We start from the raw sequence: 118,236 nt of genomic DNA on the forward strand, positions 1-118,236 counted from the left end.
ATAGACTCCATTCTATGCACAGGCGGATTCTTTTATCTGTCCAAAGAATGATCAAGTTCATTCTTTGGACGGAGGGCGGAATCCGCCCGTGCATAGAATGGAGTCTATGAAACGGACAGAGAGGCGCACGCCGTCAGAATTACTCAGTGTGCACATACCCTCACACTTCAGAACAGCCATAAAAAGCATTTTCTAAGATGATCGCAGTCTTGGACAACTACAATAAAGGTATGGGTAGTATCAATGCCTACATAACTATTAGAGATAAGCAAATCTATAGTAGGAACAAAGCTTTGTTCCTGTCGGGATTCTGCCTGTCAGGCTGCAGGCTTTGAAGTCTGCTCCGCTCCCTGTCTCTCCTCCCCGGGTGCTGGGAAAAGATGGATCCAGTCCTGGGAAACTGGGAGAAGTTTCCCAGGACTGGATCCATCTTTTTCCAGCACCTAGGGAGGAGTGGCATGGAACAAAGCTGACTTCAAAGCCTGCAGCCTGACATGCAGAATCTCGATAGGATTGAATTGCGTTGCTTCGTTCCTTCTTCATATCCATTTGTACATCCAGAGTGTAGTAAAATGCTCATATTCTTCTGTGCAATGTGTCAAAGAGGCTTTTCTAAGCTGCTGAAGTGCAACAAGTTGGAATAGTTTACAAGCGCCTATGTGAGAACACTGTATGTGACACTGAGTAAAAACAGATCTCTTATATGACAGCAATAATTTACTTTGTACAGTCTCAAAATGTCCTGCCAGAAAAAAAAAAAAAAACAGATGGAACAGTCCCAATTATTTCCTATAGTCTCTCCTAATAGATAGGCATAGTAAAACAGTCTTTAAGGAAAAAAAAACTTTATTAAAAATAACTTTACTTTTAAGCACACAATTGTCAACATAACATTTTCAGTATTCTCTGGCCTAGGCCTGTGATCTAAAACCCATGGCTCTCCAGCTGTGCCAAAACGATAACTCCCTCCATGCTGTCACAGTATAAGAGGAATTGTAGACTTGCCACAGGTGAAGGGCTACATGTTGCAGATCACTGGTTTAGAGCATTGTTTTGCAATTTGTTGAACTCCAACTATTGGCATGCATGATGAGAGTTGTAGTCACATCAGCCACAAGATGCAGACTGCCATTGTAGCACAAACCTAACTTGGTGCTTCAATTTCTGTTCCAATGGCCGTAGAGGGGCAGGGCCTATGCAGGCGCTGCCGTCACGGGGCGGGGCCAACAGTGTCATTGTGGGCAAAGCTAAGTGGCACTTCGGCCATGAAGCCCCACGTAGATAGCACAATCTGCAGATGATAAAATATCACTTTTTACTGGAACAAGCATCATGATGTATGATATAAAATAAGGTATGAAAACTGCTAAATTTACCCTTTACTCCTGTGTAGTCATAAGTCATAATGCAAAAAAGGGGGTGACAGTGTCACTTTAAAGTTGAGAGCATCTGGAGCACTACAGATTGCTTATTATTCTACAATGATACTAGATATAAATAATTTAGTGCAATATTATTATTACTTATCATAACAAATATGATTGACAGCCGAACAGATTGTGCAGTGTGTCCAAGAATTTCCTTGTTTTCATGATGACCATGCCCTCCTAAAATCTGTATGTGATTTTCTTAAGAAAATGCATCTTCACAAGCAAAGAATGTTTTCCTCTAAAATCAGTAAGTTCCCTGTAAATATAATTCATCTTGTTATTCTATTCCATAAAGTTCTGACAAACTCTTTTTCTGTTCCTGGGAAACCTGGGTGCAACACGTATGGCCTTGACTGAGGGCCATATTATACGGGATGATTATTGTACAAAAAATGGTTATAGTGTTCAAATTTAAACGCTAATGTTTCGTGTGAATGCAGGCAATGATTGAAAAACTGTTCAAGTGTAGCTAATCACATCTTTTGAGGTAAACCTAAAATCGTCGTTAATCAGTCAGTATAATTCCACACTGTCTGTTCATTTACTGGGATAAGATGGCGTAAATGATTGTAGTATCGATTATAACTAACGACTATCGTGTAATAGGGTGAACGATTTCAGGTAGCTCACGTTTGTGATTATTTATCGTTAAAAATAGCTTTGTATAATAGGACCCTAAGGTTCCTGTAAGAATTGTCCCCAACTTTTCCTGGTTGTCACCTACCTTACTCTAATATCATCACATAGAACTAGGATAATCAGTAAAGCTGAGTGATTTTGGCAGCTATATTGCTAAGTGACAACCAATTCTGCAAACAAAAGCTGCCATTATAGTGTAGTAAGGTATTTTCATCCAACTCTTCTGTAATATGGCATCAACCAGGATCAGGATTTTGGGAAACTTGGGCGATAACCCATGCAGGGTATGTATGTGTGTATATATATATATATATATATATATATATATATATATATATATATATATAATTTTTTTTTTTTTTTTTTTTTTTTACAAAAGTCTTGGCCATGGAAAAATACCCAATTGATTTCCCATATACCCAGTGTAAGAGCGGTATATTTTTAATGCTACGTTCCTGATTCACATTCATGGGAGAATGACCAGTGGTTGAGGATTTCTTCACATACGTAGGTCAGGTGGATAATAACATAAGGGCCTTACACAGACCAATGCAGTTTGTAACATAGGTAGTTTCTTTGTCTTTTCTACCCCTCAGACAGGTGGGGGTGATGGGGGTACAGGAAGTGTCTCCAAATAGGCCAGGGCACTCTGCAGAGAGGTCAGGCAATAACCCTCCTCTCCAATCAGATATCTGGGGAAAAGAAAAAGAACTGGTTTAAATTGTTTTACATGTTACTTGACTGTTACTTAAATAGTGCTGGTAGAGACAATGTCATCACTCACAATCTAATTTCCTTGTCTATAACATACCATCATAAAACTACTGTTAGGGTGTGTTCACACATACAGGATCCACAGCATCTAAATCACTGATCTAAATAACTGAAAACATCATAAAATCTGTGCTATCAAATCTGCTGTGGAACTGCGGTGGATCCTGTACGTGGGAAAACACCCTCAAAGGGATAGTACAGGATTAGAAAAATATGTCTAATTTCTTACAGAAACACCTTAGTTCTATTGAAGTGGATATAGCCGAGTTGTAATACCACACACAACCTGAGGACAGGTGTGGTGCTGTTTTTGGATGAAAGCAGCTGTGTTCTTTATATTCTGGATGACCCTTTTTACATGGCAATACAGCAAGGCCCCATGGACTTCAGATTTGTGAACACTAGAAAAAATATGATGTCTACAGCCACTTCATCAAGACTACTTTTATTTATAACTGAAGTTGATCCAGAGATCAGATGTTTGATGCGTTTTTAGCTCCTCCAGGAGTAAATGAAGGTGGTTCTAAACTTCCCTAACAACAAATACATTTATGACTTTGTAAGAGTATGTGCACATGGTGTACCCCTCCCAAGGGGACAAAATGCACTGTAGAAATTTAGAGGATTGTCTCAGATTTCTTAGGCATATTTTACCATTAAGGGTGCGTTCACACCTACAGGATCTGCAGCAGATCCGCAGCAGATTTGATGGTGCAATCAGCTGCGGATTTGATGAAAATCAGCTGCGGATCCTGTAGGTGTGAACACACCCTTAAACACCATTTTGGATGCTAATTAGCTCCACTTCAATTCTGGTGTATTTGAAATGTTCACCAAAAACTGTGGCGCTGGATTTCACAGATTCAGCGGCAGCACCTATGTCCCTTGAAAACAGTGAAAACAAGAAAGTATCTGTAGCTAAACCTGGATAACCGCTTTACCATCTGAATGTTCTAATGTTCTAAGGGTTTCTAATTATTTATGTCTAGCTGTACTACACAAATATCATTAAGTTAAAACAGAGATGTATACATAGAAACACAAAACACTGTGTATAGTCGAGAAGAGGTAAAGAACAGCACAAGGAGGAGGAGGAGGGAGCTGTAATAAAGTGTAAAAATAGACTGTGTGGAAGACAAGCAGAAAAATGGAGACCAGACACGGAGATGGGTTGGGAAATGTTATGCGGTGAAGTAAAGTGACCGAGAGGAATCGGCAGAGACATGAGTCTGCAGAACTAGCTCAGGGAAACAAGGGACAGACAATAAAGCTGTCACAACTCCAGACATGTCACCCAGCTGACTAAAAGTGAATGACATTACAGGGACAGAGCGCTTCTCTGCTGATGTTAATTAATGCTAGTGGAGACTCAGTAATACTTACAGAAACTGTCATGTCATGGTAGAAGCTGCAGAGGCAGCCAGTAATAGTGGGAACTCACCCCTCGTGTATAAACTCCTCCAGCGCTGCACACTCTGACAGCAAATGAGACATGTGGCTTTTCAGCACTACAAATGCCAGGATGGGCAGTAGGTCATCTGCTCCACTGGGAGAAAAAAGTCAAAGGTGAAAACTTAGTTAACAGCTGAGACCATTACTAAACACACTGGCCCAGATTTATCTGTCATTATTCAACTCTATACTACACTTTTATATACAAAGAAATCTCTCAAAAATGCTGCAGCCTTCCATTGGATGTATACATGTATACAAATTCTCCTGACATTTCCCTTCAGATGAAAGGCTCAAACATTATTTGAACAGAGGCTATCATCTGTATCACACAATGACTACAACTCTTCTGTATGGGACCACTTATATGACACTGCACCCACCATATGGCGAGGGTGACAGTACATAGGTCTAAATCCGGATCACCAAAACTGTGGCAAGTGATTCATAATTTAAAAACTACATGTAGAAAACAAAAGTCCAACTACTTCTTCACACAACTTGCCTACAAAAAACCCTCTAAATTTATTGTCTTGGGGTATCCCACTGATACTGTTTTCTATCTAAAAAAAAAACAACTATACTTACCCCCCTTGCACGACCACTGCTGCCAGTATCTCAGTGTTGGTCCCCTACTTTCTTGTATCTGAGTTGCACAAGGACCATCCCGCTCAGCCAATCACTGGCAGAGGTTGGACACTGCTGCAGCTACTGAATGGCTGAGCAGGAAGGTTCTTTTTGCAACAGACACAAGGAAGTGTAACAAAACGGAGCCGACATAGATAGAGCAGCAGCAATGAGGATATGTTAGGGGAAATTATATGTTTCTTTTTACTTAAATGGGTAAAAAATTGTTTTCAACAAACTGGTGTAACAGGTGTTTTTAATAAACTGGTCTTACAACTGTGCTTATGTTGTATATTTCAATAAGGCAGAGTTTGAACATTTTTTTCTTTCAATAAACTGGTGTCATAAAGTTATACAGATCTGTGTGCCCCTTCTAGTTTGACATGGTGCTCTCTGCTGCCACCTATGTCCGGAAGTAGGAAAGGTTTTCTATTGGGATTTGCTACTGCTATGGACAGTTCCTGACATGGGTGGCAGCAGAAAGCACTGTGTCAGACTAAAGTGAATACAACACTTCCTGTGGGACATACAGCAGCTGATAAGTACTGAAAGTAATCAGTATATCTTTGTGGCACAAGTTAATTAATTTTTTTTTCTTTACAGTACCCCTTTAACTGTACTCAGGGAACAGTTAAAGGGATACTGTAAAGAAAAAAATTGAATCAAGTTTTAAATATTTAAATATTTTGCCTTTTTACCCCCAAAAAATGTGCATACTATTTCAGCTACAACAGGGCTCACTTCGACAATTTGCAATTCACTGCTGTTGTTAGGTTCTAGTAACAAAGACACAAAGACAGACCACAGGAAGTGGGGATGGGGTTTAGCTAGTGCTATGTGAAAGAGGGAAAGAGTCTGTGCTGTTTGAATGCTTCCCTAGCCTCTCTGCCTCCTTCAGAGTGTCCATATTAGGCCTAAAAGGTAAAATCAAGACTTTTTTTTTAATCCAAAAAGTTCTTGACAGCTGTCCCTCATGTAGCTTGTTACTATCAGCAGCACATCCCTACTCAGACTGCTTTTGTGATGAAACTCCTTCCTTCCTGTAATGCCCTCTCCCCCCTCTCTTTAATATTTCATTATCCTCAACAGCAGTTCCCAGATTAGACATGAGCTGCTTATATGGTACTCTCTTTCTTTCTGTCGTCCTGTTGCTGTATTTCGTTCTGCTCACACATCGCCTTGCACTGCCACTGCTTTAATAACACCCTCCTCCCATGCCATCTTGAGTACTGTAAATCATCTCTCAATACAGTGCCAGACTATTAAATCCAGTGCACTTTCTCCAGCACTATAGCATAGGTGATGCCTTATGTTTGTCAATATAAGTAATGGAAAGGAAGCCCAGATATAAGTACTGCTGGCAAACAGCCTAGCTGTTGTCACCACTCTGCAGTGTTACTGTGCCAAAACAATGCAGCCTCTTTTTTATTGTTTTGAAAGTATAGGAACACTTTTTGCTTTAGAGAAAGTTGAGTAATACCCAATACAGCCCACTTTATTATTGCTGCAGGGGTTGTTCGCTAGGATTTACTTAGATCATTCAGAAAGTATTGAGGTACAACCTAAAGAAGGGTTTTTGGGACAAAATAACTACAGTATACTACACAATTGTGCAATCTCATTAAAAAATATTATAGTCCAACTAAATTGGCTGATAACAGGGAACTACAGATTACATGAATATGTAATGCAGCTGCGGCGGCAACGATCATTCGGTCGGTACTGCAGTACCGGCCCAGATGATCTTTTCAGAGACCGGCCGGTCCGTGACCCGGCTGGATCACGGAACGGCCCGTCTCTTACTGTGTGTGTACATAGCCTAATGTTGTGACAATTAAAGTAATTTTCCAGTCTATAAATCCCTTTAGTTATAGGCCTAGACTGCAGCAATCTGGTTACCTATACGAAGGTTGCAGAAACAGGCCAGTATATGGAGGGTACAAGGAGAGCAAGAAGAGAGTGAGTATGATTTTTTTTTTTTTTTTTTTTGGGGGGGGGGGATAACAGTGATCCTGGTGGTCTGCAGTAAATGTTAAGATTTCTTTTGTGTCTGTTTGGGGTCAAGACATTTCTGCCTAGCTGGAGCAGAATTATGACCACATGCAGGGAAGGTGCAGGATTAAGGGGGTGTCTTATAGCTGAGATCAACAGAGGCTATAAGAGGAACTTGGTCTTTCTGCATCTTGTCTCAAAAAACATTAAAGGTGTCCTGTGTGTCTGGGGTCACCACTCCACAGCTATCCCCTGCTGTCTAGGGTCACTGAGGGGCCACTCTTAATGCTGATGTGTCTGGAAGTTTGAGTGTTCTAGGCTCATTATGTCCTGACAGTTGCACCCGAAACATGCCCTGAGCAACACAGACTGCCGCCTGCACTTAACCCTTCCCACAGAGCAGACATCTTCTCCCTAGTTTGGTGTCTGCTCATGTTCTGCCCCCTTTCTCTGGCAGCCCAGCACTATGGAGCCCACATACACATGTTGTACAGTGTGCCCACTATTTGGCCAGCTTAAAGGGGCCATCCCATCTTTTACTTAAAGAGATATTTCCATCTAAACTAATCAAGTTAAACTTATAGGACTTGTCAAGTTAAATATTTTCCAGAGAATGTCATTCAGATATGATCAAGAAATGGATCCTGACCACCACCTACTCCGACACGCGTTTCGGTGTCCACCTTTCTCAAGAAGAATAACAATATGACCAGATGCTCCTTGAGAAAGCTGGATGCCAAAATGTGTGGCGGAGTACGTGGTGGTCAGGATCCATTGTGGGTAAACATGTTTGTCTGGGTGACAGTATAATGCTTACAGCACTGTGTTCCATCAAAAACCTATAGTTTACATTGTTTGCACTGAGCACTTTATGCAGTTAGGTTTGGTTGGTTGGTAACATGCTATACTGCCCTATGTTGTAGCGGTCATCTAGTATTATTATGACTTTGTTTACATGTACTGTTTACATATGGGCTGCTTGTAATATTATCCAGACATCTCTCTTTTATTGGTGTTGACTCTTCTGTTGTTTTTATTTATGTTTTTAATCTATATAATAAAGATTACATTTTTTATTGGATTTTGTAGTAGTTTGGCTTTTCTTTTGTAAATAGGTATTGATACTTCACTTCACCCAGCTGCAGTATTGATAAATAAATACTAAGTTGGCAATGCAGGTGTTGCCCTCCTGGTGACTGTAGTTTTTGGTACTATTATACTTGTATGGAAGTCCAATTTTGTGAGATAGATGCTCATATAATGGAAATCTGATGTATGCATAGAAAGTCAGTAGTTCCCTTCAGTGATCGATGTTCCTTGTGTGTGCTTTCATTGACACCTAAGTTAATTGATGTTTAGATCTCTGTATTCAGTGAACAAGTCAGCTTAACTGGCCATAAATTATTTATTAACCCCTGCTTCTTCTTTTTCCATCCCAACTTCAGCAATTCCTGTGCAGTCAGTGAACTTTATTTTACTCCTGACTGCTTCTCACCATTATATTGTCGATTCCCAATAAACCTCTCATATTCTATGATCTCTGTCTGACCCGTTTCCTGCTCCCTTTTAATAATGCCTTTCCATGTTCTCTCCCCACCACTATGTTGCTGACTTGTTCCTATCTGTAGCACTGCCCCCCCCCATAGTCTTCTGTTTCTTTATGGTAATTAGAGCAGACAGTCGCTGTGCTTGGGAGCTGCTGCTCCGCAGAGTGACGCAGCCTCCTGTACTCTGCAGGACAAGCCATGTTGTGCCTGAGACTGTCACATCTCATCCATCAGTATTGATCCCTGAGGGGCCTCCTATCTGTGCCCAATAAACTTCATGTACTCTGCAACCTGTGCACATGAGGAGAGAGGAAGAGCGAACACAGCAGAGCGAGACACACATACAGATGGACAAAGACAAAAAAAATATCAGACATACGCTAGAGAACCCCACAGCCGCTTTGTCTCAGACTGTGTGCTATACATTACCCTCAACTCAACCTTTATTCCTTTTTATTGAAATATAAGACACTCACATAGCTGCGGTCCCAGGAGTGGGGCAATATTCTTCTGTGCACTCGCAAATGACACGCAGGGTCCTCACTAATAAATGCCAAACAACATAATTTTATGTAACACATTCATATAACAGCATATATTATACAATTATCTAAGCACCATATCCACTGCTACATAAATTAACTGTTGGAGTATGATATGTGTTGTGCCCTGGTTCAGGTACACGAAAGGTTCATCATCATCAATTATTTATATTATACTCCATGATTAAAAGTTTGGCAGCTTTCTGCTGTGTTTTAGTTTTCATTATTTTTATGATCTTTTATTGCGGTCAGTAAAATCTTGTTCATATCTAGAGTCAGATTATGTTCACCTGATACATCTGTAAGTTTGTCACAAGACAGAGACCTTAAAAACTGCAATAAGCTCTACTCCTGTGATAATTGGGCAAGATCATGATGGATTTTCAACTGCTGGATGTAAACACTGAATACTCTAATTTGCTGCCAGCAAGCAGAGATCTTGAACCGAATTAAACATGAGCTTGGCTGTGACAGATGCACGCACAGAGGAAAAATTCCATTCCTCCAGTCAGTAATAGTCTGGGAGTGCTAATGCATTGTGTCACGCAAACTGTTATGTAACAGGTCTGCAAAAAAAAAATCCTGGGAACACTGAAAAAGTGATTTTTTTTTTGTCTTCATATAATGGATTTGATCATGTTGAAGGCTGAGCTATTTCACATTTCACATAATAGTGATGTCATTAGATTCTGTGTGGAGGTGACAAGTCATCAAATGGTTACTAATGTTTCTTACCAATACACTCTAGTTTTCTTTGCGGAGTGCGTTGATGCGGTAGATGTTCTAGATCTTCCACAGCAGCTTTATATGGTTCTTTTATATCTTCAGGGTAGAGTTTTACAGGGACTCCCACCACAGATGGCATAGCTGTACTGTACAAATCCATGACCTGGAGAAGAGATTGTTCACGGGCAAACAATACCTGTCTGAGGGAAAAGAACACATGTAAAGGCATCCATATATATCACCTATTAGTAAAGAGACTGGTGGGTTTAGAAAACTATTTTATAGGGAATACTAATGGTCTTTTTACACAGAGAGATAATCCGCCCAATCAATCGTTTAACGATTTTAAAGAAACAATTAGGTTTTTATAACAATCGGAGTTTAGACAAAGAGATAAATCGTTACACACAGGGTAAATCGGGTAAATCTCACATACAGATTAAATCGGTAAAAGACTGTTTAGACGAAGCGATCTGCAAATTTTCAGCGAACAATCAACATCGATTTGAAAAAACAAGATGAACGATTTCTCTCTCGTCGCTTGATCGTTTTCTGTGTTTACACGAGCCGATTATTTCTCAAAAGCGATCATTATCGTTCGTTCGTTCGTAGCGATCATTCAGGATGCCCATTAACTACAGTAGCTAGGCTGGAGGGTGGATATAAAAAGCACCATGCCTCTGAAGGTCCAACAACATCTGCCGAACACATTGCATAAGCACCATGTAATGCATCATTTTCCCCATGTTAGCACTACAGTTGAACACTTGCAGCAAGGATGTAGATTATAGCTAATAATTGTGGCCACCCTTTTTGGGAGAAGTTCTAACAAAAGAAATAACAAATTTCACACTACATTTTAAATCTAGAATATGTTACATTCCCGGACAGTGCAGTCAGTATGTCTGGATAGCAGGTACATTGTTTGTATCAATATGTAATAACCTAACAGTACACAAGAACAAATTGTATAGGTTTGGTTAGAAATTGCCCAATGATCTGTTCCTAGAAGGCTGAATAAAGGGCTTTTACATGGGTCGATTTTCAAACCATGTATAAGTGTCAGCAATCAACCACGGAGTGGGGAAAAATGCCAGCTCGTCGGCTAATCGCATTTTTTCTGGGGCTTCAAAATATATCACTATCGGCTTAAAATCATGCTATGGGATCCAACAAAGGCAGCACTAGGGCAAAGAGAAGAACTGCTTTGGTCTGGACCAGAGTTGGCGCTAGATTTAAAAAAAAAAAAAGAAAAAAAAAAAAAAGATCACCCCAAATATAAAAATCATTATGTCAGCAGACCAGAAAGTGCTAGCTGTATTTGTAGCATTCCTATGTAGTTTCTCCCATGCTCGCCTATGTTATAAAGCAGATGGGACCGTTACCTGTATAGAGCAAGCAGCGCTGGCCACAGGGGTGGGAAGAAGCTTTCTTCTAAACACTCCAGGCAAGCTTCCTTCACTTGTGGGCTTGTAGGGAGATTCAGAGAGAACATGGTGGATGATAGCAGCCGATCTGTAGAAATATACAAACAAAATAACTTAGACATGGTGCAGGGATTAGACCACTGTACATCTTTCATTGGGAGGCAATTTATGCATTCGCTATGGGTTCAGACAGAACCCAGAAGAGAATACCAGAACTTAAAAGAAACACCAGATATTGGAGCATGTGGTTCATGCTGCTGGGGGACAGGGGTCCCCAAGATTAGATGTTACTTGCTAGAGAGCCTAAATCCAATAATAGGCTATTACACAACTTCTACTGAACTAAACAAGGAACATATTATAATCTTGCTCCAGACATGAGATCATTTTAATTTTTCATACTTGCTTGCATTTTACTTGACCGTAAACTCCACTCATGTATACATAACCCTTGTTTGTGTAATGTCTCCTCCATACTTTATTCGTTTTTGTGGACTACTTCCTACACAAACAGCTTTAATTTGATCACTTTCAGCCCATAAAGACATATCTATAAGTCTACGGCATCCTGTGCTGCCCCCATGTGTGTAAGTATGGAACAACTCGAAAAATGTCCTTAGATTTAAAATTAGTCACATTTTAAGTTGCCTACAAAAAACATGGCACCAACATAAAGCATGGTACCTAAATAATAGTACCATACAATGCACCCATGGTAGTGGGCATTGTGCAGCTGATCTGATCAGGAAATATGCTGACTGTGCAGCATTGGTGGGTAATGGATGGCAAGTGTTAAGTCAATAGAACCTTTGTACTATTTCACAGACATCAAGGGGCTGGTGGCACCATCAGCTACAGTACCACCATCAAATTGAGGACAAGAGTGGCACTGTTTCTAGAAGATAGTAGCCATGTTTTTCTAATCTTGGATAATCAATTCAGGAACATGTAGTAAGGCAGTGGCCTTAGAGCACAGAGGATTATATATATCGAGTAATCAAACAAAAATAGTGAGGACCCTGCTCACAAGAACTTACAATCCATGAGGGATAAAGGTCAAGGTGCGTACTTTGTATACCGGTCCAGCCATGTATTATTAATATAGGAGAGTACATATAAAGGTGGCTATAGCAGTCAATATCTTAGTACGCTCAGATATAAAGTACATTACGGTATGGGGATACTGCTGAATGATGGGGTGGTGAGTAAAAGGAAAGGACACAGAATAGACTTAACTGTGCAGGGTAAAGCATTTCAGAGAACTGGTGCAGCATGACAAAAAGTCTTGAAGACAAGAGGTTGAAATTATGAAACACGTTAAGGCCCTTTTACACGGGCCGATTATCGTCAAGGAACATTGCTTGCAGTGCTCTTTTGCCCAATAATCGGCCCGTGTTAAGTGTAAGCGATCAGCCGAGGAGTGGGAAAACATCCGCTCGTTTGTTGATCACATCTTTTTTGCAGCTTCAAAATTTATCGCTATTGGCCGCAAAGCAAAACATTTAAGTGGCTGGGAGAATGAGGCAGTAATCATTCGCGTAGCCCAACCTCGCGCTTAATTGTGCCTTCTGAAGGCACTGCAAATGAGCGCCGATCAGGCTTTTGTCCTTGCAGAGCCCTATATCGGAACGTGGGAAAGGACCCTTACTTAGATCGTTGCAGAATAAAAAGTCTGGGTAGGGAGGGAAGGCAGAGACCAGGGAATGCAGCACTATGGAGAGATCACAAAAAGGCTACACTCGAAAAACCTTTTTCTATAAAGGTCAGTACGTATCTACAAATACATTTATTGTCCATTTCACATTACATTGCACTTAAAATATGCAGTTTTGTCCATGGAAACCTGGTCATATACATTACTGTACAGTACATTAATGTCCGTTAAAATGTTTTTTTTCTTTTTTTTTTCAGAAAAATATGCACATGCTTTGATGCAAAATAAAAACAAAACTGTTTCTGTTTATCTCCCTCTCTCTCTACAGCCTCCATTATCCAGGTGCAGATCAGTCAATCACTGGCTGACAGCCATAGGCCATGTATATACAGTGAAAAGATGACTACTTTATTCCTATATACAGTGTTAGACTAACCACATGCCTCCTTAATAGTGGCAGAGGTTCCAAATTTATCCTATATAGAGTAACTTAATGAGCCTACTATATAAATTCTCCCCCATTCCTCCATGCAGACTCACCTCCCCTTAGGGCCCTATTCCACCGGACGATTATCGTTTGAATAATCGTTAACGATTAACGATCTAAAACGACCGCTATTGCGAAAGACCTGAAAACGTTCACTCATTTCCATGGAACGATAATCGTTACTTATGATCGTAATTGCGATTGTTTTTTCTTCGCTATTTATTCGCTAATGCGTTCGTATCTAGTGCGAACGACCAAACGATGTCTTATTCAATGCGAACGATTTGCAAACGTTTTGCAACGAGCAACGATAAAAATAGGTCCAGGTCTTATAAAGCGATCAACGATTTCTCGTTCGGTCGTTAATCGTTAACTGCATTTCAACCGAACGATTATCGTTTAGATTCGAACGATTTAACGATAATCTGAACGATAATCGTCCGGTGGAATAGGGCCCTTAGTCACTTCTGCACATTCATTAGCTGCCCGCTGACAGACTTACCAAGGTGACAACATTGTGTCAAACCATTGTAGCAACATAGAGTTTCACATTCCAGGAGCTGCACAGGGACGGACATGATGATGCTGTGGTGGCATCTGAAACCGATGAGCTTAAAAGATGTCCTCCCCTGATGAAGCCCCTCTCCTAAAATCTATGGTGGCTATTAAGGTAGAGATTTGGTTGAAGTTGAAGAACCTGGAGTGCATGCCCAAGTTTCCTCCTTCCAATCCATCCCAGACAACAAGGCTGATTCAGAACAACAATTCCCTTTGGCTGTTCCCAAGTTAAAAAAAAAAAAAAAAAGAGCATATTTTGGAGATGTTTTACAGTGCGGATGGCATCAGTGTAGAATGACTGAATATAGGGAATGAAAACACAGATTAGCATCTAATATGTACATTCTAGGAGTAGCACTATCTGAGATGTAAATATCAGGTTCGGGTAAGTTAGTAGGAGTTCCTTTTTTCTTTTTTTTTAAGGTTCAGTTTCAGATACAGAGAGGACATTATGTTGGGCACATTGCTTTTAATGTATTAACCCTAAATAACTTACCTCTGGCATTGTGGATCTCTTTCACCACAATGTTTAAATGTTGTGCCATGGTCAGTCTTTGCAATGCAGCTGGCATGGCCAATAATGTAGGGGACAGTAAACTTTCCAAGTCCTCAAAAGAGTTCTCCATGTCCTTCTTGCTCAGTGCTTTATCAAGCTGGGTGCTGACAGAGTTTTCCCAGCTTTCAAGACCCTCTCCTATAGAGTGGCTGTGCTGGATGGAGGGACGGGGAGGTCCAGGGAGACAGTGTAAACTCTTTGAAGATTTCAGGGAAGTGTTAAAGGCTGATAGGAGGGCTGGGTCTGCTGGGAGGGAATGACGGAAAGGTTTGGAGATTGAGGTTTCCTGAGTGTTGTCTTTACTTATGACTGAATATATACGGTTGTATATCTGGCACTGGAGATGGATTAATAGTTTGGCAATTGGATGATCTGAAGTGCTGCAAAGACGAAAGGTAAACAGTTAGAAGAGATTTTTCTTATGCCTCTACATCAGTCTTCAACCTGTAGCTTTTCATTGACACCTTCAACTCAGCACATTGTGGTCATTAGAATACTGCCCCAGTTACATTAAAGGGGTACTCCGGATAAGAAAAACTTTGTTTTCTATTAAAAGTACATTAAAAGTTGTGTCTATACAATGTATTACCGTATCTGTACGGTTCTGCCACACTGGTAGCTGATAGAAATCCAGGAAGTGAAAAAAATGGCCTCTGTGCCAATTCACATTGTCTCCTGCTCCTTCTGCTATCCCCCCTCAGGAGACAAATCTTACATGCCTCTGTCTCACATCGTGTATGTTTGCTGATGGTGCAGACAGGGGGCAGGGCGTGATGTCACAGGAGGCCTGGCTGGATCCCCCAATCCCCTGAGTGATTCACCATCTCTGACCGGCCAGAAGCAGCTGCTGCACTAATTTTACTGATTGTAATGGGTGGGGGCTGTGATGATCACATGAGGGAAAGCATTGCGTTCTGAGAAATGCTAAACCAGGAAGAACAGAAACACAAAACAGAGCAATAACTCTGAAACAAATGGATTTTTGGAAGTTTCAAAACTGGGATAGCTAGGTAAGTAATGCGTTATGCTTCTGCAGAAGTCTCATTTTTTTTAACCTCTACCTGGAGTTCCCCTTTAATACAATTCCCGGCAAAGTATTAGGTTGAGAGTGACACGGTTTTGGTAAAAAGTGTGCTATCTTCATGCTGGAGGGGTTACTTATAGAGATGAGCAAACCTCGAGCATGCTCGAGTTCATCCGAACGTGAATGTTCGGCATTTGATTAGCGGTGGCTGCTGAAGTTGAATAAAGCCCTAAGGCTATGTGGAAAACATGGATATAGTCATTGGCTGTATCCATCTTTTCAACCTTAGACAACCTTAGAGCTTTATCCAACTTCAGCAGACCCCACTAATCAAAAGCCGAATGCTTGGGTTCGGATGAACTCAAGCATGCTCGAGGTTCGCTCATCTCTAGTCACTCATCAAAACAAATATATGTGCACATTTAGGGCCAGAAGGCCAATACAATTATGGCTTTGGTTTCTGCACCAAAAACTGGGCCATAGTACCAGACAAAAGTGCATTTATATGTTTGTCACTTTGCCTAAAGAAATGCTCAACTGATCAAAGTAGTCCCAGGGATCGGACCCTTACCGACCATACACTCATGGCCTTCAAATGAAATGTCCTTTAACCCCTAATAACCAGGCATACAGTGGGCCTAAAAGAGAACTCTCATTAGCAATGGGAAATCCAGTTCATTTCGGCAATTTGTTTACTATGAACTAGTTCATTCAAAAGAGTACTTAAAAAGATTATTTTGGTCAAGTTATCACATTTCATTAGTTCTAGCAATTTAATATACAAATGAGTGACCCAAAACCTCTGAACTTTGACATTTTTTTCTGCTTTTAAAATTTTACTGCAATTTTGTCCAAAAACACTGCGGCTATAAATCAGTTGGGAGTCAAAAGAGTAATGTGAGATGTCACATGGCACATGGCATTTTTAATTGTGCCACTTTTTTAGCTCAGTTTTTTAGAATAATTGCATGTATGGGCAATTATATTTTCTTGACGATCCTCTATAGGTTCCAAAATGCCAGAGAAAAAACATTGTTAAAAGATTGTAATAAAATACTTGGTGGAGTAAACAGAACTACAGTCTAGCCTCCATCATGGCTGCAGCTTACAGCTCTGTGTCCTGAGGAGGCTAAGAAGTGATGGATCATCATTAGAGATGAGCGAACCTCGAGCATGCTCGAGTCCATCCGAACCCGAACGTTCAGCATTTGATTAGCGGTGGCTGCTGAACTTGGATAAAGCCTTAAGGCTATGTGGAAAATATGGATATAGTCATTGGCTGTATCTATGTTTTCCAGACAACCTTAGAGCTTTATCCAAGTTCAGCAGCCCCAGCTAATCAAATGCAGAACGAATAAGGAGACATTAGTTCAATCATGCATGCATAATGACTGAGCTCAGCAGTGACTCCTATGGTAGTTACAGGTACTGACATTTTGAATTTATGAGGGAGCGGACATGTGAACTAATGAAATAAATGGCAGGAGAACAATTTGCATAAGACTGAGCCCAGCAGTGACACCTATGGTGGTTACAAATACTGACAAAGTGAATGGATGAGGGAACTGATCTGTGAACTGAGCTAAATAAGCTACTGAACTAAATGCCAGGAGAAGGAATCAGGACAGTCTAGTTCAATCACATGCATATGACTGAGCTCAGCAGTGACACCTGTGGTGGTTAGAGGTACTGACATGGTGAATGTATAAGGGAGCTGAAAAGCAGTAAACCTGGCTACTAGAAGCAAATTTAGTAAACCTACAAGAAGCAAATTTAGTGAGGATACACTGCTGGCAACAAGACTGCATCTCTTGGCTAACAAGATGACTTTATTACAACAGGTGAGGTCTTTTACACACACACACACAACACATCATCGGGCGCCGACTGCGCATTGCTACATGTAATAGCAATGTGTGGCCAGCGCCTGATAATTCTACGAACAGTATACATTACCCATCCACACTCCAGGGTTTCTACGCTCTGCTTCCTCCCCAGTCCCGGCCAGTGATTGGCTAAGCAGCCTGTCACGTCAAACAGGCTGCTCTCAAGCTGCAGCGCAGGACCAGGGAGGAAGCAGAGCGCAGGAGCCCTTGAGCGTGGATGGGTAATGTTTACCATTTGGGCAGCCCACGAGGACATTGGTAAAGATGTCCATGCAGCCCTAGCTAAACGATTATCTGGCCGTGTAATAGGCCCAGTAAACGAGTGCTGATCTAGCAGATTGGCGCTCGTTTACAGTATTCATCTGGCCCCCATAGGCCCATGTAATAGGACACTTACTTTAATTTTACAGTTCACAGATCAGGACTGTGGATAACTAGCTGATTAGTGGGGGCCACCCACTGGGGATTGAATAGAGCAGCATAGAGCGTTCCATTTATTCTCCATGGGGCTTCCCAACATTGCTGTGCTTTGGTACTTTGGTATTTTATCTAAATATTTTTAATCACACTAGGGGACCTAGTAATAGTAATCCTTTTGATAGTGGATATAAAGTTTTGGTGTGCGCACTATAGTATTATTGCTTGTTAATGTAAAACTGTCTGACAGTCTATTAGATTATGCCACTGTGGCAGAACAACAGGACTACCTCCATGGCAGGCCCTGAAGCCTTGTTACACCCCTGGCTGGTATGGTAACCTACCAGTAACAGAGCCCTCTCCTTATGTCAAACTACTTAGATTCAACAACTATACTGACTGTGGCACCTAAGAAGGTTAAATTTCCAGAATCTGACCATTAGTCAAACACTCATAGTTCACACAATAAAAACACCTTGCAAAATACCCAAATGTTTATTACCTGAGAATTTGGCAGACATAACTAGAAACTAAGTCTGCGTCACCTGGATTGCTCCTAATCTTCTCCTTATAGACTTTGGGCCATTCCTAGTGCACAGAATTAAAAGCATAGAAGATTAGAAGTTAATATAACAGAATGAAAAATCTGCAAAAATGCGGTGTGCCATACAGCCTGATAATTGCCAATAAACATTACTAGAATAACCAGCCCGTATAAAAGAGCCAGAGATCAGCCGATGAGCAAGTGCACACCTAAATAAGAATTTCGGTGCAGCCTGGCAACTCGATTTATCATGCCGTGTAAAGGCACTGCAAATGGCTGGGCATCTGGCTGTCTAAAAGGGCCTTTAAGCTTCTACTACACAGGGCAACTGAGAGGATCAAAGGAGCGCTGGTAAATACAGGAGGGGGCGCGGGAAGCTGCGAGCAGTCAATAGCAGATAGCAGCGGTCTGCTGGTGCTGGTATTCCACAGAGTGACGGCAGCAGATCATTGCTATATTAGTCGTTTGTCTTCATGTCAGCAGATCGTCGTCTTCTATTACACAAGAAGGTTATCGGCCATAACAGCCAATAATTGTTTCGTGTAATAGGGCCTTTAGGTTGAAGTCATTAACAGAAATCTATCGCCCCTCCCCATTACTTGCCTATACATTATAGTTTTAGCAAGCTGTTCAGGATATCTACAGTACTTAGTACATGACAAAAAAAAAAATTTCAACAAAGGTTTACTAACCTTACAAACCGATCATTTCTTTTATAATTCACTGCTAGTTACATACACCAAGTTGAATGTGCTTTTAAATAGCTTGGAAAATTCCAGAAAACTGTCATGGCTTTAAAATCTTACATCACTTGAGTTCATTAGAGGTGTACTATATCTGTTGCAGGATTTTATCCCCTTCCTGGGCAAGCATTTTGGACCTTAATGCACAAGTCATTTTTTTTTTTTCAGTTTTTCCATTGTCACATTCTAAGCTATGTAACTTTTCCACTCCGCCATATGAGGGTTTATTTTTTTTGCAGGACATGTTGTACGTTTTAATTGTGTAAATTTTGGGTTAATATGTTATTGACTGATTTTTTTTTAATAACTTCCTTTTGAAGGAAAATTTTTAAAATATGATTTATTTATTGCATTATACATTTCTGCCGTTACTGTTAAGCAAAAATAACACTTTTTTCTCTGGATCAGTACAATTACAGTGATATACAATTTATTAAGAGTTTTTTTGTTTAAGGAGTACTCTTCACAACACACATAATGCCCCTATTCCACAGGTCGTTTAGAGGAGCAAACGAGCGCTCTCAGCGCTCGTTTGCTCCTCGTTCCCCGCTCGCTGCCGCCGCTATTCAACGCGGCTGCAGCGAGCGGGTGAGTGCGGGAGGGGGCGCCGGGGAGCTGCGGGGGGGCTGCCCGGGGGATCGCTGATCGTCCGGGCAGCCCATAGGATATAGCAGCGTCTGCTGCCGATGCTCCTATTCAATGGAGCGCCGGAAGCAGATCGCTGCTATATCAGTCGCTTGTTTTTCAACATGTTGAAAAACAAGCGACTGCAACGATCAGCCGACATGAACGATGTCGGCTGATCGTTGCACTCTATTCCACCGGACGATTATTGTCCGTAGCGGCCGATATCGGCCGAATACGAACGATAACCGTTCCGTGGAATAGGGCCTTAAGACTTTGGATATTCCTCATAGCACACAAATCCACCATAATCCCCTCTGGTGACTGACACCAAAAATGCATCTGACAGAATTGTGTTGGCTGCCCTTCTTTCTACTTTTCAGCAAATGGGATTCTATCTTGTTTCAAGGCAGTAGTGGATTATAATAGGGGCGTTTTGGGCGGCAGCCCGGGGCCCTGAGCTCCTAAGGGGCCCATGACCACCCAAAAAGACGTATACTTTCAGTGGTGTACTGTCTCCTGGCTACACTTCTGCCATGATTTGCAAAAAATCACTGTTTTTTATGGCAATTTTGCACAAATCAGGACATCATGACATGTATCTATCCTGTACTATGAACGCCAGGCTAGTGCTTCCATAGTTACAGTGGGGTGGGGGGGCCCAGGCTTGGTGAACAGCCCGGGGCCTATGGTAAAGTTAATCCGCCCCTGTTTCAAGGTATTGACTTGCTGGGATGCCACTGCTAATAGGTGGCACCTTCTGAAAAAGAGCTACTTTGCATATTCTAGTACTTAATTAAATTCCAGCCAGCAGACTAATAGCTAATGGTAACCAAACACATATATAATACACAATAGGATATGTCAGCAATGGAAATTGTCTCCTAATTCTAGTAATGGAATTACTTCTACAATGGCAGCAAATAGGAGCTCTGCTACAGTAACCCAGCATGACCACTGCAAAAGGTATGTAGTTATCTGCTTCTTGTTCTGTTTGATAAGCTTATCAGCAGGGTGTCAGCACTCCTCCGATCAGATATTGATGGCCTATCTTGAGGATAGAATATCAATAAAAAAAAAAAAAGTTCAGAAAAAATATTTACAATACACCAGTGAAACTCATAGACCCATTCCAGCCGAAGGCTGAATATGAGAGACAGCCGATATGATTGACAGCTGAAGGCTGTCCAGGCATGATGGGAATTGTAGTTTTGCAACGGCTGGAGGGCCAAAGGTTCCCCATCCCTGCTTTAGGCTCTGTAGGACAACAGTAGGTGCTGGAGTAGGATATTTCCACACAAACAGCTAGGACTAGCGAAATCTCTGATCCTGGCAGTTTAACCCACTACATTCGAATTACATTTACAAATCAGCTCTGAGACCCCATCCATGGCAGCTGGGGCTTTCCAAAGGTCTCCAGGCCTGCCATGTATATGTTTGTGTACAGCCATGCCAGAGGCACGGCTTTTTATATTGTCTGTCATTATAATACAGACAGGCAAAATACACTTACATTTACATTTTTCACTTACATTTTTTTGTAAAACATAAAATAATTTAAAAAAAACCTAGACATATTTGGTATGGCCACATCCGTAATGACCTGGACTATAAAACTATATCATTATTTATCCTGCATGGTGAATGCTTTAAAAAAAAAAAATAATTGTGAGAATGGCTCTATTTCGTTAACCTACTTCCCAAGAAATGGAAAAAACTGTGATCAAAAAGTCATATATAGCAGCAAATGATACCAATAAAAACCACAACCCTTTTCAAGACCCCACCAGGCTTAGTCATGATGAAAATAAAACATAGTTACATGTCGTGGATCGTGGATTTTATTTAAAAAAATCTTTTTATTGTGCAAAACTAGTTAAAAAACTAAACTTAAAAAGAGATATGAGTTGGATATTGTTGTAATTGTACTGACCCAAAGAATAAAAGTATGATATTTTATTGCACAGTGAATGGCATATATTTATTCCTTTACTGACCCATGTTGTTTATTTTTATCATGGGGCACTCAAGGGAGTATGGAGAGGGCTCAGGACTTGAGCCTGCTTTATACCTGGCAACTCTTGGCTGCTTTCAGGAGCTGGGGGCCACCTCTAAGAGCAAGCACAGAGCGATCACCATACTGGCTATTAGATGCCACTGTCAAAGCTGACATCAGCATTTAAAGGGCATGTGTCACCTAGATTTTCTGTCAGATACAGAAACATTATTTTTTTTCTAATTTGTTTCTATTTTCTTATTAATAATACTTAGAATTTAATTTATGTACATTTTTATGGGGCTGCCATCTTGCTTGTGCTGTTTTTTTAACAGATTTTAGTGATATGGTTTGTAGCAAGCCCTATTTACATAGACAAAAACAATCACACTGAGTTGAATGAGAAACTCTGTAACCTTTGAAGAGGTTATTCCCCAGGGAACTGCTACTATATCACATGTCACTGTAGTGCTGTACAGATCACTTTACAGCAGCCTCCTCTCATCACCACAGACAGAAAAGGAAGTCTCAGCTTAGTATTAGACCTAGTGGTGAGAATGAAAACTGCAAGATTTTAGGATCATTTTACAATATAGGTGTTAAAATGGAAAATTAGAAAAAAAATCACAGAAAATTCTTTTAAAATATGTTTGTAACATATAAACTTTTTTTACACAATAGGTCATTTTCTGAAAACATATTTGCCTTTAAATGACCTTGCAGCATGTCATTTATCCAATGTCAGGGCAGTCCGAGGCCTCTGCTAGGCTTCCTGTGGCTGCGTGGCTTCACTCCTCTCTACAGCAGGCTGCATCAAAAGAGTGTTAATGGACCACTATAGTATATATGTACTGCATACTGCATTGATCTGAGTAATTGAGTGATTGCTTATACAGGTCCTCTAGGGGAACTACAAGTGTTTAAGAAAAAATAATAGTATAATTTATGGTAAAATTAAGCAGGTTATATGAACCCCAAACTGTTGCCATTAAAAAGTACAACTTGCAAAAAAAAAAAAAAAAGTTGCTGAAAAAAATAAAAAAAAAGTTATAGCTGTTAGAATGATAAATGATAAAACAAATTAAGAAAACGATTTGGGAAATAAGGCCCGCATGAGCTTAGCCACTAAGGGGTAATATGTCTATAAATATGTTTTTGTAGGAAACCCAATGAGCTAATCTTCTCTTATTGTACTCACATAGTCCTGCTCATATTCCAGCATGGCAGTGTACAGTGCCTTCTGCTCTTCTTCTGCTGGGGTCATCTGCTTGTTTTTAGAGAACCGCCTGAATATAGAAAAGGAGATAAACATGGGGTCACCTAGTGTTCAATGAATTATCTCATCCTGGTACAGGTAAAGAGCAGTGCAGTAGCATGCTTTATGTAGAAAGGCACTATTACACAGCCAATAGTAATATAGGGGTTTTACCAGTGAAATTCCCACTCTGATTGGCCCAAGCTTCCAACCATTGACAGCTGCCACAGATCTTGGCTATCTGTGCCATTGTATGTTGAGTAAATTTTCAACTAACAATAGTCCAGGAAAGACCATTGTATGTTTGAAATATTGTATTCTGAGGCCATTGTAATCTACCTGCCTGTACTTGTGTGTTTTATGCAGGTGTATATGTTATAAAAGTAAGTGAACAAGGAGATAGTGCAGGGGGCAGGTATACACAGCTCCACTGCTCATACCCTGAAGGGTGCATATAATCCTTTAAGTTAGTATCCTGGTGTGATAACAAATAACAAATGGTTACCACATACCGAGTTTGTATACAGTGTGTAAATGAGGAAGATATGGCCCCCTTGCACATTTCTCTGGCACACAGCAGATCAAAGAATCAAAGAATTCTTTGGCGAGAAAGAATGTCTTAAAGCAGAAAGGGGGTGAAAAGAGCGAGTTTATAGAAGAAATCCTCAAAATGTGCAGCTCTGGGTCAGGGAGACATTCACTATCCTATAGACCCTATTTATCATACCTTAGATCTCTTTAAGAAGAGGGATAGTTTGGGTGGGGATGGGGTTGCATGTGTGTATGTATGCCGGGTAGCAGTAGTTTATGCGTATTGTATTTTCATGGTGGCATTTGTATGTGGGTTCATGTACTAGAAACTATAATCTAAGGTGATTATAATTGTATACTAATAATATTGTATTGTGCATAATGTGATTTGCACTGTGATCTGTAAAATATTCTAAGTTCTGATTTTTTTGATTTAGTGAGTGGTACGATTTCTTTAAAAGGTAAAGAGAGTGACCATTATAGGTCATATAAAGAAAAAAGACAAGTGTGAGCTAAGAGGGGAGCAATATAAAGAGTCAAGAGAGGTCCAGTATCTTTTACTTAAGGGAACCAGGCATATTCCCATTTTAAATTGCTGAGTCCAGTGAGAATATAAAGAGTTCAATAGTCATTTTACAGACATAAAGTAAAAGGATAATGGACACCCCATGAAAATGCCTTTGTCATATACCTGTTTGACTCTTCCTGCAGCCGCAGCCTGCGTTCCTCTGCTTTCCTCTGCAACTGTGAGTTGTAGTTAAGGAATTCTTTAGCATTTCTTATGCCCTTCATTTTAACTTCTTAATGTCCCAGGATGGGTATATACTTGTTCTACAGCTGTTAACAGCGTATGGAGTGTGGTTGGGACACGCTCCATACCCAGCAGCTCCTGTCTGCTTCCAGCAGCTGAGGGCGATCGCTAGTAACTGGCCTGGAGCAATCTTGGTTGCTGGTTAATTTACCTGTTTGGACAGTAGCACTGCATGCCATTGACAGGTTTTACTAGCAGACCACAGATAAGTCAGTTCAATACACTGCAATGGCAATGCATTAAATTAAATAAGCAACTAAGTCATGCAAGTCCCATTAAAAAAACAAACAAACAAAAAAAACTAACCATAAACATATCTGCTATCACTGTGTGTAGAAATGTCCAAACTATTAAAATATAATGTATTACAACTACATAGTGAGAACATAATTTAGTACTAAACCATTAGGGAAATTATATAGATTCGTTACCAATCTGGAATACAGATAACAGGACAATTTTACCACAGAATGAACAGTGTAAAGGAAAAAAAAAAAAAGATCTTTCCCCCGCGCCCCCAGAAGTAGATGAGGAAAAGATGAATACAAAATTTTATAATTGCCTCTGTCATTACGGGGTTAAACTGTTTTACTGAAATAAATTGAAATGTAAAGACACAGCACAAAGCAAAAGCCTCCCCTTTGCCAAGAACATCTGGAAATGGGAAGGATACAGTCTCTTCTCTGGCCTTGGCTATTACCAGGTTCTCCATCATCTGTCTCTGTAGTGAGAGGGTCTATAAAAATAAATTGTAAGATAAAAACTAATTTAGCATTTAATAATAGAAGCTCAAAAAAAGTAACATTACAAAAAAACATATGCACACTGACACAAATATTTGCTCAATAGTAGGTTATGCAGTACATAATAAGCAAAAACCTAAAAGAATCGTAAAAGACAAAAGACATTGGTTATCTCTTGGGGGGGGGTCCACCAGATCCTCAGTAGCTCTGCACTCTGGCATATAAATGGTTATCCAGCGCTACAAAAACATGGCCACTATTTCCTCTCTTCTCTTCAGATTGGGTAGGGTTTCAAACTCAGTTCTATTGAAGTAAATGGAGCTTAAAGTGACTCTGTACCCACAATCTGACCCCCCCAAACCGCTTGTACCTTTGGATAGCTGCTTTTAATCCAAGATCTGTCCTGCGGTCCGTTTGGCAGGTGATGCAGTTATTGTCCTAAAAAACAACTTTTAAACTGGCAGCCCCATGCCCTACGGGAGTGGCCTAGATTGCGTATGCATTAGGCTGGCACAACCTCTCTGTTCCTCCTCCCCACCCTCCTCATCATTAGGAATGCTCCAGGCAGATTGCCTCCTATTCCCCACCTGTTTCAGCTCATTAAGACACCTGTGCAAATGTTCAGCATGGAGAAAATGTTCCAGTGGCATTCCTAATGATGAAGAGGTTGGGGAGGAGGGACGGAGGGGTGGTGCAAAGTTAGGGCACAGATATTCTAAGCAACGCCCGTAGGGCATGGGGCTGTAGGTTTAAAAGTAGTTTTTTAAGACAATAGCTACATCACCTGCCGAACAGACCCCAGGACAGATCTTGGATTAAAAGCAGCTATCCGAAGGTACAAGTGGTTTGGGGGGTTAGATTGTGGGTACAGAGTCACTTTAATTGCAAACCACACCTGAACTGGAGACAAGAGAGGAGGAAAAGTGGCCATGTTTTTGTAGCGCTGGATAACCCCTTTAAGAGACCCCTAAAAATTACATAATCTTACACGCGTAACAGTGCAGCATGTATTGATTAAAACACTGCACTTTATTAGATATGCATTAAAATATTAGTAACAATAATCCAAAGGGAGAGGGGGAAATTCTCATATATACAAAAGTGTGAGATCACTTTTTCTAAGTGGTAATAATAAACCCTTACTTAGTAAAATAGACCCAAATTATTACTTACAAAAAAATTCATAGCGTTACTGGTGGCATCTGCACATCGGACACTAGGGTCTCAACGCAATTTCGCCCACCACTTGGGGCTCATCAGGAGACTAACGATACTCAAGCGAGAGCGTAATAGCTGAGGGCCACCTCACCCATAGCAGATAGAACACCACTTGCCAGGGGAGCACTACACCCAGATGTACAATAATAATGGTTCTAGGGAGAGATGTACCATGTAAACGAATGTGAGAAGGCCCAAGCTCTCACAATTACATAAAGGGTCATATAAACAAATGATAGTACAAGAGACACTGTGGTACTGTGCACCTTGTTATTAAAGCGACTCTGTACCCACAATCTGTCCCCCCCAACCTTGTACCTTCAGATAGCTGCTTTTAATCCAAGATCTGTCCTGGGGTCCGTTCGGCAGGGGATGCAGTTATTATCATAAAAACAACTTTTAATCCGGCAGCGCTGTGTCTAATGGCCAGGGCTTACATTTGTATATGCATTAGGCTGGCACCACCTCTCTGTCCTTCATCCCCACCCTCCTCATCTTTAGGAATGATTCAGGAACATTTACTGCTGTTTGAGCTTTGTACAGGTGTATTAACGATCCAGCCCATGTGCCTGGCTCACACAGCTGACGAATAGGAGGCAATCTGCCTGGAGCTTTCCTAATGATAATGAGGGTGGGGAGGAAGGACAGAGAGGGTGTGCCAGCCTAATGCATATACAAATGTAAGCCCCGGGCGTTAGACACAGCGCTGACGGATTAAAAGTTGTTTTTATGACAATAACTGCATCCCCTGCCGAACGGACCCCAGGACAGATCTTGGATCACAAGCAGCTATCTGAAGGTACAAGCGGTTTGGGGGGGGGTCTGATTGTGGGTACAGAGTTGCTTTTACACAGCACAAACAATTTGGTTATTCTGAACAATGTCAGCACAGTGATAATACTAAACATGCTGTGGTGCTGTGCACCTTGTTACTAACACAGCACAAACACTTGGGTTATACTGACCAATGTCAGCAACGATTGCATTACGTATAAAGAAAGATGCCAAGCCTCATCCGAGCCACTCACAGATTCCCATGTCCGAATGAATAGTAGAAGATATGCCGAGGACATTAACAAATAAACTAATACTAATAAAGTATAGTGTTCTATTCAGTACATGCCGCAGTGATACGCCATTTAGGATACATGTAATTAGAAGTGTTTATTTATATTTGTTTCGTGATCCAGTAATAATCTTACACATCCCCAAAAAGCATCACATGTTAGATTTAATTGGACATCCCATTAGTTTGTTGTGATTTCCAGTAATAAATACCAGAAATAATATATTGGACACAGGGACCTGTAACTGATTTCAAGAGTCTTCTGGCCTGAGTGAAGGGAGGAAGCACTTGAATGATTTTATTTCAGCTTTTCAATCTGAAGAGGGTCAAAGGGGTAGTGACTCTCCTTAAAGAGAGCCCATCATAAAGACAAGTGGAGACTTACCGACCATTGCTGCTCCACTGAGAATTCTGGGAAGAAAGGATATGCAAAATAGCCCTCACACCTCTTGAGCAAAGAGATGTTCCTTCAAGTCAAGTCTCGCTCAGTCAAGGAGCCTTAGAACATTGACTGGGGATTTTATGCCAAGCAAAACAAACTCTCCAAAAGGAAAGATTTCCCATCTGCAGACAGCTGTTTCAGGGATTTTGCCCCTAGTCAGTGCAGAGCAGGGTGTTGGCTGGCTAGTGAGAGGTCTATCAACATGGTTCACTACCCCTTTGACCCACGTCAATAGACCTCTCACTAGCCAGCCAACACCCTGCTCTGCACTGACAAAGGGAAAAAACCCTGAAACAGCTGTCTGTAGATGGGAAATCTTTCCTTTTAGAGATATTGTTTAGCTTGGCATAAAATCCCCAATGTTCTAAGGCTCCTTAACTGAGCGAGACTTGACCTGATGGGACATCTCTTTGCTCAAGAGGTGTGACAGCTATTTAGCATATCCTTTCTTCCCAATCTAAAGAGGAGAATAAATGTGATATCTTTCAGTGGTGCAACGGCAGTCCCCCTCCTTAAAGACCTGCAGGGAGTACATGCCTGGTCTAAAGCCTATATTTGGCCACTCACCAGTGAGGTCTTCTGAGAAGCCTGACTGGGGTTAAGTCGGGCCAGCCGAACTTCATATGCTGCCCTGAGTTTCTGGTTCTGTATAGACGCCTCTTCCAAAGGTGTGAGATCCCTGTTGATATAGAGCACACAGTTCATCAGAGAATATCTTGTCACATGCTTAGTACAGTAATGACAGTATCATCTCAGGATACACACTTTCTAGAGCTCTGGACTTCTGCTGCTCTGAGCATTTGAAAAACCTCTGGTGTTGGAAAGCTGACGAGTTTCTGGGCCTCATCTGAGCAAGCTCGACGATGTCCATATTGATGGCCGACAGACACCTGTGATGTCATGGGGAGAGATGCAAAGGAGGAAATGGGTGTAGTTCTTGCAGCCTTTAAAGTGGATGGAGCATCAGGGACTTCAGAAATTTGATTTTCCAATGACTGCAAGTTAATATTTGGTTTACCTAAAACAGAAAGTCCACAGAATAATCACCACAAGCCATGGTGAACACATACTACAGTTATTCACTACCTGCAAGTTCTGTAGTTCTATAGAAAGATACATTGTTTTAATTCAGAGAGGACTAGATCCTGACCCAGTGATCTTCATGCAGCTTGTATAGCGCTCTGGAATTAAGGGCGCTTTATAAATAAATAATAATAATAATAATTAGGCTATGTTCACACAACGTATAAGTATGGCTGTTCTTGCCATCGGCAACAACGGCCGTACTTTATGCGCCTGTGAACATTGCCTGTTTCTTTATGGGATCCCGGCCGGAGTGTATACACATCGTATATGCTCCGGCCAGGATCCCGTGCGGCGCTGAAAATAACTGACATGTCAGTTTTCCGCGGGCGCAATTCAATGAATTGCGGCTGTAGCAAACCCTGTCAGTCCACACAGTGAAGCGAGCAGCTCCGGACGCTCGCTTCACTGCGTGCTATGGGAAGCTCTGATGCGGGCGCATGCTGATGCGCCCGGAGCTCTGCGGCCGGAAAGATCACGGAACGGCCGGTCCCTTACGTTGTGTGAACATAGCCTTACAATGTATGAACAATAGTGCAATTTTCCGGAGTTACAACACTGCAGCAGGGCATATGAACTCACCCAGTTTGCCAGCTGTTGTCCGTGCCCTCTCAAGACATTGTTCTGCCAGCTTTAGCATCTTTTGTGAGTCCGGGCTCAGACCTTCATTTACTGTTGATGAATTAGAGAATTATGCATGACACTGATGATAGCAGTAGCATCCATGCATGTACACATGCTTTCCACTCTGACTTCTCTTGTTTAGCTTGAGTACAACATGGGGTTGTTCTAATAATGTCTTTCATAAGCAAGCTTATAGATGGAGAATAAGCTTGGCTTATGAGTATACCATATATATGCTAAATTACAGTTACCTTTTTGCTCAGCTTCCTCAGCCAGAATTTGGGAAATGAAATTCACACTCTTCAGATACTCCACATAGGCATCCTGTGAAAAGCACAGATTATAATGTTTAGACTTAAAAGGAGTTCACCTCCCACAATCTCCCATTCTGACACAATCCAGACCCTACTCGTCAGTGCTTCTCAGTCTCAGTAGAAACTTCCTACTCAGCCATTACTGACAGAAGTGGGATAGTGACTGCCGACTCAGGTAACAAGAGGAAGCAAGAAGTGGTGAGGAGGTGGCACTGGATGACATCAGACCAGGGCCTGTGGGGGACTGGCAGAGGTGAGTATCACTTTTTTATATCACCCACAGCTATATATAAAAATTTTATGTTTCTGGACAACTTCTTTAATTTTATCTGTGGTGGTGCTGCAGCAGAGATATTGAACACTTTACACAGCGTTTCACTACAGATTACAGCTGATCACTGGGCATGCCAGCAGTGGGATACCTTGTGATAAGCTCATTTTCACAGATTTTTTTATTTTTACATAAACCCCAGCTATATATTTGTGTCTACGGACAATCCCTTTACATATTTCACAGTTGTTACCGATATGAATACACAGTTTGTGGAATTCATGTGCATGATGGGCCTTTCTCAAAGGTGTGGTGTCCCACTGTAAAGTGCCTTAGGCACCTGTCGTAAAGTTCTCACTCCAGGTTCAGAGATAATAAAGGTAGAATTCTATAGTTTCACCACTAGATGTCAGTGTTCTTTGTACACCTCTGTTCGTGTTTGCACAGCTGAAGTTAGCAATGGGTTAATGTTTTATGTGTACCATGTTTTCAGTGCTGGCCTATAGGAGATGCTCTTTCTTCTTCTGCCTATCCTTACTCTCCACACACACACAACCCCTCAGTCTAGTCTGATCTAGTCTAAGACACGTGTGGTCAGATGCAACTAGAAACACTTAGTTCTTTCAATACTTATACTACATCTACTATACAGTGCTAAACACTACAAAGGGAGTAGAGTCTGGGAATATCCTAGCCCACACCGTGAACCAGTCTAAAAAGTGCAGGCCAGTATCTTTATACAAAAGAGGAACTAGCCTGGATAGGACAAAGCTACCAGAAGGTCTATGTGTCCTATCTCCCAGTGCAGGTAACTGGGAAGGCTCAGGAGCTTAGCTTCACCCAGGTAACCACAACTGGGGCTTGTATCACCCTAGGAGGACGAGTCACTCGACACTGGAGGGCAGAAGGTGGTCAGACTAAAGCCTATACACGGGTACAAGTAAATTTCTCACTCTAAAGTATTTGATGAATCAATGATTTTTTAGAATTGTACATATTGAGGGACATTAATCAAACTGGTGTAAAATAGAAATGTCTTAGGGCCCTATTCCACCGGACGATTATCGTTCTCATAATCGTTAACGATTAACGATCTCAAACAACCGCTATTGCGAAAGACCTGAAAACGTTCACTCATTTCCATGGAACGATAATCGTTACTTATGATCGTATTTGCGATCGTTTTTTCTTCGCTATTTCTTTGCTATTGCGTTCGTATCTACTGCGAACGACATCTTATTCAATGCGAACGATTTACGAACGTTTTACGAACGAGCAACAATAAAAATAGGTCCAGGTCTTATAAAGCGATCAACGATTTCTCGTTCGGTCGTTAATCGTTAACTGCATTTCAACCAAACGATTATCGTTTGGATTTGAACGATTTAACGATAATTTGAACGATAATCGTCCGGTGGAATAGGGCCCTTAGGGTCCATTTAAACGGAAAGATTATCTGCCAAAGATTTGAAGCCAAAGCCAGGAATGGATTTGAAAAGAGAAAAAACTCAGGCTTTCCTTTATGACCTGATCTCTATTTATAGTCTGTTTCTGGCTTTGGCTTCAAATCTTTGGCAGATAATCTATCAGATAAATGGACCCTTAGTTGCCCCTAGCAACCAATCAGATTCCACTTTTCATTCCTCACATTCATTGAAAAATGAAAGGTGGAAGCTGATTGGTTGCTAGGGGCAACTAAGACAATTCTACTTTACACCAGTTTGATAAATCTCCTCATTGTGTATATATAAATAATTTGTATATAGATAAAATTCAGATATTTCTATACAACAGCTTTAGCTGACTACTATCATGTCATGCATTTAACATCAGACGTCACCAGGCCATAGGAGAATTTGAGATGATTTAGAGCAGTGATTTTCAACTAGTGTGCCGCGACACAAGGTCGGGTGTGCCGCGGGGAAAGTTCCGCCTGTAGCGCCCGGACGTGCTCCTCCTATCCAATCAGCGGAGACCGGGAGCATGGTGCGCTGCGGCGGGCCGTGATGCATGCATCCAATCAACGTGTGCGCTACGGCCCGCTGCAGCGCACCACGCTCCCAGTCTCCGCTGATTGGAGGAGCACGTCCGGGCCCTACGGGCGGCCAGTAGGTGAGGCGGACAGCAGCGGCGACCATCTCGAAGGAGGTGAGGAGGAAGGGGGGGGGAGAGAGAAACAGGAGAAAACAATGGGGGAGAGAAACCTGGGGATGGGGTAGAGAAACATGGGGATGGGGGAGAGAAGCATGGGGGAGAAACAGGGGGGGAAGACAGGGAGAGAAACTTGGGGATGGGGGAGAGAAGCATGGGGGAGAGAAACATGGGGATGGGAGAGAAACAGGGGAGAGAAACATGGGGATGGGGGAGAGAAACAGCGGAGAGGAGCAGGGGGGAGAGAAGTATGGTGGAGAGAAGCACAGGAGAGAAGCATGGGGGAGAGAAGCACAGGAGAGAAGCAGGGGGGAGAAATATGGTGGAGATAAGCACAGGAGAGAAGCATGGGGGAGAGAAGCACAGGAGAGAAGCAGGGGGGAGAAGTATGGTGGAGAGAAGCACAGGAGAGAAGTAGGGGGGAGAAGTATGGTGGAGGGAAGCACAGGAGAGAAGCACAGGGGGGAGAAGAAAACAGGCCCAGGTTTCACACTGAGTTAGTATAAATACATTTAGAATCTATAGTATTAACTATATGTATAATATGTACTGTGTTAGTGTCATTTTGTGCCATTTTGGTTGGTGGTGTGCCCCGGCATTTTTTAAGTATAAAAAGTGTGCCGCGGCTCAAAAAAGATTGAAAATCACTGATTTAGAGTATTCATTATAACTATATGTGTGATATGTATCAATATGTATGTACATATGTATATTATGAGATAATTTATCGGTCACATACTCGCCTTATGCTGCGTTTACATGAAACGATAATTGGCGACCGCTTAAGCCTATCTCACACATTGGTTAAATCGGCGAACGACTGTTTACACGGAACGATGTGCGAATTTTTTGCGAACGATGAACAACAATTTTAGAACATGTAAGATCAAAATGAACGATTTCTCGTTCGTCGTTTGATCGTTCGCAGCGTTTACACGTACGATTATTGTTCGAATTCGATCGTTATCGTGGAATTAATATTCCAAAACATTCTCTACTAGTTCCGGCAGAGTACATTGCTAAATTGGGTTGGAACTCCCTTGACAAACTCCGCTACGCTACGCTACTATACTCTACTTTTAACTCTTCAACCACTGCTACAACTACCTCTACTTTACTTCTTCAAGCTCCTCCTCAGCACAAATGAGTTCAAGCACTAGAGCCTGTGTAAAGATTTATCTATTTGCTGTAAAAGTGAATTGTACTACTAAGAGACTGTATAGTAAAGCTGGTATATTTTTATATCACTGGGACTCATCCTTCCCTCCGCATCAGCAACTATACACACCAGCTGCACACCGTGGGTTGTTTTTCCCCTTTCTGTGGGTGGCGGTACCGCTAGTCCAGGTGGGTCAATTGCCACTCAGGACTACCGAGACAAGAGCCCAAGGGACCCATTACAACCCGGCAGATCACCAACCATTTTGGGGAGTAAACCCAGCATACATACATAACATACATAAAGCTGGTACCAACTTCACACCTGTGTACTGGACTAACACTGGAATAACGACAATACCATCTCTAGCTGAGCTGTAAAACAAAAGCAACCAACACAGGAGTGGTGTCACCAGTAACACCTTAGTACGTCACTGGTCGAGCTACCACAAAGGTAGACTGTTTGTAGCAGCACTCCACTCTGACTGAGAGAGGAGTTTGCTGAACTGGGACCCACCTCCCTCTAATAACTCCTTCACTTTACCTACCAACACCTCTGTTAATCATTCATCCTATCTTCTGCATGGAGCACAGCCAAAATGCCCAGCTAGAAATACAAGTCTGAGCGGTCTGCAGGGAATGTGGAGCCGTCTTCTATGTAAGCTGTTGCTGTCAACCTATTAAAGAGATTCTCTTGCAGCCTTTTCTATGCATTTAGCAGTGGATACACTTTTTCATTGTCTTTTAGTCCCTAGGTTCTTTTAGGCAACACAGTGTATGATCAAAGCCTTTGGGGGTACACTGATCTAGCCAAGATGGCAGGCAATATGCCATATATTAAACATAAATACACAAATCTAGATCTATTATTATAGGGACAACCCACTATAATAAAGTAATGAGGGGACCACCATGACTGCTGGAAACCCCTGCAAACAGCTGCTAACAATGGGAGAAGCTGTCAGAAAATGTACATTTTATGGTAGGTTACTGGCTTCAAGCATGTAATACAGGCGTGTCTGGTCTTTCTGAGGGAGAGCCACTTGTTTCAATGGCTCTCCTTTCTGGCTAACAGAGGTTGGGGGATGGGGTGTTTGTTTGCTCTAACAAAGCATATAGATGTAGTCTGACCGAGATAAGGTTGCACAGCTGGATGTTTACCCCCTCTGTGGTACGGCATCAAATTACAGGATTTTATAAGAAAGCCGCAAACATGATGTGGCGGTGAATGATGCTATCAGACAAGACATTCCACTCCTTGTTCTGTACGTCTCATCTACAGTTATCTGCAGCACACAGGCATGGTGGCTAAAGCCGTGCTGGAAATCCACATTAGGGCATAAACCCACACACCGTATATGCAGCGTATTTACTACTGCGATACGCAGCAAATACGCAGCAAATACGCAGCAGATTAGATCTAAATAGCTGAACACAGCATCAAATCTTCACCATCACATCTGCTGTGTATTTGTTGCGTATTTGCTGCGTATACGGTGTGTGGTGTGGGTTTATACCCTTAAAGTGACTGTACCACCAGGCCCAGGCTGAAGCACTGGAGGCGGGCCGACCCACCCTTAGTGGGAAGAAACCCGAGCCCCTCCATGACGTGACTCCATTAGAATCAATGGAACCCTATCCTAGAGCGGCAGGGGTTTCCTTCCACTAAGGGTGGGTCGGCCTGCCTCCGGTGCTTCAGCGTGGGCCTGGTGGTACAGTCACTTTAAAATCTGCCAGGTGGATTTCGGTGCTGAGTTTGATGTAATTCAGAGCAGCTTAAAGGGGTTATCCAGTGCTACAAAAACATGGCCACTCTCTTTCAGAGACAACACGGTTGCAATTAACCCTTTGAGGACCAGGCCCAAAATGACCCAGTGGACTGCGCAAATTATGATCTTAGTCTTTTCGTTTTTCCCTCCTCCCCTTCTAAGAGCTCTAGCACTTTCAGTTTTCTATCTACAAGCCATGTAAGTGCTTGTTTTTTACAGGAATAGTTGTACTGTGTAATGGCGTCATTCATTTTACCATAACATGTATTATGGAACCCCAAAATTATTATTTATGAAGATATAAATTGGTGAAATCGAATAAAAAAGAATGCAAAATGATAACGTTTGGTCGGTTTCTGTGTCTACGTAATGCACTATATGGTAAAAGCGACATCATACTATTACTCTATAGGTCAGCCCGAACACAACCATATGCAGGTTACACAGATTCTCTAATGTTATATATATTTTTTAAATTAAATCCTTTTTTTGGCAATTAATTATAAATAAAATGGGACTATTGTGACACTTATAACAGTTTTATTTTTTCACCTATGGGGCTGTATGGGGTGTCATTTTTTTCCGCCATGATCTCTAGTTTTTATTAATACCATATTTGTGAAGATCGGACGTTTTGATCGGAGCACGCTTCATAGCGGGAGAACCACCCAGGACATACAGTTACGCCCTAGGTCGTCTGGGGACAGACTTCCATGGCGTAACTATACGCCCTGGGTCATCTAAGGGTTAAGGTGTGGTTTGCAATTAAGCTCCATTCACTTCAATGGAACTGAGCAGCAAAACCCCGCCCAAGCTGGAGACAAGAGTGGGGCTGTCTCTGGAAGAAAGTGGCCATATCAATGTGAGCTCAACGTTAGGGTACTATGGAACGATAATCGGCCGAATCGGCCCCATCTGGCCGATTATACTTCCGTGTAATAAAGACAATAATCAGCCGATGATCGTTGTCATCGACTGATCGTTTATATAGGTTCTAAACTATTATTGTCGGCTACCGACTGCGCACTGCTACGTGCAATAGAGGTGCGCGGCTGGCGATTTGCAAAATAAATACATTACCTATCCATGGTCCAGGGCTTCTCTTGCTCCTCTTCTCCCCGGGTCCCGCACGCTGCAGCTTCAGAGCGGCCTGTCTTAGCTGACAGGCCGCTCAGCCAATTACAGGCCGGGACCTCAGCCAGTGATTGGCTGAGCAGCCTGTCAGTTAAGACAGACCGCTCTGAAGCTGCAGCGCGCGGGACCCAGGGAGAAGAGGAGCAAGAGAAGCCCTGGACCCAGGATAGGTAATGTATGCCAGTTTAGCAAGGGTTGCAAGGACATCGGTAACGATGTCCATGCAGCCCTTGTTACATGATTATCTGGCCGTGTAATAGGTCCAGTAAACGAGCGCCGATCTAGCAGATCGGCACTCGTTTATTGTTGTTATCGGGCCCCCATCGGGGGGCCCGATAAAACTGTGTGGCAGGGGTGACATGTTTTTCTTCTGTGGGAAATAAAATGCAATATGGTTTTAGAAAACTTTATGTTTTTTGTAACATTTTCTGAAAACAGCTATAGTAGATAGTTTTTAGGGTAAAACCGTGCAATTTTTGACGTGGAAATCGATACGGTTTCTTTGTCAAATACCGTTAAAGTTTTACTTGTGTGAACTAACCCTTACATTACCACTTCTCTCCTGACTTTTTTTTTTTTTAAGTTCTCTTGAAACAAATGACTGATTGTGTGGTACTGACTATAAACATGTAGAACTAATACTATTTGTAGGGCATTCAAGTCCATAGGATTCCAGCCTTGTGATATAAACAGTCTGTAGTAATATACATATCTATGATTTATTAGTATGACAATGATTACCCCTTTCTTATTGATCTGACAGCCCCAGCATGTTAGCACAGCAGCACCCACCCCCTATGTTTGCCCTCATACAATGCCCCTCCCCCAACTCACCCTGTGACGGTTCCCGGTATCCAGCTGTATGGCTTTATTTGCTAATTTCATCGCTCTCTGCAGCGGCTTCAAAGCCCCATCACCAACCGAGGAAGCCATGTCTGGCAAACATATATAAATACGAATAAAACCAGTATCCGGAACTCTTGTATGTGGTACTGGTATCCGCCGGAATATAAACACTGGCTGCACAACACGAGGGGAATATCTTGCGGACCGTGGTAACAAATTTTCTAAGAAAATGTTCCACAGCGCCATCTCGCTGTTGGCGTACAACATAACAACTGCTATTGAATAGAATGTGCACTACTCCTTTATATAAATTATCGGCATAGTTGGCTGTGCTGGATTATGCTTTATGAGAGCAATGTCTCTGAGGTGAGAGATTATGTGTGAGACCACTCAAGACACCATGTTACTGTTGTGAGGGTTTCTACTGTAATACTAGCAGTTGACCACACGGGGGAGACATGTCCGGATGGAGGGAGCAGCTTGCCGTAGTCGCGCTGAGGAGGCCCCGGGCTGGATGGCGGCTCCCGGGCTGCCGCTTGGGGGGTGAGGCCGCGGGATGAAGCGGGACAGGCGTGGGCGGATCACGGGCTGTCTCCGGAGGGCTTCACGGGCAAGGGAAACCACTCAAGCGCCCAGACAGCCGCCCCCAGCGCTTCTCCAGGAGCTCCCTGAGGCCAGAGCGGGTGAGAGGCGGCTGTGACAGATGACACTATACTTACTACAGTGATTGTAAGGGAGCAGAAAGCATCACTCCTAATGGGGGTCAGCTACTGCAGAGCCTCTCCTCAGGAGCTGTCACTGATAGGATGATGGAGGCACAAGAGGCTCTGCAGCAGCTGAGACATGTTTAGTTGTCCTGTAACTCATTGCCAGAGGATCCATGTCCTGTGGGGACTACAAGTGGCACAACAGAAACCCACACAAACCGCTTTACAAACATTAAAACCTTTAAAAAAAAATGTTAAAATTGCTCTATTCCCATCCTTATAATGCTTTTATTTATTGTTCTATGGGGCTGTGTGAGGTGTCAGTTTTTTGCGCCATAATCTGTACTTTCTATCGGTAGCTTACTTGCGGATATGCAACTTTTTGATCACTTTTTAATTACAATTTTTCTAGATTTGATGTGACCAAAAATCAGCAATTTTGCGCTTACTTTGTTTATGGAAGCAGCCCCAAGCTAAGTCCCAAAACTTCAAGGGGATCCCAGTATAATTCAAAAGCCTCAAACCAACCCCCAGATCCTGAATTGAATACCCATGGAGGTGCCCTCGCTTTCCAAAGGTTTACCAGTGCCAACCTGTGCATTTTTATCAGCACTTTGTCATTCCATAGCAGAGAGGAGTAGGTGATGTGTGATGTAATCGGCTACAGAAGTGAGGGAGGCAGAGAGGAGTAGGTGATGTGTGATGTAACCGGCTACAGAAGTGAGGGAGGCAGAGAGGAGTAGGTGATGTGTGATGTAACCGGCTACAGAAGTGAGGGAGGCAGAGAGGAGTAGGTGATGTGTGATGTAACTGGCTACAGAAGTGAGGGAGGCAGAGAGGAGTAGGTGATGTGTGATGTAATCGGCTACAGAAGTGAGGGAGGCAGAGAGGAGTAGGTGATGTGTGATGTAACCGGCTACAGAAGTGAGGGAGGCAGAGAGGAGTAGGTGATGTGTGATGTAACCGGCTACAGAAGTGAGGGAGGCAGAGAGGAGTAGGTGATGTGTGATGTAATCGGCTACAGAAGTGAGGGAGGCAGAGAGGAGTAGGTGATGTGTGATGTAATCAGCTACAGAAGTGAGGGAGGCAGAGAGGAGTAGGTGATGTGTGATGTAATGGGTTACAGAAGTGAGGGAGGCAGAGAGGAGTAGGTGATGTGTGATGTAATCAGCTACAGAAGTGAGGGAGGCAGAGAGGAGTAGGTGATGTGTGATGTAATCAGCTACAGAAGTGAGGGAGGCAGAGAGGAGTAGGTGATGTGTGATGTAATCAGCTACAGAAGTGAGGGAGGCAGAGAGGAGTAGGTGATGTGTGATGTAACCGGCTACAGAAGTGAGGGAGGCAGAGAGGAGTAGGTGATGTGTGATGTAATCGGCTACAGAAGTGAGGGAGGCAGAGAGGAGTAGGTGATGTGTGATGTAATGGGTTACAGAAGTGAGGGAGGCAGAGAGGAGTAGGTGATGTGTGATGTAATCGGCTACAGAAGTGAGGGAGGCAGAGAGGAGTAGGTGATGTGTGATGTAACTGGCTACAGAAGTGAGGGAGGCAGAGAGGAGTAGGTGATGTGTGATGTAATCGGCTACAGAAGTGAGGGAGGCAGAGAGGAGTAGGTGATGTGTGATGTAACTGGTTACAGAAGTGAGGGAGGCAGAGAGGAGTAGGTGATGTGTGATGTAACCGGCTACAGAAGTGAGGGAGGCAGAGAGGAGTAGGTGATGTGTGATGTAACTGGCTACAGAAGTGAGGGAGGCAGAGAGGAGTAGGTGATGTGTGATGTAACCGGCTACAGAAGTGAGGGAGGCAGAGAGGAGTAGGTGATGTGTGATGTAACCGGCTACAGAAGTGAGGGAGGCAGAGAGGAGTAGGTGATGTGTGATGTAACTGGTTACAGAAGTGAGGGAGGCAGAGAGGAGTAGGTGATGTGTGATGTAACCGGCTACAGAAGTGAGGGAGGCAGAGAGGAGTAGGTGATGTGTGATGTAACCTGCTACAGAAGTGAGGGAGGCAGAGAGGAGTAGGTGATGTGTGATGTAATCAGCTACAGAAGTGAGGAAGTCCTGTGTGTGAACTACCAGCAAACAAGTCAGCCCTGGTCCCACTCCAGAAGTGGAATAAATGAGACATAGCTGTGCACCCTGAAGGTTGCTCTTGGGTTCCATTCTACCAGTGAGAGCAGTAAAACCTTGTCACTACTGTAGGAATATCCGGGTAAAACTATGACGGTTGGAGAGGTTTTCCCCATGGGAGGGTTGTGGGATAGAGCACCTAGGTCAGATAAGTGATGGCAATGGATTTAAGTCTTTTCCTGATATTCAAACTGAACATGCCTTACCACAATGGTGCTTTTACCAATTTCTGCAATTATGCCATGCATACAAATCACAAGTAAAAATAGCAGCCATGACTATACAATCCCATTCTATGCTATATCACGGCAAAATATTCTACTAAAGGCTTAAAGGGGTTGTCCAGCGAAATTATTTTTCTTTCAAATCAACAGGTGTCAGAAAGTTATATAGATTTGTAATTTACTTCTATTAAAAATCTCAAGTCTTCCCATACTTATCAGCTACTATATCTCCTGCATATATGTTGTTTTATTTTCAGTCTTACACAGTGCTCTCTGCTGACATCTCTGGCCGAGACAGGAACTGTTCAGAGCAGGAGAGGTTTTCTATAGGGATTCCTAGCACTGTGTCAGACTGAAAATAAAACATTTCCTGCATGACATATAGTAGCTAATAAGTATGGGAAGACATGAGAGTTTTAATATTAGTAAATTACAAATCTATATAACTTTCTGACACCTGTTGATTTGAAAGAAAAAGATTTTCACTGGACAACCCCTTTAATATTATAGGTATATGGGCAGCTGCTTGGTGAGCATTTGTCCCGTTACCCTCTGCATGTCCATCAAAAGAGGGTAAGGGATGTGGGTGATGTTCCTAAAGACCTAAAATATCCTGAGGTAAATTGGTATATGGGATTCCTCGGCATGCCCACGCTGCAGGGGATTACACACACATTTGATGCTTATGATGTAGGAAGTTTATAGGGAAACGTATGGAACAAAGTCTCATCTATTATACAAAGAGCATACCCTGTTACTGTCCTCACTAATCCCAAACACATTTACTAGATCTGGTGAACTGTGTAGGCCTACTAAACTGAATAATGTAGGTCAATTTTTCCATGTTTGTATGTGAATGTTTATTTTCTTTTTATAAAATGGCGATGGGGAAACTATGAGGACGTGATTTGTGTATATAGGTTTATTAGTGTATGCAAAGTGTTGCCCCCTAGTACATAACAATATTATCTTATTGTTAATTGTATGCAGTATATGTGTAAGCATTGTTCTTATGCTTTATTCATGTATGTTGGATAGGTACCAACTGTTGTTTATTTTTTTTGGTTATGTAAAAACCTGTTTTTAATTGGAAAATAAAAAAAAATAATCTGATAAAACAAGTTTTTCATGTTTTGTGTATGGTTGATGATAGCTTTTACATCTATGTTGTTTATTACCTCTAGGCATTGGAAGACCATTGAGTACTGGTTACTGCCGGCTGTGCCATGGGAAGTTCTCTTCCCGCAGTCTGCGCCAGGCCTTTGGGAAGGTGCCGGTCACTGGTCGGAGCTCAGAGAGGCAGAAGCGTATGGACCAGGTGTTCTTTGCTGATTTTCAGCAGCTGGTTGGTGTACCAGTGCAACAGGACCCCTGGCTGCCCCAGTTTGTGTGCAAGGACTGCCATGCCCAGTTCTATAAGTGCCGCAATGTGTTACGCACCTTTATGCGAAGAGTGAATATCTCCCCAACCACACCTGACTGCAACACAAAAGGGTGGGTGAAGTGAGATAAACTATGCAAGTTGTATGCACCTAAAATGTACAGTGCCCCAGTAGATTTGGTATTATATCATCTTTGTCATTTGCATGCTCTGAGGATAACTGAGAAGTGTTTATTTTTCATTCTTGATACATAGGCCCAGGTTTATCAAAGGGTGTAAAATATACACTGGTGTAAACTGCCCTCAACAACCAATCACAGCTCAGCTTTCCTTTTTAAACTCTTTTTATTGAAGGATATGCAATAGTCACACAAGCTTCATACAATGTCATTACAAGAAAATATCAAATAAAAAAGTAGTAACATCTGGACTTAAGAGTGTACAGGTTGACATTGGAGGCAAATGATCACAAGAAAAGTGGAGATGTGCTCGTGTGAGCTAAAGACATGCAATAAACAAAAAGATGCGGTACAACAAATTGCTAGGATCTAGCACTAGACCATTAAACGTGGTCTTAACTTCAAAAAAGTTTGTGCAAGTTCACATAATACATACATACAATACAGGTATCCTAATCATTTCCTCTCGGAGAAGGAAGGTTGTGATTATTAAGCCTAGCAAACCTGTTCGGCTGGAAGGCGGTTAAGGGTGAGACGCACCACCAACCCCATACTTTCCTGAATTTACCGGCACAACCTCTGTGTTTAAATACTATGTATTCATACGACAGTATTGAATTCCTGAGTTTAATCCATTTGCCAATTGTGGGTGGTCTGGCGTCCATCCATCTCATTGCTATGACTTTCCGCGCCATAAATAGAGACTCTCTCAAGAATATTCTATGATGGTGTGGCCAGGATTCCTCATCTAGAAGTCCCAGGAGGCAAATTTTAGGCGTACATGGTACGGTTATACCTAACATCTGGGTCAGATGGTTTACAACAGCCTGCCAAAAATCTAGGATGACAGGGCACTCCCATATCATATGCCAAAAATCTGACCTAACATGTCTGCATCTATGGCATTCTGCTAAGGGGTATCTACTCATCCTAAACATCCGAACCGGGGTGAGATAGCTTTGATGCAAAATAAAAAGCTGGGTTAGTCTGTTGTTAATGGCCTCAGCTTTCCTTTTACCAGAACTGAAAGCTGAGCTGTGATTGGTTGCTGTGAGCAGTTTACACCAGTGTATATTTTCCACCCTTTGATAAATCTCCCCCTATGTGTATGCAATTACTTCAGTGGAGTTAATTTAAAGGGGATCTATCATTGGGTTGGTGTAAACGAACCTGTTGATATCCCTCAGCAGCTCTTTACCTTGTGTTGGCAGTGTTATTCATCCTGTGTGTCCCATGGTTCTTGAGTATTTTGATCAAAGAAGATATGCAATTCGCCGCCTTAGAAGTATCCTGGGTGTTGCCCCGAGCACCCCCCCTGTTCCCTCTAGCCTGCTATGCATATTTATATATGCATAGTAATGGCGCTCTGAACCGCGTGTGCAAGGAAGAGCTCATGTACAGTATGAGACAGACTGCTACTGGCAACACTGCCAACATGAGGTAAAGAGCTGCTGGGGGTGGGATATCAGCAGGTTCCTTTACACCAACCTGATAACAGTTCCCCTTTAAGTGATTGAATAATGTTATTAGCAGAATCACTGTCCATTGGTAGAATGCAGATGTACTGCAGACTGTAGCCTTGTGCCTGTTCACAGACTATAGACTGCAGCCTGTATTATGCTGGCAGGTCAACAGGGAAGCTTTAATGGTGTAGCTACCCTGCCTGCATTAATTCAGTTTCAAAGCAATACAACTATAAAATGAAAAAGGGAATTTGATGTGTCATATAATATGCAGTTCTGACTCTGTATCTTCATTGCATTTCAGTGGTAAGATGCACAGTCCAGACAGTTTTACCACAGGGCCCTGTGCAGGTAATTTCCTTTCTTTTGTATGTTCTTGTCAGTGACATCAATAAGAGTTTTGGGGGGTCCCTGGTATTGATATTAGATAGAACTTTTCAATCCTTTTTTAATCAGGTGTTTCACAATTTACTTCAAAGCCCCCCTCCTATCATACAGAGTAGACATTTACATGTAATGCACCATCATAGAAATATGTGTCTAATACAATCACAAAAAAAGACTGAAACAGAAGTATATAGTAGTGATCTAAATAAATAAAATGAAAACTCGAACATAAATAGACTGAAAAAAGAGTTTGTGTGATTCATATATGATTCTCTGACATTTCTGTATTGCTAGATCTGATCACCTCAAGCCCTGAGTGCCTGCATAGTCTGGTAAGCTGGACCCATAGCCATGCAGGTGGATGCTCTTCAGTGCCCAGCTTGCAGGAAGTGCTTTCTACACAATATTGTGGTATCATTCGGGCAGTCTGGGGTTGTGGAGAGGGGCATGATTACATCATGGACACGGACTCTGACCTGCCTCCAGACTTCCAGCAAATTACTCCAAGTGGAAATGGAATTCATACAGTCAGCAAAGCTACAGACACTGCCTCCTTGGGATACATACTGCCGGACAGAATGGCCAACACCCCAGCTATAGCTGATATTGGAAGGGCAGGTAAATCACCTGCTCAGAGCAGATCACCCGCTCTGCCCCTGGAGACTCTGGTGGCTCCATGTCCTGAGACAGATTCATTGCATGGTAAGATCTGCTTATAATTATATTATATACTATATGTCATGCATATAACAACCATAACAATCTCCAGCACAGGTCCTCTACAATTACTGCATCAATAAAGTAAAACCTAACTACAACTTTATAATATTTTTGACAACAGGGCACGGTGGAAGGACATCTGAGGCAAATGATCTTGCAAAAAACCAGGGCAATGACTATTCAGATGGGTGAGGATTCTCTTGTATGTATGACAGTTCTCTTTTTTGAGTGGACTGTGGAAGTTAAGACTGGGTTATGCTAGAAACAGGAAGACACGGTCTATAGTTATGGTATTTTCTTTTACAAAGTAACATCCATAGCAAAGAAGATGGAGAAGAGAGAGGAGAGGTCTTGTCTTCAGATGACTACTTTGAACCCTATCCCAAAAAAAAGAGGTAAAGTCATCCTTTCTTCCTGTGCTGCTTGTTTTTCATAGGTATGCTTATTACCATTATTTGCATCATAGACACTGTTGAGTCACTCATTGAGACCAATAACAAATCTCCCGAGTTATGCATTAAAAATGCCTTCAATCCTGTATCACTGTATAGTTTGGCATTGCTATTCTAGACTTTAGGAAGTATGTGTGACAGTCCATATAAGATTGTTTAGCAGACCTGTTATTGTGTTGTTTGGACATGGCAAATGTACCTGGTTTTGAAGCAATACAGGAGCAGGTTATATAAAGACAAGTCTCATTATTATGAACACTTACTTGGCAGCCCATAGCTCTTGAAGGAATTAATGTGATATGAGCTCATTTGATGGGTATATAAGATCTGCGATAGGTTGTTTGCACATATATCCTTCGTTGCTGTCACGGTAAAAGGGGCGATTTACAACAAGGTATAATTATTGGCTTTTGGGACAAAAGTAGCAGAGTTTGTAAACTGTTCATGTGCTGCTGTGGTAAAGGTGCTGGAAACTGCAGAACACCACGTCATTGTTGTGAGAGGTGAACGTCAGCTATGAAGGTGACTCGCCACCAAAATAAACCATGAGGCTACCAGATATGTCTAAAAACCGTTCAGCAAATTCTATTGTGTATGAGGCTGCAAAGCAGATGGCTGCTCGCTGTGCATCTGCAAAGAAAGTTGCATTAGCAGAAAAGGCTATAGTTTTCACAGCAGTAAAAAAATGAATCTCCGATGATTGGCAGAAGGTTGCCTTTTCCTATAAGTCACATGTTCTGCTTCAGTCAGATGAGAAACATCAGATGAGAAACATCATAGAACAAACAATCTGCAACCATTGATTGAACAACTCAAGTTGGTGGTGGTCTGGGGAATGTATTCTCTGGGTTCACTCATCCAAGTCAAAGGCACCCTCAACTGATCTGGGTATGAATCCCTCCTTGCAGATCACTTACACCCTTACTTACTGATGGTCTTCCCTGGGGCAGATGAGTTTGAAAATATAACCAAGTCCTTAAAGTACTACCCTAATTCTGAAGACATGAACCCAATTGAGCATCCATGGACCACCTTCATTGTCATATTCGCTCTATGGCTTTACACCTATGCGATGCAGTCAGCATGTCTACAGATACATGTGGTAACCTACTGGGACCTTTTTGAGTCACTGCCAGCCCATCTAACGGCAGGTATTCTGGATATTATCTGGTGGTCATAATGTGACTCAATTGTGGGGATTGCTTTGTAATCTCAAGTTTGTGGCCTAGGACTATAGGAAAGAGGTCGCCATATTGGTTGTCTCTTTCCCAGAAATAGATATACCTATGAAATCACCAAATAAAGGAGAGTGCACATGAATGACTGACATTTCTTTCCTATTTTTGGAAAAAAATGAATTTATTATGGTTTTATTACTTGTATATTAGACATAAACTGACCTGATTATCTTACTATTCTAGGCCTCCCCTTAGAAAGGCCAGACCTAGGAAAGCCCAAAAGTCACAAGAGCCCAGAGAAAGGAAGAAGCCAGGACCTAAACCTGGCTGGAAGAAGATCAAGCGTGAGAGGTTTGCGTTATGTCTGATCTAGCAGTTTCACATTTGATCCAATCAAAGTGACAGGCCATCTATGATGTATAATACTTTTAAGTGGTCTGTTCTGTGTTTCTTACTTGTGTCATTGGGGGACACAGACACCTTGAGTATTGGCTGCTGCCAATAAGACAGGGGTCGGGAACCTATGGCACGCAAGCCAGATGTGGCTCTTGTGATGGCCGCATCTGGCTTGCAGCCCGTCTGTATCGCAATGACCGTATGCGTGCGCCACAGCCAGCCCCACGCTCCTTTGCAAGCAGGTAATTCTCCAATAAGGTAGAATCCTCTGTTTACAGAGGCTGGGCAGGAGTGTTGCACATGCGTCCAATCAATGCGCGCATGGAGGAGCATGCCGGGCCCTACATAGAGGTTATACCTGCGGCTGCAGTTGTGGGTGAACTCCATGACTATGCAAAATATATGAGAAGCATTTTAGAAAGTTTGGGGTCAGGTGAGGTACAAAGCCATCAGCAAAACCATGGAGCGACAGAAGTCACTTTAATGGTAAAAGTAACAACGCATAACAACATTATTAAAAAGAATTCAGAGACTTGTTGGTTTTACATTAAAATGCATAAATTTACTTTTAATTTAGTTATGAACACATTGTATGGCTCTTGCGGAATTACATGTTAAAAAATTTGGCGTTCATGGCTCTCTCAGCCAAAAAGGTTCCCTATCCCTACACTAAGCACCTAGCTAGCTTTACCAGGCCCAACCCATAGTGCAGACAGTGAGCTAAACCTGCCTTATCTTGGTATTCATAGGAGGCAGACACTCCTGCTTCTCAGCAGGTTTTCTGCCCCTTTATCTTTGTTCATTTATTCTTCTAGGCAGGAAATTTGGATAATGCAGTCTCCCTTTATTTTGTAAGAACTTACTGTAAATTCCTTTTCTTGTCAAGGTAATTGGGTGGGACAGATTCCTCCCAAGTTTATATTTTTTCAGGTGGCTTATTCTTCTTTAATTAGTCTGATTTAAATGTTTTCTATTAGAGTACTGTGTTTCCTTGAATAAAAACTTTTCTAGCATAAAGTCATACTGTCACCCCCTTACCCGCTGTTCATTTCAGCTTTAAACAGTGTCACCTAGGCAGTTAGGGTGGGGAGAGGGCCCAACTGCTGTGAAGCCCTCCTAGGTGACACTGTCCACCGATGAAATGAAGCCATTTTAGAGCAGAAAGACGACACAGACAAGTGTTATACAGGTATATAGTTAATGTGCAGCAGCTAAGCTTGTGGGTGGAGTGGAGAACCACACATAGTAAGTGGGGTGACAGGATCCCATTAATAACTGTGAAAGGGTCTAAGCATGGTAGGAGGAGCTAGCACTCTTTTGGCCGGATGTCACCAGCCTATACCCAAGTTGTCTGTGTACACCAATGAACTGAACAGGTAAAGGATTTTACAGTGAGTACAGTGGTCCCTCAAGTTACAATATTAATTGGTGCTAGGACGACTATTGTATCTGAGACCACAACTTTTTACTTTAAATTTAAAGGAAATAAAGGAGGTAACTAATATAGATAAAAACAAGTCCTTACATACAACAGATAGAAAGTGTTTTATAGTCCCCAGTGGCTCTATGATGAGTACAGGAGCTTTTTTAAGATCCTTTACACATCACACAGGGTCCCAGAAAAATAAAGGAGGAACAGCTAGTTGTGGCACAGATAAAGAGATAGAGCATGTAATGCACTGTACTTTATAGAGGTGCTAACAACTAAGACAACTAAGAGATGCAGGAGTTTACAGTAAGATACCTACTTTTTTAGTCGCACGATCTAGCCATCCACACATTACAGATTTGGATTGTTTGTAACATTGTATGGTCTCAAGTGGACCAGGAAATTTGTATGTTGAAAACATTGTAACTTGAGGAACCACTATTCTCACAAAATCCCTTTTTTTCAGAGAGGAACTGCCCACTATCTTCAAATGTCCTTACCAAGGCTGCACTGCCGTCTATAGAGGAGCTGATGGTATGAAGGTAAATAAAAACAGAGATAGTAATCCCCTACTGCCCCATTATGTGGATGCAGCCACCAACAGGATGAGACTTGCTGATGTGGTCTATAATAGAGTACATTTAATTGTGGCAATATACATTATGGCTTGGTTTTGTGTGCCAGGCTGTGGGACTCAGCTATACCTTATTCTTGCTGTCTGAAATTGTTAAGAGTGGTGTTGGTGACCGTATACTAGGAGATAGACTCATCTTATGCCTGATGTGGGCTTTATTGTGACTTATGAGTTAACAGGTTAAAATGTAAAATGTATACAAGTTTTTGACTTGCAGATTTACTAATATTGTTGGGTATTTCAAAAAGACACTACATTTTAGGTTCAATTGAATTAAAACATTGTAGTTCCATCCAGGCTCTAAGAACATCCATAACATTTACAATATACACAGCTGTGATACTAAGACTGCATTCACTGACGGTAAGCTGAAATAAAACTAACTTTTTATATTACAAAAACTAAGGCACAGGGACACATGTAAGTCTATGGAAGCAGGACTTGCTCTAGCAGTGATCAGGTGCAAGTCAATAGAAAGCTAACCCAGCCCCAACACTGTACTGTAGTTTACATTCACACCTACTGTGTTTGCTGTGATTTGTGTTCAATCATTTAGTTACACATCATCAAATCCACACCAGACACAGAACTTGTGAATGTATCATTAGTGCCCCTCAAAGTATAACAATGACACTTTTTTTTTAGAAACATATCAAGGAACATCATGAAGAGGTGCGGGAGCGGCCATGCCCTCATCCCGGATGTAACAAGGTGTTCATGATAGACCGTTACCTGCAGCGACATGTCAAGCTGATTCACACAGGTCAGTGGTTTGTGCACTAATAGCTGTAAAACCTCTGCCTAAGGGTGCATTCATATTGTGCTTTCAACTACCAGTTTTCTCTTTTGTTTAAAGCACAAAAGCAGAAGTAAAGCCAAAAACAAACAGCTGAGATCTTGAAGCATCAAACATGCTGTTAACACTGTACCTATGAATATACCTTAACAGTCCCTTTTTCCTTCACTTAGAAGAAAGGAATTACATTTGTGACCAGTGTGGACAGGCATTCAAGCAAAGGAAGCATTTATCTGTGCATCAGCTGAGGCACTCAGGGGCTAAACCTTTACAGTAAGTGTAATATATAGACTGAGCATATAGGAGTTATCTAAAGATTATATCACCTATTGTGTAAAGCGGTGATCTGATTGGTGTAGGTCGACCAATGGAATCCTTCCCTGATCATGGAAAGGCAGCACATATGCTCATGTGGCCACATTCACATACTACCGAAGTGTCAAGTGATCATTTATTTTTGATGACATCATTCTATAATGAAAAGTTCATTTTATTTAAAAATATACACACACACACACACACTGGGTCAGATGTATCAATCTGTATGAGACAAAAATGGGTTCCAATGTTCTGCTTGCTATTAAAGGAGAATTCCTTTAAAGCGACTCCGTACCCACAATCTGACCCCCTAAAGCACTTGTACCTTTGGATAGCTGCTTTTAATCCAAGATCTGTCCTGGGGTCCATTCGGCAGGGGATTATAGTGATAAAAACAACTTTTAATCCGGAAGCGCTGTGTCTAACAGCCGGGGCTTACATTTGTATATGCATTAGGCTGGCACAACCTCTCTGTCCTTCCTCCCCACCCTCCTCATCATTAGGAATACTCCAGGCAGATTGCTTCCTATTCCCCACCTGTGTGCATAATGAACATGGGCTGGATCGTTAAGACACCTGTGCAAAGCTCAAACAGCAGTAAATGTTCCTGGATCATTCCTAATGATTAAGAGGGTGGGGAGGAAGGACAGAGAGGGTGTGCCAGCCTAATGCATATACAAATTTAAGCCCCGGCCGTTAAGACACAGCACTGCTGGATTAAAAGTTGTTTTTATGACAATAACTGCATCCCCTGCCGAACGTACCCCAGGACAGATGTTTGATTAAAAGCAGCTATCCGACGGTACAAGTGGTTTGGGGGGTCACTTTAATAGTGTAGGCAGGGGAGCATGGGAACATATCTAGGTAGTATATATTTACCCGTCCATGTGCCCCAGCAGCGCTGCACCCTCACTAATGGATCCCTGCTGGCCTCCTGAAGCTCCCACTCCTGCAATGTCACAACCTGACTCAGGAATGCCGACTCAGCCTGTTAGGCATATTTGCCTAATAAACCCAATTACAAAGTTTCTTAAAATCGTCTGGACTATTGATTTCTACAAAAAAAAAAAACAACATTTAATGACAGTGACACTTTAAAGTTAATCTTTAATTCACATTACAAACTGCTGACGTTGTTAGGTCTTGGAGACATATGGTGCCTTTCATATATCCAGCTGTGCTTCCATAACATAGGGAAATGCTTTTATTCTCCAGTGCAAAGTGTGAGGGAGACTTTTCCAAGGCCTGGTTCTGCTGCAAGCTGTAACACGTCCCCCCTCCCCTTTCCATAACCTAACCCTGCCTGATAGACAGTCAGCTGGAAGTGGAGTTCCAAGCACTGGAGAATAAAAGCATTATTCTATGTTCTGCAAGTACAGACGGAGATATGAAAGGTACAGTATGTCAGCTATAGGATCAGAGTTAAAAGTGTCTATTTAAATTGAGCAAAAATAGTTTAGTGTATTTTAAATATGTAAGGGTATGATGAATGTAAAAAATAAAATATCATAATTCTGTTTTCCTATGTCAGATGTGAAGTGTGTGGTTTCCAATGCAGGCAAAGGGCATCCCTCAAATACCACATGACCAAGCACAAAGCAGAAGCAGATCTGGAATTTGCATGTGACCAGTGTGGGAAGCGCTTTGAGAAGGCACATAACCTCAATGTTCACATGTCAATGGTTCATCCACTCACCCAGAGCCCTTCAAAGCCCCCAGATACAGAACCTGACACTCCCTCAGGAACTATGGAAGGACAAGTAATGAAGCCAGAAGCACAGCAACTCACTAGCTAAAGGCTGATTTGTGTGAGAAAAAGACATAGCGCTTTTAAGTTTTTATATTGTTTTTAAAGGTTCTCTGTACAGGAGTCTATACAGTATTTACATTGGTTTTTACACAGTGCCATTGTGGCATAGGAAGCCCCTCCAGGAGCACCAGCCTGGGTATACGGTGGTCCCAAGCACTGTGACAAGGGTAAGGCTGATTTCACACTCTACATCCCTTGCTGTTCTACTGACCCTGGACTTGGATAACCATAATCCTGTGGAGATCTGATTTCATCAGCAGGGGATCCGTGTGCTGCAGCTTAACCCCGTAAAACAAACAAGTCACTGCAGAGCAGTGCTGTCCTCCTTTTTGTGTGTGGCATTATGTACCAGTTAACATGAATGCACATAGGTGACTAATTTATGATGTAACAGGTATGAAAGCTTTTTCAGGTTTGAATAAATTATTTACAAAAGTTGATGGGTCATTGTTGAACACATTCCAGCCCTTTCGGGTCATGCCACTTGGTGTAGCAGAATCTAATTTCGTCTTAGGACCTACCAAAAGGTAACCTGCAACTTTCTTTTCAGACCACTCCTGGTGTTGACTGGGAAAAAAAGCTGCACATACTTTTCCAGCTCAGCCTACACAGTAATTTACAGCTATCTCTACATGCACTCTACAGTGAAGACTGCCAGTTAACAGATAAGCAAAACCACTGTAAATAGGGCTCGGCCATCAATAAATTGATGCTGCATTAATTAGTGCTGCTTTCAAAGTGCTCCACTTGCTCAGAAAGTCCAACATGACAGTCTGAAGTCTTTTAAAGGAATATACCCATCTGGGACATTATGAACCATCTATGTGATGTGCTCCTATGATAAGCCAAATTTACACAATTTGCTTTAATAAGAGTTGCACAAAAGGAGTTGCCTGTAAGTTATGTTGTTTGTGTACCACAGGGAGTTACGCAAACAGCATAGCTCGCATTTCATTACATATATAAAAAAAAATTCTGAGATTTTGCAGTTATTTTTTTTCAGTAGGCTTAAAACTAAGCTGACACTTCCTGTTCTGCACAAATTATTTCCCAGCAGTTCTCTTCAACACAGACAGGAGTACAGTAAGAGGTACTCCCCCTTTAAAAGGTGGGTAAGGATTTTAAGGTCATTGTAGAGGAACTTCCCTATAGGCAAATACTAATGTAAACATAGCACAGGGTTCAACAATTCAGAAGAGATCAGGCTCATCAGATATGTCGCCTTCATGTGATGGATGAAGAATGTTCCTCAACAGTGCAGCCAGCTCTGGGTCCTTCTCCTCCCAGGAATTTGCTATCTGCAGATTATATGAAAATGACTACTTAAACTGTGGTGTTATTAGGATTGTCAGGTGTAACAGTTACACTTTTAAAGTAATGTATGAGATTAGAATGTTTTTTTCACAGACCCAAAACTATAGTTCTCAACAGTTTACAGATTTCTCAAACGGTGTAAAATAGACACATATGTAAGCCACCCTCTGGAATCCTTTTACACCCTTTGATAAATCTGGGCCTTAGTGTCTATTAATCACACGATTTCTGCTACAAATTACAAAACAGAGGGAGTGTAAATGTAGTCAATCTGGCATTAGTGGAGGACACAACATACATACCCACATAGCCCCTAGTGTACCATGCGACCGTGTTCCCCTCATGTGCCGTGCCATCTCCCCCTCACGTACCATGCCACCGTGCTCGACTCATGTGCCGCGTGTCTCAGTATCTACCCCTCATTTACTGTGCCACTGAGTTCCCCCCATGCCATCCTCTAATCTGTTGCAGAACAACTTCCATTATGAGCTGCCAATAGGACATGATGGGAGTTGTAGTTCTGCAACCTGGATGGTCAAAGATGGAACCCATTCATCATGGGGAATGTCGGGCAGCAGCAGGAGGCCAGGGGCCTAAAATAGGACAGGATCTGAAAAATCATGACCTATTTTCTGGAACAGTCACCCTTCAGGAAAAATCCTGAAGGCTGTCCATGAGTAATGTAACTGATAAGAAATCCGGGTGGATTTTCCAGATGTGTGAGAGGGGCCCAAGCCCACACTGTGCAGGGAAAGAAGGGGAAAGAGAAATGGCTGTAGATGTAACCTAGTAGGCCACATCAATAAGTGGTGATTTTGGATGGTTGCACACAGGAAAGAGATGAAAAAAAAACACTTGACCCAACAACTAACTATATCTATCATTATATATATATATATATATATATATATATATATATATATATATATATATATATATATATATATATAATTACATACAAAGACAGTGACTTTAGACATTAGCTATATGGTAAAGTTACCTCGGAAATGTGGCTTCTAAATACACTGGTAGGTGGTGGGCACTTCACTATACAGTTTAGCAGGAACTGGCGGGCATTGCTGAAAACGATATTAGTATCAACCTGAAGAAACATGACAGCTTGAGAGTAAGTCCTAACGTATGAATGTAGGGTTATGTATCCACTGACCAATCACTGTACCTGATCCTTGAGTGGATTCTCATCTACAAAGAGCTGAACAAATCTTCCATACATCTCCAATGTAACCCACATAAAGTCCTGCTGCACTACTACCCTGTCCAATATAGCCACTGGAGCCAAACTGTAAGCAGAAGCAGAAATATAAGACATCTGCAATGTGGAAAACACAACCTACACCTTCTACAGATCTCACCTAAAGAAAGCCAGAGGGAGCAGGTTACAGAGCTCATCAGAGGCCATCTGGTGAAGAAGAATCATATCTGAGAATAAATGTATTTACATTAGCATTTATCATGTCATCTTATCCTGCCCGATGATGTTGAGCTCAGAGTTAATCTTTTAGAAAAACATTCTTTTAATAATAATCTTTCCTTTATTCTTATAGTGCCAACTTATACTATCAATTGCACATGTAATTGACCACCATAGAAAAAAAAAAAGCATGTGTCATAACTGTAAGGGCCCTAGTACACTGTGCAATAACCTGCCCAATCAGGCCAATTCGGCAAATTATCGCTCTGTGTAATGAAGTCAACAATCGATCAAAGAGCCGATCATCAGCTGATCATTGTTGTTTAACCCTTAGGGGACACAGCCAGTTTTCATTTTTGCGTTTTCGTTTTTCCCTCATTTTTCCACATATTTTTTCCGCAACTAATTGTACTTTGCTATGGCAGATGTAATTTTTGCCTAAAATGTGCAGGGACACCAGAAAAAAATTATGTGTGTTGTGAAATTGAAAAAAAAAAAAAAAATGCTTTTTTTTTTTTTTAATTTGGGGGGGGGGGGGGGGGGGGGTGTAAAACTGACTCGTTATATATGTTCCTTAAGTTGTTACGATTACAACGATATATAACATGTATAACTTTTATTTATTTGATTTGATGGCTTGTAAAAAATTAAAACCTTTTAAAGAAAATATATGTGCCTTAAAATCGCTCCATTCCCAGCCTTATAGCCCTTTTATCCTTTGGTCTATGGTGTGAGGTGTTATTTTTTGCGCCATGATCTTTCTATCGGTACCTTGCTTGCGCATATACGACTTTTTGATCGCTTTTTATTACAATTATTCTGGATTTGATGTGACCAAAAATGCCCAATTTTGCACTTTGGGATTTTTTTGCGCTGACGCCGTTTACAGTGTGAGATCAGGAATGTGATTAATTAATAGTTCGGGCGATTACGCACACGGCGATAGCAAACATGTTTGTTTATTTATTTATTTTTATTTATAAAATGGGGAAAGGGGGATGATTCAGACTTTTATTAGGGGAGGGATTTTGTGTTAAGAAAAATACATTTTTCTTTTACTTTACACATATACTAGAAGCCCCCCTGGGGGACTTCTAGTATATGCACTCTGATCTCTCATAGAGATCCATGCAGTATAGTTATACTGCATGAATCCATGAGATCGGTGTTCTATTGCTTTTGGCTGCTGCAGCCAAAAGCAATAGAATGCCGAGCCGGGATTAGCGGCATTACGGCGCAGACCCTGGCCCGGGATGGATGCGGGGATCGCCCCCCACCCCCACCCCCCGCAATCGCGCCGGGGGGAGCGATCCAGGGATGGAGATGAGCAAGTATTTAGAAGCAGCTGTCAACTTTGACAGCTGCTTCTAAGTACTTAATTAGCGGGCACGGCGATCGGACCGTGCCCACTAATAGCCGCGATCCCGGGCTACATGCGGCACCCGGGATCGCGGCAGTTCAGAGGGGGTTCGCCGCAAGACCCCCCTCTGAACTCCCATAGCGGCACGAGGACGTTCAGTAACGTCCTGGTGCAGCTATGGGTTAAACATGTTTAAAAATCATAGGCCACTGACAAGTGTCCGAGACAGCACCGACCGCCATTACTGTTAAAAACATGCCCTAAGTTACTTTCTGCTTAATAAACTGTATACAAAATGGTATCCTAAGGGGGCATTCAGACATCTGCAATTTAGCGGATGTTACGGATGGGGAAGGAATGTAATGGATTTGTTCCCCAACCGTCAGGATTAGAGATAAGCGAACCTGGAGCATGCTCGAGTCCATCCAAACCCGAACGTTCAGCATTTGATTAGCGGTGGCTGCTGAACTTGGATAAAGCCCTAAGGCTATGTGGAAATCATTGATATAGTCATTGGCTGTATTCATGTTTTCCAGACAACCTTAGAGCTTTATCCAACTTCAGCAGCCCCAGCTAATCAAATGCCAAACGTTCGGGTTTGGACAGACTCGAACCGGAACCCGGTTCGCTCATCTCTAGTCAGGATGTGTCAATATCATGCTGGCAGCGGGGAAACTCTTTGAATTGCTTGTAATATTTAATTTATAAAGAAAAGCTTTCAGGCCTCCCTTGAACCTGTTTATATTAAATATTTAGAGACAGTCCTGGTACCCGTATTATATAAACTATTACTGTACAGGAGCGGGTACTGCACATAATGGCCAGTTTTCTAAATTTCTGTCATTGTGAATTCTACTTCTAAACAGCAGCACATTTTGTGAGCTACTCATATCTATAGAGCTCCAGATTTTAGAAAGCGCAGAGGCTCGAAACAGTCATCAGGGACGCTAAATCTATTGAAGACTGCATACTGGTGAATGCATGAATTCGTTCATCTATTACAGCTACTCATATCTATGCAACATGAAGCAGAGCGTCCTACCTTGTCCCCTAAGCTCCTGTATCCAGTAGGGGAGATAATGCTGGCTCTCCTACTGGATATTAACTCCATGATCATAGATATGAGTAGCCCACAAAATGTGCTATTTACAATGAATTCACAATGACTAGAATTTAGAAAACTGACCACTGTGCTCACTCCTGTCCTATAATTTAAAACATGATGCAAAATCTGCAGGGTAAAAGATACCTAAGCCTTATTCAGGCAGCTTTAAAGTAACTAAAAGAACTGGACCATCCCTAGATCTATGGTGAGCTACATTTAGTGTGGCAGAACTGGAGGGTGTCTGGATTTTGCTGCTGTAGTACAGATACTAAAACAGGGCAGGTTATGGCTGTGTGCATGAGCTCTAACACTGAGGAGATCCTACAAGTCAGTTATTTCTACTTACGTTTTTCCTTTTTGGGCTGAAATGCTGTCATCCAGCTGCCCCCGCTTTCCTCCAGACACCTGATTATAGCTAAACAATTTTCTAGTCCATTTTGAGGTTTATCTCCTTCCTACCAAAAAATATAAGATAAATGCATTTTTAATTTGTAATGACCTGTGGACGTGTGTGATCATCGCATGACCAGGTTAAGTGTTTTTTCCTGAGTAACAGCAAAAAGGATCTTAAAAACCACAAGGAACTGATAAGAAAGTATAAGACTTTATTGAAAGGGCTTGTCCTGGTTTACAACATTAAAGGGGTACTCTTTGTAATATGTAGTATGCTTCAAATCACCTATCTGCCCCCCTTCCCTATCTTTTCCCCCTCAATTCCTCACCAGGAAGTGAAGTAAACTCATTCTTACCAAATGACAGGTTGCTTCAGGCTGCTCTGTGGAAGCCATTTTGTGACAATGACATTATCAAGAGGGAGGCGGGTCTAAGCCCTGTTAGGCCAGCCTCTCTTTGTCACATGACTCAGGTTGCTCAGCTCTAATTGGTTGAGCAAGATGTAAGCCATCTTACAGTTTTATGGTGCGTTCACACCTACAGGATCTGCAGCTGATTTTCTGCAGCAGATTTCATTCAAATAACTGAACACAGCATCAAATCTGCTGCAGATCCTATAGGTGTGAACGCACCCTTACAGAGTCAGTTAGACATCACAAGAGACAACGTGCATCATGGAAAAGCCCAAACCAGGAAGTAAAGAAAAAAATGAAGCCACCAACTGGAGCCCCAGATTTCTCCTCCCTGGGACCGGGTCCAGGAGCAAAACTTCCTGGAAGCGTTAAGTATGCCGGCTCCACCGGGGGGTTGGGCGGGCTCTGCCCTGACAGACGGAATAACAACAGGTTCTCTTTAATTATTAAGTTGGATGAACTGAGAATATGCAAGTCAGACCCTGTAAGTGAAGAATCACTTTGAAAGTACAATAATCTAGGTCCCCACCTTAAGTATTACAGGAATGAGATCCATGACAGAAAAAAACTCCAAAGAGTCCAAAACCTGCAGGAAAAAGAATGAGAAAATGGGTGCAGATAATGGTGTAGGTATATGCTTCCTTCTTTAAGGCACATTGGGGACAATCAAAACTAATGTAGAATAAGGTTGTTGACAACAGCAACATTGGCCCAGATTTATCAACTTGCCTGAACCAGAAACTGTTGTTTTGCCCATAGCAACTAATCATGTCTCATCTTCCTATTTTGAGTGAATCTTTCAGTTTATATATGTCTGTGCTTCAACAATGACAAAGCATTTAATCTCCTGTAAAAAAAAAGGAGTCTTTCCCGATCCTTTGTGAGCTGGAATACTTCCTCACTTCCCCTCCCACACCTGACTCCTTCTGACAGCAGAGATAGGAATGGGAAGGGGAACGAGGAGACATTTCAGGTTGAAGCAGATCAGATGTCATCAGATGGTAACACGTGTCTCCTTGACATAACAGCTAACTGTGTCAAAAGTTTGGAACTGAATTGCAGCTGACAGACTTTCTTTAACAAGCTCTGGTAAAGTCATTTTACCAATATGATTGGTGGCTATCGGCAAAACCAAACAGTTGTGACAGCAGGTAGATTGATAAATCTTGGCCAAACATTTGATAAATCTTCCCTGTAATGTGAACCTACTGACAAATTTTATGTTCACTTGCAATGCAACTATTTTAACACCAAATGGCGCCCATTTTACAGAAAATCATCACCACATTTCTCTTACCTTTACAGAATCTCTGCCAAGCAATAGTAAAATGTCCCCATGTCTAATCTTTTTCCTCCTGATGGAGAAATGCAGAAAGGCAGCCCAGAGCCACATGGGGTCAATGACAGGCAGAAATGTATGATGTGAAAGGCATCTTAGACACAAAGGGAAGACAGTTAGGTGACAGATCATCATCCCCATCACTGGATCCCCAACTTCATAGTCTCTCTAACCTGTCCACACTGTTATGAATTTCCCGCAGGGCCTCGACCTCTTTAGGCAGGTTTCCTCCAATCAGATGTTCCCACTGACACTCAATGGCTGGGCACAGCTGTGGCCACCAGAGCTTTAAAAAAAAAATATATATATATAATAATAAATTAAATCATAATTCAATGTTGCAGTGGACCTGTCTGCTAGAAATAGGGGTGTAAATAAGCTTATTGCTAGATAGGGCTAGTCATCAGGATTCTGGGGATACTGTACCTTTTTAATTTTAATTGTCTTCTCCACCGCTGAGATATAAGGCCTCAGTGGGGATCCGTGCCGCAATGATAGGAGGAGGATCGCAGCACGGATCCCCCAATAGAAGTGCAGCCCCCCGCCGTAGGGGTGTTAGGAGCACAGAAGATAACTATTCGCCTAGCCCCCCTGTGCCGGTGAACATGTGAGCCGGCCGGCACGGGGGGAAATAGGTGAGTAGTTGTTTTCTGGTGCTCAGTCTTCTCCGGTTGCTGGTTGGTGCGGGGGGGAAGGGGGGGGATGAGGAGGGGTATAATTGTTAAATCGAAAAAACGTGGAGAAGACTACAATGGTTGTAGATACTATGTCAACAATTTATACACAATTAAAACATAGGGTAAAAACATCAAAAGGTTTTTCAAAGCATACAAAAATACAAAAACAGCAGCATAAAATGTCCCAAGATGGATAACTGTGATTGCGAGCTGATGTTTGCAAAAGCCAATTTTACTCACGCTATCCGGCCGGATAAGCAGCTATAGTTCAAGAGCCTAGTCCATACGAATGGAACAACCAGATGGTATAATCCTCGGCAGCTGATCTCCCGGACGTCGTGCCGTGGCCACAGCACGTGATGTCCGCTCGTGGTATAATTGGTTGTTCAAGACGCAGAAGTACTCCCAACAGAGTCGTATTGGAATCACAGTTAAAGTAGATTCAGTAGGTGTATGATGGGGGTAGTTGTCCACCCGACTGTACTGTGCTAGACGCGTTTCGGAAACTCTCTTTCCATCCTCAGTAGCGAAATGGTTAATTCATTATTAAAGGAGACAATTTATAGTAACGGGAAAATAGAAAAAATGTATAACGAAGTAAAAAGCAAAAAGATGAATGGACGAATATGACCCAGGTCATATTCGTCCATTCATCTTTTTGCTTTTTACTTCGTTATACATTTTTTCTATTTTCCCGTTACTATAAATTGTCTCCTTTAATAATGAATTAACCATTTCGCTACTGAGGATGGAAAGAGAGTTTCCGAAACGCGTCTAGCACAGTACAGTCGGGTGGACAACTACCCCCATCATACACCTACTGAATCTACTTTAACTGTGATTCCAATACGACTCTGTTGGGAGTACTTCTGCGTCTTGAACAACCAATTATACCACGAGCGGACATCACGTGCTGTGGCCACGGCACGACGTCCGGGAGATCAGCTGCCGAGGATTATACCATCTGGTTGTTCCATTCGTATGGACTAGGCTCTTGAACTATAGCTGCTTATCCGGCCGGATAGCGTGAGTAAAATTGGCTTTTGCAAACATCAGCTCGCAATCACAGTTATCCATCTTGGGACATTTTATGCTGCTGTTTTTGTATTTTTGTATGCTTTGAAAAACCTTTTGATGTTTTTACCCTATGTTTTAATTGTGTATAAATTGTTGACATAGTATCTACAACCATTGTAGTCTTCTCCACGTTTTTTCTTTTTTTCCTTATTGTGGTTGTTGAAGTGCATTTGGTATACACTTTGGAGTGTGGACTCTGGTTGTAGGCGGTTCTAAGTGAGTGGGACGCTGTTTTTTCTTTTTTCTTTTTTCTTTTATAATTGTTAAATCATTCGAATTTATAACGATAATCGTTCTGTGTAATTGACGGCAACGAAAAATCGTTCGTATAGGTCGTTGATCGTTTATTTAGATCTGAACCTAAAACTATCGTTAATCGTTTGCTAATCGTTAGCTGTAATTCTAAATTCGTTCGCTCAAGTTCCGCGTTTTTTCACCAATTGTTCAGTGTAATAGCCCATTGTTCATAGTTTTTCTGGGATCAGAAGGAATAAACGATCATAGTAATGATCGTAACTATTATCGTTCTGTGTAATATGGTGAACGATTTAAGTTAACGATAAACAATCTTGTTTGAGATTGTTAATTGTTAGTCGTTAATCGTTAAAAATCGCTTAGTGTAATAGGACCCTAAGGGGATAAAAATAGTACGACCAGAATCATGACAACTAGCCCCGTCTAGCCATTGGCCTATTTACACACATGCTTTCCTGCTGACATGTCCACTTCAATGTCCAAACTAGCGACTACAGTGATGCCTCCCCATGTGCCAGTTACTGCACTGGATGCCCAGTAACTTTACAATAAAAATTTAAACTCATCACTCTCACACACAAAGCTCTGCAAAGTGCGGAACATCCTCACATCTGCCTCATCTCACCTTGACTGTATGCTATGTTCTACCATAGATCTAAAAATCTAAGATCTAAAACTAATTTAATGTAACATGTATGTACGATTTATTTGTCTTCTCTTACCATGAGAATATGTGTATGTTTTGTATAGCTCTTGTTATTCCAGGAATAAAACCTGTGCTGTAATTTGCAAAACATAGCATTTGTCTTGAAGAACATGAACAGTTGAAATATTTTTGTTTTTTCCTCCTCACATTCTAATAAGGCTTTTATTTTTCCATCTAAACAGCCATATTAGGGCATGTTTTTTTTGCGGTACCAGCTGTACTTTGTAATGACACCTTACCATAATGTATACTGCGAAAAAAAAAAATTGTAGCTGGTTGTTTTTACAGTGTTCACCATGTAATAAGAATTTCTTTAGCTTTTGGTATGCTTTACTACGTTTAAAAAAAAGTTTGTTTGTTTTTTAAATCGCAACAAGCTTTTATTGACCATATTCAGATTCCTTACATTTTTGTGGCACGATAAGTAGTTTTTATACATCGAGATAACCTTCCTTCAGCAATGCGCCCTTTTCTCCATCAATAAAAATAACTTCTCTGTGGAATTCTGACTGACTGCGGGCAAGCTGGGGATTGCATCACGCTGCCATCATCTTTCCCCAGCTAAATCTTCTGATCCGGGCAGATCTCAGCAGTCAGACCCACTCTGATCAATAACATGTCATGATGACATGTTGAAAGTTAGTTTTAGTGAAAAGTATGCTTTAAGCATTACTGACAACATCAGTTCACAGTGAAGGGGAGATAAAGGGGAAAGGGGATACTGCCCCTACAGCAATCTCGATGCGCACACTTTGAAAAGACCTTCAATGCAAGGGTCCGCAATACAAAATGTACAGTCTGCCAGGAAACAGGACATCTCAGACTAAAATTCACACTGTCTGCCAACAGCAAAATATCTAGAAGAACACACACAACATATGATCCCATCACTGCCGATGCATATGTCAATGGACGTGCATAACCCTGCAGGACTGTATCCAAATGAACCCTCATAAGTAATGCCAGCCACCACAGATAAATATATGCATATACTACAGTTATGGATATTAAGCCCAGATATACTGTACGTTCAGTTTAGATACACATAGCAGGGCTTGCTCCTAAGCCTGTGCAATGCCCAAGGGGCACCAGCAATACTGTACTTACGTATAACAAGAGAAAGCCTTGGAACAATTTAAGATCCCCCCACAAGGATTGGCAAAACATACCGCAGCAGAGGTAAGTATGATAGGACATTGAGAACGAGCAGAATGAAGTATAGAATTCACTGCGCTATTCGGATCCTTACATTGTGTACTGGCCCCCAGCAGACCCTACAGAAAAGCAAAGGAATGTTATCTGTAATCCCAAGAAAGAAAGAACAAGCTTAACAAGCTTAAGCCGTACCTTACCCTAAAAAAGTGGGCAGTGATGTCATACGGTAGAGCATACCCTCGCTGGCCAATGTTTTTCTGTAATAGAGGAAGAGGTCTTATAATGTTAAATCTGTGGATGTAGTTCCAAAAACCAAGCAGATTATTATCTCACCAATTCTTTGTTGATGAATCTGAAGAAGTCCTCACAGTCTAAACTTGTGGATTCTTTATCAAAAGTTGTGCCGATCAGGAATGTAGATGGGAGTCCAAGGAGAATCCTATATAGAGAAAATAGGAGTAATCTGGCACAGCATCTATGAAACCAGTCGTACTGTGTCATTGTCATATTATTAACCCTTTCACATCAGCAATCGGTATATATACATTCCTCTATAGCAATTGCACCATTTAAGGTAGCCAGTGACAGGACAAGCTCCTGTCACTGACTGATCAGGACCCCCGGAGCCATGCTTGTCACTTGTACTGATGAGCAGACCGACGAGCAGGGGTAAGCCACTTACGTTCATCCTGTCGGATTGTCTATCTGTGTATAGCATCTGCTCTCAGGCAGGCTCTATGCATAGATCACTGATAACATTGATCTATGCTATGGCATACCATAGATCAGTATATGCAATCTAATGATTGCATGTTTTAAAGTGAATAAAAGTGTTAAAAAATTTAACAAAAAAGTTTTTAAAAGTATTAAAAACCATAATACCACCCCCCATAGAAGTTAGACATCCTTGCCCATTATAAAAATAAAAATATTTTAAAAAAATAAACACACCAGGATTTTTTTTTATTAAATATCAGAAAAAAACATATCCAAACTTTTCTTTTAAACCACTATGATATTAATAAAAACTGGAGATCATGGTGCAAATAATGACACCCCAACCAACCCTGTAAGTGGAAAAATAAAAGCGCTATGGCACTTAGAAGGCGGTAAAGAACATTGCATTAATTTGACCCGGACATCTGTGCATCAATGGGCTCTGTCTTGAATGGGTTAAAAGGCAGTTAACATACTGTGTACCCAAAGGGTCAAATTAAGCCACTAACGCCTCTCAACTTAAGCCTACCTGGAACACATGGCTAATTCTTCTTGTCTTCTAAGTTGGTCACTCATTCCCCTAATGCCAGAAGAAACTTCAAACCTTCGATTGAAGATGTTGAAAAGGAAAGTCAACCTGAGATTGCATGAACGTGACTGAGTGAACAAATCACAGACCAACTCCTGTATGATGAGGGAAAAACAAAACAGTCATTTAAATAGAGATAAAATAAACTAAATAGAGTCTATAGGACAAGATAACAAAGAGCTCTCCACTATAGAGAATTACATTTCTATGAGGCAGCAGTGGCTGGTAAGTAATCTTAAAGCTGGAGCGACCAAATCTGGGAACCCTGTGCAATGAAATGTCAAGTTCTCCAGAGAGAGATGCACTTTGGAGTTGCTCATGATTTTGGCTACCAGATGAGGGTTCTCAAAAGTGCCCCAACCTTCCTTTTAAAGGGGGGAAGAAGAAAAGGTCCTACCTGTTCCGCTCTCCGACAATCCATGTCCTCCCATTGGCGGTCCAAAAAGGGGGTGCATGTTGTGAGTGGGTGAAACCACAAATGCATGCGATGGTTAATAGCTGGCCAATGTTACGGCAACATTAGACAGCTACTGAACATTGCATGCAGCGTGGTTTTACCTGCACCCAATGCTCTCAAACATAGACCCATCCCCTTCTGAGGTGGCCAGTGGGAGAAAGTGGAGCATTGGGGAGTGGAACAGATAGGGCTCCCCGCATCACCCCTTTAATGCGTCAGGAAGACACATCATTAAAGAGATATTCTCATTTCAACTAATATAATTAAAATAGTAAGGCTCATCAAGTTGAATAATTTTGCATATACATTCATTTAACAAAGATGTCTTCCTCTCCTGATATATAGGCATTTCAAGAGAAGGAGGCAAGTTTGCTAAACTAATATGTAATGAATACTGACTCAATTTCCAGTGCTGGGGTCTTGGGTTCACAACCCACCAAGGGAAACATCTGAAAGCAGTCTGTATTGTTCTCCCCATGTTTGCGTGGGTTCCCACCAGATACTCAAGTTTCCTCCCACAGTCCAAACACATACAGACAGATAATAAGAATTTACACTGAGCCCTAATGGAGACAATTTGAGCAATGACAAGCTATGTAAAACACTACAGAATAACTTGGTGCTATATAAATACAGGGATTTAAAAAAAAAAAAAAAAAACTTGACTAGCCCTACAAGTTTAAGTGTTAGTTGAGATAAAAATACCCCTTCAAACCCTACCTGTAAACGACAAAGGATGCCTGCAGTCCCTGTGTTAGTGTGTGCCAGGGGACTACCGGTTACAAGTTCACATCTAAAGGGAAAGCAGAACTGATAAAATAGACACATAAAAACATTATGTAGGCACATCATCATACAAGGATAAACATTCAAGTTCTGACCTGGAGCAAAATTGTAGCACAGTATCAACTATCGTGGAACATGCAATCTCCAAATTATTTCCAAAGCCGCTCTTTACAGAGGATTTGGGGAGAAAGTAGAAATTCAAAGCCCAACGTTGGTACTGCTGCCTGCAGAGAGAGCACATGTGATTAGGCAGATACAATAACTGGTATACATGCATTAATTTTTATGGTCATACTTGCCTCTCAGTGTCACATAAAGGATCCTTATCCGAACCAAGGTTCATTTCCCACAATAGCCAGTCTCTAAAAGATAACTGCAAAGAAATAGTATTACAATACAGTGAAAAGCCAACAGTACATATATATTTGGTACCACTAAAGATATATGGGGGTTGCCACTTAACCAATTGGTGTCCCTTACACCATTCAAAAAGTACTCAGATTAGTTAAAGCGGCACTATCAGCAGGTTCTTCCCAGAAAACCTGCTGATATGCAGTAGTAGCTATGTATGTCAGTAATACATAGCCACTACTTTCACCCCTCTCGGCCCCCGCATTGTTTCTAAAAACGCTAAATGCTCTTATGCAAATTACTAGCATAAGAGCATTTAGGGCGTTGCTCTGGGCCAGAGAGCATCGTCGCGCTCCGCCCAGCCCGCCCACTACGCATATTCATATACGCATAGTGGGCTGGATACACGCCGACTGTGCATGGAAGCAGGGCCGGGCACCCCCGCAGATGAAGCAGTACAGGACCCCTTCACCTGCTCCGGGCGCCGCCACTACCTCCTCCAATGCTGCCATCAGCCTCTGCTTGCGGGACCTCGGGGCATCAGTCATGTGCCCGCTGTGCACTCCTGGCCTGTCCGGCTTGTGCACTGAGGACCCGCCCCCACCGAGGCTTCTGCCAGTCGCTGCTCCCGGAGTTGTGAGCCCGGACACAGCGGCTGGCAGTGCCCAGCGCGGTAGGAGTTACATGGAGTGGCTGTAGTTGTGGCCGCTGCAGTCGCCCCCTCTCTGCGCCCGGCCATGTGCTCTGCCAGGTGGCGGCTGATCTTCTGTCTGGGCTCACAACTCCGGGAGCAGCAACTGTCAGAAGCCCCGGTGGGGGCGGGTCCTCAGTGCACAAGATGGACAAGCCAGGAGTGCACAGCGGGCACATGACTGATGCCCTGAGGTCCCGCAAGCAGCGGCTCATGGCAGCATTGGAGGAGGTGGTGGCGGCGCCCAGAACAGGTGAAGGGGTCCTGTACTGCTTCATCTGCGGGGGAGGGCTGCCAGCCCGGTGCCCGGCCCTACTTCCCTGCACAGTCGGCGTGTATACAGCCCACTATGCGTATATGAATATGCATAGTGGGCGTGCTGGCTGGGGCCCCGCTTTAATATTGCATCGCTCGTTCAAGCAGCCCATTAAAGTCAGCGGACACATCATGATCTTTCAACATGTTGAAAGACTACGATCAGCATCGACGTGCATCGTACTATTACACTAAATGATTATCAGTAATCATCCAAGTAAGGCCAATAATTGTTCAGTGTAACAGGGCCTTTTCTCAATACTGACCACAAAAGGCTCCAGTGTTATCAGTTGCTGTGAATGGTGCCACAGGCTGACTGCTGCATCCTTCCAGCTTGTTGAGGGAAAGAGCACTGAGGAATAAAGTACAGCAATATCCTCTACTTCATCTATCAATCCTTCTCTGGCTTCCAGGACCAGCCTAGGCAACAGATGATGTAGCTGTAAGCAGAGGAAAAATAAATTTAGGACAAATAGCAACAGCAGGCAAAACTGACATGCCATATTGACACATAGCCTTAGCTCTGAACCCCACTAGTTTATTCAGGGCCACAACTCTCATCCAGTTAGTTTGTCCTCATTCTTCAGCCTTGGCTTTGCTAGATAGTTTCCTTTTTTTCTCACTTTCTCAATTTTCCATTAGCAATTCTGTTTCTTATTGTTAACCTTTTGTTGACTTCTTTTGTTGCTCCTACTACTGCATACAAACTGAATAGCCTACAGGATGGATATAGCCTATACAGTAAGGGTGGTATTACACGGGCCGATAATACCTGTAAACGATTGCCGATCTGCTAGATCGTCGCATGTTAACTGGGCCTATTACACGGCCCGATAATCGTTTAACAAGGGCTGCAAGGACATTGTTACCGATGTCTACATACATTACCTATCCATGCTCCAGGGCTGCTTCTGTGGTCCGCTTCTCCCCAGGTCCCGCATGTTCTAGCTTCAGAGTGGCTTGTCAGCTGACAGGCCGCTCAGCCAATCACAGGCCGGGACCGCTGTGGCCTGTGATTGGCCGGGCGGCCTGTCAGCTGACAGGCCGCTCTAAAGCTAGAGCGAGAGGGACCCGGGGAGAAGACCGCAGGAGCTATTACTAGCTATGTAGCGGTGCGCGGTCGGCGCCCAGCGAAAATCGGTCAGAACCTATATCAACGATCAGCCGATGATCGTTGTCATCGGCTGATCGTTGTATTTATTACATGGAGCGATAATCGGCCGAATCGGGCCGATTATGATTCCGTGTAATAGTACCCTAAGAGCAAAGACTTTTCCTGTTTAGCATCACCTCTAAGCAGGAGAAGCCTATACTCATGGTTTCTTTGTCCCTCAATGATCTCAAGGAGAAAAGGATTTTTCAGTGAGTACTCACAAAATCCTGTTTTCTACTCAAACATAGGCCTAACATAAAATTAAAATAAATTACCTTCCGAATAAATATGGGGGAGATACAGTCCAGCGAAGCCCCTGGGGAGAGTAGTGAGAACCTACAGCAAGCATAGGAAACTGCTGCCGTGCAGAACCTGAAATGTAAGGTCAGATCATCAGTCTGCTAACTGTAGTATTCCAAGATTTGTGTAACTCCTAGTATGCCCTGTGAGGTATAGTTTTACAATCCGCTGACCCAGTCAGTGATAAATTCCCCTTGATAGCTGGAAGTTCGGGTATCAATGGAGGTGATCAGGCTGAGATGGTAATGTGCGCAACCTCAACTGGATTATACTGGGGGTCACAGGCATTACTGTCACACCATGGCTTTCTCCATGGCGCCAGTTAGGTCAGCGGATGTGGTGACCGGTACCATTTAAAGTGACACTTTATTTTATATCATACCTCATGATGCTTGTTCCAGTAATAAGTGAGCCCTGGGCAACCTTCACGGCCGCAGCACCACTTAGCCCCCGCACATTGCCACTGTATGCTCCGCCCCCTTCGTGACTTCATAAGGGCATAGGCCCTGCCCCCTCCACACCCATTGGTATGGGCCGACCTAAAGGGGGAGGTGCCTATGTGGTGATGATGTCACCGAGGGGTGGGGCCTATGGTTGCAATGTGGGTGGGGCTAAGTGGTGCTGCGGCCAAAAAGCCCCTCCCAGATAGCACAATCCACAGATGATTAAAGATTCATTTTTACTGGAACAAGCACCATGATGTATGATATAAAATAAGGTAAGAAAACTGCAAAAATCTACCCTTTACACCTGGGTAGAGAAGTCATAATGCAAAAAAGGGGGTGACAGTGTCACTTTAATGTTGAAGGCCATTTCTTCAATAATTCAAGTAATAATTCATAGCAACTGATAATAATTCTAGTGCCATAATGTCCAGCAATGCTATAAAATGAAAGCTTACACCAGCTTCTGTTTTACACAGTTTGATAAATCTTGGCCTAAGTCTATTAGTGACAGACACTCTCAGCTGCACAGAGCACTTACCTAAGAATTACCGAGACAGACTTCATACACTGGGGGTTTAGTACCAGCTCCCAGAAGGATTCTAGTGCATTCACTTCCTTGTTTGTTGTAAGCAGTGCCCGGCACTCATGGACGTGAACAGAGAAAACAGCAAGTCCAACCACATGTGGATCTTTCAGGAGTCCTGCCTATAATTCAGCAGCGTATAAAAGGAAGAATAATTATACCCAGATATCATCCATCAAAATCAATTGTATCTGTTGGCATCAAATACATGTGGTTCTGACATTTTTTCATTTGTCATGAGAAATGACATGACCAAAGCAAACAAAAACATATGTGCACTTGTTTTGTTTACAAGTTAAAAAAAAAACGTCCACACAAGAAGTGTGTGAAGGAAGCCTAACTAATTTATCCAAGGGGTGTACCTGCTGGCACATCAGCTGCAGGGTCCTACTTAGCACTGCATAAAGAGCTCTGGGATGACCACACAGCATCTTTACATATAAGGAGGCCCATGGTCCTTGTCTACAAAGATAAAATAAGAAGGTTATATCTTGAACACAGCCCAAACAATTTGGTCTCTTTATTTTACACAGAACTGCACAACCTCTATTAAGTAAAGGACCTTTTATATGTTCCGAATATTGCCAGCTAGTGTTCCTTGGAACGCTCATTAACCCAGCAAGTGATCAGCTGACAAGTGAACATCGCTGTTAGGCTGATGAGATCGCGTGTGTGTGTCTGACAAAATCATTATTGGCCGCACATCTCTCTGTCTAAAAAGAAGAGGTGTGGCTGATAACGTACAGTACGTAATGGCCGCAAATGATGTGGCATAGTTCATGAGGACAGGAAGCTGAATTAGCCGCGCAGTGTAAGCACTGCAATTTAGTGCAGATCTAACTGGCGCTCATTTGCAGCCATATATCAGGCCTTACATCTAATAAGCTTATAATGAAATATTCTGCACCTTTCTTTCTTTAACATTGTGTTACAATTTACCTACTATAGGCAATCCTCTGTGAGATAACTAGCCTGCAGTGGTATATTGTAGCAAGCTTATAGCAAAGGACTAGGATTTAAACTGCTGATGTTTGCTCAAAGGGGTACGGGCAGGGGACTTTTTTTTACATGCCTATGACGCTGTAGGCCCACTGAGCCACAGCGGCTACAGCAGTGTCCCGCCCCAGTGGCTGAATGGGCCTGCAATATCATGACCCCAGGACCCAGAAGCAGTCAAACAGCGGGAAGGAGCAATAAGATAGCGCCATCGGCGGCATGGAAGCGTTTTTATTTTCACACATACCATCCCTGGGCATATCTTTATAAAAATTGCACAAGCCAAAAAGACAGAAATGGCTGCACATCGCACCCATGGCTGACACGAAAGCTTGTTCAGCTACATTTAAAACCAACATCAGAAGTTAGTATATAATTTGGCCAAACCATATTGCCTCATGTACCTGTGGCTAGCACTCGTGCTGTGTAAGACCCATGTGATCCAAATTAGCAGGAAGCACCTGTGTACATAAGGGGAGGATCTCCTAGTATTCTCCCATTCTACCTGCAGAGGAATGGAGAGAGGTAAGAGCTTGTTCACACTTGTGTTGCTTGGCGTTCACTTTTTCCGCCAGTGGCGCCTGCGGGGTTTGGGGTGCCCTTTTGGGTCTGGTCCTGTGACAATGGGGTTGCAGGGCCATTCCGTGGCCCCTCTTCTCTGCTTGTGCACGTTTTGCGGGGATTGTGGTCGCTGACCGGCACAGTGATGATGTTTGGTTAGGGACTCATGTGTATCAGAAGACCTGCACGTGGTACATGAGGCAATATGGTTTGGCCAAATTATATACTAACTTCTGATGTTGGTTTTAGATGTAGCTGAACAAGCTTTCGTGTCAGCCATGGGTGCGATGTGCAGCCATTTCTGTCTTTTTGGCTTGTGCATATCTTTATAAAAATCCCTTGCCCAGCGTACTCCTTTAACTAAACTAGATAAAAATAAAGTAAAACACCAAGTATAGTTCCACAATTCCAATAAACAGCTGACCTAACTATTCATATAGAAAGAAGAAAATCTGCATAAAGATGAGAAGTAGTCATTACATGTTGTACACCTTTCAGGGCACTCTGTCACCTTTCTACAACAACTATGCGTGCCAGTAGGGGGCACAGCAGGAGCTCTGAGTGGCACAGATCTGTCACTGAGTGACATAGTTACCACCAGCTTTATTTATTTGTCCCAATAGTAGGCTTTACTACCTGTCAGGGGGATTGGCACTGAAGGACACCATAACACATTGGAAAAAGAATGTGAGAATCAAATCAGCAGCCTGCAAAAGAATAAACAATAATGTAAAAGTCAGAAAGACGTGAAAAAAGGGGGCAATCAAACGTCCAGCTCACCATCAGTTCCTGAGGCTCAAGCTCCTTCACAGATTTAGTAAAAAGAGATGGTGTCACAGAAAGTGTGTCCGTGTTAACGCTTCCCACTACTGACACCAATCTGTCAGAGATCACAGCCATCTGAGATGAGATCTCTGAGGGGGAAAACATTTATGTAAAGGTTATAACATTTATGTAAAGGTTATAAAGAAAGAGTGTTCAGTGCTGTGTAATATATAATTTTATGGGGCGAAAAAACAGACAGGACCGCACAACTTATCACTGATCCTCTGCTTCTCAACACAATACTTACTAACATCAGGAGTAAGTTTACAATTTCATCAAATTGTATAAGCCCACACACCACTTCACAGTTCCTGATTCACATGGGTCCCTAACCTAAAAAATGGTGCAGAGCCACCAATGCTAAACAGCAGCAGTGCCCAGGGAGGGAGTGACCCAGCTGTCTAGCTCAAGTCAAACTGTAAACCAAATCCTGGTGTTAGTAGTTATTGTGCTGAGAAGCAGAGCATGAGTAATAATGTGCGGCCATGTCTGTTTTTCTCCCCCTGAAATTAATTATAACTTTCCATTATGGATGCATTGAAGCAATAAAAAGGGGGTTTACAGAGGTGGCATAACCATTAACATCTGGTCATTACATACCATCATATCGCTTTGGATCTGTAATAAGGGGTCTCAGCTCCCACAGTGCTGCCTGTAACCTGGCAAATGGCTCCTCATTCAGAGACATATCCATCTTCTCATTTCCTAATAATCAGTTCAAGAAATCCCATAAAGATACACAATGCTGTATTCAGAGAAACAAAAACTGCACATTTCCCACTTAAAAGGGTTATTTAGGATTAGAAAAAACTGCCACTTTTTGCAGAAACAGCACCACCCCTCTCCTCAGGTTGTGTGAGATATTAAAATTCAGCTCCGTTCACTTTAATGGAGCTAAACTGCAAAACCCACATCCAAACGGCCATGCTTTTTTTTTTTAGCCTAGATAACCTCTTAGAATATATTATGGCAGGCAAGCAACAGTGAATTTACAGCAGTATATAAATAAGAATCCAAAATGGAGAGAGAGGAGCGGCTGCACATCACACCTATGGCTGATACTAATGCTGCTAAGCTTTTTTTAAAAAAAACTACTTTAGGATGTTGGAATATTAATTGATCAAGCCATATCTCCCCGTGTACCAACGTGCAGGTCTCCTGGTTCACACAGGTTCCTACGCTAACTCCACACTGTGTCGGTCAGTGAGAAGCATTAGTATCAGCCATAGGTGTATCGCTATTTTCTCTTTTTGTCCGTATTTTACATTTCTCCCTTTTCTCAGTGTTGGCACTCCTCCTGTAAGACCCACATGACCGCAATTAGCAGGAGACACCTGTGCACACATGACTTGTACCTCCTATCCTTCCCATTCTACCTGCTGGAGTGTGGTGAGTGTTTTAGACCTTGTTCACACTTGTGTTGTTTGGTGACAGCCTTCTCCGCCGGCGGTGCCTGCTGGGATTTACGGGGGCCTCTGGGTACTGGTCCTGTGGCAGTGGGGTTGCAGGGCCGTTCTATGGCCCCCCTTCCCTGTTTGTGCAAGCCTTGCAGGGATGGCGGTCGCTGACTGACACGGTGGTGAGTTAGTGTAGGGACCCATGTGAGCCAGGAGACCTGCACGCTGGTACATGGGGCAATATGGTTTGATCAAATTATATACCAACATCCTGGAGTTGGTTTTTAAATGTAGCTGAGAAGCATTAGTATCAGCCATAGGTGTGAGGTGCAGCGCTATTTTCTCTTTTTGTCCATATAAATAAGAATGCTATAGAAAAGCTGCAATTTTCCAAAATAAGTGAATATAGTGCAGAATAAAATACACAGATAGACATGCCTGATGGCCATATACAACAATCATATGTCTTGTAATATGCTGTGATTACTGATATTGTTTTTAGTTTATAGTTTTAAAAATATATTATGGCCCAGATGAACTAATGAATCTTCTCCCAAATTCTGCACAATTATCCATTTTAGATTCTTTTGAGAGACGTTTTTTCACCAGGTCTAAACTTCTGGCAAAATTCTGCAAATGTGATGTCATTAATTGATCCCTCCCAGAGAAGTGGAGGGGGTGTAGGGAAGTGTGAAGGACGTGTGCGTGAACACCAGAATACCCTTGCTGCCAGGTCTCAGGTCCTACAACTGGTGGTGTGCTCTCAGTTATACTGTACACAGATACAACTGAGATCAACTGAGATAAACCCTCTGATATCTATCCTACAGCCAACAACAAATACACTGAACTATCCAGGGATTAAGTCCAATTTTCTCTAACTTTTCTATAAGCTTTTTATGGGGAATGGTGTCCAGATAGGCAATATTCACTGCACCACCTACATACATTACTTTTGTGACATAATTAAAGAAATCAATGAGATTAGTCCGACATGATCTGCCTTCAGTAAAGCCATGCTGGTTTGGGTCCATGGAGTAAAATTTTAGGTGATCAATTATCTTTTGTACTCATAGGTTACCTATCGAGGCTATAGATAGGAATTCATAGAAAATAGGCAACTAAGAAACAAGTGACAACACTTAAAAGTGTAACTGTCATTTCAGGGCCATTTTTTTAAAACATTAAATATCAACAGTTCAAGCGATTTTAAGAAACTCTGTAATAGGTTTTATAAACCAAAAGAGTTTCCTTCTGTACTGAAAAAGCAATCTCCCAGCCTCCCCCTCACTTCAGAAGAAGCAGGATTTCTGTCTCCATTATGTGGCTATGGAGAGGGGAGGGGCTGTTAGGAGTGACTGAGCACGGAGCAGTCTTGCAAAGCACAACACCCTAATCCTATATAAGGCCCAAATAGTGCGGTCTATGCGCACCCAAAACTGTCCAACATAAAAAACAAAAGAAAAAATTACGAATGCAAGACCAATGTATATATAAGTACTTATCTTTTATTGGAATATCAAAAAGAAATTGTTTCAATTAAAAATACATAACAGGGGGGCGGGAGCTAATACAAATCCCCATTAAAGCAGTGGATTAACTAGGTTCTTATACATAAGGTACTATATCACAAAGTAAATAACAGTAAAATGGGGGAACCTATATACACACATATATACTGGGCACTGGGTTGGTACTGAATATAATAAATAAATAAATCTCACAGTGAGTACACAGAAAGAAACACCATCCACAAATAATAAGTATTACCCATACATGTCCTTAGTATACGAGTCCACCTCACCATACACCCATGTATGGTGAGGTGGACTCGTATACTAAGAACATGTATGGGTAATATTTATTATTTGTGGATGGTGTTTCTTTCTGTGTACTCACTGTGAGATTTATTTATTTATTATATGCAGTACCAACCCAGTGCCCAGTGTGTGTATATATAGGTTCCCCATTTTACTGTTATTTACTTTGTGATATAGTACCTTGCATTCGTAATTTTTTCTTTTGGTTTTTATAAAGCACAATACCCTGCAATCTTCTCTCAGTAAGTTCATAGATAAGCACTGACCTTTCTGACCCCTGAATCCAGCGTTTTAGGTGCCCAGAGAGTCTACAAACAGCTGACCTTCATGTCACCTCTTCCTGCTCCCTCATCTCCCTCAGCCCCTCCCCCTTCATAGCCACAGAATGGAGAGAGCAGAGCCCGTCTTCACTGGCTTCTCTGTATTGAAGACGTGTTTGCCTGATAATGCACAGATAAGAAGTCGGGGGGGGGGGGGGGGGGGGGAGGCTGGGAAATTGCTTGAGTACAGAAGGAGGCTTTTTTTGGCTAATAAAACCTATTACAGAGTTTCTTAAAATTGCTTATACTACGGATTTCTGCATTAAAAAAAATATGATAGTTACGCTTTAACCCTTTAAGGACGTGGCCCATTTTCGTTTTTACGTTTTCGGTTTTTCCTCCTTCTGTTTAAAAGGTCATAGCACTTGCATTTTTCCACCTAGAAACCCACATGACCCCTTATTTTTTGCGTCACTAATTGTACTTTGCAATTACAGACTGAATTTTTGCATAAAGTACACTGCGAAACCAGAAAAAAATTCAAAGTGTGGTGAAATTGAAAAAAAAAAAAGCATTTCTTTTATTTGGGGGAAATGTGTTTTTACGCCATTCGCCCTGGGGTAAAACTGACTTGTTATGCATGTTCCTCAAGTTGTTACGATTAAAACGATATATAACATGTATAACTTATATTGTATCTGATGGCCTGTAAAAAATTCAAACCGTTGTTAACCAATATACGTTCCTTAAAATCGCTCCATTCCCAGGCTTATAGCGCTTTTATCCTTTGGTCTATGGGGCTGTGCGAGGTGTCATTTTTTGCGCCATGATGTGATCTTTCTATCGGTACCTTGATTGCCCATATACGTCTTTTTGATCGCTTTTTATTAAATTTTTTCTGGATTTGATGCGACCAAAAATGCGCAATTTTGCACTTTGGGATTTTTTTGCGCTGACGCCGTTTACCGTACGAGATCAGGAATGTGATTAATTAATAGTTCGGGCGATTACGCACGCGGCGATACCAAACATGTTTATTTATTTATTTATTTGTTTACTTTTATTTAAAACCTGGGAAAAGGGGGGTGATTTTATTAGGGGAGGGGGCTTTTTACTATTAACAACACTTTTTTTTTTTTACACATATACTAGAAGCCCCCCTGGGGGACTTCTAGTATATACACTTGGATCTCTCATTGAGATCTCTGCAGCATAGATATGCTGCAGAGATCCATGAGATCGGCACTCGTTTGCTTTCGGCTGCTGCAGCCGAAAACGAACGAGTGCCGAGCCGAGGACGGCGCCATCTTGGACGCGTCCCCGGCCGGCATCAGTAACGGAGATCGCTCCTCCGGGACAAGGTCCCGGAGGAGCGATCTCCCCCACTAGACCCCAGGGAAACGTTGCCTCCGGTAATCGGAGGCAGCTGTCAACTTTGACAGCTGCCTCCGATTAGCTAATTAGCGGGCACGGCGATCAGACCGTGCCCGCTAATAGCAGCGGTCCCGGGCTACTCGCGGCACCCGGGATCGCGGCACTTCAAAGCGGGGCCGCCGCGCGGCCCCGCTTTGAAGTGCAAGTGCGGACATATGACGTACCGGTACGTCATATGTCCTTAAGAGGTTAAAGGACAAGTGCCATGAAAAACTTTTTCCCAGTAATTGAAGCACATTACAGAGTTATATAACTTTGTAATGTGCTTCAATCACCTATCTGCCTCCCTTCCCTGTCTTTTCCCCCCTCCACCCCCCACCAGGACGTGTTCTGACTCACACAGACCTGATTACTTTCGTCACCGTCACCAAGCTCTTCTCTCAGCTCCTTCTCCTGTTACACTAGCCTCCCCCCTCCCCTGCCTTGTCAGGTGACAGGCTTGCTCAGCTCCCATTGGCTGAACAACTGCAAGCCATCACTTGTCACATCTCACTTGCTTATCTTCCCTCAGACTTACTCTGGCACATAGGCAGCTCCCCCCTCCCCTCATACCCTCTCTCCTGCTGCCGTGGACTCAGTGAAAGAGTCATGTCACTAGAGAAGATAAGCTGAGCAAGCAGAGTCACCTGACAAGGAGGGGGAGGGGGAGGCTGGTGTAACAGGACCTAGAGCAGCCCTCCTGCTGATGACTCATCCTCACAAGAAGGAGCTGCCTGGTGATGGTGAAGACAGTAATCAGGTCTGTGTGAGTCAGGACACTTCCTGGTGGGGGGTGGAGGGGGGAAAAGACAGGGAAGGGAGGCAGATAGGTGATTGAAGCACATTACAGAGTTATATAACTTTGTAATGTGCTTCAATTACTGGGAAAAATTTTTCATGGTACTTGTCCTTTAAATTGAAGTATATGGCACAGATGCTGTATTGTACATGTTCTGACTATAGAGATAACTTCTAAATGCAAAGATTGACTTCTGCACATAAAAATCTACAAGCAATGCCATACATCAACTCTCTATAGTTAGATAAAGCGGTCGGCACTGCTATAGGCTAATACGTCTATAGGAGGAATTCAGCTGAGGTTTGGACTACGGGCTCATAAGATGTCAATATGGGTGGTGCTCACTCATAACTGAAGGACAGTGCAGTCCAGATGAAAACCAATCCATGCATTAGAAATAAGGAAGAATGAGGGCACTCACCCGTTTGCTTGACTTCTTTTATTTCATTTCATGTGGGCAGACGCGGACATAGTCTGCTCACTGCAGTGAGGACGCCAACCCCTCTCCCAATGACACGTGACACGTGTCATTGGGAGAGGGGTTGGCGTCCTCACTGCAGTGAGCAGACTATGTCCGCGTCTGCCCACATGAAATGAAATAAAAGAAGTCAAGCAAACGGGTGAGTGCCCTCATTCTTCCTTATTTCTAATGCATGGAATGCCATACATCAAATAGGGATCTCACCTTCCAGCTTTCGCTGTTTCTCCAATTCACAGGAATCTAAATAAGAGCTCATCACGGCAGGGGGGATTTTATCAGCTCTGTACACAGAAGAGATATAATAAAATAATGATATAACCATGATATAATGATATAACAGATATAATTACATTTTCCAAATTTATGCATGCTTGGAACCTTTGACATTTATGTATGCAGTAATACCAAATATGTATTTTTTTCTCTAAATAAATTTTATGTAATGGGGAAAAAGGGAACTGTGTTTTACTTATATTATTTATTTTTACTTATTTTTTTTGTCCCACAAGGGGCTCAGACTAAATGAACCAATTCTGGACATGAGCTTCAGTTACAAGTCAACACTGCTACACAATCAACGGAGAAAAACTATTCACTGTGTAGGATGGTGTTGAACCGCTGATCGGTTATCTATTCATCAGAAAACCCCTTGAAACGATCTGTCTTCAGTATGGCCTTAAAGGGGTACTCCAGCGGGGGGGCTATTTTGGGATTAGTCTCAAGCCCACGTCAGACACTAGGAAGTGGCCAGGAACTGGGGACCGGAGCGCCGCAATACGGGACCCGCCGCTGGATCCAGGAAGGTGAGTGGACGTCTTTTTTCTCAGCCACCTCCTCCCCAGGAAGATCCCAAAATCCCCCCCCCCCCCCCCCGCGCTGGAGTACCCCTTTAACCCCTTAAGGACCGGGGCAATTTTGATTTTTGCGTTTTCGTTTTTTTCTCCTTGTGCATAAAAGGCCATAGCAGTTGCATTTTTTCACCTAGAAACCCACATGAGCCCTTATTTTTTGCGCCACTAATTGTACTTTGCAATGACAGGCTGAATTTTTCCATAAAGTACACTGCAAAAGCAGGAAAAAATTCAATGTGTGGTGAAATTGAAAAAAATTTTTGAAATTGTTTTTAGTGGATATGTTTTTTACGCCGTTTGCCCTGGGGTAAAACTGACTTGTTATACATGTTCCACAAGTCGTTACGATTAAAACGATATATAACATGTTTAACTTTTCTTGTATCTGATGGCCGGTAAAATTCATACAATACACAAAAAATACAATAGCCTGTCTAAATCTCTCACCTCCTTAGTGCATCAATGAGTAACATGAGCGAGTCTGGAACCACTGGGAGCTGTAAGAACAAAACAAGTCTGATATACAGGAATAAAGACAAGCAAAACAAATACAAAAATATTTTACCTTAAATTTTAAATACATTTCAGGATTCCACAAATGATTATGAGTTTCTTACAGGGAAACTATCAGCAGGTTAGAAAATGATGATTTGCTGATATGCCCCTATAGAGCACAGGGCGCTGAGGATGAAGGCAAGTTTCATACATTCATCCTCTGCACCGTTTTCATGTTATTAGCAGTTTATTCCCTATGCTAATAAGGTATTTTGGTGCACTGGGGGCAGGACTATTAGCCCACTCCCTGGCCAGCTCGCTCTGCTGAAAGGGTTCTTCTAAGCTGCTGATAATTTCCATTTAATGCTTTCTCACCTATTCACTTGTAAAGCTATGTTCAGAATTCTTTGGTTTTCTATGACCACCAGTGAGTAATTTGTTATAAGAGATCACAGAAAAGTTACACAATCAAATCTGAACACAGGACTTGGAGCTAAACAGTAGGCGGTTTCTAACGTTCCAACATTCAGACCATGCAGGCTGCTCCCAGTAGCAGCCTAGTGTTGTCATATAGAAAAAATGCTTCTGGGACAAAACAGAGAATTGGCAGTACCATTGGTCCCACTATAAAATCAATGTAATAAAGACTAGCAGTAGTCTAGCTATGTTCGCTCGTGAAGGCCTCTCCATGGCATTGCATGTGTGTAATCCAGACCTATCATTGTGTCTGAGACAAAAGCCGGAGGAAAGATCTCCATTGCTGTCTTGCTGTGCACCTCAACATTACGGCTTGCACTTCTTGGAGTTGAAAAGGGTACATCCTACTCTCTGGATTATGGTGTGGGGTAGTGTTGTCACGATACCAGAATTTTGAGTTCGATACCAATACCAACTTTTTTTTTTCAATGCTCGATACCAATTCGATACTTAATAAATTTTATTTAAAAACCCCCCACAAGAATAGAGATGCGCCCGTACGGACCATATTATTTTAAAACTAAAGTTTGCCTTATTTAAAATAAATGTTCTTTAAAAAATTGCCCTATTCTCACTCCTAACACTTTTTTATCTTTTAGCCTGCATGGCTATGGGGCAATCTGTAGTTTTATTTAGTAGCACGTTTTTCTGTGGTACTGAATTTGGTGGTTTCTCCGCTTGCACCATTTACCGTGCGTCATCAGGAAGGTGATAATCTTATAATATGCACAATAACACTTCAGCTATCAGGGGGATGATGGGAACTGTAGTCATGTAACACACACTTAAGCTATCAGGGATGATGGGGGCTGTAGGCATGTAACACACTTCAGCTATCAGGGATGATGGGGGCTGTAGTCATGTAATACACTTCAGCTATCAGGGATGATGGGGGCTGTAGGCATGTAACACACTTCAGCTATCAGGGATGATGGGGGCTGTAGTCATGTAATACACTTCAGCTATCAGGGATGATAGGGGTTGTAGTTGCACTATTCCAGCTGGATTCGGGCGGCAGAGTAATGTGCAGGCTACTGCCCCCCTCCCCCTTCCCAGTTGCAGCCATACCGACCTTTTGCTCACCCCCCACATTGCTGATGCCGGCCCGGGAGTGTCCTGACGGCTCCCACCTCACAGCCATCCACCTCCTGTCAGATATCCTCCTCGCCTCCTCCACCTCCAGCCTTCTCCCCCGGACGGTGCAGCTCTCAGCCTCTCTCTTCCCTCTCCTGCCGCCGATGCTGCTCTGTAATGCTATACTGACCCGGGACCCCGCGGTGATGTGAGAGGCAGGAACGGCCGGCGGCAGCAGCAGCATGGTGCGCGGAAGATCGGGGTCCCAGGTCTGTGTTTGCAGAAGTGGCACATAGAGAACATGACAGGCGCTCAGGTAGCCGCCTGTCATGTTCTCTGCACTATACTCTGTTAAACTACGCTATTTTGTAGTTTAAACAAAGTATCGATACCAGGAAATCCTGGTACCGAACCGTTTTTTTGCCTCGAAAATCGATAGTAGTATCGATTTTTCGGTGCATCGTGCATCCCTAGTGTGGGGTGGCATAATGTATAGCACCCAGACCTCTCTAGTTTTCATTCCAGGTACACTAACAGCTCAGCATTACACTAGTTAGACAGTGGTACAGGCATTTCCCAGAAATGTCCCATGACAACACCAGGCTATATACTGCTCGTGCTACTGTGAGCAACCTGCATAGCCACCAAGGTCTGCAGCGTCTAAGGACTTGTCTCTCATTAAGAATATCTGAGATGTCATTGATCTGCAATGGCAAAGGAGGCTGCCAGCAGCAGATCCTAATGGTTTGCATGCCCAAGAACAACGTGGCAGAATATTTCCCAGACAACCATTAGTAACTTTAAAATTAATAGCACACCGAGGGTATTTCTACGCATTATGCTCCAACTCAATACTGAATAAATATTTCATTATTTTATAATTTGCATATTATTAAACATGTCTATTAATCCTGTGATTTTCATAGTTCCATGACTTTTACTTCCATGACTTTACTGGTGTTGCAATTTAAGGGCCCGTTCACACTGAGCAAAAAAGGCGGAAATTCCGAGCAGAAGCCACACCCCGGAATCCACTCGGAATCCCGCCTGGCTATCTGTCTCAATGTGATGTGTTGTGCGCCTCCATTCTTCATTTGACATGTCAATTCTTTTAGTGGAGAGCGAGACATCATATTAAGATAGATAAGCAGGTGGGACCTTCCAAGCGGAATCTGCAGCGCCCACTCTGCTCGGAATTTCCATTTGTTTTGCTCAGTGTGAATGGGCCCTAAATGTTGAGGAAGTGTAAATGGCTTCATAATTATGCATTTAAATTATACCAACCAATAAAAGAAAGGGATAGGCATCAAACATGAAGATCACAGTGCCAAACTACACGAACCAGCATAAAAGATTTAAAAAAAGGGGGGGGGGGCATGTATACAGATGGCACCACATGACAAGGTATGCAAAATTGCTAAAAATCTTTATTTGTACACAATGCAATGCTTAGACTTATCATGTATACTGACCAGCCTGGGGGCCAATAACGCAGGCAGAAAGCGAGAAGTAAAATATGGCCTCCGAAATATGCTATTAAAAAGAAAAACACAATAAATAATGTATTTGGATCATATAACAACTGAAAGGTGGTAAAGGTAAAATGCAAAAACACAGATTAAAACATCACAGGTGACTTTACAAGGAAGGAGGAGTAATGACATTATTTATAAGATGTAGAGATTCTGTTAAATAAAATGAGATGACTATAAATCAAGTCTAGCAATCAAATAAAAAATCTATTTTGTCAAACACAAGAATATCTGCCCAACAGAATACATAAATAACAAGTTCCACCTTACCTGGCCTCCATGACACTGGCCGGGATTTTGCCTGTATTTTCAAATATCTGAACAGCTTTCTGTACATCTTGTTGGGCCTGAGGTTGTGCCTGCAAAGACAACACACATTACAGACACATTAAGCCTTGTTTAACTGATTAGTGTTGTTCCAGAGGTCATTAGGGAGCTATAGGGTCCTATTTGACAAAGCGATTTTTAGTTTTGCCTGATTAACAACGATTGCAAACAAGCGCTTTGGAAACAACCTGAATTCATATACTCTAGCATACAAATGATCGTAGTTACAAACTAAATGATTAGGTAACAATTCAGATTCGGTTCACACTACATTTTTGCAATCCGTTTTTTTCCTACGTGTTTACAAAAAAAAAAGGATGGAAAAACGGATGCATTTGTGTGCATCTGTTTTAATCCTTTTTTTCCATTGACATTTATTCTAAAAAAAAAAAAAAAGGTCAAAATGCATCCATTTTTTTCACGTACACAAAAACGTGGTCTGCCACATTTTGATCTTTTTTTTTTTACAATGGAAGTCAATAGAAAAAACGGATTAAAACAGATGCACACAAATGCATCAGCTTTCCAACCTTTTTTTGTGAAAATGGATGAAAATAAAACGAGTGAAAAACGTAGTGTGAACCAAGCCTAAAAATGACTTTATGGTCAGCTCAAAAGATGCGATCAACGACATATGAACAGATTTTTGTTAGCGATTTGCTCACTGCCTGCATACACACAGAGAAATCATCACTTAAGTTTGGACGATATAAGAATTTTTTGCACGAAAACATGTGTGTGTAATAGTGCACTTAGGCTGGGCTGGCAGTTTAACCCATTACATGCCACTGTCAAATCATTGCAGCATGTAACAGATCTAGACCATTGGCAGTCCAGCGACATGGTCACAGGCTGCTGATGGGTTTCCATGGTAGTTTTATAAATTTGGTATCACAGTAATAGTACTGATCCAGAGAATAAAACTATAGTGGTATTTTTTACCACAAGAAGAATAGCATATATAGTATAAAACAAAAAGAGACAAAAAACTGCATTCCCCCGAAAAAAAAACAACTATCCTATGTAAAATTATATGTAAAAAGTGAACCCCTAAAACCAGCAGCTGAGACGGGACACCACTACAGCCACGGATTGGCTACAGTGCTACATCTCATCCCCAAACCAGAAAGCAGCTGCACAACAGGGGCCAGAGCAGTATAGTACTGATGACAGGCAGACATTCAAGTACATGTTATTTTTTATTCACCCCCTTTCCAGGCATAGAAATTAACCCCTAGACGTACCCGTACGTCCAGCTGTCGCTAGGGGAGTTCAGAGCTCTGAACCGCCGCGGTCCTGGGTGCCGCTTGTAGCCTGGGACCGCAGCTATTAGCGGGCATGGTCCGATTGCCGTGCCCGCTAAATAAGTATTCAGATGCAGCTGTATCTGAATACTAGATTTCCCCACTTCTTGGTGTCTAGTGGGGGGGATCGCATCCCCGCGACGTTGTCGTGGAGGAGCGATCCCCGCATCTGACCTGGGTCAGTGTAAAAAAAGAAAAATAAAGTGTTATTATTAATAAAAATCGCCTCCCCTAATAAAGTTTGAATCACCCCCCTTTTCCCATGTTAGGCCGGGTTTACATTTGTCCGGCGGTGCGGCGGCGTTTCCCTCCGGCGCAGGAGAAAATCGCCGGAGGGAAACGCATCATTGAACTGATCCCATTGTTTTCAATGGGAAAGTTCAAAACATGCGGCGGGGAAATAGTGCCCGCCGCATCGCCAGACCGTGGGTGCATTAGGACGCATCTTGCAGCGTCCTGCCGCACCTATTAAAAAAAATAGAGCGCCGGATGCCTCGCCGGGCATAACGCATGCATATACGCCCCGTCCGGCTCTGGCTTGCGGCGTTCAGCCAAGGAGGCGTGCCCTGCCAGCATACAGTGATATATAGCCCCCCTGTTGCTCCCCCAGTAGTACATAGCCCCCCTGTGGCTCCCCAGTAGTGTATAGCCCCCCTGTGGCTCCCCAAATAGTAGATAGCCCCCCCATGTGAGCTCCCTCCATTATTATATAGCCCCCCTGTGGCTCCCCCAATAGTAAATAGCCCCTTGTGGCTCCCCCAGTAGTAAATAGCCCCCCTGTGGCTCCCCCAGTAGTAAATAGTCCCTCCATGTAAGGTCCCACCATTGGTATATAGCCCCCCGTGCGCTCCCCACCATTAGTATATAGCCCCCCTGTGTGCACTGATGTCTGGGGGGCTGCCACTATACCCATCAGTTGTCAGACTTTGCGCTCATCAGTTGTCAAGGTCCTCGCAGCGTATTGTCATCACGCTGCGAGGACCTTAAAATCCCATTGAAAATGACAGAAAAACATAGGGGGAAAAAATTACAACTGATGAGCGCAAAGTGTGACAACTGATGGCAACTGATGGTTTTTAATGAAAAAAAAGGATAGGAAAACTGATGACAACTGATGCATTTTTGGCATCAGTTGTGACATCAGTTGTGGTCAGTTTTTAGAGAAAAACTGCAACTGACGCCAACTTATATATGTAAACCCAGCCTTATAAATAAAAATAAACATGTTCTATATCGCCGCGTGCGTAATCGCCCAAAATATTAATTTATCACATTCCTAATCTCGCACGGTAAATGGCGTAATCCCAAAGTGCAAAATTGCACATTTTTGGTTGCATCAAATCCAGAAAAATTGTAATAAAAAGCAATCAAAAAGTTGCATATGCGCAATCAAGGTACCGATAGAAAGATTACATCATGGCGCAAAAAGTGACACCTCACACTGCCCCATAGACCAAAGGATAAAAGCGCTATAAGCATGGTAACAGAGCGATTTTAAGGAACATATATTTGTTAACAATGGTTTGAATTTTTAAAAAGCCATCAAATAAAATAAACGTTATACATGTTATATATTGTTGTAATCGTAACAACTTGAGGAACATATATAACCAGACAGTTTTACCCCAGGGTGATCGGCGTAAAAACAATTTCACCACATATTTAATTTTTTCCTGGTTTTGCAGTGTACTTTATGAAAAAAAATCAGCCTGTCATTGCAAAGTACAATTAGTGGCGCAAAAAATAAGGGCTCATGTGGGTTTCTAGGTGAAAAAATGCAAGTGCTATGGTCTTTTAAGCACAAGTAGGAAAAAACTAAAATGCAAAAATTGAAATCGGCCCGGTCCTGTGAAGGTTAAACCCCACTAAGCAGCTTCACCATGCAGCACAAATGACGTGGTGACTTTCTTCTGCAGATCAACATGATTTTGACAATAGCAAATTTTAAGAAAAAAACAGTGTGCATGCTGCAGTTTTTATTGCTCCCTCCCCCATTCTTCTTACATGTTCACCGTGAAGAATAAATACCTTGATTTTGGATGTTGTGGATGGGCAATACCAATATTGTGTTTTTTTTTATTATTTAATTTTTTTTTTATATAAACTATAGAAGGTATCTTAGAAAATTTCAGTTCTGAAAGCAAATCCCACAACAGTCCTGCTGGTCACTAGTGATAACTTGCATATGGAAAAATCAATATAATGTAATGCTAGACAATGTGTTTTAAGAGGGTTAATAATAACAGCAATTGTAACCCCACTACCCAAATAACTAAGCATTTTATCATCCAGAAGTCTAGGTAAGCCATACTGCAGTCTCATACCTGATGTTTGGCACAACTCACTGAAAGGTCTTCATACAAGCCCATGTCTTCAATAGAAACCTAAAAACACAAACAAAACGCAGACAAATTGCAAAAGTTAAAAGTCCAAATAGCCAGCTCCCTACTGAAATTTTTTCCAGAACACTCACCTTCATGTCTGAAAGCTGGGTCTTAGCCAAAGTGATGTACTCCATCAACAGGGGACGGAATTTTGCTGCCACATATGGTGCATGAAGGATGTGCACCTGTAAGAATTTAAAAGGAATGTAAGAAATAATAAAATAAGGTCAATAATTTTATAACATTTTTATACAAACTATAACAAACGCCAACAGTGGCGTCAATAGTAACAAAGATAGCATGACATGACTATAGTAATAAACAATATATCTGAACATAAATAAGATCTTAGGAAGCCACATAGATATCGAGGGAGGGTCCGGGCACCTCCAAGAGGCCAGAATACAAGCTCTAGCGGCATTGACCAGATGACTGTTGACTACAGAGTGGCGATACACTTTGATGGGGATTTTCCGCAATGATGGGGATTTTCCGCAATGTGTAGGAGGAAGAAGGTCAGAGAAAGGGGTATTTGGTGATCCGTAAATGTGGAGGTTAAGCACCAAACCTCCTTCCAGACAGGATAAAACTGATAACTCTAAAATGTGTGTAGAAGAGTTCCCACTTTTCCACCATTCCACGGCAGTGTACACCTCCATAGAAATTCTGTGGATGCATGTGGGAAAGCAATACCACCTTGTAGGCTTCTTCTTGCAGACAAGATAAAATAGAGAAGGAGTGCGCAAGTGTGAACACCTGGGTTACCTGTGCTGCTTATGAGGAGGAGCCTAAATCAGTCTCCCAAGTAGACAGTTAATGGAGGGCTTGGTTGATCTGGTGGAAAGCACAACATGGCGTAGAGGGAGTGGCACAGGGGTCCTGAGTAGTGTTGCACGATGCACCGAAATATCGATACTACTATCGATATTCCGGGCCGAAAAACAGTTCGATACCAGGATTTCCTGGTATCGAAACTTTATGTTAAACTGCGCTATTATGCAGTTTAACATAAAGTATAGCGCAGAGAACACGGCTGGTGGCTATGTGAGCGCCCGCCGTGTTCTCTGTGTGCCGCCCCCTGCTCCCACCTGTCACCTCCTCAGCGCGCACCCTCTTCCCCCGTCGGCGCCAAATTCAAATAGCCGGCACATAGCTATTGCTAGTGCCGGCTATGTAACTATATAGATGCCGCTGTCACACTGACAGCGGCATTACCCCCCTCCTGAGCCCGCTCCATATACAGGGGGGTCGGCTACTGTGTGTAGTAGACCCCCGCTGCTAATGACTGTGGGCAGAGCAGGGTCACGGGCTGGAGAGGGAGAGCGGTGTCCGGGAGAGGAGAAGGCTGGAGCAGGGGTCGGCAGGAGATACAGCCACTACATCTGCACCGGACTATGAGGTGGTGGGGACGGCAGGAGTGTGAGGAGGCGGGAGGCCGGGGCCGGCAGGAGACTCCGGAGCAGACACAATGTGGGGGGTTTACAGTCGGCCTGACTCTGACTGGGAGGGAGAGGGGGGCTGTAACCTGCAGATCACAGACAAAGCCAGGTCACCGGTAAGCATGCCCTGACACCAGGAATAGTAAAACTACAGCCCCCATCATCCCCCCTGCTGACTGGTGTGTTATATGGCTACAACCCCCATCATCCCCCCTGCTGGCTGGTGTGTTATATGGCTACAACCCCCATCATCCCCACTGCTGGCTGGTGTGTTATATGGCTACAACCCCCATCATCCCCCCTGCTGGCTGGTGTCTGTTATATGGCTACAACCCCCATCATCCCCCCTGCTGGCTGGTGTCTGTTATATGGCTACAACCCCCATCATCCCCCCTGCTGGCTGGTGTGTGTTATATGGCTACAACCCCCATCATCCCCCCTGCTGGCTGGTGTGTGTTATATGGCTACAACCCCCATCATCCCCCCTGCTGGCTGGTGTGTTATATGGCTACAACCCCCATCATCCCCCCTGCTGGCTGGTGTGTGTTATATGGCTACAACCCCCATCATCCCCCCTGCTGGCTGGTGTGTGTTATATGGCTACAACCCCCATCATCCCCCCTGCTGGCTGGTGTGTGTTATATGGCTACAACCCCCATCATCCCCCCTGCTGGCTGGTGTGTGTTATATGGCTACAACCCCCATCATCCCCCCTGCTGGCTGGTGTGTGTTATATGGCTACAACCCCCATCATCCCCCCTGCTGGCTGGTGTGTTATATGGCTACAACCCCCATCATCCCCCCTGCTGGCTGGTGTCTGTTACATGACTACAACCCCCATCCTCCCACCTGATAGCAGTTGTGTGTTACATGACTACAATCCCCATCCCTGGCAGCTGAAGTGTTATTGTCCATACTACCTGTCACCTTCCTGATCAAGCACGGTAAACCGAGCAAGTGCAGAAACCACCCAATTCAGTACCACATAAAAAGATGGTACTAAATAAAACTACAGATCACAGCGCAAAAAATGCCCCCTCACCCCCCAGCCAGACAGGCGGAGAGATAAAAAAAGTGAGGCAGAGTTGGGCAAGTTTTTATTTATTTTAAATAATGGGGACTTTATTTTTAAAGTAATAAAATTAGGGAACATAAATTGGTTCGTACTGACCTGAACCTGGGGGAGGGGGGGGGGGGTCATTTCTATTCTTATGTTTTTTTTTGTTTTTTTTCTTAAATATAATTTTTTAAGTATCGAATTGGTATCGAGCATTGAAAAAAAAAAGTTGGTATCGGTATCGAACTCAAAATTCTGGTATCGTGACATCACTAGTCCTGAGCTGATGCACAGGGACTCAAGTGTAGTGAGAGCGCAAGAAAAATGACAAGAAGAAGGGAGGGAGAAAAGGAAGCAATATATCTTCTCCATTCTCTAAAACCCCAAGGGACAGGGTCTCTTGGGTCCTTAAGGGCAGAGATGGAGCCAAGATGGGTTTTGGAGAAAATGTTGTGCCCTAAAATTACCTATCCTGGACCACCTATGAAAGATCTTCAACCCCTGGAGAAAAAGCTGGGTTCAGCAAGACTGGGAATAGCGGGGAAGGATGGAGGACTAGATTACTAGTATATAGAGGAAACTAAATGTATGTGAGAAAGGGTTTTTCTGGTTGCTATAAATAAGGAGCTTTTTAGCCAGCAAGGTGTTTTCTCTAAGCCTAAGCGATTAGGAAATAAATGGAAGGTCTGGTTGAATGGCCCAAATGCATTCGAACATGCTTTAAAAAAGGGCTACACAGAGACTTTAGGGTACATGTGAAAAATGGATCCTGGCGGGAAACATAATTAAAACTTTTCCATTCCGCAATATATGTCTTTACTGTACATTCCTCAACAAGCCACCCTCATAGGATGACTGCATGTCCTAAATGTGCAACTTCCGAGGCAGATTTATTTCACTGTATTTGGTCCTGCCCCTCTGTTTTAGCCTTTTGGTCTCAGGTGTCTGACTTGACCAGCAAAGTCAGTATTTACGATAAACCTCTGGGACCTTATGAGACGCTTCGAAAGACCAGCTTCTGCAGAAGGGCCAAAGACAATATAATGATTTGCCTCCCATAGTCAATTCTATAGTAACATTTGCCAAAGAGAGTTTGCTAAAGCAATGGCTCTCTTCCCATCCAACTAATTTGCAACTTATAGATTGTGTCAAACATTTACTCTAGTGGAGGTTTTAAAGCATAAGGATAAGCAAACAAAAATTTTCTTTCACAAGTGGAGGGGCTTTGAAACAAGATACTTTACTACCACCGAGATACAATATGCTGTAAGGCCATTCGCACTTACAAAATGGTATCTTTTAGAGCACTTAAAGCCATCTCTTGGAGCTATAAAACCTACTCCTACAGCAACATAGTTACATTTATAAAATTCATATGAAAGCTGAATTATAAAAATAAACATTTTTTAAAAAGCTGGAGTTGAAACATTTTTTACAACTCGAGCCCAGCTAAAACTAGTTCCAACTCCACAGCCCTGCTGTCAAATGCCTTTTCTTTGTCGGTGGAGAGTAACATTGCAGGCATGGATGAGATAGGTGATGGCCCTGGTCATGTTGTCCCTCGTCTCACGGGTAGCATAAAGCTGACTTGGTCGAGATGGATCACGTTTTTAAGGAGAGTTTTCATAATGGCGGTGATAATTCTTATTAGTAATTTGAGAATGGTAGACAGGAGGGATATGGAACAGTAGCTCCGACATAGGGAGGCGTCCTATCTCTCCTTAGGGATAACAGTGATGTGGGCCTGAAGGGAATCACATGGGAGCAAAGCTCTGGAAGAAATCTGGAAGAGTTTAAAGCGTAGAGAAAGTGATCTCAGAGAAGTGTAGCAAGCGTTTGGTATAAGGGAGGGTGAGACTTAATAGCCCATTCCCACTCAGTAGGGGTAATTGGGGCTTCAAGGGAAGAGATGTCATCTACTGGGAGGGAGGGAAGGCCTGATGCAGGGATGTAGGAAGCAATTACTGAAGTAATATCCTCAGGATGTGATGAGGATGGGGTAGGCTTAAAGAGACAGGACATACAGAGACTTACAATAGGCGCGGAACAAATCCGAACACAGTGAGAGCTAATATGAGGGATGAAAGAGTGGGCCATTGTAAACGGAGGGCTAAAGTGAGGTTTTTCCCGGGTTTCTTGCAGTGAACAACTGCAGCCATCGCTTTAGAGAATGTGAGATCTCTCAGCTTGACGTGCAGTTCAACTCCTATTGCTGCTGCCAGCATTCTCTTATGGAGTTTGTCAAGGTCCACAATCTTGGTAATGAGGGCAGAGATTTGAGACTTAGGTTGTGGGTCTGTTTTAATAAAGATACCCCCCTTGTAGCATTTGTGAGCCTCCCAGATTTACAAAGTTGAACAGGCCTGATGTGAGATTGGGTCTACTTTTGCAAATGCACTCTGTTCTGCATAGGTGTCAATGGAGTTGGGCTGTAACTCCAAACACCGCTCATGGACAAGAGTGGTGCAGTTTGCTTGACAAAAAGTAGAACCTATTAACTAATCTCTTACAACCCATTTAAAGGAACACACTGCACAAACTTTCTATGTAAAATAGTACAGAAACACTGACCTTTAAGTACTGTGGCGTTTCATATGGGACCAAATCAGAAAGGAATTTCAAGAGAAAAACCAGTGACTTCTTGGTGGTGTTCTGGTATGAACTGGCAGTGCCAAATGTACACTAAAAGGAAGAAACTTTAGTCAGTCTCACAAAGGCTTCTACTTATATATGTCCTCTTCTTTACCATGTATAGGTGTTTCAGGAAAAGAGGAATTACATTTTATAAGGTTGCCATCAAAGCTTTCTAAGAAATGTCACGCAGCCTTTATATATTATAAAACAGTAATCCACTGGAGCTGGCCACATAGGGGTTACCACAATAGAAAGCTGGAACAGAAAACCCACTGCTGCTTTGGTGAATATGGAGGGACCCAGTTGTACAAACCAGAAGGGCAAAACACCTAGCACTATGTATAATTTATTTGGGTAGTACAGTGACAGGTGGCACCAGTATATAGATAACACAGATACACAAAATAGCTCCTGCTCACAACTCGGCCCTTGCCATCAGAAAACATTTGGGAAAAAAGACCATGTTCCAGTACCTGAATCTAATAAGTAAAAAGAAATTTAGGCAATACATTCACTTTAAAAAAATTCACCCTGAAAAGTAATGTGGTAATAAAGAGAAAACGGTCCAATACATAAAAAACAGGATACCAAGAAGCACTTATACATTATTGTGTAAATTTGCCAAATTTGTCCCTGAGAACCTTTGTATAATATTTTTTTTTATCGGACTTGTAGACTGGCATTTTTGTCTTCTCCAGTATTATAATACATTTAAGGCAATTTCTTTTAAACCTAAATACATTATACACAGTGCTAGGTGTTTTGCCCTTGTTTATAACTTTACAGATTACAGAATTATAAATGTGTCTAGGTATGCAGCAATCATGGGACATTTCTTACATCATGCATACTTATGCTGATTAAACATGCAATAGTTTGGAAAAGTTGGGTGATGACAACTATGGAAACTAAGGCTGCATTCCCACGTTCCGGATCACAGACGTGGAATGCAAGTACCGGAGTCCACCCACGCCCGGACAGCATCTGTAATTAGATGCTGGGAGCGGGGGAGACTGTATTCATAAGCGCCGCGCTGTAATGAATCGGCCTCGTGGTGGTGTTACTACAGCGCGGTGCTTATGAATACAGTCTCCCCCGCTCCCAGCATCTAATTACAAATGCTGTCTGGGCGCAGGGGGACTCCGGTACATGCATTCCACGTCTGTGATCCATCAGGATCACGGAACGTGGGAATGCAGCCTAATACTGTCAGTACTGTTTGCCACCAACTTGACTAGATAGAGAACCAAAGGTATTCCTACCTTGAACCATTCTGTGTATGACATAAATGCGGCAGGTCCTTCCAATGCAGCTTGTCTGGCCACAAGGAAAGCTGTGATTAAATATTCCAGCTCATAGGTCTGAAAGGCTTGAGACAGGAGATGGCTCAAAAGATCTAAAGACGGACAAGACTAATAAGGAACTTATTTCAAGTAGCTTTTATCACAGAAGGATAAACACCAGAATACATACAGAATAACAAATGACACATTTAGGCTGCAGCAACACTGATCCACCACAAGGAGGCACACAGTATCTATCTGTACAGTTTCTTATATTGTACTACATCCTCACCTTTCACTAATTGTTGAGCTTCAGGCTGGCAAACAACCACGCATGAAACACAAGCTAATACATGGTGCCAATTGACCTCCTGTGTATCCAAAACCCTCTGTATGCAGGAAGACAGTTTTTCAGCGCTGAGTAAAACAAACAACTGGGGGGAAAAAGTAGTTTTAATTCAAGGTCCCAAGAAAAGACAGTGTTCTATCACTAAAGCTTATGTCTGAAATCTTAAGGGAAATCTATAACCAAACTCACCTTCCGATACAAGGCTGTTAGCAGTGGGCAAGTCTTCACAAAACTCCAACCTCCCTGTAATCGTATGGCATCAGATACTGTGTGCAGAACAAGAGCAAAGCAAAAAGTACATATAACACAGAGATAAACAGATGTACAGGGGTGTAATGGTTGTTCAAAGAGTACCAAAAGATAATGTAGACTGTCCTGGATTCCTTTATTTAGATATTCTAAAGATGGCTCAATGTTTGTTCTGCTAACCGCTCTCTTTCCCATACACATGAACATTTCATTCAGCCAATAGTTCAGATGTGAATGAGAAGGATGGAGATAAGCTGGAATCTCACCCATCAGAAAAGGGATCAGAGAAGGATGTCAGAATTGTAGATGCTGTGTGTGCTGACAGCTACAGTCCTTGCTCCAACAGGCCTAAACACACAACTCATCCCCTCTCAGCACCAATAGGCTACAACAGCCAACAACCAGTTCCAGTCCCAAGATAAACAGAAAGGCGAAACTCCATTTTTCCAAAGAGCATAACAATCTATTACAAAAAATATTGCCTGATCAGATGAATCAACACTGTGACCATATTGATGGAAGGGCCAAAATTTTGAAGGAGCAGTATAGAGTAATAAATACATTGCAACAGGTATCAATAGCTGAGACTGTAGATAGGACATTACTGGTTCAACGTGTCGGTGCTGGCAACTAGATTGCAGCATTTAGGAGAAGTAATCCAACCCACAAGGGCCAACATTGCTGCAGCGACATTTTAATGCCTACTGTGATTTATGCCACAACGAATTGCTGCAGTTCCAAAGCCAAGAAGGGTCCAACACCCTAAACTAAATGGATGCCTCAAATAAAGTGGCCATTCAGCATATAGTAACGCATGAGAAAACTACTGTCACTTGTGTTTATAGATCTGCATTTCAATGTCCTGTACTTTGTGCGCCCTACTGTAGAAAGGAAGTAAAATATGAAAATATTTAAAATAGTAGTTAATGAGTAACACAATAACTTAATAAATAACACATGGCATTCAGTGAAATTTCAGGTCATAGTAGTATGTACATGCCAAAAGGAATTACATAAGACTTAGAATGCTGTGTGCTGCAGGTAAATCATAAAATGACCTGGAGTCCTTGTTCTCAAAACCCACCACTTTCATAGTATGATAGAATCGTGGATATATTTGATATATGGGGTTTATGAGAACAAAGAGGACATGTCACCCCTAGTTATGAGCTGTTGCTGTCTGCTGAAGACACAAAAAAAAAATGAGAGAGCTGTTCTCTCCCCCCCCCCCCCCTGCCTTCTGAGACCGGCTGATATAAGCAAGTGCCTATCTGCAACTTTGTAGCAACTCTTTAATGCTGAGAGGATTAATCACAGTGAGTTCATCAGCAACCTGACTTGTTTACATCAACCATCTTGGAAAGGAGGGGGAGACAAAGAAAAAAGCTCACACAGTTTTTTGTGTCTTCAGCAGAAAGCAGCAGCTCAGAACTGGGAGAAGGAGATTGAATAGATAATAACTATTATGGAATAAATTGTTAGTTTCACCAAAAACAGCAGCAACAGATGAAAAGTTATGTTTGAATGAGGAATACCCCTTTAATGACTAAGACAATTTTTGTTTTCTTACTACTGTTTTTTCCTCAGTGCTTTTATTTTTACCTACAGACCCATATGAAGTCTTGTTCTTGCAACACCAACTGTACTTTGTAATGAAACACTTAATTTATCTATCTTCCCCAAGTCGGTACGATTACAATAATAGGCCAATTATTTTACTGCTTTTAAAAAACTAAGGAGGGGATTTATCAAACTGGTGTAAAGTAGAATTGTCTTAGTTGCCCCTAGCAACCAATCAGATAATTCCTCACAGATGCTATCAAAAATGATGGGTGGAATGTGATTGGTTGTTAGGGGCAACTAAAACAATTCTACTTTACACCAGTTTGATAAATCTCCCCCTAGGACTTTAAAAAAATAAATCTGTTCAAAATCCCTCTATTACGATCCTTATGATGCGTTTATTTTTTTCATCCATGAGGCTATATGAAGTGTCATTTTTCTGCTTTAGTTTTTTTTTTGTATCCGACTTTTTAATCACTTTGATCACAAATTTTTCTGCATGTAACATGACGAAGAATCAGCAACTTTGTGGTTTGGCGAGTTTTTGCGCATATGTCATTTACCATGCAAGATCAGGAATGTGATAATTCTATAGCTCAGGCAAATCTGCACACAATAATAGCAAATGTATCTTTTTATTAATAAAATAGGAAAAAAGGGCAATTTAAACTATTAATATAGGAAGGGATTTTTTATTTATGAAAAAAAAAATTCTGAACACTAATTTGTAGTCTGCCACAGGGGGCTCCAATACAATGATGTACTGCAAACATGGTACTGCATACATATGTACTGCATTGATCAATGTTATCTACGCTCGATTACTAAGGGCTGCAAGTATCAACTTCTCACGATCACATTGTGAGAAGCAGATAGCCCGACTAGACCACCAGGGATTCCTTATTAGCAGCATTTAAATGGTTAATTAGCTGGTGCGAATGATCAGTTAATAGCAGCTGGTGATTGTGGCATTGGTAGTCAGTGCTATTGTAGTTAATATAAACCAAATCAACACTTGAATTAGCATGGAAATTGACAATCATATTCAGCAGAGGGTGACAATCAGTACAGAAGAAAGCTTAATGTAGATATGAAATCTGAGCTACATCCTGAAACATGATGTGAAACATGTTGAAAGTCAAAACAGAAAAATATGTATTGAAGTAAAGAGACTTAAAAAAATCTTTACCATAATCTGAAAAAAGTATAACCTGATGCATTACAGTCCCATATGACAAAAGTGTCATAAATACATGTATGTTACCTTTTAGCTTTGGCTTGAAGATGAGTACCTGGCTTAATGTATGGGTAAAGAAATTCTCCAGTAGTTCTGGAATTACACGAGCTCTGTATCTAGACGCGTTATAAGCCATTAACCTGTGAATAAACAGACAGATTAGATTCATATTAAGAAAACAGTTGTCCAATATTAACTCAGTATTCCCTTATTAGCAAACATGCAATAAACCAGAGAGGCTAAGAAGCTGTTAGATACATCTGAAGCCTCTCTTCTCCAGGGGATCTTCATAGATTCTTGCTCCCAACCGCAGCAACCCCTCACCAAAGGTCTGCCAGTCCCAATGGGATTATTTATTTATAAAAAACTGGGTGCTACCACACTAAAGTGATTCTTTACAGTAATAAAAACTGATAAAGAGTAATGCAACTCAATATAACAGCCCTTACATACCAGTTCTGTTCTACTCCCGGCTTGTAAGAATCAACATTTTGGGCTTCAGGGATGAAATCAAGAAACCCTGAAAAAACAAAACACCATCCATTACGGTACATTAAACATATTCTTATAGAGCATTAAAAAGATGCTACCAACTGTTCACTTATGGCATAATTTTCCAATAGATATAGTATTCATGTAATAAGTTATAACTGCTAGATCAATTGTGGACTGACCACTAAGACCCACTGATTCCTAGAAGGATGGTCCTTTGCCCCTGTTTGAATGGAAGAGTTGACTAAGATCTATGAGACTATATCTTTTAATTCCACAGATTATGAATGGAGTTATAACAAGTTCGTTGGATGGGATAATTTGTTATTACAGTTATACCCCTTTAGGCTAACATAAAATTCAGACCTAAAGCCTGCTGAATTGTAAATGCAGCTCTGGGCTATAAAACAGAAGATTGGATGCTTATTACATTAATGCTCAATGCATCTCAGGCATTAAACTCCTGTCCCTCATCTTGCTTGTCTCTTCTGCTTACAGTGGCTGCCTGCCCCACAGAAAAGTGACCATGACACAATAGTATATAGATTCTCACTTACAGGTAAGCATTTTATCCAATATGGAAAGGGAGATCTAAAATAGAAAAAAAATGGGGTTAGAACAGATCATAAGTATAAGTACAACAACTTATGCCTGTGTTTTCACTTACCTCCTTAAGTTTAGGACATTCAGAACTCTTTCCAGATGTAGATGCCTTACTGAAAGCATTTTCAATTAGCACAGTCAAGAAACCTGTGGATAAGCATAAAGTTTTAGAGGAATTACACATGTGGCCCATAGGTTCATAAAAAAAGGAAAAGTAATTTAACAGTTCATTTCTGTTGGGTGTTGTTATTGCTTGATGTTACATGTTTGGAGTCAAAAGAATCTAGTACCATGCTCCCACAACAGTTCACTTATCACCCTTACATCTTAATTATCTGTGTTATAGAGATGAATAAACTGTTTAACCTCACAGCCATACACAAAATAGTCTATACGGCTTGCCACATACATGACACTGGAAGAGGGAAATTCTTTCTGGGAGCATTCTTTCTCCAAAATTGTTCATGAACTGGGGTCTATCAGACAAAAATTCAAGTACTGTATAGGGATTTTGGGAGACTTATCAGTGAACTGTATCACTCATTGTTAGGTAAGAGGTACTCAAGAGATTTAAAAAATAAATAATTTTTTATTAAAATAAATGTATGGCTCTTCATTTACATATTTACTTCCATTGATTGGCAGCATTAATTGGCGACACAACCCCCTCTGCTGCCACCAACGTTTGTGTCGGGAACTCCGGGGCTATCTAAGGATCCTATTACACAGAAAGATTACTGTGCGAAAATCCACTATATCGCTGCAATTTAGGCAATAATCTTCCCGTGTGTATGCAGTCAACGATCAACAGACCAATGAAAAAAACGTTTGTGTGTTGTTGATCGCATATTTTCAGCTGATCATTAAATCATTGTTAGCTAAACGTTCAGTGTATGTACACATCGTTAAAGTGGTTGGCCACTTTATAGTAAAATAGTTCAGTGTATAATATTAGTAACTGTACTCACTATACATACTCACAGCAGCTCCCTGTGTACCTCATTCAGCTAAAATCAGGCTACCCTCCTCCAGGCTGGGCTGCCCTGCTCTGTGGTGTTTCTGTCCATAAGACAGAACTATTTTGCTATAAAGTGGCCAACCCCTTTAATTCATTTATATAGTATAAAGTGCACACCAGCGATCATAATTACAATCGTAACTAACAACTTTCATTACCTATATTATGGTGAATGATTTCAAGTCTTTCACAAAAGCGCTCATTTGTGATTGTCGTTAATCAAAGAAAACAGAAAATCGCTTTGTGTAATAGGAATCTCCTGCTCTGATCTAGCACTGTCAGACAGCACTCTACAGAGCAGGATCCCGTTTCCTCTGCATACTTTATATTCTTATACAGTGTATTATTTTAAAAAAAAATAATTTGTTTTGGTTCAAATTGTCTGTTACTTATCAACTATAATCTCTGTATCTCGGTAGCAATGACACTATATAATTTATCTAAAGAATATGAGAGCACTACTAGAAACCCAGCTGCCTATTAGTAAGGAACATGTCATTTATTAATTCATTTGTAAACACAGATATTCACATTGGTGGGACCAAACAAAAACTTTAAAAGCACTCCGTGTGTCCAACAACCTCCCGTCTAAACACTCCCTACTTAATACAGTTTTTTTATCTTGCATCCTGAGGCACTGCACATCCAGACCAGCAGGTCTTTCTAAACACCAAAATGACACTAGCACATGGATGTTAAAATATAGTACTCTGTCAATGTCCACCAACATGTTTCACCACAAGAGCAGCAGCATCAAAAATGGGACACACTAACACTGAATATCTTTGTATGAATGAATATTAATTAAATTTTACCTGCTAGTAGGGGGCTGGGTGTCCGATGGGGTTCTGATGCTCCTTTACATATACATATATTGTTTTTTTAACAAATTTATCTGCCCATGTAGATTAAAATTCCCTTCTGTCATTGTATTTTTGTTGTATGATCAATAACCAGAAACAACTCTTGAAAATCCATACTACAGACTTACTGGATATTATCTGCTTGCAAAACTCTATGTCACATGACTTTTGCATGTACAGGAAAAGTGACTGCAACTCCTTGCAAAACCAGTCCACTGCAGAGCCAGGGTCTTTACAACTACAGATAGAAGAACACTAATATTAGATATGTAGTTAAAATATCAGTCACAGAAAATTCTAGCATTAGATAAAGACAGAAGAGGAAACAGGGATCTACAGCTATCTGTAGGAGGAAGCTCCAGACCCCAGCGAGTCCTTTAAAGGGGTTATCCAGCGCTACAAAAACATGGCCACTTTCTTCCAGAGACAGCCCCTCTCTTGTCTCCAGCTTGGGTGGGGTTTTGCTGTTCAGTTCGGGTGGATTGAGGAATTCACGCGGATAAACTCAGCGGAATTCCGCCGGCTGTACGCGCTCACGGACACGCTCCTTTCCACCGGCCCCATAGACACCATTCTATGGGCCGGCTGATTCCACCGAAAGAATTGACATGTCGTTCTTTCGGCGGAATGCGGAATCAGCTGGATCATAGAATGGTGTCTATGGAGCCAGCGGAAAGAGTGCGTCCGTGAGCACGTACAGCCGGAGGAATTCTGCGGAGTTTATCCGCGTGAATTCCTTAATGTGAACCCAACCTTCCACTGAAGTGAATGGAGCTTAATTGCAAACCGCACCTGAACTGGAGACAAGAGTCGTGTTTAGAGATGAGTGAACCTCGAGCATGCTCGAGTTGATCCAAACCCGAACTTTCAGCATTTGATTAGCGGTGGCTGCTGAACTTGGATAAAGCCCTAAGGCTATGTGGAAACATGGATATAGTCATTGGCTGTATCCATGTTTTCCAGACAACCTTAGAGCTTTATCCAAGTTCAGCAGCCCCAGCTAATCAAATACCGAACGTTTGGGTTCGGATCGACTCGAACCTGAACCCGGTTCGCTCATCTCTAGTCGTGTTGTCTCTGAAAGAAAGTGGCCATGTTTTTGCAGCACTGGATAACCCCTTTAACCATAACTTCAATTAGAACCAATGCAATGAGGAACTTCTGGTCAGAGCATCACAAACAGCCACATTCTAATTAAGCTTCTGATGTGTCTGTGGGAAAATAGCACCTATGGGCCACAAAACACAAGAAAGGCAAACATCAACACACAGCCAGAATGTATAACCCTAATAATTCAAGATACAAATTGATCTCTGGATCCCCAGGGGCCTGCTGCATCACAGTAACAAGGCAGCCATGGTCTCAATCACCTGCCATTTTTGTCAAGTTTGTGGCTAACTACTATAGAATGGTGTTCCACCTGAGCCAGTCAATGTCACAGGATGTCACAGAAAAAAGTGGTTAATACTGGGGACCAGATGCAGAGAGAACACTGTGGGGTGACTGGGACACCCTCTGGACTAATTTATTCAAACACCCACCCAACCATCCTTCCCCTCCTGCCACACATTTTTGTTTGAGGACATAAAGAAATAACCATTTCCTCCATCTTGTGATGTGAAAATTAAAGTTACAAAAAAAATCTATGCTATGGCTTTTAAAAGGTTTAGTACAGTATGTTACCATGTATCACTTACCCTTCTAATAAATCCTCAAGTCCAACAATGTCCAAATTCTGTAAGTGCCATACAACTTCTAACAGAGGCGGGTGCTACACAAGAAAAATGAAAATTATTAAATATTTTGACGTTTCTCTGAAATTCCTTGCCCTGTAAACACCTATAGCATTCTTTATGTATATTTGTTTCTTTTTGTTAAAACACCTGCAATTGTGTAAGACTGCATATCCCAGGAGCACAGCAATCTAATTCCATAGAAATGCATGGAGATATACAATATATATAGCTTAAAATATCAGTTCTATCTCAAGGAATCCATTTTTTTTGTTAAAGTTATAACCCACTACGATCATCAGCTCTACTATTTTAACCCACTAATCTTAGCTCTACTATTTTATTTAAGTAAAGCTTACCTCTTGTTCCCATATCTGCTTTAAAAAAACTGAGCGACTAAAACAGTTTTCCGATAAAAGTCCTTTTAGTGTCTTAAGAAAACCCAACAGTTTTTCCTGTAAAAATGAAAAAAATATATGAGGAAAACATCACAAAAGCAGCTTTTAAACCAAAATAAGACACCGTTTTCAGCACAGGGAGTATTTTTTAACACGTCTTAGGCAGTAGAGAAAATAAGCAATAAATGAGGATGCATACTCAGCCTAAGACTGCCTTACTTTCGGAGGGGTGCCTTATTTTTGGGCGTTGCCTTACTTTAGGTTAGTTGGGGTGTCTTGTTTTAGGAGGATTTTTTATTTTCAGGGAAACACAGTAGGTACAATCCATTTATAGATTTGGTTGAGAGAGGGGGAATTTTAGATATTATTTTTATAGTTCTAAGCTTTTTCAGATGAAGAGAAATAAGAATTTACTTGACGGGTGATCCCACTTAAGGATAGAAAATTTTAACTCCAGTGGTATCTTAGTTTAAGAGTAACTTGGATTGAGAGCATTTTGCAAGAAGAGCTTACAGTTTTTCAAAATTTTAAGTTGGTTTAAAAGCTCCCTGTACTGGGTGGGAGGGGGAGCAGGGGAGGGGCATGGTCTGCATAGTGTGGTCTACAGCCCTGTACTGTGACCCAGGAAATCTCCCTCACCTTCCAAATCATAGCAGATCCACTTCAGGCTGGGGCTTGCATCAGGGGACAGGACAGTGGGGGGGAGGGTAATCTCTTTATAGCTGTAACCCCTCTCTCCCCAGACAGAGTGCTGCTATACTGTGCCCACATCTGACCTGCTCATTCCTTCATGCTCCCTGCAGCCTCTGTCAGCACTTGTGTTTCCCATCCTCTCAATTTCTGCTATAATCTGCCTGAACCTACACTCAGCTATACACACTGCTGCTATAATGCGCCTGCAATTCCATTCAGTCACTCACACTGCTGTACAGAAAAGTTTCTGTCACTGTCCTCCTGCATAGCTCTGTGATTCTCATTTCCTGGTTGGTCCATGCTGGACCCCCCCCCCCCCAACCACCCCATTGATGTTATGTGATTCTAGCCTGTTGTACTACGCCACTGCATTATGGGGATCTGCAGTTCCATCCTGAATCTAATAACTGCTGCAGTTTTTTCAGGTTTATGCCCTTACTATACATTATACTCCACATGCTGATTACTATATTGTACAGCAACTTATAATATCACATATCCAGCTGTTTCTAAATGTTTGTTTCATTTGTTTCACATGTTATTCAAAATAAAAAAAAAACATTATTTTGGGGGGTGGGGGGGTGGAACCAATTTTCTGCATTTCAATGATTTTTTATGGGAAAATTTACTTTGGTTTAATAGGGAACCTGTCACCCCCCCCCCCCCCCCCCCCCGTGCCGGGGTGACAGGCTCTCGACCCCCCGTTAGAGCCCCCTATACTCACCTAATCCCGCCGGGTCCCGCTTCTGGATCCGGTCGGGTGATGAAGATCTCAGCCGCTGCAGCCCGGCGCGCGCGCTGAGAGATGAGTCCGACGCTCATAGAGAATGACGGAGCGCTGGACTCTCCTGTCATTCTCTATGGGTGTTGGACTCATCTCTCAGCGCGCGCGCCGGGCTGCAGCGGCTGAGATCTTCATCACCCGACCGGATCCAGAAGCGGGACCCGGCGGGATTAGGTGAGTATAAGGGGCTCTAACGGGGGGTCGGAGCCTGTCACCCCGGCACGGGGGGGTGACAGGTTCCCTTTAATTGTGATTTGAATTACAAGCATGATCCCGGAACAGATTATGCTCGTAATCCAAGGCTCTACTGTATAACTCTTTGAACTCTTGGAATCATACAGGTGGCAGATGGGACCCTATAGAGAAGGTTTGGTTAAAAAAAAACAAAAAAAAACTGGTAATAATAGCATCAATTTCTCCCCTTTGAGAGAATTTTAACCTTTTAGAACTTAATAAAATTCATTCGCTTTGGGATAGTCTAGGTATCAAGTACACTAACCATCTATTTAAAGTGACACTGTCACCCTCTTTTTGCATTATGACTTCTCTACACAGGTGTAAAGGGTTAATTTTGCAGTTTTCATACCTTATTTTATATCATACGTCATGGCACTTGTTCCATTAAAAAGTGATCTTTTATCATCTGCGGATTGTGCTACCTGGGTGGGGCTTAACAGACGCAGCACCACTTAGCCCTGCTCCACACTGCCACCGTAGACTCCGCCCCTCAGTGGCATAATCGACGCATAGGCCCCACCCCCTCAGGAGCCATTAGTGTGGGCCGACCTAGAGGGGTGGGGCCTAGACATTTAGGCTGGCCCGTTACAATGGCTGTAGAGGGGGCGGGGCCTATGCTTTGTAGGTGAGGCCTACAGTGACACTGTGCCTGTGAAGCTCCACCCAGGTAGCACAATCCACAGATGATAAAAGATAATTTTTTACTGGAACAAGCACCATGACGTATGATATAAAATAAGGTGTGAAAACTGTGAAATTTACCTGTTACACCTGTGTAGAGAAGTCCTAATGCAAAAAGTGGGTGACAGTGTCACTTTAAGAATGGACGGATTAATTCTTTTTGGCCTGAAACCCTCACATTGGTTGTCATATAAACAAGAGTTACATGCCATTCATGCTAAAAGACACTTGGAATATTATAGTTTTCTCACACTCACAATATATCACACACTTAGCTATTCGAATGGTGGGAAAAAGGGGGATTTCAAGAAAATATATAGGGTTCTCCTAGACATGGGTCTCCAAACTGCGGCCCTCCAGCTGATGCAAAACTACATTTCCCATCATGCCTGGACAACCAGATCCAAAGCTTTAGCTGTCCAGGCATGATGGGAGTTGTAGTTTCACAACAGCTGGAGGGCCGCAGTTTGGAGACCCATGCCCTAGACCAGTGCTTCTCAAACTGTGAGGCGGGCCTCACCAGTGAGGCGCCCCCTAGTTGTTGGTGAGGCCCGGCTGGGGAGCCAGTTTTCACAAAATTAACTATGATCTTTACCATCCTTTTGTTTTTTGCAAAATCTCAATTTTAGCAACATTATTTTATTTAGTACTTGCTTTATTAGTATATAGAGCTTGAGAGACAGGTGAGAGGCAGCCCTGGCATTATTTTCAGCTTTTAAATGGACTTTCACCACATGTAGTGAGGCCCAGGCTCCCTCTTGGTCATTCTGGTGAGGCGCGGGCATTGCCTTGGTCTGTTGGGTGAGGCTCCAGTAGAAAAAGTTTGAGAAGCACTGCCCTAGACAATACGTTAATGGCTCATTCTCTTTGTAATAAGCATAAATGGGAAGACATTGGCCCTATAACTCTAAAAAAAAGTCCTCATGCAGCAAAAATCATCAACTGGTTCAATTTTTAACTGCTTACATTTTTACCCCACTTGGCTTTTCAAAAATCGGGCCAGAGCAGACGAGTGACCCAAATGTGGTAGTAAGAACTCTGACTACTTACATATGCTATGGAAATGCCCCAGTATTCAAAAATACTGGAGAGAGGTAGTGGACACCATTTTTTTCACCATTTGTTCTTATGGGTAATGTTATCCAGTAAATGCCTCTACAGTGGGACTGACGACAGGAGGTATATGTCAGGAGCTTCCCTGCGTAAACATCAAGCAGTTTAATATTATATGAACAGGGGCTTAGAGGCCAGTGCCAATGCCATCATGTTGGCACAGCATCTCAGAGCCACAGTGCACCAGTGCCTACAGCTGTTTGAGTGGCCAGCAATGCATACACTTTATTGATCATAAGAGAAACAGATCGCTGATCTCAGGGAGACCAGCCAAACGACAACACTGCCGGCTGCTAGCAAAAGCGCTCAAAGCAGTAAAGTCCTAGGTGCATTGCCCCCTGGGAAAAATTAATATGCAAAAGAAGAGCCTGTGGAGCCTCATCAAAGAGTCTCGAAACACAGGACTAGCCAGACATCCCTCCGGGAAGGACCCAGCCAAAGGGGTGGCTCCTGTAAGGAAACACCCATATTAAAGAGGATGTACCACCAGGTACAGCCTCTTTAATCTGAACCGACGGATCGAACGGCGGCGTCACGTGGAAGCCGGTGCCGCGGTCCGTTTTTTGGACCGCGGCCCGATTCCCGAGCACGGCGCCGTTCTATGCACCGGAACAGGCTGGTGCTTAAGCACTGGAGGTAGGCCCGGCCGCCCCCAGTGGGAGGGAATTCCCTACCCTGTATGACGCGGCTCCATTAGAATGAATGGAGCCGCGTCATAGAGGGGAGGGAATTCCCTCCCACTGGGGGCGGCTCGGCCGGCCTCCAGTGCTTGAGCACCAGCCGGTTCCGGTGCATAGAACGGCGCCGTGCACAGGAACCAGCTTCGGCACCGGCTTCCCCGTGACGGTGCTGTTCGATCTGTCGGTTCAGATTAAAGAGGATGTACCTGGTGGTACATCCTCTTTAACTGGAATTTAAGTCAATAAAATGACACTTCATATTTTTTTAGAATGATACACTGGACCAGCGTGTGCAGGTTAAAATTCAATTCTTTATTATACGACCCATAAAATCGAAGGCACATCAACCAACTTCTCACAAGCATCTACGCGTTTCCGGTGCAAGAGCACCCTTAATCATGACAGATAGGGTAACAGATGGATACACTTTTGCTTGATGTATAGATGGATACACTTTTGCTTGATGTATAAAAGTATCCATCTGTTACACTATCTGTCATGATTAAAGGGGTATTCCCGCCAAAATTATTTTTGCATTAATACGCTGCCCACCCGTAGCTTTCCATCTTTCCAATATACAGTTATTATGGATTCTGCACAGTTTTGCTGTTATCCAGCTGCATTCACCCCCACGGATTGCATAGAATCATCAGACCTCAGTCCACACCGACACGCTCCCTGCTCCTGGCCCCCACCCTCCGTGTCGGCATCACGTGTCCTCAGTCCAAGCACAGTGAAGTGACTGAGAACACTGATGCGGTGGCTGCTGTTACAGAGGGAGACAGTGATCAGCGCAGCTGTGACTGTCTCCCTCTCTAACAGCAGCCACCCGATCACCCCCAGCCCAGAGCCTCACCCGCAGCACTCACCCGCAGCACACAGCCCCCTGGCCCACAACCAACCGCCCCCCCATCACCCGTGGCATCCCACAGCTCAGCCCCCCCCCCCCAGCCGCAATCTCCGCCCCCCCATCCCCCAGCGATCGCCCAGGGTTAGCTCCACCCCCCGCAATCGCCCGCAGCTAGCTCCGCCCCCCGCAATCGCCCATGGCTAGCTCCGCCCCCCACAATCGCCCGCGGCTAGCTCCGCCCCCCACAATCGCCCGCGGCTAGCTCCGCCCCCCGCAATCGCCCGCGGCTAGCTCCGCAATCGCCCGCGGCTAGCTCCGCCCACCCCCCCACAATCGCCCGCGGCTAGCTCCGCCCCCCCGCAATCGCCGCCGTCACCGCCAACTCAGCTCTGCTTCGCCGTCACCGCCAACTCAGCTCTGCTACGCCGTCACCTCCAACTCAGCTCTGCTACGCCGTCACCGCCAACTCAGCTCTGCTACGCCGTCACCGCCAACTCAGCTCTGCTACGCCGTCACCGCCAACTCAGCTCTGCTACGCCGTCACCGCCAACTCAGCTCTGCTACGCCGTCACCGCCAACTCAGCTCTGCTACGCCGTCACCGCCAACTCAGCTCTGCTACGCCGTCACCGCCAACTCAGCTCTGCTACGCCGTCACCGCCAACTCAGCTCTGCTACGCCGTCTCAGCGCCAACTCAGCTCTGCTACGCCGTCTCAGCGCCAACTCAACTCTGCTACGCCGTCAACGCCAACTCAGCTCTGCTACGCCGTCAACGCCAACTCAGCTCTGCTACGCCGTCAACGCCAACTCAGCTCTGCTACGCCGTCAACGCCAACTCAGCTCTGCTACGCCGTCAACGCCAACTCAGCTCTGCTACGCCGTCAACGCCAACTCAGCTCTGCTACGCCGTCAACGCCAACTCAGCTCTGCTACGCCGTCACCCCCAACTCAGCTCTGCTACGCCGTCACCGCCAACTCAGCTACGCCGTCATCCCCAACTCAGCTCTGCTACGCCGTCATCCCCAACTCAGCTCTGCTACAGTCATCCCCAACTCAGCTCTGCTACAGTCATCCCCAACTCAGCTCTGCTACGCCGTCACCGCCAACTCAGCTCTGCTACGCAGTCACCGCCAACTCAGCTCTGCTACGCCCTTCCCCCCAACTCAGCTCTGCTACACCGTCACTGCCAACTCAGCTCTGCTACGCCATCATCCCCAACTCAGCTCTGCTACACTGTCATCATCTCCTTCATTGTCTCAGCTCTGCTACATCGCTATCATCAGGCAGAAGCATTGCATGATGGGAAATGCAGTTTCCTATCTTGGATATAGATTGGCTTTTAGAAAAACTTGCAACTCAGAAACGGCAGCAGCTAGAAAGATGGGAGACGGCTCAAAATACTCAGAGACTTGGCTAGTAAGACCAGCTAGGTTTGGGAGCATTTCATTTTTTTAGCTCTTGGGGGGAATACCCCTTTAAGGGTGCGCTTGCACCGGAAACGCGTAGACGCTTGTGAGAAGTTGGTTGATGTGCCTGTGATTTTATGGGTCGTATAATAAAGAAGCTTGAATTTTCACCTGCACACGCTGGTCCAGTGTATCGTTCTTGGAATCACTAATCAGAGTTTGGAGTGATGGACCGTGCGGGGCAGCTTGTGAACCTGGTGAGCTGGCTCTTACAATTATCCACACTTCATATTTTCCAGGCACCCAAAACCATCTCTCATCAATTCACTCATCCCTAGTTTATACCTATGCAGAGTCACATAATTACCACCTCCATTTTTTCCTTTATTTTCCAGTAAATATGGCCTTACCCTCTGCTCCTGGCTTAGCATGGTTCTTTCTGCCCCATCTGTTACATTATGGCAAATCTTCAGGATGTTAGACAGACTTGCTGTAGCACCCAGGACATTTGGTGGTAAGTTCAAGTGGAAGGCTTGATCTCGCAACGCAGATGCTGAGGTGGAAAAAAAAAATCTACGTGACATCTGTTTCTTAAGGATATCTTACAATGGTTATACACTCTTGTATAGGAAATCTGCAGCAATAAAGCAATGGCTGAATATTAACTAAATAAATAGAGTTTTGCCATGCAAGAGTTTAGCTAGACAACAACCCCAACAGGGCCAGTAAAAGTTGTCATATTGGTTGTCAATCAGCATTCTCAGTAACAGAAATAGCTAAGAAAAGGCTTAAAACTAATTTTGTACACTTACCAATGAATGGTTCTGTAATTGTAATAGACATCTGAGAATGCCCAGAGGCTGAGCAGTCATTGAGGCACTCCTTCTTACATGGAGGAGATTCTACCTAAAGAGAAAATGGTCAGGCCCTGTCTGCCAATAGTAATCATGGACTTACTGTATGAAACTATAATTTTCGCACCAGGACAACAATCATGCCAAAAATGTGCTAGATCCGTGATTGAGGAAGGATTACCAAGGATTACCAGGATTCAAAATAAGTTGCAGGATTACGGATAAAACAAGTTTTGGGACCTGCGGAGTCACACAGAGTATTGTGCTGGTGACAAAAGATGTCTTATAGATTCTACACATTGACCAAAGTGTCCCAACTAGAGATGAGCGAATGTGCCAAAAGATCAGGTTTGTACGAACCAGAATGATCAGCATGTAGCTGTATCCATCTTTTCCAGGCAGTCCTCAGGCTGCATCCACCTTCTCCTGGCAGTGAGATCCAAATGTCAACAGTTCGCTCATCTCTAGTCCCAACTAATCTTGCACATTTTTGTCATGTCTATTGTCCTTATCTAAAGCTTGTTGCGTTTCTTATTGTGTTCTCTTCATCGGGCATGAAGCAAGCTGGGAGGTGCAGCAACAATATTGGATTAGCTGCTGCAGTTATACACTGCAAATGGTGCCAGAAACCCTGCACCGTCTGCAGGTTACGGGTTACTGCAGCTCAGCTCCCATTCAACTCCTAAGGATTTCCTAATAATGTTATAAAACCAGACAATCACTTTACAGTTGTGCCTATTCTAGCAACTGATCATGGTAAACCAGTGAGGCAGCGCGTCCAGACTTTACAACACCAGGAAGCACTCTCTTATCCTTGATTTTGGCTGACAGCAGGCAACAAGTGTCCGGCATGGACCTATAACCTCTATTTTCCAATGTAAGCAATCACTATTTACACTACAAACCATTCCAAAGTAAGATGGTCTTTGTAACTGTTTTTTCCATGTGATGAAACTGGAAACCACTGAACAATGAGCAATCCCTTCCAGTATTGTCATTCCATGACATTACCTCTAACAGAAACTGATTCACATCTTGGCGACAGCTCAGAAGATACAGGGCAGCCTCCTGCAGGCTGTTGTTGCTGGCTTCAGTTTTCTTTTCCCCTCTCTTAGGCCTGTTAGCTGGAAAAAAAAGATATTTATCTGTAAAGATTGATGAGATTGCAAGTAATGAGGAGCCTCTAAGTACTAGGTTTCCCATGGCTATATACACACTGCAGCAACTGTACACATCATGGATGCAGTCTGGAGTGTAGCCATGTGGGAGATAATGAAAAAGATGTAGATTTTATGTTTTTTTGTTTTTAATTCTTTATTTAAACAGGCCACCACAATTGGCAGGTCAGCAACATGAGGACACTCTCACAAAAGTACAATAACAAGGCAGTAATATTTGACAACAAATAGAAACAACAAAGTCCAATTGTGCACACTGAATAAAAGGGGAGCCAACCACCAACCCCACCCCCCCAACACTAGAGATGAGCCCTGTTTATGACCCCTGTGGAGCTGTATAAACTGTGACACATTTATGTGCCAAAAAACAGGCATATTTGCTTTGAAAACAAAGTGCAGAACACACAAATGAAGCCCACACCTCCTGCTCTTCTAGCCATGTATTAAAGGGGTTATCCAGCACTACAAAAACATGGCCACTTTTCCCCCTCTCTTGTCTCCAGTTCAGGTGCTGTTTCCAATCTGGAGACAAGAAAGGGGTAAAGTGACCATGTTTTTGTAGCGCTGGATAACCCCTTTAATGGTAACTATCACACATGATTTTTTTATTTTACTACATGACCAGTTTTAGGTTAATTTACTTTTGTGTGCTTATTTATTTTTACCTAAAGGGGGTAACCAGCACTACAAAAACATGGCCACTTTCCCCCTACTGTTGTCTCCAGTTTGGGTGGGGTTTTGAAGTTCCATTGAAGTAAATGGAGCTTAATTGCAAACCGCACTTGAACTGGAGACAACAGTAGGGGGGAAAGTGGCCATGTTTTTGTAGTGCTGGATAACCCCCTTTAAGAGTTTGGAATTATCTTGTACTGTATGTGTGGTCACTCCTAACGCATATAGCCTATTGGTAAACATTTATCAGGTATGCTTGTTATGCAGCGACGGTCTACTGTTAATCATTCAGCAATGCCTGCCTACACCTCTTTTGTAGGGCTGGGCGATTAATCGAATTAATTCGATTAATCGCCCAGACAGTTAGAATCGATTTGATTTTTTGTGAAAATCGTAAATTCGATTTTCACAAAAAATCATTGCGGGCGGCGCGGTAAAGTGTCGGGTCCGGAGAGAGTTGCAGGACGGCGCGGTGAGGTGCAGGGCCGGCGGTCAGGAGAGATGTGGTACCGGCGGCTCCAGCCTCTTCACAGAGCCGCGGCTGACCTCTCCCGCCCCTTACACGTTAGTGCCGCGCTGAGCTGCGTCCCGCTCTCTTCCTGTCACACGTGCAGGTCCTGTTCTGTGGAGGAGGCGGCAGGGATCGCAGCAGAAGGAGAGAACGTCGCTGCCCGCTGTACAGCTCCAGGACCCGCAGCGACGTTCTCTCCTTCTGCTGCGATCCCTGCCGCCTCCTCCACAGAACGGGACCTGCACGTGTGACAGTAAGAGAGCGGGACGCAGCTCAGCGCGGCACTAACGTGTAAGGGGCGGGAGAGGTCAGCCGCGGCTCTGTGAAGAGGCTGGAGCCGCCGGTACCACATCTCTCCTGACCGCCGGCCCTGCACCTCACCGCGCAGTCCTGACACTTTACCACGCCTGCCTAGTCCCCCTCAGCTGCCCCATACCCCCTCAGTGTCCCCTCAGCTGCCCCATACCCACTCAGTGTCCCCTCAGCTGCCCCATACCCCCTCAGCTGCCCCATACCCCCTCAGTGTCCCCTCAGCTGCCCCATACCCCTGAGTGACCCCCAGCCGGCTTCATATCCCTCAGTGACCCCCAGCCTGCCCCATACCCCTCAGTGACCCCCAGCCTGCCCCATACCCCCTCAGTGTCCCCTCAGCTGCCCCATACCCCCTCAGTGTCCCCTCAGCTGCCCCATACCCCCTCAGTGTCCCCTCAGCTGCCCCATACCCCCTCAGTGTCCCCTCAGCTGCCCCATACCCCCTCAGTGTCCCCTCAGCTGCCCCATACCCCCTCAGCTGCCCCATACCCCCTCAGTGTCCCCTCAGCTGCCCCATACCCCTGAGTGACCCCCAGCCTGCCCCATACCCCTCAGTGACCCCCAGCCTGCCCCATACCCCTCAGTGACCCCCAGCCTGCCCCATACCCCTCAGTGTCCCCTCAGCTGCCCCATACCCCTCAGTGACCCCCAGCCTGCCCCATACCCCTCAGTGACCCCCAGCCTGCCCCATACCCCTCAGTGACCCTTAGCCTGCCCCATACCCCTCAGTGACCCCCAGCCTGCCCCATACCCCTCAGTGACCCCCAGCCTGCCTCATACCCCTCAGTGACCCCCAGCCTGCCTCATACCCCTCAGTGACCCCCAGCCTGCCCCATACCCCTCAGTGACCCTTAGCCTGCTTCATACCCCTCAGTGACCCCCAGCCTGCCTCATACCCCTCAGTGACCCCCAGCCTGCCCCATACCCACTCAGTGACCCCCAGTCCACCCCATACCCCCTCAGTAGTACTACTACACCCATCATCTATATCTGTACTACTACCACACTCCTCATCTTTACCTGTACTATTACACCCCTTATCCACTATACCCTCACTACTACTCCCTACCTAGATGAAGGCACAAAGAAGATCGCCTATACTATATGGGGGCACAGAGTACATAGGGCACATATTTGGGAAAACTACTTATATGGGGCACACAATGTGTTTGTCTACTACATGGGGGCACAGGAGGAGCACTGTTACACTGGGAAACAATATAGTTGTCTCAAACGTCAATAAAATCGTATCTGATGCTGCAGGGAGAAAAATGTCCTATTTATTTAGCAAAAACAAAAAAATCGAGATTTAAATCGAGAATCGTCCAAAATTTTTTAAAAATCGAGATTTTATTTTTTGGCCATATCGCCCAGCCCTACTCTTTTGTATTGTCTTATGGAGCAGAACTAACCCATGACAACAAGTTTGCTCCAGGCTTTGACTAATACTGTCAAAGGGGAGGCTCCATTGGTGGTAATGTCAAATGTGACAGGGCAAAAAAGAACAGAATGTTAATCTATTTTTCTAGTCAAAAGGATTATAAGTTACTGGTGTTTGTCATTTCACAGGGCCAGCGCTGCTATCAAAGTTCAGATATAACAGAAGCCACAATGGCAATGTGAAAAACTCCTCAGCCAAAACAGACACCCATTCCTTCACCAATAGCCATGTGAAATTGGCAAATTAACGGCAATGTAACCGATGACCACATGGGAGCATGGTTTCAACCGCACGCAGGGATGGCAATGTGGGAACCTGGTCTAAACGGGGGAGCTTGTTTTATATAAATTAAGCTGATTCATAACATAAATACAATAGCCGGAAATTGTTAAAAGGGCAAATTGGAGTATTCTAGTTTAAACTCAGAGGCTAAAACCAGCTTATAATGGTGCGTTTACACAGAGAGATTTATCTGAGAGCTTTGGAGCCAAACTAAAGAATTGCCATGTCTCTACGTATTCCATAGTGTGCACATACCCTAATGTTGTATGCACATACACCAGGTGTTACAGCTCTGCGGGGGAATTCACACGTCCGCAAATTTGAGGATCTTATGGACAGGGAAGGAATGTAATGGATTCAGCGGGGAACCTCATAAAATCGCTATGGCAATTCAATGATTTTTTTCAAAGAGCTGTCAGCATGAAATTGACACATCATGCCAGGTGGGGAACAAATCCATTACATTCCTTCCCTGTCCGTAAGATCCTTAAGTTTGCGGACATTTGAATGTAGCCTTAGAGGGCTCCCCCTCTGCATTCTTCGCAACCTGCAGGGCTCCCCGCTCTGCATTCTCTGCCACCTGTACGGCTCCCCGCTCTGCATTCTCTGCCACTTGTACGGCTCCCCGCTCTGCATTCTCTGACACCAGCACGGCTCCCCCCTCTGCATTCTCTGACACCAGCACGGCTCCCCGCTCTGCATTCTCTGCCACCTGTACGGCTCCCCGCTCTGCATTCTCTGCCACCTGTACGGCTCCCCGCTCTGCATTCTCTGCCACCTGTACGGCTCCCCGCTCTGCATTCTCTGCCACCTGTACGGCTCCCCGCTCTGCATTCTCTGCCACCTGTACGGCTCCCCGCTCTGCATTCTCTGCCACCAGCACGGCTCCCCGCTCTGCATTCTCTGCCACCAGCACGGCTTCCCCTCTGCATTCTCTGACACCAGCACGGCTCCCCGCTCTGCATTCTCTGCCACCTGTACGGCTCCCCGCTCTGCATTCTCTGCCACCTGTACGGCTCCCCGCTCTGCATTCTCTGCCACCTGTACGGCTCCCTGCTCTGCATTCTCTGTCACCTGTACGGCTCCCCACTCTGCATTCTCTGTCACCTGTACGGCTCCCCGCTCTGCATCATGCGCCACCTGCACGGCTCCACGCTCTGCATCATGTGCCACCTGCACGGCTCCCCGCTCTGCATTCTCTGCCACCTGCACGGCTCCCTGCTCTGCGTTCTCAGCCACCTGCTTGGCTGCCCGCTCTGCATTCTCTGCCACCTGCATGGCTCCCCATGCTGCATTAACCGCCACCTGCATGGCTCCCCGCTCTACATTGTCTGCCACCTGCGCAGCTCCCCACGCTGCATTCTCCGGCACCTGCACAGTTTCCCGCCCTGCATTACCAGCTACCTGCACGGCTTCTCGTCCTGCATTCTCTGCCGTCTGCACAGCTCTCCCTCTGCATTCTCTGCCACCTGCACGGCTCCCCGCTCTGCATTCTCTGCCGTCTGCACAGCTCTCCCTCTGCATTCTCTGCCACCTGCACGGCTCCCCGCTCTGCATTCTTTGCCACCTGCACCCCTTCCCGCCCTGCATTCTCCCCCACCTGCCGGCTTCTCGTCCTGCATTCTCTGCCGCCTACATGGCTCCCTGCTCTACACTCTGCCACCTGCACAGCTCCCCGCTCTGCTTTCTCAGCCACCTGCACGGCTCCCGGCTCTGCATTCTCTGCCACCTGCATGGCTCCCCGCTCTGCATTCTCTGCCACCTGCACGGCTCCCCGCTCTGCATTCTCTGCCACCTGCACGGCTCCCCGCTCTGCATTCTCTGCCACCTGCACCCCTTCCCGCCCTGCATTCTCTGCCACCTGCACCCCTTCCTGCCCTGCATTCTCCCCCACCTGCCGGCTTCTCGTCCTGCATTCTCTGCCGCCTACACGGCTCCCTGCTCTACACTCTGCCACCTGCACAGCTCCCCGCTCTGCTTTCTCAGCCACCTGCACGGCTCCCGACTCTGCATTCTCTGCCACCTGCACGGCTCCCCGCTCTGCATTCTCTGCCACCTGCACGGCTCCGCGCTCTGCATTCTCCGCCACCTGCACGACTCCCTGCTCTGCATTCTCCGCCACCTGCACGGCTTCTCGTCCTGCATTCTCTGCCACCTGCACGGCTTCTCGTCCTGCATTCTTTGCCGTCTGCACAGCTCTCCCTCTGCATTCTCTGACACCTGCTCGGCTCCCCGCTCTGCATCCTCTGCCACCCGTACGGCTCCCCGCTGTGCATTCTCCGCCACCTGCATGGCTCCCTGCCCTGCATTATCCGCCACCTGCATGGCTCCCCGCTTTGCACTCTGCCACCTGCACGGCTCCCCGCTCTGCATTATCCGCCACCAGCACGGCTCCCCGCTCTGCATTCTCCGACACCCGTACGGCTCCCCGCTCTGCATCCTCTGACACCCGTACGGCTCCCCGCTCTGCATCCTCTGACACCCGTACGGCTCCCCGCTCTGCATTCTCTGCCACCAGCACGGCTCCCCGCTCTGCACTCTGCCACCTGCACGGCTCCCTGCCCTGCATTATCCGCCACCTGCACGGCTCCCTGCTCTGCATTCTCTGCCACCTGCACGGCTCCCCGCTCTGCATTCTCTGCCACCTGCACGGCTCCCCGCTCTGCATTCTTCGCCACCTGCACAGCTCCCCGCTCTGCATTCTCCGCCACCTGCATGGCTCCCCGCTCTGCATTCTCCGCCACCTGCATGGCTCCCCGCTTTGCACTCTGCCACCTGCACGGCTCCCCGCTCTGCATTATCCGCCACCAGCACGGCTCCCCGCTCTGCATTCTCTGACACCAGCACGGCTCCCCGCTCTGCATTCTCTGACACCAGCACGGCTCTCCGCTGTGCATTCTCTGACACCTGTACAGCTCCCCTGCTCTGCATTCTCTGACACCTGCACGGCTCCCCGCTCTGCATTCTCTGCCACCTGCACCCCTTTCCGCTCTGCATTCTCTGCCACCTGCACCCCTTTCCGCTCTGCATTCTCTGCCACCAGCACGGCTCCCCGCTCTGCATTCTCTGACACCTGCACGGCTCCCCGCTCTGCATTCTCTGACACAAGCACGGCTCCCCGCTCTGCATTCTCTGACACCTGCACGGCTCCCCGCTCTGCATTCTCTGACACCTGCACGGCTCCCCGCTCTGCATTCTCTGACACCTGCACGGCTCCCCGCTCTGCATTCTCTGACACCTGCACGGCTCCCCGCTCTGCATTCTCTGACACCTGCACGGCTCCCCGCTCTGCATTCTCTGACACCTGCACGGCTCCCCGCTCTGCATTCTCTGCCACCAGCATGGCTCCCCGCTCCCCATTCTCTGACACCTGCACGGCTCCCCGCTCTGCATTCTCTGACACCTGCACCCCTTTCTGCTCTGCATTCTCTGACACCTGTACTCCTTCCCGCTCTGCATTATCTGCCACCTGCACCCCTTCCCGCTCTGCATTCTCTGACACCTGCACGGCTCCCCGCTCTGCATTCTCTGCCACCTGCACGGCTCCCTGCTCTGCATTCTCTGCCACCTGCACCCCTTTCCGCTCTGCATTCTCTGCCACCTGCACCCCTTTCCGCTCTGCATTCTCTGCCACCAGCACGGCTCCCCGCTCTGCATTCTCTGACACCTGCACGGCTCCCCGCTCTGCATTCTCTGACACCTGCACGGCTCCCCGCTCTGACACCTGCACGGCTCCCCGCTCTGCATTCTCTGACACCAGCACGGCTCCCCGCTCTGCATTCTCTGACACCTGCACGGCTCCCCGCTCTGCATTCTCTGACACCTGCACGGCTCCCCGCTCTGCATTCTCTGACACCTGCACGGCTCCCCGCTCTGCATTCTCTGACACCTGCACGGCTCCCCGCTCTGCATTCTCTGACACCTGCACGGCTCCCCGCTCCGCATTCTCTGACACCTGCACGGCTCCCCGCTCTGCATTCTCTGACACCAGCATGGCTCCCCGCTCCCCATTCTCTGACACCTGCACGGCTCCCCGCTCTGCATTCTCTGACACCTGCACCCCTTTCTGCTCTGCATTCTCTGACACCTGTACTCCTTCCCGCTCTGCATTATCTGCCACCTGCACCCCTTCCCGCTCTGCATTCTCTGCCACCTGCACGGCTCCCCGCTCCCCATTCTCTGACACCTGCACGGCTCCCCGCTCTGCATTCTCTGACACCTGCACCCCTTTCTGCTCTGCATTCTCTGACACCTGTACTCCTTCCCGCTCTGCATTATCTGCCACCTGCACCCCTTCCCGCTCTGCATTCTCTGCCACCTGCACGGCTCCCTGCTCTGCATTCTCTGCCACCTGCACGGCTCCCTGCTCTGCATTCTCTGCCACCTGCACCCCTTTCCGCTCTGCATTCTCTGCCACCTGCACCCCTTTCCGCTCTGCATTCTCTGCCACCAGCACGGCTCCCCGCTCTGCAATGTCTGACACCTGCACGGCTCCCCGCTCTGCATTCTCTGACACCTGCACGGCTCCCCGCTCTGCATTCTCTGACACCTGCACGGCTCCCCGCTCTGCATTCTCTGACACCTGCACGGCTCCCCGCTCTGACACCTGCACGGCTCCCCGCTCTGCATTCTCTGACACCTGCACGGCTCCCCGCTCTGCATTCTCTGACACCTGCACGGCTCCCCGCTCTGCATTCTCTGACACCTGCACGGCTCCCCGCTCTGCATTCTCTGACACCTGCACGGCTCCCCGCTCTGCATTCTCTGACACCTGCACGGCTCCCCGCTCTGCATTCTCTGACACCTGCACGGCTCCCCGCTCTGCATTCTCTGACACCTGCACGGCTCCCCGCTCTGCATTCTCTGACACCTGCACGGCTCCCCGCTCTGCATTCTCTGACACCTGCACGGCTCCCCGCTCTGCATTCTCTGACACCAGCACGGCTCCCCGCTCTGCATTCTCTGACACCTGCACGGCTCCCCGCTCTGCTCACTGGCAGCCTTCCCTTCACCTTTATACCCACAGGTGGAGCCACATATTCTGTAGTAGGCGACATCTGCGTCCATAGCTGCAAGCACTGTCACCTGGGATGTAGACATGAGCCTGCATAGTAACAGCTGACCTGACATGTATTTCCAATTCCAAACTCCTAACATGTAACTGCCATGGGCTCCCGGGCAGACAGTAAGAAACAAGTCTACATTATACAGGATGTATATGAAGTGAGGGAGGGTGTAACCCGCTACAGTAAATGACATGCATTGATACCGAGCAGCTCCGCCAGGCTCCTCTTGTGGCCGCCCGGAGTGCAACCGGACACAGCAGACATAACTTCACCGGCGAATGCGGCAAAAGACACATGGAGGATCTTCCGCCACACTCCCAGAAGCAGAACCCGCGCCCTATTTCCATTGGCCGACGCTAATGTACGTCTCTTGTAATTGGACAAACGTAATGACGCACTAGAAGAGGCGGCAGACGTCAGTGACGGGAGGTAACCGCCATGTTACTACAGGCTGCTAGTGACCTGCAGCTATAACTGAGACACAACACAGCTACACAAGCGACAAAGGGGACTGGCCAAATACTTGCCGATTAGTCAGGCAGCAGATCATTAGGTTCCTCTTTTTCAAATGCTATAATGCTCCCATAATAAAGCTCCACAGCTGTCATACCACACACGAGATGTTTTGCCCTAAAAGTTCAACCAAGGACGGGATAGATGAGGGGAAGGGGGTGGGTGCGTTTGCAGA

The 118,236-nt window shown here is 43.7% G+C and overlaps 3 protein-coding genes across 7 annotated transcripts; 1 reads left to right on the forward strand and 2 right to left on the reverse strand.

Annotated features, from left to right (window-relative positions):
- Nucleotides 1-2,430: 2,430 nt before the first annotated feature.
- VPS9D1 (VPS9 domain containing 1) lies at nt 2,431-37,740 on the reverse strand. The gene is made up of 15 exons (XM_069966068.1): nt 37,050-37,740; nt 29,670-29,742; nt 29,377-29,466; nt 28,477-28,729; nt 28,279-28,390; nt 24,916-24,978; nt 24,123-24,175; nt 22,844-22,931; nt 18,241-18,326; nt 14,352-14,791; nt 11,115-11,244; nt 9,739-9,929; nt 8,938-9,004; nt 4,285-4,389; nt 2,431-2,761 (listed from the first exon to the last, which is right to left on the reverse strand). Exons 1-15 carry the CDS (start codon nt 37,326-37,328, stop codon nt 2,662-2,664), a joined length of 2,130 nt encoding a protein of 709 aa, XP_069822169.1. The 5' UTR covers nt 37,329-37,740; the 3' UTR covers nt 2,431-2,661.
- On the forward strand, nt 37,311-51,696 carry ZNF276 (zinc finger protein 276). Of its 5 annotated transcripts, none has more exons than XM_069966076.1 (11): nt 37,311-37,427; nt 41,303-41,612; nt 43,446-43,492; nt 43,823-44,230; nt 44,370-44,436; nt 44,557-44,643; nt 46,122-46,229; nt 48,170-48,245; nt 48,983-49,100; nt 49,307-49,406; nt 50,983-51,696. In XM_069966076.1, exons 2-11 carry the CDS (start codon nt 41,428-41,430, stop codon nt 51,245-51,247), a joined length of 1,461 nt encoding a protein of 486 aa, XP_069822177.1. In that variant the 5' UTR covers nt 37,311-37,427; nt 41,303-41,427; the 3' UTR covers nt 51,248-51,696. The 5 variants fall into 5 exon arrangements, with proteins under 5 accessions (XP_069822177.1, XP_069822174.1, XP_069822173.1 ...); XM_069966073.1 differs by lacking the exon at nt 37,311-37,427 and adding an exon at nt 37,494-37,744 and having other exon boundaries at nt 51,010-51,696; XM_069966072.1 differs by lacking the exon at nt 37,311-37,427 and adding an exon at nt 37,494-37,744 and having other exon boundaries at nt 49,310-49,406.
- On the reverse strand, nt 50,542-114,039 carry FANCA (FA complementation group A). Its single transcript, XM_069967894.1, has 43 exons — nt 113,333-114,039; nt 109,098-109,203; nt 108,045-108,138; nt 107,643-107,785; nt 100,751-100,846; nt 100,356-100,429; nt 98,787-98,896; nt 96,842-96,924; nt 96,732-96,765; nt 96,136-96,202; nt 95,710-95,822; nt 92,823-92,899; nt 92,577-92,718; nt 92,264-92,397; nt 90,939-91,049; nt 85,961-86,056; nt 85,812-85,871; nt 82,127-82,215; nt 81,797-81,857; nt 78,726-78,775; nt 77,632-77,708; nt 71,858-71,962; nt 71,213-71,346; nt 71,069-71,139; nt 69,238-69,337; nt 68,831-68,997; nt 67,822-67,918; nt 66,660-66,833; nt 65,332-65,409; nt 65,132-65,256; nt 64,971-65,043; nt 63,734-63,888; nt 62,821-62,926; nt 62,685-62,744; nt 62,502-62,606; nt 58,791-58,903; nt 58,576-58,711; nt 57,808-57,864; nt 56,819-56,927; nt 53,949-54,015; nt 53,756-53,876; nt 53,576-53,677; nt 50,542-52,559 (listed from the first exon to the last, which is right to left on the reverse strand). The coding sequence occupies exons 1-43, from the start codon at nt 114,037-114,039 to the stop codon at nt 52,452-52,454; spliced, it is 4,887 nt and encodes a 1,628-aa protein (XP_069823995.1). The 3' UTR covers nt 50,542-52,451.
- Between the last annotated feature and the right edge of the window lie 4,197 nt (nt 114,040-118,236).

The sequence above is a fragment of the Dendropsophus ebraccatus genome, chromosome 4 (assembly GCF_027789765.1).
Source record: "Dendropsophus ebraccatus isolate aDenEbr1 chromosome 4, aDenEbr1.pat, whole genome shotgun sequence".
Lineage (NCBI taxonomy): Eukaryota > Metazoa > Chordata > Amphibia > Anura > Hylidae > Dendropsophus > Dendropsophus ebraccatus.

Coding starts and splice junctions, on each gene's coding strand:
- VPS9D1 (XM_069966068.1), bottom strand. CDS start 37,328: ATGTTGTACGCCAACAGCGAGATGGCGCTGTGGAACATTTTCTTAGAA. Junction 24,979..28,278: donor CTTCTCAGAAGACCTCACTG/GTGAGTGGCCAA, acceptor TTATTTTTATAG/ACCCTCTCACTACAGAGACA. Junction 11,245..14,351: donor AGAGATCCACAATGCCAGAG/GTAAGTTATTTA, acceptor ATATTTCTACAG/ATCGGCTGCTATCATCCACC.
- ZNF276 (XM_069966071.1), top strand. CDS start 37,618: ATGAAGCGGGACAGGCGTGGGCGGATCACGGGCTGTCTCCGGAGGGCT. Junction 37,745..41,302: donor GCTCCCTGAGGCCAGAGCGG/GTGAGAGGCGGC, acceptor TATTACCTCTAG/GCATTGGAAGACCATTGAGT. Junction 43,493..43,822: donor TACCACAGGGCCCTGTGCAG/GTAATTTCCTTT, acceptor CTGTATTGCTAG/ATCTGATCACCTCAAGCCCT.
- FANCA (XM_069967894.1), bottom strand. CDS start 114,039: ATGCAGAGCGGGGAGCCGTGCAGGTGGCAGAGAATGCAGAGGGAGAGC. Junction 86,057..90,938: donor AAACGCCACAGTACTTAAAG/GTCAGTGTTTCT, acceptor AAATTCTTACAG/GTGCACATCCTTCATGCACC. Junction 54,016..56,818: donor TCAGCCCAAAAAGGAAAAAC/GTAAGTAGAAAT, acceptor ATTTATTCTCAG/ATATGATTCTTCTTCACCAG.